We start from the raw sequence: 144,179 nt of genomic DNA, 5'->3' as shown, positions 1-144,179 counted from the left end.
TCTCCAAGAAGGTCCCAGCAGAATCACGTGTGGAGTCTAGGTTAGCAGGAACCAGGCAGATAATCGGGCAGAGGTATTCAGTTAGGACCACAGGAACAATGAATGCAGAATCTGGAACATCTCCACTACACTCTGGGGCTTGGATGTGGCTGCACCATGCTTCCTTCATCAGTGGCTTTCGTTTCGGTCTGCAATGGTATCTTCAAGTGGGCAAGTGTAGATTAGGTGACTGTTTCCCAGCTGCTAGGCAGGCAATAAAAGGGTGGCACCTGTCATTTCCACTTTCTGTAGAGGAACAAGAGCTCTTCCTGGTTCAAAGGGGAAGTCTTCTGTCATAGAAAAAGCCTTGAGTATGGGCTAGACCCGAGGACTCACTTCTAACAAACTGAACACAGCAAAAAGGATGGGGCATCACTTCCGAGATGAGGTCACTGAAGACCGGCTCCTTCCTGCTGCACTCTCTCTCTGGCTTTTCTGGCTTGCTGGGTGTGTGAAGTGAGTTGCCATGCTGATGAAGCATGTGGCAAGGAACCGAAGGCAGTCTCAGGCCAATACCCAGGGCGGAGCTGAGGCCCTCAGCCCAGGATTCTGAGGAAAAACTGAATCCTATCAGCAACCACATGAGTGAGCTTGGAAGTAAATCCATTCCCATTCGAACCTTGAGGTGACTACAGTCCCGACTATCTCCTTTAATTGCAGCCTGGGAGACCCTGAGCCAGAGGTTCCCTGCTGAGCTGTATCTAGATTCCTAACTCACAAAAACAGTGTGATAATAGATATTGTTTTATTCCACTAAGTTTTAGAGAATTTTCTATGCAGCAATAGAAAACTATTTTTTTTAAAAAGCCAACATACTGCAATGATTCTTAGGTCAAGATTTAAGCTAAACTAAAGGTATTGATTATTTAGCAAAAAAAAAAAAAAAAAAGCAATGAAAAAAATCACATATTAAAACCTAGAGGTGAGCTTTCACTTTTGATCTCAATGGAATACTTTATAACTGACCAATGCCTCAGCGTGAACAACCAGAAAAGCTGCATACACTGGAAAATTCAGAAACTTCTGAGGCAGCTTGGACTTGAGGGGCTAAGTTCCTAGAGAGAAATGATCTTACTGAGCTGGATTTCTGCAAGGCTGGGAATTGAGGGGATGATATCCCAGAGCAAAGGAAGAAAATGGAAGCTGGTAGATGAAATATTCCCCTTCTTTTCCCTCCCTTCTCTCCTTGCCATGTACACCCCCTCTGTAAAAAGACCACCCTTAAAACTGCAGTTCATACAGCTCCTCAAAGTGGGTCCCATCAACTGAGCAGACCTGATGGTGGAAGCTATCCCCATAGCCGACGCCCACACGTGGTGAGTGAGGCTCTGCCTTCTCCAGTCTCCCTCTCCTCTGCCTCCCTCTCTCCCCCGTGCCTCATTCCTGCTCCCTGGGATGTTAATTCCCAATAAAGAAATAGCTCATAAGCCCTCTGCCTGAGGCTTTTCTCAGTATTAAAACTAAACTCAAAATAAATGAACAGAAACGAAAACATTTTTAAGACACCAGCAATAGCTAATTAGGAAACATAATGAAAAAAGTGCCCCATAAGTTTTATCATGTTGTGTTTTCATTATCAGTTCAAAATATTTTCTAATTTCCATTGTGACTTCTCCTTCTGAAGGATGCATTAATATAGGTGAGGTGCTTAAAAGGCAGATGGTGAGCACGATGTAAGTGCTAGCTTTTATTATTGAAAAGCACAAAAATAAATATGCACACACATGCACACACACATACTTCTGTATCTCCACACACACACGCATATGGTATCACAAGTAAAGGACAACTTTTAAAATATTAAGGTTTAACAATACATGACATAAAATAACAGCTGGCATTTATGGAGTATCCTATACATGTCCTCTGTATGACAATTCTAGGGACTATGTACTACTATCTACATTTTACAAATTAAGAAACTGAGGCACATTAATTTGTCCAGATCATACATTTAGAAAGTGATGGAGCCTCATTTTGGACCTAGGCAATCTCATTATACTAAGAGCTTTTAAATTCTAGTAGTTTAAATAATGAAAGGCATGGTCATCACTTTCTTTTTTCAAGTCCTATTTAAATAAAATAAGAACTATCTAAGTAAATCTACAAGACATTGGAAGTCAGTGGGGTGCCAGTGGTGTAATAAAACAGCAGATTCTGGAACATAGAAAGCAGTTGGATTGATAGCAGCAAATGCTAACAGAGTTGAGAACCTACAACCTCACCACATTGTAACCTCAGCTCCAAAAAAAATGATTTCTTCCTGAGAAATTCTGGAACCAGTGGCACTGGGAGAAAGCATGGACTATGGGGCCTGCCAGGTACTGAAGAGGAAATGGCTGAGGAAGAACTGTTTTGTCTTCAACCTCACTCTTAGAGAAAGCTGGCTCTAGAGTTAATTTCCAGGCTGTTGGTGAAAAGTGCCAGTTCTGACCCAGGAGGCCCTGGGATGGGTCCTGGGCTGGAGATGCAAGCCTCCTGAAGATCCCATGATGCAAGGCTCACAAACTCCCGATGCCAGGCTCTGCCCTCTTCCCTCTCCCACACCCATCCAATACAGCTACCAAAGCCTGGCCCTGTGTGATCTGTGTGCAGGTAGCTCTTCTTTCCTGGGCTGCAAAGCAGTGTTGCCAAAGCTATCCGTCCAAATCTTCATCTCAGAGGGTGAACAGACAGCTAAGAACACCAAATATTTGAGTCAGAGTATGTATTATTCTGTTCTCACACTGCTATAAAGAATTACCTGAGACTGGGTAATTTATGAAGAAAAGAGGTTTAATTGACTCACAGTTCCACATGACTGGGGAGGTCTCTGGAAACTTACAATCATGGCAGAAGGCAAAGGGGAAGCAAGGCACGTCCTTACTGGTGGCAGGAGAGAGATATAGTGAAGGAAGCCACAGACTTTTAACCCATCAGATCTCATCACTCACTCATCAGAACTCACTCACTATCACAAGAACAGCATGGGGGAAACTGACCCCAAGATCCAATCATCTCCCACCAGGACCCTCCCTTGACATGTGGGGATTACATTTAGATTACATTTCAAGATGAGATTTGGGTGGGGACACAAAGCCAAACTATATCAGAGTAACAACATGGAAAGAAAAAATTAACTAAACAAACAAAAGCCATCCCAACCCAAATTCCTACAGGAAATAGAATTAGCTTAATAATAATAATAATACAATTTATATTAAATTATATATTACACATAATATATTTATATCACATTGTTATTTTCATCTGGTTACTATTAATAAAATGTACATATAAACATATATTCCACATACAATTATATAACACATAATTAATATTACTTTAAATTAATAACATATAATATGTATGTTAAATAAAATTTAAAATATAAATATAATAGTACCAATAAAATGAGCTGAATAATAAGAATTAGTCTGTTCGGTGAGATTCAATCTATAGCTAAATGAATAGAAATCCAACAGACTTATGGGGAGATTTTAATAGCTAACTTAAATATCAGCATGACAAAACAGTATTTTTTAATGATTCAAAAATTTCCAAGGATGAAATGTTTAAGAAAATACCAGGCTGCCTAAAAAATCTTTCATATTTTGAAATACAGGAATTATGCTGGTTACATTCTTCATGTATATTTACATTTTAAAGAACAAACAAGCAACAAAATGTAGGGTATTTTCTTAAACATTTCATCCTTGGAAATTTTTGAATAATTAAAAAATACTGTATGAGTGAAAGAAAAAAACATAAAATTACATTCTAGTTAGAATTCAATGAAAATACTCATTGAGGTGCATCCAAAGTAGTACTCCAGAGATGATTTACACTTTAAAAAAATAGAACGAAATATACGTAAATTAAAATAAGAGCAATTAAATCAAAACTTCAATCTTTGAAAAGTGGCAAGTAAGATAACACAAATAAAACACACTAGGCTTGAGAAGAATATTTTTATAAATATTTTACATGATTTTTTAAATTTCCGACTTTTAAGTTCAGGGGTACATGTGCAGTAAGTGCAGGTTTGTTACATAGGTAAACACGTGCCATGGTGGTTTGCTGCACAGCTCATCCCATCACCCAGGTATTAAGCTCAACATCCGTTAGCTATTTCTTATCCTCTCCCTCCTCCAACCCTTCACCCTCAGACAGGACCCAATGTGTGCTGTTTCCCCCACGGTATCCATGTGTTCTTGTCATTTAGCTTCCACTTATAAGTGAGAACGTGCAGTATTTGGCTTTCTGTTCCTGTGTTAGTTTGCTAAGTTATCCATGGATGGCCTCTAGCTCCATCTATGTCCCTGCAAAGGACACGATCTCATTCCCTTTTAAGGCTATATATAGTATTCCATGTTGTATATATACCACATTTTCTTTATCCAGTCTACAATTGATGAGCATTTAGGTTGATTGCGTGTCTTTGCTATTGTAAATAGTGCTGCACTGAACATATGCATGCACACGTCTTTATACTAGAACGATTTATATTCCTTTGGATATATGCCCAGTAAGGGGATTGCTGGGTTGAATGGTATTTCTGCCTCTAGATCTTTGAGGAATTGCCATAATGTCATCCACAATGGTTGAACAAATTTACACTTCCACCAACAAAGTAGAAGTGTTCCTTTTTCTCCACAACCTTGCAAGCATCTGTTGCTTTTTGACTTTTTAATAACGGTCATTCTGCCTGGTGTGAGATGGTGTCTCATTGTGGTTTTGATTTGCATTTCTCTAATGTTCAGTGTTGTAGAGCTTTTTTTCATGTTTATTGGCCATATGTATGTCTTCTTTTGAGAAGTGTTTGTTCATGTCCTTTGCCCACTTTTTATCTGGGTTATTTGTTTTTTTTTTCTTGTAAATTTGTTTAAGTTCCTTATAGATGTTGGATACTAGACCTTTGTCAGATGCATAGATTTCAAAAATTTTCTCCCATTCTGTAGGTTGTCTGTTTACTCTGTTGATAGTTTCTTTTGCTGTGCAGAAGCTCTTTAGTTTTATTAAATCCCATTTGTCAATTTTTGCTTTTGTCGCAATTACTTTTTGCATCTTCATCATAAAATCTTTGTCCTTGCCTATGTCCTGAATGATATTGCCTAGGTTTTCTTCTAGGGTTTTTACAGTTTTGGGTTTCATATTTAAGACTTTAATCCATCTTGAATTGATTTTTGTATATGGTGTAAGGAGGGGTCCAGTTTCAATTTTCTGAATAAGGCTAACCTGTTCTCCCAGCTCTTTATTACATAGGGAATATTTTCCCCATTGCTTGTTTTGTCAAGTTTGTCTAAGATCAGATGGTTGTAGGTGTGTGGTCCTATTTTTGAGTTCTGTATTCTGTTCCATTGGTCTATGTGTCTGTTCTTCTACAAGTACCTTGCTGTTTTGGTTATTGTAGCTCTGTTGTATAATTTGAAGTCAGGTAGTGTGATGCCTCCAGCTTTGTTCTTTTTGCTTAGGATTGCCTTGGCTATTCAGTCGCTTTTTTGGTTCATATGAATTTTAAATTAGTATTTTCTAATTTTGTGAAGAATGTCAATGGTAGTTTAATGGGAATAGCCTTGAATCTATAAATTGCTTTGGGCAGGCTGGCCATTTTCACAATATTGATTCTTCCTATTCATGAGCATGGGATGTTTTTTTATTTGTTTGTGTCATCTCTGACTTCTTTGAGCAGTGATTTGTAGTTCTCCCTGAAGAGCTCCTTCACTTCCCTTGTTGGCTGTATTCCTAGGTACTTTATGCCTTTTTGTGGCAATTATGAATGGGAGTTTATTTGTGATTTAGCTCTCCACTGGCCTGTTGTTCATGTATAGGAATGCTAGCAATTTTTGCACATTGATTTTGTATCCTGAGACTTTGCCAAAGTCGCTTATCAGCTTAAGAAGCTTTTGGGCTAAGATGATGGAGTTTTCTAGATATAAGATCATATCATCTGCAAACGGAGATAGTTTGACTTCCTCTCTTCATATTGGAATACATTTTATTTTTTTCTCTTGCCTGATTGCCCTGGCCAGAACTTCCAATACTAGGTTGAACAGGAGTGGTGAGAAAGGGCAACCTTGTCTTGTGCTGGTTTTCAAGGGGAATGCTTCCAGCTTTTGCCTATTCAGTATGACATTGGCTGTGGGTTTGTCATATATGGCTCTTATTATTTTGAGGTATGTTCCTTTAAACCTCACTTATTGAGAGTTTTTAACATGAAGGGATGTTGAATATTATTGAAGGCCTTTCTGCATCTATTGAGATAATCATGTGGTTTTTGTCTTTAGCTCTTTTTATATGATGAACCACATTTATTGATTTGCATATGTTGAACCAAACTTAAATTTCAAGGATGAAGCCCACTTGATCGTGGTGGATAAGATTTTTGTTGTGCTGGTGGATTCAGTTTGCCAGTATTTTGTTAAGGACTTTTGCACAGATGTTCACCAAAAATATTGGTCTGAAGTTTTCTTTCTTTTTTTTTTTTTTGTATCTCTGTCAGGTTTTGGTATCATGATGATGCTAGCCTCATAGAATGAGTTAGGGAGAAGTCCCTCCTCTTCAATTTTTTGGAATAGTTTCAGTAGGAATGGTACCAGCTCCTCTTTGTACCTTTGGTAGAATTCAGCTGTGAATGCATCTGGTCCTGGGCTTTTTTTGGTTGGTAGGCTATTTATTATTGCCTCAATTTAAGAACTCATTATTGGTCTATTCAGGGATTCAGTTTCTTCCTGGTTCAGCCTTGGGAGGGTGTATGTGTCCAGGAATTTATCATTTATTTTAGATCTTCTAGTTTTTATGCATAGAGGTGTTTATAATATTCTCTGATGGTTGTTTGTATTTCTGTGGGGTCAATGGTAATATCCCCCTTATCATTTCCGATTGTGTTTATTTAAATCTTCTCTCTTTTCCTCTTTATTAGTCTAGCTAGTGTTCTATTTTATTAATTTTTTCAAAAATCCAACTCCTGAATTTGTTGATTTTTTGAAGGGTTTTTCGTGTCTCTGTCTCCTTCAGTTCAGCTCTGATATAAGTTATTTCTTGACTTCTGCTAGATTTGGGTTTTGTTTGCTCTTGGTTCTCTAGTTCTTATATTTGTGATTTTGGGTTGCTAACTTTAGATCTTTCTAGCTTTTTGATATAGGCATTTAGTGCCGTAAATTTTCCTTTTATCACTGCTTCAGCTGTGTCCCAGAGACTCTGGTACATTGTATGTTTCTTCTCATTGGTTTCAAAGAACTTATTGATTTCTGCCTTAATTTCATTATTTACCCAAAAGTCTATCAGGAGCAGGTTGTTCAATTTTCATGTAGTTGTATGGTTTTGGGTGAATTTCTTAATCTCGAGTTCTAATTTGAGTGTGCTCTGGTCCAAGAGACTGTTTTCTATTATTTCAGTTCTTATGCATTTGCTGAGGAGTGTTTTACTTCTGACTATGTGATCAGTTTTCGAGTAAGTGCCATGTGGCAATGAGAGTAATGTATATTCTGTTGCTTTTGGGTGAAGAGTTCTGTAGATATCTATCAGATCCACTTGATCCAGAGCTGAGTTCAAGTCCTAAATGCTTTTGTTAATTTTCTATCTCAGTGATCTGTCTAATGTTTTCAATGGAGTGTTAAAGTTTCCCACTATTACTGTGTGGGAGTCTAGGTCTCTTTGAAGGTCACTAAGAACTTGCTGTATGAATCTGGGTGCTCCTCTGTTAGGTGTATATATATTTAGGATATGTTGAATTGAAACCTTTACCATTACATAATGCTTTTGTTTGTCTTTTTTCATCTTTGTTAAACTCTGTTTTCTCAGAAACTAGATTTATGACCCTTGCTTTTTTCTGTTTTTCATTTGCTTGGTAAATTTTCCTCCATCCCTTTATTTGAGCTCATGTGTGTCTTTGCATGTGAGATGGGTCTCTTGAAGACAACATGCTGAAGGGTCTTGGTTCTTTATTCAGCTTGCCACTCTGTGTCTTTTAATTGGGGCATTTAGCCTATTTACATTTAAAGTTAGCATTGTTATGTGTGGATTTGATCCTGTCATCATGACGCAAGCTGGTTATTTTGCAGAGTTATGTGGTTGCTTCATAGTATCACTGGTCTGTGTACCTCAGTGTGATTTTGCAGTGGCTAGTATCAGTTTTTCCTTTCCATATTCACTTCCATTTCCTGAAGTGCTTCCTTCAGGAGTTCTTGTAAGGCAGGTCTAATGGTAACAAGTTCCCTCAGCACTTGCTTGTCTGAAAAGGATCTTATTTCTCCTTTTCTTTTGAGGCTTTGTATGACTGGATGTGAAATTCTGGGTTAGATTTTCTTTTATTTAAGAATGTTTAATATTGGCCCCAAATCTCTTCTGGCTTGCAGAGTTTCCACTGAGATGTCTGCTGTTAGTCTGATGGCCTTTCCTTTGTTGGTGACCTGGCCTTTCTCTCTGCCTGTCCTTAACATTTTTTCTTTCATTTCAACCTTGAAGAATCTAATTATTATGTGTCTTGGGGGTAATCTTCTCATGGAGCATCTTCCTGGGGTTCTCTGCATTTCCTGAATTTGAATGTTGGCCTGTCTAGCTAGGTTGGAAAAAGTCTCCTGGAGGATATCCTGAAATAGGTTTTCCAAATTGGTTCAATTCTTCCCGTTTCTTTCAGGTACCCCAATCAGTTGTAGGTTTGGTCTCTTTACAAAATCCCATGTTTCTAGGAGGTTTTATTATTCCTTTTCATTCTTTTTTCTCTATTCTTGTCTGCCTGTCTTATTTCAGAAAGACAGTCTTCAAGCTCTGTGATTCTTTCCTCTGCTTCACCTATTCTATTAGTACTTGTGATTGCATTGGGAAATTCTTGCAGTGTGTTTTTCAGGTCTATTAGGGCAGCTATGTTCCTCTCTATACTGGCTATTTTGGCTGTCAGATTGATATGATTGGGCTGTGTCCCCACCAAAACCTCATCTTGAATTCCCACATGTTGTGGGAGGGACCACATGGGAGGCAATTGAACTATGGGGCTGGATCTTTCCTGTGCTGTTCTCGTGATAGTGAATAAGCTTCAAGAGATCTGATGGTTTTCAAATGGGAGTTTCCCTGCAAAAACTCTCTCTTTTCCTGCCACCATCCATGTAAAATGTGACTTGCTCCTCCTTGCCTTCCACCATGATTGTGAGGCCTCCCCAGCCATGTGGAACTGTAAGTCCATTAAACCTATCTTCTTCCCAGTCTCTGATATGTCTTTATCAGCAGCATGAAAACAGACTAATATAGTAAATTGGTGCCAGTAGAATGGGGTGTTGCTGAAAAGATACCTGCAAATGTGGAAGTGACTTTGGAACTGGGTAACAGGCAGAGGTTGGAACAGTTTGGAGGGCTCTAAAGAAGACAGGAAAATGTAAAAAGTTTGGAACACCCACAGACTTGTTGAATGGTTTTGATCAAAATGCTGATAATGATATGGACAATGAAATTCAGGCTAAGGTGGTCTGAGATGGAGATGAGGAACTTGCTGGGAACTGAAACAAAGGTGACTCTTGTTATGTTTTAGCAAACAGACTGGCTGCATTTTGCCCCTGCCATAGAGATTTGTGGAACTTTGAACTTGAAAGAGATGGTTTTGGGTATCTTGCAGAAGAAATTTCTAAGCAGCAAAGCATTCAAGAGGTGACTTGGGTGCTGTTAAAGGCATTCCATTTTATAAGAGAAGCAGAGCATAAAAATTCAGAAAATTTGCAGCCTGACAATGTGATAGAAAAGAAAATCCAATTTTCTGAGGAGAAATTCAAGCCAGCTGCAGAAATTTGCATAAGTAACAGGCAGCCGAATGTTAATCCCCAGACTATGGGGAAAACGTCTCCAGGGCATGTTAGTTACCTTCATGGAAGCCACTTCCATCACAGGTCTGGAAGCCTAGGAGGAAAAAATGGTTTCATAGGCCAGCCCAGGGTCCTTGTGCTGTGTGTAGCCTAGGGACTTGGTGCCCTGAGTCCCAGCTGCCCCAGGCATGGCTAAAAGGAGCCAAGGTACAGCTCAGGCTGTTGCTTCAGAGGGTGGAAGCCCCAAGCCTTGGCAGCTTCCACATGGTGTTGAGCCTGTGGGTGCACAGAAGTTAAGAATTGAGGTTTGGAGAGCTCCACCTAGATTTCAGAAGATGTATGGAAATGCCTGGATACCCAGAAAGAAGTTTGCTGTAGGGCTGGGGCCCTCAAAGAGAACCTCTGCTAGGACAGTGTGGAAGGGACATGTGGGGCTGGAGCCCCCACACAGAGTCCTACTGGGGCACAGCCTAGTGAAGCTGTAAGAAGACAGCCACCATCCTCCAGACTCCAGAATGGTAGATCCACTGACATCTTGCACCATGCGCCTGGAAAAGCCACAGACACCCAATGCCAGGCCACGAAAGCAGCCAGGAGGGGGACTATACCCTGCAAATCCACAGGGATAGAGCCACCCAAGGCCATGGGATCCCACCTCTTGTATCAGCGTAACCTGGATGTGAGACATGGAGTCAAAGGAGATCATTTTGGAGCTTTAAGATTTGACTCTCTTCTGGATTTTGGACTTGCATGGGGCCTGTAGCCCCTTTGTTTTGGCCAATTTCTCCGATTTGGAATGGCTGTATTTGCCCAATGCCTGTAACCCCATTGTGTCTAGGAAGTAACTAGCTTGCTTTTGATTTTACAGGCTCATAGGTGGAAGGAACTTGCCTTGTCTTGGATGAGACTTTGAACTGTGGACTTTTGAGTTAATGCTGAAATGAGTTAAGACTTGGGGGACTGTTGGGAAGACATGATTGGTTTTGAAATGTAAGGGCATGAGATTTGGGTGCCATGCTGGGAAACCACCTTTGCCCCAGTCTGCTTGGGCTCTCCAAACCCCATGAGCTGGAACAACCGATTTGTCCAAACAACAAAGATAGTAGCCTGACCCTCCCCCACCACTGCCCACACTCCATCCCAGGGAACAATCAGAGCTCTGTCCAAAGTATGTGGGCAGTTGGGGGTAGCTAGATGCCCCTGCTGGGAGGTCTCGCCCAGTGAGGAAGAATGGATAGGGATCCCACTTAAAGAAAGCAGTCTGGCCAAGTTCTGGCAAAGTCACTGTGCTGTGCTGGCAGGACCCTTGCTCATCTGGACCGTTTGGACTCTCTAAAGCCTGCAGGCTGGAATGGCTAAGTTGTCCAAACAACAAAGATGGTGGCTCACCCCTCTACCCAGGGGCTTTGTCCCATCTCAGGAAGGCTCCATCCTGTTGCCAGTGGCTGGCTTGGATTCTAAGCCAATAGGTCTTATCTTATGAGGTGCCATGGAAGTGGGGCCCACGACTGATGCTGCTTGGCCCCCTGGATTTAGCCACTTTCCTAAGGGTATGAATGTACCTCCTACCTTGCCTGAGTTGCAGTCACCTTTGTTGGGGCTCCCTGGGTTGAAGTATGTAAAGCTCCTGAGCCTCTGTGTATGCCTGAGCAGCTGCTCTGCTGAGACTCCACACAGCTCTATGTGCTGGACCCAAGGCCCTGGTGGCATGGGCTCACAGGGGGATCTCCTGATCTGACCATTGCAAAGATCTGTGGGAGAGGCATGGTTTCCCAGGGTCGGACGTTCACTCACCACTTCCCTTGGCTGGGGATGGGGGTTCCCTTGGCTCCATGTTGCTTTTTGGGGGGCGTTGCCCCACCCTGCTTTTCTTCATTCTTTATCGGTGGAGTTGTTTTCCTGATCAGTCCGAATGAGAGTACTTGGATATTTCAGTTGAAGATGCTGTATTCACTCACCTCTTTTATCCCTCTAATGAGTGACACACACCTCAACTGCTTCTAATCAGCCCTCTTGGCCCCCTAGTATAAATATTTTAAAAACAAGATGTGCAACTTTTTAAAAAATAAATTTTATTGTGCATATTTGAGCTTTACAACATGATGTCATGTGATACATATAGATAGTAAAAGGGTTACTTTAGTAAAGTGAATGACCATATCTATCATCTCACATAGTTACTTTGGGTGTGTGTGACAACATCACGAGCGTGGTGGTGCTTGCCTGTAGAGTCCCAGCTACTTGGGAGGCTGAGGCAGGAGGATCGATTGAGCCTGGGAGGTAAAGGCTTCGGTGAACCTTGATCATGCCACTGCAATCTAGCCTGAGCAACAGAGTGAGACCCTGTCTCAAAAAAAGAAAAGCAAACAGAAAGCCAACTTTCTAGTAAAATAGAAATAATCCGTATTAAATCAAGATGAGATAAAAACTGAAATAACTGAAATTATTTCACAAAGAGAGAGAGCAAAAAAATACTTGCTATATAAATAGCATTAAAGATTAGTATCCAACCTAGACAAAGTGCCCTGAAAAAATGTAAATAGGCTATTCACAGAAAAGGGAAAAAATAAGTAACAAACAGATGGAAATGATGGGGTGCAGGAAGTGCTGCTCCAAATATGGTACCTTGGAAATTAAGAAAACAGAAGAGGCAGGAATGTAACTGCTATGGTCTGAATGTATCCTCCCAAATTCACATGCTGATATTTAATGGCCACTGTGATAGTATTAAGAGGTGGGGCCTTTAGGAGGTGATTAAGTCTTAGATGGAATTAGGGTTCTTATAAAAGGGCTTGAAGAAATGAGGTCACTCTCTTCTTCTCTTCCGTCATGTATTCCCCTTCCATTACTTCTGCCACGTGAGGGCACCTAGACAGGGCCATCTATGAGTTATAGGCCTTCACCAGACACTGAACTTGCTGGAGTCTTAACCTGGGACTTACCAGCCTCCGGAACTGTAAGAAAATACATTTCTGTTCTTTGTAAATTACCTAGATATTTTGTTATAACAGCACAAATAAACTAAGACAGTCACTCTCTGACTGTCTCTCACTTTTCTCCCCTGAAAGCTGGCCATAAAAGAATCCTCTGACCTTCTTCCACTGAAAATAAGTCATAAGACCCTGATTCTTGAGGGGGTTTTCTGCCCTATACTGGAGGGAAGTGGAGAGGCCAAATAGAATCTGAACAAATAGGCCTTGCTAAGTTTCCCATTTATTTCCATTTGACCTCCAATCATACTTCTGCACAACTCTCCAGAAAAATACACTTCCTCTGGGTCTTTGGGCCTTTATTTCTGAAAGCTCTCGTGTCACATAAAACTTTTATCAAATAAATTTGCTATGCTTTCCTCTTGTTTATCTGTCTTTTGTTACACAGGTTTCAGCCATGAGCCTTAAAATGGTTAGGAGAATATACAATTTTATCTCCGCTACAGAAAGTAGAAAACCTTACTGGTCATCAGGGTTATGCAAATTAAAACAAGAAGACCCTATTTATTTGTCTTCCCTGCCCACATTAGATTTTCAAAAATTCGAAAGATTGATTATATCCTGTTCTGTTGAAAGTGGAGGAAAAAAAAATTCTAGGTGAAAGATAAATTAATAAAAATGTTTGCAATGCAATTGGCCAGCATCTATCAAAATTTAAACCATACCACCCATCTTTTGCTTTAGATTTCCACTTCTAGAAACCTTTTGTATGAAAATAGCCACACTCAGATATATAAGTAGAAACATCCTATAAGAAACAATGGGCAGAACCTAAATTATTTTGGATGCACCTAAATTAAGATATATTCATAATATGGACAACTTTGCAGCTTTAAAAAAGATGATATTCAGCTTGATGCAGTGGCTCATGTCTGTAATCCCAGCACTTTGGGAGGCCAAGGCAGGGGGATCACTTGAGGCTGGAAGTTTGAGGCTGCATCGAATTATGATAACATCACTGCACTCCAGCCTGCAGAATGAGACCCTTTCTCAAAAAACAAAAACCAAAACCAAAAAAGAGGATGATACCCAAGGTATTTCGAAGACATCTTGATTCTACATTCCCTCTCACAAAATGCCCTGTGAAGCCATAGAAACTGCCCCTGCCACAGAGCAGGAGTTGCTACAGCCCAGGCCAAGACAACGTGGGAAACAGAATCTGACATCGATGAATCAGTAGCAGAGCGGAAGGCGCAGGACTCCACACAGTGAGCCCCGCCAGCATCAGCAACGAAAGCAGATGAAGAATCAGCTGAGAAACTGAAGCAAGATGGAGTGGTAGACCATGTCCAAATTAGGTCATTGAGCCATTGTAGAGGTTACTACAATCACCATTAGGATTTTGTCATCTGAAGGCCAGATGTCTACAAGAGCCCAGCTTCAGATACCTCTATATTTTGGGGGAAACCAAGAGCAAAGATACATCTCAGCAAGTACAGCTAGCAGATGCTGAGAAATTCGAAGGTCAGGGTGAAGCCAACTGTAGCACATTAAAAAGCACAGACTCCAATAGTGCAAGAGGAGATGAAGTGGTGGAGTGTAATGAAACAAATGTGGAAGTTAAGGGCATAGAATTCATTATGTCACAAACAAAGGGGTGAAGAGAAAAGACAGTCTGAGTCCTGAGGAACAACAGTAATGACACTATAAACGCTATAATGGAATTAAAAAGGGAACCATCTGAAAAGGAGGACTCTTTTTTATTTATTTATTCATTTTGGTGTTTCAAAAGAGTAATTGCAGCTTGTTTTTAAATTTGACTGTTTCTATTTGTTAATACAGTTATAACTTCTCTGCAGTTTACTACTGCTTGGCCTTGGGAGAGGGTGGAAGATGAGGAACCTGATCAGACACGGAAGTGATCAGATATCTAAAGCAGGTTCTCACTGAACTGACTTAGCAGGGTTTTTTTTGTTGTTGTTGTTAAAAATGGATTTTACAAGGAAGTGCACAGATGGGCATAGGAGAAGGTTCAGAAGCCTGATTAAAGTTTGGTCAAGCAAAGAATCTTTGTCAAGAGTTACTATCCATGATCTCTTTGACTATTGGGAATTTCTTCTGCATGTATTTTTGGTTTTAAACTTCCTTGATTAGGATCACATTTTCCTATATAATTCAAATTTGTTCTTTTCACCGTCACCTCTCCTAAAAATGCAGGCATCATTCCCATTGCTATCATGAAAAGTTTTGTTTTTTTAACACATGGATTTCAGCATAAATTATATATGCCTGTCCCTATATCCTAGGAGTTACTAAATCTAAATGACTAGGGGTTCATAATGTTTAAAGTCTAATTTTTAGCTTTCATAAAGCTAGTTTCAAAACCAAAATATCCTTTAAAATCAGTGGGAAGTCTGTTCATAGAGCATTAAAGAAAATGAAAAATAAGCTCAAAGAAAGTGACTGTCACCAGTTTGTGATGGCTTATCTCTTGCATATGCATTACTTTTAGCCTATTTCATATTAGTTAGCTTTTAATATTATGTTCTTGTATTATGCATAGCCTGTCCAATTAGTTTTGGGCACTGTCCTTACTTCTTAATTGATTCTACTTCTATCAAGTTAAAAAATATTCAAATTCTCATTGTTACATTTTTTTCACTTCTTCTGAAACTTTTCTTTTTCAGAATAATCTTCTTTGTGTAGTTTATCCCTTTAGTGGTATTTTAAAAAATTTTAACTATTTCTCCTGTACTCTTGGTAAGAGTTTTGCTGTTATTCAGGCTGGAGTCTCTCTACCTTGGGCTTTCTGTGCATTTCAGGATGTTTAACAGCATCCCTGGCCTCTACCCATCTTGATGTCAGAAGAACCATCCCACTAATTGTGACAACCAAAAATGTCTCCAGACATGGTGAAATGTCCGCTGGGAGTGATGGGGTAAAAGTGAGCAAAGCCACTACCATATAGGAAGCACAGAGTTTGGATGAGCTTTAGGTTATATTATCGTTTTCCATCACTACTTATAAAAATTATTGCCTGAAACATGAAGATGAACAGGCCTTTTACAGTAGGGTATTGTTTTCAGACAGTACACAGGTAAAAGCCTAGGAAATATTAGTTTCTAAAGTCAGTGGCTTGCCTCTCCTGTTATTTCTCTCTGCCAGTGCCATCCAAAGACAATGTTGAAAGGGTATAGCTATGATCCTTCATGCTATCAATCTCAAAAGGTCGGGTATGGAACCCCTTCTCCCCACTGCCACCTCTTTCCATCCTAGCTTTCCCTGTTATTCAGGCGTAGAAAGGGGAAAATGCGGATGAAAGCCAAGCTGACCTCTGAAGCCTTCTTGACTCTCCTTCCCCTTTGGTTCTGGTCCTTCTCCTACCGCTTGGGTCTTAATTATATCTCCTTTTGCTAGGTTGGCTCAGAAATGGAATATTTTCCTTTATGAGGCATGTTAATCTCCCTGAGTCTCAGATTCCTCCTTCGTAACCTAGGGACACTAATATACACCTTGCAGGGCTGTTTAAAACAGGGGCCAGCAAACCTTTTCTGTAAAAAGCCAGATAGTAAATATTTTATGCTTTGGAGGCCACAAACCATCTCCGCATATTCTTTTTTTGTTGTTTCGTCCACTCCTGCAAGTCTTTTAAAATTTAACGTATTCTGGTTTAGAGGTTTTAGTACACTATTGTCATCGCCCCTTGGGTACTGGCATCCAATTACAGGGTGCTGTGTCTCAGTGCTCAAACCCTGGCTTCCCTTCTGGGTGAGCATGTGCAGGTGGTAATACAGACTGATGGGGTTCAGGATACCCTACCCCAAACTATGGCACCTTCACATTTCAGAAAACAGCAGAAGCAGGAAGGTCTCTGTCCTTCTCCCAACCTTCTCCCCAGAAGCAGCCCAGAAAATAATTCTTAAGTTTCCTCTAAAGAAGGTCATAAGACTCTCACGTGAGAGGTGCTCTCCCCTATACCCAGATGAGAGGAGCAGCCTTATCTCTCTTTTATATATATATAAAGTATTATATATATAAAGTATCATATATATATAAAGTATTATATATATATAATACTTTAAGTTCTAGGGTACATGTGCACAACGTGCAGGTTTGTTACATATGTATACATGTGCCATGTTGGTGTGCTGCACCCATTAACTCGTCATTTACATTAGGTATATCTCCTAATGCTATCCCTCCCCCCTCCCCCCACCCCACGACAGGCCCTGGTGTGTGATGTTCCCCTTCCTGTGTCCAAGTGTTCTCATTGTTCAATTCCCACCTATGAGTGAGAACATGCGGTGTTTGGTTTTTTGTCCTTGTGATAGTTTGCTCAGAATGATGGTTTCCAGCTTCATCCATGTCCCTACAAAGGACACGAACTCATCCTTTTTTATGGCTGCATAGTATTCCATGGTGTATATGTGCCACATTTTCTTAATCCAGTCTATCATTGATGGACATTTGGGTTGGTTCCAAGTCTTTGTTTATTGCAGCACTATTCACAGGAGTAGCCTTATCTCTGAAGACACAGGAAGGCAGAGGAGAATCTAAACAAACAGGCCTTGCTAAATTCCCTGAGTCTATTAACATTAGATCTATGCACTTTGTCCAGTCATACTTCTCCACAACTGTCCACCTCTTCATCCAACCTAAGCATAAAACACAGTTTCCCATGTTTCTTTAGGCCTTTATTCTAAAGGTTCCCATGCCATGTAAAACTTATATTAAATACATTTGTGTGTTTTTCTCTTGTTAATCTGTCTTTTATTATAGGGGTCTTGGCCATAAACTTAGTCATGGGTGAGAAAGAAACCCTGTTTTCCCCTACAAGACCCCATATCAACTTGTCTATCTTCTAGAAAATTATTATTATTTTTTTTTTGTAAATGTAGCTGGCACGTAAGGCAAAAAAAATGCCTGCAGAGTTCTAGGTATGGATTGTGATGAACACATTCATGTTTCACTTCCCCTGAACACTAGGGCAGGGCTGGTGAGTTGTTTCCACCCTGGATGAAGACGTGGACAGGCCTCACAGTTTCTCTGCTTGTTTTCAGGTAATTGCCCTACAGTCATTTTTATTTGCACAGTCTTAGTTCAGGAAAATTCAAATGAGTATATAGAATTTAAATGAATATATAGTATATAGAATTCAAATGAGTATATACAAAATTCAAACCCATTTAACCCAAGCTGTTCTCTACCCTCTTGAGTAGGTACACTTCCAGAAGGAAGTTTGCATGTGGAAGGGGAGGTGGGGTCTGCTGCATTCAGCTCTCTCCCTGCTCCCCTCTTCACCTATGCCCCAGCTCTCTCATGACCCAGATGGTGCCCTGGACCAAAGTGGGAGAGAAGACAGAAGAGGTGAGGATAGACAGCAGCTCTCACTTGCTGAGTGGGTTTGTCCTAGGCCTGATGTGTGCTTAGAGCTGGAGGTACCCCAGTGTGACTCATCTAAGCTGACTCCTTCCTACTTTTTTGAGTTCTCTGGAGGTCCTCTGCTTGGCTGATTGCGCCCTTGAATTTTAGGTTGGACAGTTCCTAATGATTCTCTTCTTAGCCTGTGGCCACTGGGCAGTCCATGTCCACATTTTTTTTTTTTTTTTTTTGAGACAGAGTCTCGCTCTGTCACCCAGGCTGGAGTGGTATGATCTCAGCTCACTGCAAACTCCAACTCCTGGGTTCAAGCGATTCTCCTGCCTCAGCCTCCTGAGTAGCTGTGACTACAGGCGCGAGCCACGACGCCAGCTAATTTTTTTTTTTTTTTTTTTTTTTTTTTTAGTAGAGACAGGGTTTCACCATGTTGGCCAGGCTGGTCTTGAATGCCTGTCCTCAAGTGATCCACCCGCCTCAGCCTCCCAAAGTGCTGGGATTACAGGCGTGAGCTACCACACCCTGCCCATGTCTACATTCTTAGTGTTGGAGTTTACTTGCTCCAACAAAGGACCCAGCTGGGCGGCAGCCAAGAGGACACCCTGCTGACTCACTCTCCTGCGTGGCTCATGTTTGAGTGATGATCAATAGTCAGGATCCTTTGATGTGCAAACCAAAAGGGGAGGCAGATACAAGACGGCAGCAGGCTCTTGCCTCTAGCACCAATGCCTGTGGTCCTCAGGATTTCCTGGGCAGGAGTAGACCCAGTTCACCATCTACCTCACATCTGTCAAGTGTCAGTCAGTCACCAACTAGCCCTTTGTGTGTCCAAATTGCCAAGAGGCTCCCTGAATGGAGGCGGTCCCCACAAAGCTCCACTGGTAAGGTTTGGGGCGAGAAAAAGCAGCTTTCCTCCAAAGCGTGGAGTAGAGCAGACGCACATCCATGATTCCCTCCACACACATTTATTCAGCATCTGCTGTGTCTAGACGCTCCCAGTTGCAGGTGCTGGGAATACAAACCCCTGCCTAACGATGGCTTCTAGTGCCAACATCTCTGTATAAAGAAAGCTTTCCTCCAATGCTGCCTTTCTAATGATGGGGGAGTGAGTTCCAGGGTTGCAGCATCAAGTCTAGTTGTGCTTTTTGGTAAATTCTGCATATGGGAGTGGTCATTGGCTTCACACACACTCCAGAATCAAGGCGATCATATTGGGACTCAGGTGGAAAATGAGGGAGGATGACCCCACTGTAACACTTTCAACCTAAAAAATGGCTCTAGTGCTGGAAACATAGTTCTCATGGAAGGCAAATACAAGGGAGCTTCAGGAGGTGCCTAAGAATCTAGACTCTAGGTGCTCCTCATTCGCCAGTCACTCATGCAGGGAGGGCCTGGATATAGCATTACAGAAATACACCCCAGGATTTAAAAAGAAACTTTTTTATTGTGGTAAAATATACATAACATGAAAATGACCATTGTAACTATTTTAAGTGTACAACTTAGTGGCATTACATACATTCACAACGTTGTGCAACCACTAAGATTTTTTTGTAAACCGGCGAAGCTACATTGACGTTCTCAACCCCTTTTAGCAGCAGTGAGTCGCATAGGTTTCTTTTTTTGGTCTTCTATGAATAATATAACACTGGAGGTATATGACAGAGTGGATAGGGCATGGGCTTGAGAGCCAGCCTGCCAGAGTGTGCAGGCAGCCTCTGTCATTTACTGGCTGCCTGCCTGGGCACAGCACATTGTCTGGGCCTCACTGTCCTCCTTGGTATAGGGAACATAATAGTGCCTGCTTCACAGCACTGTGGTGAGGATTAAATTCACATGTGTGAAACGCTTGGAACAGTGCCTGACCTAGTAAATGATCAATCAATTTTAGTTTTCATTGGTGAGTGCAAAAGAAGTGTTCGTGTAGTGGGAAGCTCATTCATTTTTAATATAAATCTTCTTTAAAAGTGTTACAATCACTTCATTTTCCTTTGTCCATTATATAAACCCTTTTGAATACCCGTTATGTGTCAAGGCATTTGAACTAAGCACTGGGGACAAACTATAAATGTTACATGAATATAAATGACTTGCCCTCAAGTGACTTACGGTCGGCTGGAGGAGGGTGGTGAGGGTGCATGCTCACAGGGGCACTGCAAGGCTTAACAGGTGCACCCACCAAAGCTTGGAGGTGGAAGGAGGGGAGTATGGTATGAGAAAACTTTTTTATCTGGTTATTTTACATGGTAAAAATCTGCAATTAACCATACTGAAAGGGAATCTTCTGAATAACCCTCTCATCATCCTTTACTGTTTAATCAACAAGGTCTAAACTTTTCTCGGAGACTCAAATGCATGATGAATGTCAGGATACAAAGCAAAATAAAGCCTCCAGTGTCTACTCAGCTGTGTATAGAGCTGCTTCTTCTTAAATGAATGCTTCCTGCTGAGGTTTTAAAATTATTGTGTCTGCTTTCTTTGGGGCAAGGGCAGGAATATTAGCTGTTATTTCATAATGCTGCTACTCTGCTTACATTTCCAGATTTGTTATTTGCAATTTGCTGTGGACAGGAAAATCAGGTGAGCATATTTATTAGTATTATATTTAAAGTCAGACATAGCACATCTAGCGGTCTCACTGGAGACGAAAGTGGAAGCATTAGTAACTGGATTTTTATGTGATTGTGTGGGGTGGGCTGTGGTGGTTTTTTAGAGGCCGATTTGCTTATTTCTTGGTACTTCGATGGCTCTAGGTTGCATTTGATGGAATAGTGACTTCTTGGTAATTTTATGGACAAAATTCTTCCCACAGTGATCCTTTTCCAGCAAAAGGTGTTTGTCTTCTATTATTTCAATGTGTGGTAGGTTTGTCCTACTTATCACTTATACTTTTATGTCACCTCTTTCTTCTTTTTTTTTTCTTTGAGACAGGGTCTCGCTCTGTCACTCAGGCTGGAGTGCAGTGGTACAATCACAGCTCACTGAACACCCAACCTCTTGGGCTCAAGTCATCCTCCCACCTCAGCACCCCTAAGTAGCTGGGACCACAGGGGTGTGTCACCACCTGTGGATAATTTTGTAGTATTTGTAGGATGGGGTCACTTTAACAACTACAGCAGTTTCTCTGTCTCTTTGATTTTGTTAGTTGCTGATATGAAGCACACCTGACATACTCCTATTTAGCCTTCAAATCCCAGCTCAAATGACCCACTCTGAGGAACTTTCTTATAATAAATCATCTTTCTTCTGCAGAACTCTTATATCTCTGTACTTGTATAACACTTTTAATCCTCCAACTAGAACTCAAGCTATGTGACATGTTTATGTCTATGTCTCTGTCTTCTTAGTTGTGCCATGAGTTTTCTGAGGTCAGGTACAATCATGTATCACTCCAAGTGTATTATTAAACATTTGTCACTTTCTAATTGTTAATTGTACAAATGAATGGTAGTTTTGTTTTTGGATTGTCTTTCTTGATGACACCCATCATCAGTGGGATTTCCCCCATCCACCCACCCACTCACACACACATATACGCCAGCACATTTGGCTCATGTCCAAAATATCAAATATTGTTTTTCTTTAATTGTATTAACTTGTGTCCACTTATTCAAAACTTCCTGCATTTAAGAAGTCTTGTCTGTGGCTACAGTTTATAACTCTTGCTTTTGCATTTCAGTAAATATTCACTATCTTTTGGGGCGCAGTTTCATGTTGTTAGCTTAGCTAGGGGTGGGGTGGCACGTTTAGGAGTTCATCTGGACAAGAAGGTGATGACAAATATGGTCAATTGTGGAGGTTAGAGGTCAAATTCCAAGATGTGGGGATACTTGTGTCTCTTTTTATCTGTCAAGCAGTCATTCCCCTGGAAATAGAATTTCTCTTCCTTCAAGGAATTACTATTTATTCACATCAGCTATGTCATTTTTTTGAAGGGATTTTCAGTGACTGCTCAGCAGCTCATGGTCCAGGCTGGAGCAATCATGATCCTTTTCTGGGATGTTTTAAAGTCTGGAAAAAGGGTGGGTTGGGAGTGGTGTGTGAGGCTGGTGGTTTGCTGTAAACTTGGAGCTGCCTCCTCTTCTTATCTGAAGGAAGATTCTTCTAAGGTCAGGAGCCCAAGAAAGAGGCAGGGACCCTATAGCAGCCAGGATTCAGGCCAGCACCCCAACACTTTCCATAGAAAGATTTGTTTCAGTCTAACAAGTTCTCTGTCTAGAAAAGGAATCCTCTGCTCTCCACCCAAACTTCCTGGAAACATAGTGACCTTTAAGTTGTTATTTGTGTAGAACTCATTGATAACTTTAAAAAGGTAAGTAATCGTTCTTTTGAATTTTCTCATTTAATCCACATTTACTGAGTTCTCACTGATGTCAGCCATCATGTTAACTAAATGCTTTAGAGAAAAGGGTCATTGAAACAGACAGACTCAAACCAAGTGACTTACTATCTAGCACAAGGGGATAAACCCAGATCTGTGCATGCCTAACACCACAACGCAAGGCATAACATAATAAATATCATAAAAATCATGTTTAATTTGTGAGTTTGGTAGATGGATGATTTTCAACTGAGGAAGATCAGGGTTGGCTGTAGTTGAGATTCTTCTAAAGTGTGGGTGGCTCCATCAGGTCAGGTTGATTCACCTGCATTCCAGATGTCAGGCAGGTGTAGGATATCCTGTGCACACAGCCATTCAACATGTTTTAATGCCTTCGCATTGCTTATGTTGAAAGCACTTGTTTCCAAGATTCAAGGCAGAGACGACTAAGGGGAGAAAACAATGCTTGGTCATTACTTTTAAAAAAATGCAATATGATCCTCTACAAATCAAACATGCTCTTAATATACTATTTTATTGTTTTGAAGGTCTTAAAACATTTGTGGGAGGCTGAAATAAGTATTTTTGGTAGGACTTAGCGAGTATTGAATGGTATTTGTATCTAGAATTTATGTATCAGTGAGCTTTCAGAGAAGATACTAGGTTCTTAGAGAAAAGCCAGGTTAATGTAAGTTGGTGAGGACCAAGGCACCCAGTAAGGGAAGAGAGAGGACTGGCCGGCTGACTTAGATTTGGAAGCCCATATGAGTGGAAGAACCAGCAGGTACAGAAAACAATGAGAGAAGCAGGAGGCAAAGCTAGAAAGATTGGCAGACTTAAGTTCTACCAAACTTAAGGGTACAATTGACAAATGCTGGAATTTCTGACATGTCTTTGGTGAACATGAAATCAAGGTGATCCAAGACGACCTCACTTATACAAGGCAGCAAATGAGTAATTAACACCATTAGGCAAGCAAAATACACACAATATATCCATATATAATGTCGAGTAGTAAGGTGAGATGAAAAAGAGTAAAACTGGGAAAATGAGAGTGGAAAATTCGACATCAGATGGAAAATTTATGGAAGGTCTTTTTTTATTTTTTATTTTTTTATTTTTTGAAACGAAGTCTTGCTCTTGTCACCCAGGCTGGAGTGCAATAGTGCAATCTCTGCTCACTGCAACCTCCGTCTCGGGTTCAAGTGATTCTCCCGCCTCAGCCTCCCTAGTAGCTGGGATTACAGGTGCCCACCACCGCACCCGGCTGGTTTTTTGTATTTTTAGTAGAGATGGGGTTTCACAATGTTGGCCCATGTTGGCCAGGATGGTCTCGAACTCCTGACCTCAGGTGATCCACCCGCCTCAGCCTCCCAATGTGCTGGGATTACAGGCGTGAGCCACCGCACCTGGCCAGAAGGTGTTGTTTTATGAAATGCAGAAATCTGCGTGAAGTGAGGGAGTGAGACATAATAATTGAAGATGGGTAGAGGGGGTGTACTTGGGATATAGCAAGGATGCCAGTGTAGCAGAAACGAGTAGCAGGTAGGGTAGGGTAGGCTGGGGGGGAGGGTATGGAGAGGTCTTTAGAGAGGCAGCCAGAGGCTACACTGGGGACTTGCAGGGGCTGCTAAAATTTTTGGTATTACACTAAGTGTGATGAGAAGCCATTGGTGGGTACTGAGTAGAGGGATGACATGACTAGACTTAACGCCTGAATCGGATCATCCTGGCTGGTGTAGGGTGTAAGCTCAAGAATGAGAAGCAGGGAGACAGGAAGTTGTTTTGACAGTTTTGTGCATTATAATGGTAGTTTGAATTGGGATGGTGGGGACGGAGGTGAAAAGGTGTAGTGAAATTTGGTGAATATTTTGAAAGTACATTTGAAAGAAATTTTTGTATACTGAATGTATGATGTGAAGTCAAGGATGACACCTAGGATTTTGGCTTAAACAACTAAATGAATGAACAACTGGTTTACTGGCATCATGAAGATTTGATCATCCTTTCAATATTTGCTCAAATTTGATAAACCTGCATTTCCCCTCATTCATTTTCAGTTGGCAGATGCACCTTGCTACTGATGGCTGTCAGTGGCCACCGGCGCACTGCTCTATCTGATGTCTGTGTCTCCATCTCTCTTCCACTTGGGTGCCAGCAGCTGAGAGGAATTCATCCTTTCTGCATTCCATTATTTTATAATTTTATGACAGAGGATGTAGCCAAAGTTAGAAAGAAGGTGTTTTTCCTGGACCCACTGAAAACGCAGTGGGTTAACTGAAGATCACGAGCAAGTTTCCCATCTTCAGGGACTGGTCAGCTTTGGAGGTCATTGAAACTGGGAAGGAATCTTACGTGGCTATCCAATTTAGCAAGCAAACTTAATTTTTTTATTTTTCAGAAACAATTAACTGAGAGGACACATCTAGCCTTGTGGCCCTTTTCTCCTTTATCCATGCTTTGTTGTCTGAATTATTCTACACCGTTTGTACAAAACCCATAGCTTTTATGCTGTCCTTCGAGTACCGATGCACTTTATCACACCTGGTAGAAATTTACTAGTCATAAATGGAATTATTTAGGGGATTCTGTACAAATCTAGACAGCCTTTAACTCGAGAACTTATGAAGAAGGTTTATGATGATCATAAGGCTTATGATTATCTTCACTGCGGCAATACACAAACTTGTGTTGTCATCCTGACAGGTGAAGACCAAAAATGAAAGCATACCTACAACCACATTTCTTCAACGTGATAAGTTCCTGGAGATTATTGTTTTAAAAATGTGCTTGCTGTCTGCCACTCTGCTACCAAAAATAGCCAGTCTGAAGGGGCTAAGTGTTAGAGGACATTCCAGGAAACTAGTTCATCAGAGACCACTTGTGACAAAACATTCTTGAATTATTTTTCACTACCTTCTCTCTCTGGCAAATGAAACTAATTTCTGTCAAAAGAGGTAGGTCTTCTTTAAGAATCAAATATGCTTCTTCTTACTGCCAAAACGTGAAATGGAAAAATGAACTTAAGCTAGTAGTTTATCTCAGCCATTACAGAGTATCTAACTATTAATGGGAGTCAATGGCGCCAAACACATAATGTACTGCAATACTATTTTAGGAGGCAGAAGAAAGGATTGGAAGAAAAAATTATTGGCATTTGAACCAGAAAATCTGGTGTCAGGGAACACAGATGTTCTTTGTTAATAGTTCTATAACCTTGAACAAGTTATTTTGCCTTTCTGATCCTGGGTCTTCGGCTATGAAACGCTGCCAAAAATGACTGCTCTGTGTCTTTGTGTCAAAGACTGAAAGCGTCACATCAGTGAAAATTCGGATAGACACACTGCCGCATATAAATCCGGTGCTTTATGATCTCACACTGCACGGATTTGGAAACTACTGCATGTGCACGATTCTCAGTCTAGTTCCCTGCAGGTGAGGGGTTTTTTTTTTTTTTCCGGAAAGAAAACTGTAGCTCTGCCCTGAAGATGAGTCCCACAGAGGTTTTGCAGGGTGGAGTTATCGAGAAATTGACTTCGGGGTGAGTAAAACTAAGATCCGGGGAAGGCTGCAGCCACTTTTCCAGGGTAAGGGGCGGTGTCATTTGCTTCCTCATGCGGCGAGGACGAGAGAGATTATAAGCCACAGAACGTGGCGCCAGGACTCACTAGTATAAACCATTTCAGGAGACGAAGCTCCGACCTCCCAGGGACCAAGATCTTTACCAACAACCCGGGATGCTCACTGCAGGAGGGAGCGGGTGAGGAGGACACAGGGATTCGAGGGCGGGACAAACAGGGAGAGGACACAGGTTCCAGAGACTTCTGTTTTAAGGCTCTGGGGATCCCTGAGAGTGCCCTTGAGGGCTCCAAGCGCGGGGAGCGAGAGCCGGGAAGTGGCGGTTACAGTCCCGGGTCCCGCGCCCTTTCCCGCTCCACTGCTCAGCCAGTTCGGGCGCGCCCAGGGCACCCGCCTCGCGCACCCCTAAGCCCACGCGGGTCTCGGCTCAGACTGTCGCACTCCACCCGGGCGGCGCCACATCCCACCGGCCCATCCAGTAACAGTTTCTGCACCCGCGGCCTCTCCCCTCCCCGCTCCTTCCCCGCTCACGAGAGCCGCAGTGCTGCGCCGTTTGGAGAGGGGTCATCCGCCCCGGAACCGACGTGAGCGCGGGGCCGGCCCGTGGAGGCGGCTGAGGGATCCCCCACTTCCAGCCCACCCGCTCGGAGCCGAACACCGAGCTCCGTCCCGCTGATCCGCGCCCCCAACCCACCCCGCGCCCGCGCCCGCGCCCGCGCCCCGTCACCCCCGCCGCGCCGCTCCTCCCTCCCGCCCCCTCGCTTCCCCGGCCCCCCTTCCGCGGCGCGGCTCTCACGCGCAGCCGAATTCGGCGCCGCCTCCTTCAGAGCCGAGCCGGCGGCTCCACCGAACAGCCGCGCCTGCCGCCGCCGCCGCCGCCGAACCTTCCGCATTCCCTCCCCGTCCCGCCCCCCAGCCCCAGGCGCCCGGGACCCCTCCCTCCTTTCCCCCTCTCCCTCCCGCCCCCTCCGCGCTCTCTTTACCTGCAGCCAGAGCCCGGCCCGCCAGCCGGGCCGGCAGGAGGGCGGCGGCGGCACAACCATGAGCTTTGAGGGCGGCCACGGCGGCAGTCGGTGTCGCGGGGCGGAGAGCGGGGACGCCGAGCCTCCCCCGCAACCTCCCCCGCCGCCGCCGCCGCCGCCGCCGCCAGGAGAGCCGGCCCCGGTCCCCGCGGCCCCGCGCTACCTGCCGCCGCTGTCCGCCGCGTCCCCCGAGACCCCCGAGCGCGCCGCGGGGCCAAGCGAGCCGCTAGAGGAGGTGGCCCCGCGGTGCAGGGGCGCGGACGAGCTGCCGCCCCCGCCGCTGCCCCTGCAGCCCGCCGGCCAGGAAGTGGCGGCGGCCGGCGACTCCGGGGAAGGTCCGAGGCGCCTCCCGGAGGCGGCGGCAGCGAAAGGCGGCCCCGGGGAGTCTGAGGCCGGCGCGGGCGGCGAGGGCGAGCGGCGGGGCGCCGGAGACCAGCCCGAGACGCGCTCGGTGTGCAGCAGCCGCAGCAGCAGCAGTGGCGGCGGCGACCAGCGCGCTGGGCACCAGCACCAGCACCACCAGCCCATCTGCAAGATCTGCTTCCAGGGCGCGGAGCAGGTAAGGCCCTGCGGGACCCCGAGGCAGCCGGTGGCAGCTCCAGCTCGCGCCGGTCAAGCTTTCAGCACCACGGACAGCGCACGTATACCTCCCAGTTTGCCTCCAGTGAGGCTCGTCAGATTCTGCCCTGTGAGCGCTGGCTCCAATATGCCTTCCCCTTTCCCTTCCTGTGAAGGCAAATAAAAATGTCCCAGTGGCGAATACTGGGTTTAATTTCATCTACACTTTCTTTTTCCCTCCTGGCTTAGCAGCTACATGTTCCTCAGGTGCTTTAGTGATAATGCCAAAAGTAGCTTTTGTGAATTATTCGATGGATTTTGGTTTATGCTTAGAAGCAAACCTGTCAGATGTAAGGTGAAGTCCGTTTTCTACAGCTGTATCTTGAGACGGATGTCATATCAACCAGAAAGGGCAGAGTCTTTCCTTACTGCAAATTTGGGTGACTTAATCTCACGGATGTGAAAAGCATGTGATAGTTTTTACAAGAGAAATAGGAATGGACTTTGAAAGAAGGGCTATTACGCCAACAATTTATATTTTGTCAGCAACACAATTCTAAAATTATAAACACCATTGTAGGTGCATGCAAACTTATATGAGAGTAATCATGCAGAGGAAAGGATAGCATATGTCCCTTACGAATGCGTGGTCTGAGAAAAGATTAGGTGTAATGTTTTTAAAAGTAAGGAAATTGCATAAGAATATACAGGCTTTCAGGAATATAGTGGCCTAAGTCAATATTTATGATGCTACATTTAGAAAAAAAAAGCATAATGCCGCTTTATGGGATGCCATGCGTTTCTTCTTTAGCAATGATTAAGAATAACTGCAGAGGAAATGCATCTGACCATCCACTTAAAAGTTATTAAAGAGATTTAATAGTACAGCTTTCCCCCATGGGTATTGGGAGCTATATCTTGCAGACATTTTGTATGTTGGTAGAACATTTATGTCATAACTCTAAACAATATCTTTGAAATAGTTTTAAGACTTTAGTTTCATTCCAATCAGAGGTATAAAATTTTAATTTCATTTCCTAGGATAGAGTCTGATGCTGTATCCTGAGTAAATGGCTTTGAAAGAAAAGAAAGGAAGCATTAGGTTTTTAAAATAGAGACACAGACACAAATATTCACACTGAGCTGTTTTCTTTTTAGGGTGAGTTGTTGAACCCCTGCCGATGTGATGGGTCAGTTCGGTATACACATCAGCTGTGCCTGCTAAAGTGGATCAGTGAGAGAGGTTCCTGGACCTGTGAACTCTGCTGTTATAGATACCATGTTATAGCCATTAAAATGAAACAACCTTGCCAGGTAAGCAGTTGCAACATTTATTTTTCCTGAAATAATTTTGTTAACATGAATGCACTTAAGCTTAGTTATTACTAAGGATATTTACTTATGCTACTTGAAAACATTTTGTGAAAATTACACTGAAACCAAGATTTAGAATTTGTAAACATGTGTTTTGAGAAAGCCATGACATTTTATCTGAGAAACTCAAAAGACATTTTAATCGAATGGTTTCCTTTATTAATTTTTTACTTATTGATAAAATGATACCAGTCTTTTTTGTAAAAAGGCAAGTTGGTAAAATGACTTATACCACACTTAAATCAATTTTATTCATTAGAAATGTTACACAATTGATTTTATTAATATTTTGTTAACTTAAGCATTTAAGCTCTAATGGGCTCCATTTATGGAGCACAGATACAAGTAAAACAAAACTTCACTGGTATGAAAACTTTGGTTGAACCTATTAGTTCTAATCTGAACGTTATTTCCACTTAACCAGGCTTGCTTTTTCATATGCTGTTCTTTCGCAGTTAAATTTTGACTGATTTTCTTCTTTGCTGTGTTCAACTACATAGTGGATGCAGAAGTATTCCCAACAGTTACTCTCAATAATACTACTGAAATAGTATTCTTACATATTCTTAAACTTTTTGTGTATAATCACATAATAACATAATACACATAAATCTACAAATGCCCTGGAAAATAGGCCTAAAATTTATTATGAAACAGATTCAGGTTCTTTGAACAGACAGGTAGAATATAAAATATTAAGAATGACATCTTAAGGAAAAGCAGAATAATGTGTAATTAATGTTATCTGGTAGGCTGAAGTTAAGTAGACATAAAAGAATAGGGTTCAAAACAGAGACAAAGGAGTAATAGAAGGAAAAAGAATAGGGAATTGCAAAGTTGGGAGGGGAAAAAGTAATAAACTCTCGTGTTCCCTGTTGCTATCTAAATCACCCAATTTGGTTTTTATTCAGCAATGTAATATAGGTGGAACTACCAGTGTTTTCAAAAGGAACCTGGAAGCTGAATTACTAGTGCACTAATAATTTAAATTTCATAGTTTAAAATTTTTGCATCCTTTATATAGTTTGCAATTAATTTGCATCTCTGATAGTCTCAATTTAATGCATGATTAGCAAGCACAAAATGAAAATATGTATTTCTCAAGCTGACCTAGGGCTTATGAATAATTTGGAAAGAGAAAGCATAAATAATATGGATGAGTGATATTATCATGCTGAAGACAGGCAGAAACCTGACACCTTTTCCCAGAACCTCTGATTGAACTACTTGGGTATCAATTGATGAATCCATCATAGTTGTCTTGAAAAACAGATGAAACCATTTTCAAAGACTAGTATATAGGTAGTATAATTGGATCTACAACAGTTTTATCAATAGAAGTGTGTGGGAAAATAAGAAATGAGAGAGTTTTGGGCTCTAGAGAAAAGTTCCATGAGAAGAGCTATGGTCAGACACTCATTGGCTGACACAGAAGACTATTTCAAGAGCTTGAACTTATGGCAACTATATGTTAATTCATTTGGAATGATGAATTTTGAAGTAAATAGAGATAAGTACCTGATGGACATTTTAAAATAGAGAGGAGATAAAGAACTGGGGCAAAAAAAAAATACTATTTACTAATTTTAATCCTATAGCAAAAAGAATTGGTTACTACTGTCTCTTGCTTCATTTAAAAAAGATTCAATAGTTATTTTTAAAAAGTAGCTCCCAAACTGTGCATATGATTTTCCTTTTCCCCAAAAAGAACTAAAACCCCAAAACTAATCTGGTACTACTAGCATATTTATGATTAATTTTATTATGACATCTGTAAATACTACTATTATCTGTAACCTGATCTGATTGTTGTAGTGACCTACAAAATCATATGTAGAAACAAAGTTGATATGAATGTGATGATGATAGCTCAGAACATGCTGGAGATGAAATAACTTTCCAGGACTACATCAGATACATATGTATCTGTGTGAGGCCAATCCCTTGTGAATAGGTGATTTCCTGGATGTAGAACAGAACAGAGAACAAATATTAATATTCACAAATACTTTGCCATGCACTGTTCTAAATGCTTTACGTATATGGATACTGATATTTAATCTTCATGACAAATCTATGAGGTGAGGAATATTTCTATTTTACTCAAAGGGAAACTGAGGCACAGTAAAGTTAAGTAACTTCTACTAGGTACCTATCTAGTAAAAGGCAAAGCCAAGATTCAGACTTAGTCAGTCTGGCCCAGGGTCCACTGTCTTAGCCGCCCTGTTGGAGAGTGTGCTTCTCAGTCCCATCCTAGCCACCTTCATGTTTCTGGATCTGTCAGGACTTGTCCTGGAAAAGGCTGTAGCAAGCAGGAAATAGTTTCAGCCTGGGTCTCTAAGATGGTTTGGGAAGGTTTTGACTGTCTACTGTTGCATAATAAACCACCTCAATACTTAGTGCTTTAAACAACAACTGTCATTTGTGATCTGTTAAGAGTCTGTGGGTTGATGGAGGTCAGCTGAGATGTCTTTCTCTGCATGCACCATCACCTGGAGCTATCATCATCCAGAGGCTTAACCAGATTGGAACATCCAAGAAAGCTTGCTCATTTGACCTGGTTTTCGTGCTGGCTGTTGGCTGGAAGCTCAGTTGGGGCTGCCACCTGGTGTGTCAGTTCTCCCTCCATGTGGCTGCTGCTTTTCACTGTGATAGCTGGGTTCCAAGACCATGAAAGTGAAAATTACAAATCTCTTTAAGGCATAGCCTTGGAAGTGATGTGGTTCACCATCTACTGCATTCTTTTGTGTAAAGCTAGACAGAGGCCTAACTCAGATTCAAGAGAAGGGGAAATAGACTCCACTTCTGGAGTCTGGCACTTCTTTTAAAGAGAGTGGCCATCTTTATCCACCATAGGAGTTAGCTTCTAAAATGGCCATGCCTTCCTGACCTGGTCTCTGCATTTGGTCCTCATGAAGTCCAGGTAGATCAGCACATATCACCATAACTTCCTTTCCAGGGCTCTGAACTAAAGGAGGTTAAAACAATGTATGCAAGAACTCACCAGTGGTGCTTGATGTGTATCCTCAAGCACTTTCACAAGCAAGTATTGCCATGTTGTATTTCCTTGTGCTCAGAGGAAGGTGAGGACAGAGAAGGGCAAAGAGCAGTTATCAGGCAGTAGGTATGTGTGAGGAAAACACGCTGCAGTGAGCCTAACACCTTAGTTTCCCTTGTTTTTCTCATTGAGATTTGAATTCTTTGAGAATTGGAGTCTAACCTCCCAATTTCATTGGATTTCAATGATGCCTGGCAGCATGACCCAATAGAAAGCTAGCAGATGTATCCTGTACAACGTAGTTAAACCTTAATTGCCATATCATTAGCAGTAGGAGTTAATTAAGACATTTGAGGTAACTAAAATGCATTTACCTTCCTATCTACTGGCAGAATCTATTTTATTTAGTAACGTATCCAAGATGATGCATTAAGGGCAATTTGAGAGTAAAGGCTAGTTCCGTTTTGAATCTGGCCTAAAATTAGTGAAATACGTGGACATGTAAGATCAATTTTATTTTGAAATGTTGGGAGCATTATACATTAATTAAGCCATATTCCAGTTTATGAATGGCTTCAGTATTTTTTCCAGAGGCATGGTGGATCTTTGAAGATATAACGTTTATGGGATAAAGTACTGTATGTGAAATTTTAAACTTTCTATAAAAGACAGACTGTACTGCCTAAACAAAGAAAAAGCTATGTAAATGGAAGGTAATATCTGTTAGTTTAGATAAGCTACTTAAACTCTTTGCATCTCCATTGACTCATCTTCAAAAAGGAGATGACAGTGCTACCTGTCTTATACCTTATTTTGAGAATTAGACATATAAATATGTGTAAAATGCTTAGAGTGACACCTGTCCCATATCAGGTGCCATTTAAATGCTGGCTCTGGATATTATGATCTGTTCAGTCAGCTAAGGGATGGGACCTTCACTTGCTCACTGCCACAGGTCCTTCTTGTTTATTTCTCATTGTGTCACCAAAGTGAAGTTCATGGCTTCGCTTTCCATATCCTTCTTTACCCTTGGATTTTTATTCCCTGCTTTTTCTGGGATCCCACCTCAGTTTCTGACCAAATCAGTGGACATCCGTGATGAATGAATCAGCATTTTTAAAAGCAGGTGTAATGAGATATGATGATCTCAGTGCAGTGAGCATATTTACTCTCCAGATGTCTCTCACCGTGGGTCTTATTTATGTCCTTATTGGAGTCTACTCATAATTGGAGCAAGGAGATGCTCTTAAATGTGGCCAAGCACAGGGCAGCACTATTCAAGGTCAGGCAGCCATACTTTGTTTATGCTTTAGAACAGCCCCTGTCAGGTGGGGTGCATGTAACCTGTGAGTAGGTAGGAGGTCAGAGAAGTCTGAGATTTCTGGGGGACAGTCACAGAAGGGGTAATGGCTGATCATCAGTCAAAGGGAGTCAAAGGGAATCATGGTGTTCACCAACTTTCCTTCTTCCTCCTTCATTGCTTGGAACACCGAAGGCCTGCCTTGCCTACTTGGGAAGGGTTAGAAACTTGCGTGTGGTCCATAGACCTTTTCAGGGATTAGTCTTTGGCCATTGTTATTGGCCTATACTGTTTTTTATTAGCTTTTCCCTTACTCATTTTCCTTTAAACTCTTCTAATGTGCTGTCAGCAGCAGATCTTCTTATAGCAGTAAGAATGACTGGGAAGTCTCTTAGCAAGGAGAAGGACTTGAGATTATTTTTGATTTTCATCCATGTTCTTAAAACCCTGGGATTCATCATAATGGATTTGAATCAGAGGGGAATTAGATAGCAGGTGGGTTTATTTGGCTGTCCTTCTTAGGTACAGCTTCCAGACCTTCTTGTAAGACATACATAGAACTTTAATTAACTTTCTGAGGAACGCGTGGTCATTACTTTTCTAAATGGGGCTCCATCATGAAAGGGGCATTTCCACCTTCAGAACTGATTGTTAGTAGGATGTAGCTGATGCACTAGGAGGAGCTGACAAATTATCATTGAAAACTGACTTTGGTTTTGAAAATGTATCAAGAAAACATCAGAGCATGAACTGTATCAGCATTGCGTGCTGTCATTTGAAATCATTCAAGACATTTGCATTTCATGGCTTAAAAATGTCTGCATATGTGCAGCCTGTGACATGGTGAGCCACCCCTTTGACTTTTTCTCTAACTGCTGCTCTTAGTTCCATTCTCTGCAGATTTAATAGCAGATGACAAGCTGAGGGGAGATGTTTTTTATTACCATGGCTGAATAACTAAAAAACAATGCTGAGATGTAATATTTAAACGTCTATCCTGGCATATTTTGGAGGTAACTAAAAATGTCAAAATGAGCAGCACATCACGAGGCAATTTTCTCACCTTAGGAGTTAATTTTGTTTCATTTGCTTACTAATTTTCAAAACATAAGAATGTGTATTTTACTCACTAGAAGAAATGAATGATTTTCTGCTGAATAAAATATGTAAATTTTACTTTGTATACTACTATAGCCATCTTATTTACTGTACAGACTACATATACAGTGATTTCACAATTTCTCCTAAGCCAGATGGTTCTGAAACACTGGTAAAAGGAGCCAAAGGTCATTTAGGGCATTGTGCCCTGGTATTTGCTTTTAAACTATGTAGAATGAGGCTTGGGGACAATGTGTACCCTATAGGTGATACCCTTCAGGACTTTCTTCTCTACATATCTTCTACTTTTCTACATTTTCCAGCCCTTTTAAGTGCATTTCCCTTTGGACACCTTCCTCTTCTGTGCTTTGTTTGCCCCTCCACCCAGCTTCCTGTAGAAGAAAGAACATCCTAGGCTGAAATGGGTCGACTTACGGGTTAAAGCAAGTCAGGATGACAAGAAGATTTGGCAGTTGTTGGGTAGAGGAGCCTTGTCATGGCTCCAACCTGTCTTCACTTGATAACATTTGTATTACTATTTAAATTAGTGGTTAGAAGGCTTTTCCTCTGAAGGGTCAGACAGGAAATATTTTAGGCTAGGAGGGCCATTATAAGCTACTGTCCTAGTATGAAAGCTGCCACAGACACTGTATAAATAAATGAGCATAGCTGTGTTCCAGTAAAACTTTACTTATAGCGACTGAAATTTGAATTTCATATCATCTTAATGTGTCAAGAAATAGTATTCTTTTTTTAAAAAATGTTTCCCCTGCCATGTAAAAATGTAAAAACTCATGGGCCACACAAAAACAGGTAGCGAGCTGGGTTCACTCAGCTGCATTTGGTAGTAATTTAAACACATGGAGTATTGATTTGGACTTAGGTTTTTATAACCTCTTAGAAAATTCAATGGGTGGGATGTTTCTAAATTTCTATGTTTCTTTGTAATTTTGAATGAACTTATTATAAACTTATATTATTTAGAAAACGGTGGCATTTTAGCTCCATAAAGAAATGCTATTAACTTTTCCATATTAAATATTGAAACCATTGCTTCTTTGAAACAGTTTCTTGGTCGTATCAGATTCAAATCCTAAATTCTGAGGAGTCACTTTGGTTAAGTCAGGAGTGGAAAGCAGGGGCATCTCAGAATAAGTGTCCTTGGAACAGGCCACTGTCCTCCTCTCCGTGAGTCCTGGAATACATTTTAAAGAATGCTCTTACCCCGCCCCAGGCTGTCTGCAGTGCAGTAAATATCCTTGGAATATTCCCTTCTGAATGTCTTGAAATGAGATTACTTTAATTTGCTTAGAGTTTCTGGGCTTGTATTCTGAGGGACAAGCATAGCAATGAGTGGGACAGGTTTTAGAGCACATTATATAACACAGCTCAATATTGCTGACATTCATTTTCTTGGTCACTTTGTGGGCATTCAGTGAATATTTGTGGTATGAATGAATAGATGCATACCTGAGTGTTTTTGTAAGGTGGCAAGAACCATGGAGGTTATATTATTTCTGAGTGAGAATATGATTTAGGGAAAACAAATTGCATTCATTACTCACACATTAGCCATCTAATAGTTGTTAATTTTCAACTTGTATCTCAAGTTGATCTTCTAATAATGCTATTCTCAAGTTGCCTTGGCAAGTATGTTCAGTTCTTCAGACCATAGGAAAAAAGCCTTGAGAGTAACACAGGGATCTATTTTTTAAAACCTAGAATTTTTTTTTTTTATAAAAGCTTCCAGTGAGACATATCTGCTCTTTTCAAAAAATAAAATGTCATGAAAAAAGTCTGTGAATGTGGAATTACCCATGTGTGACACCCTCACTTTCTTGAGATTGTCACTGGTTGAAGGGTTTCTTCTAGCATTTGTTCAGGGAATTTGAATAATTTGCTGGAAATTTTACTGTATGATCATGGATATAGATGAGCTGCTAAGAGCGTCTACTGGATATAAATTTTTGGTGTGAAATCTGCCACCTGGCTGAAAACAAGGTGACTTTTTTGATGAGCAGTTTGCACAGTTGTAACATAACTTCAAAAATGATTTTCCACCGGTGAATACGATACTCAAACCCAGGGAGATGTAGCCAGAGAACAGGCTATTTCCTCCTCACTAATTTCCTGCTTTGCCTTGGCGTGTAGCTGTGCTGTGATGTGACTGATGTTTTGCTAAAGGGATTGGTATAAAGGAAACTCGTCTTCTTTCTATTTTGGGACCTTCTGAGAGTAGAATGGGATGACTCTGAGGGCAAAATGAGAGTACTTCCGACCCTTCAGAATAGCAGGGAATGGACTGATGAGTAGATAATCACCTACAATTACAAGTAAATGGATGGCAGACACAGAGGAGTTGGCCAAGAAAAACTGCACTGTGGTTTGTGCTTTCTGTATCCTTGGATATCTGACAACATCTTCCCTGTGAGCATAACTCATAATTCAAAAGCTGTTCCACATGATTTAGCCAAATGAAATTGATGTAAGAAGAGGTGGACTGGAACCTGTTATATGATAAGACATGACAAGGACCCGGAAACATTTCTATATCGGCAAAGTCAATAAGGGAACTTATTTAGGACACATTTCTTATTCCATCCTTCCCTTAGGAGTGGAATGCTTTGCAAACTACTATCTAAAAAGATGCTTTCTCTTTAGTTTTTACCTCTTTGAGTTGGTTCATTTTGACTGATGGCACCTGTACAATGGATGTCCCTTCCTTATAATGATAGAGTTCCATTGTTGCCTTAGTGTGTCTTTTAGTTTTTCTTCCTTTTCGGTATACTGATTTGGTGCAGGTGGCCAAGTGCTTAATTTGGGCATGGGGTGTCGGGGGTGGGGAGGATGCCGCCCATAAGTATCCAGCTCTTATTCCAGGAACCCGCCTGGCACTCCTTTGTTTGATATGATCTTGTGATTGTGCAATATTTCATCTCCTTACTCCATTTGTGTCATGATTCTAAGCTATAGAATCATTCAAATGAATAAAGAATTGTTTCAGAACACTTACACAGGCTTGTCTTGGTTTGTTCAACCTGTTAGAAAAGATTTTAAGAAGGAAGCATCTTTCACACAACGTGAGGGGATTTTTCTTATATTCTTATTAACCAATCTTCCAAAGCCCGCAGGAAATAATTTTGCCCTATTCTCTTTCCCCCAACTCTCTACCTAGTATTAACTTGTTTCCTATGTTATATTTGTAGATTTTTAAAAAATCATAAATATGTATACAAGTGCCCTATTTTTTTAAATAAAGGAAATAAAAATCTTAGAGTAGTGAAGAACACAGGATTTGCCAGGCCTGTATTGAGCATTCAGTAAATACTGTCTTATCCTTCTTCCATCTCTTTCTTCCTTTTCCTAACATCATCTGACTCTCATTTTTTGTGTGGGAATGAGTAGGTGGGAGGTTTCCAGTGAGACCTCCAGCCCCATGGAAAGAAGGAGAAGGGCACAGTGAATAGGGTGGAAGTCTTTGCCTGCATGGCATTCTCTGGACCAACCATGCCACGCTTTCTTCCCCTGGAAGCAGAAAGAAATTTTGAATGCAAAACCACCTTTCTGTCTCCTCCTAAACAGTCTTTGCTTTCACAGTGGGCTCTCTCAGTCAACACTACCATCGCTTCTATTAAATTCATTTTCAAATCTAGACAAGGTTTTCAGCAATTTGAGAAGTAATTGAAAGACATTAAAACATGCTAAGCCAACAAGATTACAACTAACTGTGCCAAAATTTTTTGGGTAGCTGTGGGTGACATGGTTCCTAGGCTATGGAGTGAAAGACACTTTGATATTGGAAAAATTTTGAGTGATTTGGTGAACCATATAAGGATGGGTGATGAATCTCCCTGCCTCCTGTCTGCTTACTGCCCTCAACCTGAATACTACTAAGACTGAAAGTCATATTTGTTACAGAAAAGAAAACTTGAAAGATAAATATGCTTCTTTATTTTGGACGTGATTAAGCTCTACTACAGTAAGCTTCAGGTAAAAACACCAACCATCCCTTGAATTGCCTGTGGGGAGAATTCCAGTATGAAGTGATGATGGATGCATGATTATTCATATAATGTGACACAGTGACAGATCGGTGTGTGTTTATTTTTGGTCTGGAAGATGATTTTACTCATGTTCTAGAGGTAACCTCAAAGTATTCTTTGTTGTTTTCTCCTATGTTACTCATAGTAGAAATTGGTACTTTTAAATTGATAATTGGTACTTTTTCATTCTTCTTTCATTTATTCAACACGTTAACCACTACTACATAGCAGACACTGTTCTAGGCTGTAGAGTTACAGAGTTGGTTAAAACAAGCAGGGCCTCTGCTTCTAGACCTTAAATTATTGATAGTAAGGAACAGAAGAAAAGCAAGTGAGCAAACAAATACAAAAAGTAGCTAATTATAGATTGTGTTAATGATGCTAATGGAAATAAACTGGGTGTGAGAGTTAATTTTATGTGTCATGGGGAGCCCAGGTATTTGGTCAGACAATATTCTGGGTATGTCTGTGAGAGTGTTTCTGGGCAGATGAACACTGGAATTGGTAGACTGATAAAGCACACTCGAAAGCAGATGGCCTCCCTCATGTGGGAGAGCTGCAGCCAGACAGTTCAAAGCCTGACTAGAACAAAAAGGCTGACCTTCCCTTGACTGAGAGAGAACTCAGCTTACCTGTTTTCAAGCTGGAACGTCATTATTTTCTTTGGACTTCAGCTGAAACACTGGATCTTTCTGGGTCTGGAATGTATCAGCCTTTGGACTAGTAGGCTTTCAGATCTGTGCTTTCAGCTGTCTTGATTCTCATGCCTTTGGACTTGAACTGGAACCGCAATCTTGGCTCTTTTGAGTGTCCAGCTTGCTGATTGCAGATCTTGGGACTTGTCAGCTTCCATAGTTGTGTGAGCCAATTCCTTATAATTACTCTCTTTACACACACACACACACACACACACACACGTGTGTATACAGGCAGTTCCCAACTTACAATGGTTTGACTTATAATTTTTCAATTTCATGATGGTGTGAAAGTGATATGCATTCAGCATGCTCCTCAGCTTACAATGGGGTAATGTTGGGACATAAGTAAATGAACATCGTTATATGTTCCTCACACTCATATGTATACATATACACATATGTACACACACACACACACACACACACATCCTATTGGTTTTGTTTCTCTGGTGAAACCTGACAAATATACTGGATGATTAAAAAGAGTATGCTAAAATGGATCATGTGATACTTGATTAGAGTGGGGTACATTCTTATAAACTCATGCTTTGCTTAAGCATAAGTTTATATAAACTATACATTTGTAACTATTTCTATATTGACAATACATTTGTAATCATTTCTATATTTCATAGATATGTAACCATTTCTATATAAATGATTACATATAGAAATATATGTAATCATAGAAATTTACATATCTTTGAAATGTATATACATGTTACATATAGAAATTTCTGTATGTATTTCTAAGTGTTTCTATATATATCCATTTCTATGTTGATAGAAATGGTTTATATAGTTTATATAAACTCAGGCTTAAGCAAAGCATGAGTTTGTATCGATGTACTCCACTCTAATCAAATATCACATGATCAATTTTATCTCTATTGATAGACATGGTTAAATATAGAAATATTTACACATATGTGCTTATGCTTTGATTAATTTACATATATATGTTTTCTAGCTCTTGTCTGTTGAGGGGGTTCAGTATTAGTGGCACCTGAGTGAGAATAAGCTCACCTGGCACCAGATCTCAGTTTCTAACATCATTCTCCAATTAAAAAAATAGTCACATGCAATATGAGACTGGAGCTTCTTGTAGTGCCAGATTGTAAAGAAGTGCTCAAAAAACAAAAGAATTGGGGATAAATCATCAAAGGGACACAAGAGCCAACCTGGAAGAACCCCCAGTGACTAAGGCTGGAAATATTTGAGCAACAATTTAGTTTGGATTGTATCTTGAACTATAATATAAAAATCTGTAGGTGAACACCAATATAAATAAATCATCAAACAAATAAGTAAATGGGAGAGAAAAGACAAGTCTCCCTTACAGAATTCCAATTGCACTGGTGGTTCAATGGTAGAATTCTCGCCTCCCAAATAATTTATGTATATAATCTTCCCTCCAGGAGGTAGAGCTCAATTCCCCCTATCCTTTGTACTTAGTGACTTGCTTCCAAAGAGTAGATTGGTAATAGAGTGGAAAGGATGAGAAAATACCTTTACAATTGAGAAGGCTAGCAAATTCTATGTAGCCAGGCGATCAAGTTTAATATTATCAGTGATAACTGATAGCATTATCACTGATAAGTCATGTTGATAGCATCTGCCCCTGGTATGATGTGATGAGATTATTTCACCTGTGGTCTTCCTCTCTAAAACCCATAACTATAGTCTAACCATGAGAAAAACATCAGATAAAACCAAATTGGGGGCAATTTACAAAATAACTTGAGGAGTACTTCTCAAAGCTGAAGAATAAACAGGGTAAGTCTTAGAAACTGTCACAAACCAGAGACTAAGGAGATATGATGACTAAATGTAATGTGGTCTTCTGGATATAGGATCTTGGAAAGAAAAAGGTCATGAGACAGAACTAAGTATGGAGCTTAGTCAATAGTAATGTACCAGCATTGGTTTATTAGTTGTGACAAATAAGACTATAGCAATGTAAGATATTAACAGTAGGGGAACTGGGTTCAGAGTGTATGGCAATTGTTTGTACAACCTTTGTAACTTTTATATAAATAAAAAACTACTCTAAAATGAAGTTTCTTCAAACAAACAAACAAAAATAATGTAGGGAAGGCTAAGAACAGATAGAAGGGATAGGGAAAGTCTGAGGAGGTGACGTCTGAGATTAGACCTAAAGGTTGATGACGATCCTACATTTGAAAAATTATTTGAAGAGCATTCTGGAAGGGGAAGAGTGACACCAAAGACTCTAAGCAGGGAAGGACTGGGTGTTTGAGGGAATAAAAGGACCATGTGGCTGGACGGCTTTGAGTGACGAGGCGTAGGAGATGTCATGAGGAATTGGAGTTTCATTCAAGAGCAGTGGGAAGTTATTGGAGAGTCTCAGGCAGAGAAATAACATAATAGTAATAATAATAGATGCCTTCAGTTGCTTTGTGGAGACTGGACTGGAGAGAGGCAGGGATAGAAGCATGGATGCTGTTAAAATGTTCCTTTAAGGACAAAAGGGACAAAATGGTGACTGTGCTAGGATGATGGCAGGGATGAAGAAAAATTGATACATTTGAAAGATGCCTTTAAAGTAGAAGCAATAGGTTTTTAATTTCATTTTATGATTTATTTTTGGCAAAAACATGTGGACTTTAACTTCAAGTTATTTATAGCCTTTATCTCATTTATTATCAATAGTTATTATATATTTTGCTGTAGAAATATTGTGATTGGCTACAGGGTGCTGACCTAAATCCTGATGGTGGTGTGGATGTTTTATAATCACTGAAAGTGCACCATATTATATTTTTAAAATCCAGACAACTTGGGATCCTGAAGCACATATGGGCCAAAGTGTTTTGGGTAAGAGACTTTGGCCTAACACACGGCCTGTCCTAGAGAGTGGAGTGCTCTATACGTGTCTGTATGGTGTAGTTGATTTATAGTGTTAGGTGTGGTGGTTGATAGTGTTGTTCAAGACTTCTATTTCCTTGTTAATCTTCTGTCTATTGAAAGTGGGGTATTGAAGTTTACAACTATTACTGTTGAGTTGTCTATTTCTCCATTCAATTATGTCCATTTTTTCTTCACATATTTTGGGACTTGGTTGTTAGGTCCAAATATGTTTATTAAGTGTTATATCTTCCTGAGGGATTGACCATTATATTATTGCAGAATGTCCTTTTTCTCTATATCATAGTTTGTTTGTGCTGTTATAACAAACTACACCAGACTGGATAATTTAATAAATAACAGACATTGATTTTCACAGTTCTGGAGGCTGGCAGGCCATGATCAAGCCACTAGCAGGTTTGGTGTCTGGTGAGGGCCCAGCCTTCACTTCCAAGTGGGACTTTGTTGCTGCATCCTCTGGAGGGGACAGACACTGTGTCCTCACTTAATGGAAGGGACCCAAAGTCAAAAGGGGGATAAATGCCATGTTATCACATGGCAAAGGGCAGAAGAAAGCAAACGTACTCCCTCTAGCCCTTTTATAAAGGCCCTAATCCCATCTGTGAGAGCTTTGCCCTCATCACTTAATTACCTCTTAAAGCTCCACTTCTTAATATTATCACATTGATGATTAAGTTTTAACCTACAAATTTTAGAGGGGACATCATCATTCAAATCATAGCACTCCAATAACAAGCTTTGTCTTCGTGTCTATTCTTTCTGATGTTAATATAGCTACTCAAGTTATCTTTTATTTACTATTTGCATGATTTATCTTTTCATCCTTTTACTTTCAACCTATTTGGTTTTTGCATATAAAGTGTGCCTCTTACAAAAAGCATATAGTTGGATTATAGGGTAATGGATTTTGGACCTGTATGACGTTATTCCTGGAATACAGCCTTATGAAAATCAGCAAATATTGTAGGAATTGCTTTCTGATTGTGATGTTATCAATTTAGCACAGTCTAAGATTCCCTAATCATGGTGAATAGGTGCTGTCTGAGATTGTGTTTTTTTAATCCCTAGATGTAATTGCTGTGAATATTCTGTTAACCTATGAATTTATGCAATTGTCCTCTTCCATAACTTGTGAGGGAACTATTTTGTTTTTCCCTATTTTCTCCTGCCACCACCTGAGACCTGTTATGAGCAATGGAGGAGTTGTGGAAACCTGTTCTTTTCTAGTAAACAGGAGATTCTTATTGCCATTCATAGTCAGTTGCTTCTTCTGCACCTCCAGAGTGTCTTGATTATGAAGTTACGTTGACACAATTAGCTTTTGTAACTTAAGCGCCCTAATGTTAAACATTTGTTACACATCTTTTAGAAGAGTTGAGATAGTATGAGGATCAGTGTAATATAATAAAAAAAGCATGGACTTTGGCAATATGCAGACCAAATCCAGATTTGAGCTCAGCCACTTACTCAGCTGTATAAGCAACAACACTACTCTATGTTTAATTTCTTAATGTTATTGGAAGGATGATATCAAGTAACATTTTCAAAACGCTTGGCATTTGATGGTCTCTTATTGATTCTTGACTCCTAGTCTTATTAGAACAAGACTTGCAATACATAAAATTGTGTTATATTTTGGATTTGCTATGTATTCATTTATTTATTCATCCATTTAATATTTCAACAAATACTTATTAATTACCTACTACATACCAGTATTCTAGGCACTGGGGATGAATAAAATAAACAAAAAAGACAAAATCTCAGCCATTAGGCTGATACCTTGCAAACAGACTGATGATATATAAGTAGAAATTCCAAGTAAAAGAACTAATCATAAGAAAAAAACATTGGGCAATGAAGAGGGATATGAATTGTTGAGAGATATTGTTAAAATTTTAGATAGAATGGTCAGTGAAGGCTACCAATCCATGATCTTTGAATTGATTGACAGATTTTAAAAAATATGTTGCCTTCTAGAAATAGGATGTGCCAGTGAATATTTACCATGGTTTGTTTTCCTACTGAAGTATATTTCACTCTGGGTTTTAGTTTTCCATGAGTTACCTGGAGAGGTCAATATTTACAGCTTATAGTTTGATAGCTTATATCAATATGTGAAAAGCCTTGATAAAGGCTCAGTTTTCTCAATCTATTTTATATCTAGCATGTTCTAGTGAGACGTTGGTTTTAGGGGCATGGAAAAAATGAGTACAATCAGATAGACATTAAGAGAAAAAGAATAGTGAAAGTGGATTCTGGATTCTGAGAAACAGGTGGTCAATTTGCTCCTCCTGAGTTATTTAAAATATTTATTTACGTTGCCATTTTAAGCATTTAACTTGTAGAATTATCAAAGCGTTAGGATCTCAAAAACCTCTGTGTATGATAAATTGGGTCTACCTGGGACTATAATTATTTTTAATATCGATTTTTATAAATACAGTGATAATACAACAAGTGAAAAATAATTTTAGACCTGTGTTCTCCTGGGACAAGTACAGTTTTTCTATTAAAAGCCCACAGTTTCTGAGATGGATTATTTTGAAGAGAAGCTTCATCATCTCATTGAATGCCGTCTAGGAACCTGGCTATTTGGAGAATGAATATTTGAGGCTGTAATTTTCAAGATAATATAATTGGGAGATATTGAAGTAGCTTGTACATGACTTGGCCACTGGAAAAGACACACAATGGCTTAAAGAGGGGAAATAACTTTTTATGTTGCTCCTGGAGCTACACAAATTGATATTTGGGCTTCCAGACTCCATTTGAAATAAATGGCTTCCATTTATCAGTGTGGTAAGATGCTGGGAAGCTCGTATCTTTTGAATCTTTGCCATTGACAGTGGATATGAATATAAAGGAGTTTTGAAGGGTGAAGATTCCTTCCTCTGCAAAACTCTTAACAATATGGAGACATTTTGTTTGAGTTTATGGTACTTAGTCAACCAAAATGGAATAATCCATTTCCCAAATAAGATGGGAAATGTCATCCATAACTTAAAACCTTTAGCTCTCAGAGTCCATAAGCATAAGTGGGTTATTAAAAATCTTTTATTCAGGAGAAAAGCAATGGTCATTTCATGAGGAATAAGATGTGCTATTTATGAACACATGCAGGAAGGAAGACGGATCATTTTTAGGATAAGTACTCTCAATGGAGCCCTTGTCTGGGTTTCGTGAATTTGGCTGATTGCTTTCATAGTGGACTAGTTTAGATTAAAAGTTTAAAACCTTTCAAAATAAGCCAGCGTGTTCTGAGGGTTTACAGGAGCAAGTATCCTAAGTGTTGGTATCCATTTCCTCAGTTAGGTGTCAGCAGAGCTTCACTGTGAAACTCTGCCCTCTAGTGTTTCACATGAACTACAGTTGTGTTCTTGGAATTTGACCCAGAGTGCACAGAGCTCCATTAGGTTAGACATTTCTATGCTTTGTTTTTCACCTTTTTGGAAAATAAATTTGGCCCAGTTTCCATTTACTTAAAAAGCTTTGCCATTTGTTATTGCTCACCTAGTTTGTTTAAAACCGAGGTGTCTATTTCTCTATTTGATGAGATTTTGATTTAATCAATCATTTTCCATTTTCTTTATTCCACTTTGTAATCTGGGCATTTAAATCTTTACTCTGTTCAGATACTTTGGAACAACTACTTCTTAACTATCTTAAGAATATAAAGCATGTGACCTCAGGCATAATATTAAATCCATTTAAAGTTATCATAGTGAGTACATTCAAATGTTGATTGTCCATTGTATAGCTGGGTGCAACAAGTTTAAGTAAAAGATAATTATAACATCTAGTGGTCTCTGGAAAAATATTTGTAATATGTTGATGATCAAATATTTTAGATATTTTTCTCAACTAAGAAAAAATTCTTTAGAGAATATCACTTATTTGGATTAATGTATCTACAAGCAACCACTGACCAGTTATAGGGGAAGTTTTGTTGTTTGAAAGAGAAACAGTGGTTGTATTTTGGCTTCTTTTGTTTGGCTTTAGATTTTCAAATATGGCATTTTATTTTGCTTAGGGCAACACTTTTAAAGAGAATTAGATGAGAAACCATTTTTATGATGTAAAACTTATGAACTATATTTGAAAATGAGATTTTTAATTACTAAGGATTATTTTAGTAATGACAAGCCATCTTGCTGGAGGGAGAAATTTTTTTCCAGGCAGCTTAAGTTCTTAGTTAACAACCAGAGGAACATTAATTAAGCAGTAACTATTGAGGCACCAACCATCTCCTGAGGATCAGTCATTGATGGGAGGATGTATGGAGAATGAGCCTCTCTGGCAGGTTGTGAATCCCTGAAAATGGCTCTGTGCCCTGGAAATAACTGAAAATAAAAAAGAAATAAAAGAAGAAAAAGGAAGAGATAGAAATAATTTTCTTTTTCTAAATGGGAAATATAATTTTATTTCAGAGTATAAAGCAATTCAAGAACATTAATAATGGGTATTAGACAAACATTTGTCTGGAAGCACATGCATATCCTTTCAGATCAATGAGGCCAAAATTGCTCTTGGTTTGATGCACAGAGAATATGACCTATTAGTTACTGAAAATGAATGGTGTGCAAGTAGCTCTAAAGAACTTGGTTTGTTGTACTGTCTCTGCCTTATTATCTAACTCCTATACCAAGAACTATTTGAAAATGTGGCAAAAGGTAGAAGGAATGCTATACTCTATCAGGGAAAATCAATTTAACTGTAGGTTTCAAGGGTCTTTCAGGTGGAGATGGGGCTTCTGGAACTGACTTTAGGAGCAGGAAGCTTCCGTTGTATGATGGTGTGTCCATAAAACTTATTAAACTTATTTTATTCATTTATATAATTTTTCAAGATAGATCATCAAATTTTTATGTTACTGAGTATGAGAAGTTTGTCAATATGGTTTTTTTTAATAGGTACTTTAAATTGATGAATAGAAGTTGTATTTATTTGTTATGTACAACATTATATTTTGGAATATGCATACGTTGTGGAGCGGCTAAATTGAGCTAGTTGGCATATCCATTATCTTGCATACTTATCATTTGTTGGGGGTGAGAACACTTAAAATCTACTCTCAGCAATTTTCAAGAATGCAATACATTGTTGAGAACACCTGGACACAGGGAGGGGACAACACACACTGGGGCCTGTCGAGGGGTGCGGGGAGGAAGAGCATCAGGAAAAACAACGAATGCATGCTGGGCTTAGATACCTAGGTGATGGGTTGATAAGTGCAGCAAACCACCATGGCACACTTTTATCTATGTAACAAACCTGCACATCCTGCACATGTACCCCAAAACTTAAAATATAATTTAAAAAAAGAATGCAATACATTGTTATTAACTATAGTCAACATGTTGTGCAATAGATCTCCTGAGCTTATTTTTTCTATCTAATCTTTATATTATATTCTGTGACAAACATCTTGTTACCTTCGGCGCTTGGTAACCAGCATTCTACCCTCTGCTTCATGTGTTTGACTTATAGATTCCATATACAGGTGAGATCATGTGGTATTTGTCTTTTTTGTGCCTGGCTTATTTCATGTAACATAGTGTCCCTCAGGTTCATACATGTTGTTGCAAATGAAAGTATTCCATTATGTATAGATGCCACATTTTCTTTATTCATTCATCTGTTGATGAACATAGGTTGATTCTATATTTGGCTGTTGTGAATAATGCTGCAATGACTATGGGAGTGCAGATATCTATGGATCATATAGTAGTCCTATTTTTAATTTTTGGGGTAACCATCATACTGTTTCCCATAATGTCTGTACTAATTTACACTCCCACTAACAGTGTGTGAGCACTCCCTTTTTTCCATATCCTTGCCAACACTTATCTTTCGTCTCTTTGATAATAGCCATTCTAACAGGTGTGAGGTGATATGTCATTCTGGTTTTAATTTGCATTTTCATAATGATTAGTAATGCTGGGCATTTTTTGTATGCCTGTTTCATGTCTTCCTTTGAGAAATGTCTTTTTAAGCCCTGTGCCCACTTTTTAATTGGATGATTTGTTTTCTTAGTATTCAGTTGTTTGAATGCCTTATATGTTTTGGCTATTAACTCCTTATCAGATAGATGGTTTGGAAATATTTTCTCTCATTCCATAGGTTGTCTCTTCACTCTGTTGATTGTTTACTTTGCTGTGCAGAGGCTTTTTAGTTTGATATAATTCCTGTCTATTTTTACTTTGTTGCTTGTGTTTTGGTATCATCTCCAAAAAAATCATTGCCCAAATCAATCTCATGGAGCTTTTCCTCTGTGTTTTCTTCTAGCAGGTTTACAGATTGAGTTCTTATGTTTAATTTGTAAACCATTTTGAGTTGATTTTTGTATGCAGTGTGAGCTAAGAGTCTGACATCATTTTTTGCATGCAGATATTCCCTTTCCCCAAAACCATTTATTGAAGAGACCATCCTTTCCCCATTGTGTGTTCTTGCATCTTTGTCAAAAACCAATTGATCATGAACGTATTATTTCTGGGCTCTCTGTTGTGTCCCATTGATCTATATGTCTGTTTTTATGCTAGCACCGTGCTGTTTTGATTACTGTAGCTTTGTATTATATTTTGACATAAGGTAGTGTGATGCCTCTAGCTTTGTTCTTTTTTCTCAGGATTGCTTTAGCTATTCAGGGTTTTTCATGGCTCCATACAAATTTTAGGATTTTTTTTTTCTATTTAAGTGAAGAATGACGTTGGACTTTTGATAGGGTTTGTATTGAATTTGTAGATTACTTTGTCCAGTATGGACATTTTAACAATATTAATTTTTCCAATCCACAAACACAGGATATCTTTTCATTTACTTGTGCCTTCTTCAATGTCTTTTATCAATGTTTTGTAGTTTTCAGTGCACATTACCTCCCTGGTCAAATTTATTTCTAAGTTTTTTGTGGCTATTGTAAATAGGATTGTTTTATTGATTTCTTTTCAAATAGTTCACTGCATTTTGCATGGTCAATAACATGTTTTTAGCAGTTAAACATTTAGCAAAATGTAGAGCATATTAATTTTTATGACAAGAAAATAATTACAGTAGGCACTACCTAGCAAGGTTTCCATCAGTGATGGACCACATAGATTATTATGGTTCCATAAGATCATAATACTGTATTTTTACTGTAGCTTTTCTATTTTAGATACACACATACCATTTTGTTTCCATTGCCTACAGTATTCAGTACAGTAATATATTGTATAGGCTTGTAGTTTAGGAACAATAGGCTATACCATATAACCTAGGTGTGTAGTAGGCTATACCATTTAAGTTTGTGTAAGTACAGTCTGATGTTCATACAAGGATGAAATCACTTAATGACACATTTTTCAGGAGATATCCTCATCATTAAGCAATTAATGACCATATTATTATTAAATATTGCAGCAAAGTATTGGTACAAAACTGGGACAATATCCAATGAAACAGCATAAAGTGTCATTAAGAGTGAGGAAAGACATGCTCACATTAACATATCTGAATTGCATGCTTGTATTAAAATATATTCATTGAATCATTTCCTAGTAGTTCCTCACTGACAAAAGATTAGGATAGTTATAAAGAACTACATGAATATTGGCACTATTAAAGGCAGTTTTAGTTTATATTTTGAAGACAAAGTCCTAACTTGAAATCGTGCTAACTATGTATGGGTGACAGTTCTATGATATGAAAAGTAGCACAGAATTTCTTATCAGTTGTGAGTCAGAATTTGGCCAGTACTTTAGAATAAGAGAACTCATTTCTCATATCACATCAGAGTCTAATAGTGAAATTTCTCTCAGATGTCTGATCAAAACCAAACAGTGTCAACGAAGAGATATCACAGTGATTAAATTATACAGTTATTAAGTTTACAGTAAATACATTCAGAACTCAGTACAAAGAATTTATTTCTTTACAGACTTATAGATATTCATGGATTAAAACTGACTTGATAGCATAGCAGTGGAAAATGCAGTGGAAAATGATGTAGATTAGACAACCATTTACTTTACGATAATCTCAACATGTTATTTCCAGGACTGAAACATTTATTAGGTATGTTTGAGAGCCATCTGGAGTAGGAAGTTACGAGTATTCTTGGGCGTTTCTCCCTCAAAGTGCAGTTTCACAGGCTGACTACGGCTGAACTTTTGGTGAGCTCAGAAAAGAAGCACATTTATTATCGTTTGTGTTACAATGCAATGACTACTTCTAGAAATACTTGCTGACAATAATAGCTGCCATTTATTGAGCTCTTACACATCAGGCTCCTTGCAAAGTGCTTAGTAGGAATGCCTGACTTAATTCTCAAAAATCAGGCAAGAACAATCAGTTTAGGAAGATAGTATTTTACTTTTCAGTGCTTCGGTTGTACCAAGATTTACAAGATCAGTCAGACCTCTGAAATTCAGAAAAGTTTAAATCAGTTTAGGAAAATGGAAAGAATTCTGTCCAATCAGTTAGGGAGCCTGAATCCTTTTTCATGCACCACTGTGTAACACTGTGGGAGTTGGGGGTAAATATAATAATTTACTCAACTGTTTTAACTACATAAATACTTAGGAAAAAACAATATTGTTAATATGTATTTTAAATTTTAAATAATTCAGGTAATACAGATACCAATAGGGTAAAAATGGAAAATCCCTTCTTTTACTTACCTCTCAGTCCCCACCCTAATCCATTTTGCCTCCTGGTGGTAATCGCCATGAAAAACAAAACAGTCTATGGTCTTCTAAGAGGTTTGAAAAATACATTTACATGTATATACATATGTTTCTGTGTTTATAGTATTTCTTTTCCACCAAATGAGAAACTTCTACCTGCATTGTTCTATAGTGTCTTTCACTTAATAGTCTAGTAGTAAGTACGTATGGCTTTCTACTTTTTTTAACCAATGCATTATATTCTTTAGAATGAATTTAACAGTTTATCTAACAGTTTTCCCAGTTAGGAACATTAGTTTCTCATTTTCCTCTGTAATAAAAATGATGTGCCAAACCCTAAACACACATCAGGTGTATCACTGTAGGGTTGGGTCAGATGTGGTGGGAATGTTGGGTTTTGAATATGAGCCATTAAACTTTTGATAGATACTTCCAAATTGTCCACCATCAACAGTGCGCTGGTATGAGCCTCCATCAGCATTGCAGGATAGTGCCCATTCCGCATCCTCAGGAACACAGACATTATGAATTGTTATTAATAAATTATGAATGTGGTATAAAAATGATATGTTGTTATTTTAAACTTGCATTTCCCTGATTACTAGTGAGGTTGAGCATTGTTTTCTCTTTGCTGACCATTTGCAGATCTGTGTATGTGTGAATTATATGTTTATATTATTTGCCTGGTTTTGATTGAAATCAGACATTAATTTTTAAATGTATATTCACATCATTACAAAGTTTCCTCCCCCCTCCCCACTTTTTGGGAGGTGGCAGCTTGGTCTGTCAGTTGCTGTTACGTAACTTACAATGTAATTGGGAGATAGACATGAACAGATCATCACACAGTTACTTTTTGAACATCTGAGGATTACCTTTGTATTACTAATTTCTAGCTTAATTGCCTTGTGATTAGAAAACAGAAAATATACTTGGCATGAATTCAGTCTTTCAGTATTACTGAGGCTTGAATATTGGCCAAATAACTGGATAATTTATGTAAATGTGGCCTGTGTGCTTGGAAAGAATGTGTTCTCTTCAGTGGTTGGGTGCAGTTTTTTGAGTTTAATTGGATTGTCCAGTATGGCTCACATTATTCCTTACAGAATTCTGTGAGTTCCCAAGGTGAACCTAACAGATTTGCTAGACATGTAGCTACAGAAAATCCCTGGCATCACTTTCCCAAAAATACCAGATGGGATTTGGTTTAGATGCTAGTGATGGAAATCCAAAATATCTGAAGCTCAGAAAAGGTCAAAATTTCTTTCTTTCATAACAGTATCATGTAAGGTGCACCACAGCTGTGAAGTGCTCTGTGTTATCAAGTCCAGGCTCTCCTATCTCATTGTCGTGATACATGTGGCCTCCATTCCTAAGTTTATCTGTCTGCCCAAGATGGCTGCTTTAGCTCCAGACATCACATCCACATTCCCCATGGAGTGAGGAAAAAGAGGGGAAGGCACATCTCTTTAGAGATGTCTAGAAAAGTCTACAGGTTATTTCTCAGAAGTTGCACACAGCACTTTAGATTACATAGCATGGACCACAACCTAGTCATATGATCACATCAAACTGTAAGGCAAGCTAGAAAATGTCATATTTATTCTAGTTAGCCTGTGAACTGTTTACTTTTAGGATTTTGTTTGTTTTTACTAAGAAAATGATAAATAGATGTTAAGCCACAATTAGCATTCTCTGCTGTAACCAATTCTATCAATATGTACATCCATCAATAAATAGTTTATTGAATACAAATGTCTTGCCGTGTAAAGAATACTGTGCTTAACTGCATGTGATCTTCGTTAAAACAATTAGAATTCCACCCTTTCTGCATTCTAAAACACAACACTGAGCATGCTGTTTCTTTCTTAAGAGCTTCTTTGGCAGCTCCCAGTTGCCTGCAGTGACAGTCATGCTTCCTAGTGTGGTAGTCAGGGTCTTCATTGGGTTAGACACATCTGAAGTTACTAGATATAAGCCCACTTCCTGTGCTTCCTGTAAACCTGTGATCCTACCAAACCAGTTGTCCTTGTTTTCACAGCACAAACCGGACTCCCAGTTTAATTCCTGTGCTAGAAGCACTTTTTTCTCATCTAGGAAAGCCTTTTCTCTATTTTCTACATGGATAAATCTCCTCTTGCTTTTCATGTCTAATCCAAGCCACTTGTCCTCCAAGACATTTCTGATCACGTCACATTACCTGTCTGTAATCTTTTCCCTCTTGGAACGTCCATGGCCCTTATCTTTTCTGTGCTTCTGCCATTATGGACAACTTTTTATCTCTCTGCCACATTGTGAAGCAGAGGGCAGGATCAGTGCCTGACATCTGTTTCCATCCTCTGCGGTGCCTTGCTGTATGCGGAACATTGGACAATGCATCAATAAGGGAAGTTGAAGTGAATGATTTATTGCTCTTAAAATGTGTGTCTTTGGTGCCATAATATTTACTTTATACCATTTAAGTTATATTACATTAACATAATTTATACTCTATGTGGTCCAGATGACATTATTGGTGCTTAATCACAGTAATAAGTAGAGAGATACATTTAGTTCAAAGACAGCATAACTAGCTGCAGGTGGTGAGAGAACACATGATGCCACTTACTGGCGTATCTTAATATTTTAATAGATTTATTCTTAGCCAAATAGAGGAAGCAGAATTTAGGAACAATGCCAATTCCTGCAGTTGGATTCATCAGAGGGCACTTTATTTCATAAACTTTGGGGAGGGAGTGATGAAATGTCTTGGGCTCTATTTGCGTCTCTAAATCAGGGTAAGAAATGGATGTCTGATTTTGCTGTGAAAACCATTTGTAGATAATCTTATCCTGTGCTCTTAACACCTATCCTTCTTGTCTTAGTCAGGCTTTCTTTGCATCAGACTGGATCCTGACAAAATTTGGCTTAGTTTCTTTAAGATGAATTAATTAACAGGGTTTGATATGGTTTGTAACATGGATATTGATAACAGTTATTACTTTTGTATTATGGATATACTTAGAACATGTGTTGTAACTATATTTTTGAGACTTGCTTGTCCCAGAAACTTGGAACAAATCTCAGCTTTAGAAATGGGAACAGTTCTTTAATAGACAGATGGATGAGCAGGTAGAAACTGTCTGGTTTATATCATATCCATCAGGAGTATACCAGTTATGTATTCGTCTTGAGAGATACAAAAAAATGCATTTGGGAGAAGTCATTTGTTCATAACTGAGAGTAAAATAGAAATAAAATATAAAGCTCAACTGAAAAACCTTTTCATTCTTAATGAGTGAGATATTGGAAATATAGCTATTAATATTAGGATCAAAACATGAGTTTCTGCTATCCTCACTGTGATTTGAAATTGTTCTGAAAGTGCTAGCTAACCATATTAGGAAAGAGACCAAAAAAAATGGGTATAAGTTCTTTTTCCACACACTTGCATTGACAAAGAATATTACCTTTTGTCTTCATCCCCAAATGATAACAACAACAACAACAACAACAACAACAACAAAACTAAACTAAAAAACTCATTATTTTATTTGCATTCCTTTGCTTAATGGGAGCTTGGATTTCTTTTCAAAGATTTTTTGACAATGTTAAGAGTGAGATATGAAATGTTTACTTGCAGCAATAACTGGAAATAGGGAAGGAAGAATTCTGATTGACATCAGCTTTCAATAGTTCCAGACACACACCCATGCCCACACGCACACACATGTACTCACGCATGCACACACACACACAGACATGCTCCTGATGCCAAGATACACAACCATAAGCTGTCAGGTTTTTGTCCTGCTAGGAGACAAAAAAAAAAAAAAAAAGGATCAGCCTGAAACCGTGGGATGTGGCAAGGGAATGGTTTCTGGGAAAAGGATTTGGGGCCTGTGAGCTGATACTGTGTTTTTGGAGATAGTCTAGGAATGTTTGTGTGAGTATAAAATGTGCAACTTTTTGACTTCACAATGACACCTCAGGGGGCTTATGCTAAGGATGTAATTATGCAAGTTTGAAATAATGTATGCATGAGGATATTGATTTTAGTCTTGTTTTTGATAGAGAAATATTGGAAAAGACCTAAATGCTCATCCACAAAGGCTGGTGAATAACTATGTAAATTATGGCAGCCGAATACAATGGGTTACTATGAGGCCAATCAAACTTATTGACTTGGAAAGATTTTTCACATCCTATTGTTCAGGGACAAAAATCAGTTTACGGAACACATATATGCTCTAACCTCTCTTAGTAGTTGGATAGATAGATAGCTGTTTATCTCTATATGTCTAAGCATTTCTGTGAATATAGAGCAATAGCTAGAAAAAGACATTTACTAGAATATTGACATTTGCAATTAAAATTTAACTGGGAAGATCAAACGAGGGTCTCATGCAGTGGAAAGCACTTGAGTTGATTCATTTATCACAGTTAGGATCTGAATGGGTGTAGAGGCAGGAACAGCATTTTAGGTATGGGGAACAGCATTTTTTCCCACAATGTTCTCTTGAAGCTGGTCCTCAGAGTTAATATGTTATGGACTCAAGAAGCTTATAGAATACAAGCTCATAAATTATAATCCAGTGTGGAAAATGCACCATGAAAGATGTGCCCAGGGTACTGTGGGAGTCCTGAAAATAGGAACTTACTTAAGCCTTGGGTATAGGGATTAGAGGTGGAGGGCATGGGGCTGTATGGACAGAGGTGAGCATGAGAGGAAATTCAGAGGATGAGCTAGCTATAGGAGAGTAAATAATACCGGAAAAAAACCATGAATGTACTGCAGACCTGACCATTACACTGATACAAAAGGCCACCTCCAACTCAGTAACAGGTAATGAGTTAAACCTGCTTGTAGATCCCAATACTTATGCCATTTACAGAGACAATGCAGGGTTCTCAGGCTTGCCCATGGAAGCCATTTAGCCTGCCTGTTCTGTAGAACCACATACTATGTTTCTAAGGTGGATTGATTTTTGGATTTAGGCAGGCAGGAGCACATTTATCCTCAACTCTGCTCTTTCCAGCTTTGTGACTGGCTTCCAGGGCCTGGAAAGGCAAGACTCTCACACTACATACTAGTTTTGAGCAGCACAGACTGCAGCAGGAATTGGCTCTCATAACTCCCTGCTGTCCCTTCTAAATTCTAAGAATTATATAATCTATTTGTAGTGAGGTACTTTTTCATTAAGGAATGACCCACAGAGGATAAAGTACATAAATCTAAAGTGTATAACTTGGTAAATCTTTTACATGTGTACACCTGTGTCACCACCACCCAGATCAAGATAGAGGAAGTTACAGTTCCCAGCAGGCTTCCTTGTATTCCCTCCGAGTAGACAGCCCCACAAAGGTAACTCCTATCAAAATGGATTAGTTTTATCTGTTCATGGACTTTGTATAAATGGAATCTCATGGTGTTTATTGTCTTGTCTTGGGCTTCCTTGGCTTAACATTACGTTTGGGAGATTCATCTGCGTGGTTGAGTGCAGCAGTAGTTTGCTCTTTTTTATTGCTCTGTAGTAGTCCATTGTATGGATGTACCACAGGTGCAGGTCCACTGGTCAGCTATGCAGCTGTCTTTCTCCTGGGACCAGTGGACTTCTCAGGGCATGTTGTTCATAAGGAGATGGTTGAAGCACAAGAGAACATAACAAAGCAAGCAAGTACACATCTGCTAACATTTCACTGGTCAAAGCAAATTCCATGACTCGGTCCAAAGTCAAGGGGCAGGGAAATGCATTTCTTCAATGGAGGTGGGAGAAACTGCAGGATTTCATGGCCAAAGGCATGAACACAGGGTGAAGTGAAGAATTTGGGCCATCAAGCAGTCAATGACAATGGGTCTTAGGGTATATGTATGTATGGCTTTAGTAGATATTACCAAAGAGTTTCCCAAATGCTTCTACCAGTTCATATTCCCACCAGCAATGTAAGTGAGTTTAGTAGCTCTGCATTCTTGCCAACACTAGGTATTGAATTTTTATGATTTTTCATTCTAACCATACCAGCCAGGAAACATCCATAATGTAAAAGGAGTCCCTTCTCATCTCAACTTTCTATTACCCTTCCTCTTCGTTTAATTCAGGCCGTAGGTCTTTAAAACAAGATGCAGTGGTGATTTTCTGAGAAGACCTCACATTTCAAAGGAAGGCCTTGGAAGTTGAAGTTAGGGCTTCCGTGGGGAGTAGTGCTGCTCTGGGTAAGGAGGACACTGGGCAAGGAAATGAGAAGGGATTTAGCAGTGATTTTTAAATAAAGGGCTGTATAGTTTGAGCATAAAGAGAGACTAAGTACTGATTCTCAAAGTGTTCTTAGAACTCTCTACAGATTGACCAGCCCAAACCTGTTTTCTTGTGGCTGTGTCCACCTCTAAATCCAGTCACCTCAAAGAAGCCATCTAGTGTAATATCAAATGAAAGATAGTTTTTCAAAATGTTCCTTTCTTTTGAGAAAATTTATCTGAGAACTATTGAGATACTTTCAGTATTTCCATCCTGAGAAACTTAAATGCAGTTAGCTGAGCATGCCTGTCTGTCCCTCTCTCTCTTTCTCTTTCTGTTACTCTCTATCTCAGTCTCTTTAAGATTTTTAGCACAAAATAGCTAAGCTAGGGTTTCTGGTTATGCCTCTTGCTAGCTAGTCTCCTACAAAGCATTATAATGGAGGACAAGAGTTGTTCTTGCTTAAGAAGTGTGGCTGCTACAGCCTGTATGTCTGCTTTTGCACTAGCTGGCATGCCTGAAAACTGCTAACAGGTGGCTAACAGTTGGCTGGAGAAAGATCCATAGGTCAGGTGGGGACAGGCAATGAAAGGGTCAGATGCTTATTCCCTCTTCCTCTGTCTTCATCACCAAACCTGCCATTCTGCACTTGCTTTTGGACAAGGATCAATACTGATTAGGTTCGGAAGTTGGTACCAGGGAAAGATTGCCATATGTTAGTGGGTCTCTGTAGGCCAGTGAGGAAAGAAGGAAAGAGATGAGGAAAATCCCATGTAGCCACTGAATTTGGTTAATTTCTAAGGGGTCTCTAAAAGTAGGATTATGAAATATGTTCCATTTATGATGTCTATATGGTTTTACCCATTATAGGTACTTTTTTTCATAAATTTAATCCTACCAGCTAGTTTTCTTTTAACATAAAGTAAATTCATGCCGTCTGTTTCCTAGCAGTTTGTATACTTAATTCCTCCTCTGATCATTTATTAATTGGATATGCTCTTGAAAGTTATAGATTGCACTCTCCTTAAATTTTTCTTTAATTTTCCGAAGTGCATAATATAAAAATGAAGCAGAAGATGAAGAAAAACGTGCATTATGGAAATTCCCCCATGATGTGTTGGTGTCATGTAGCCTACTTGGTGACATAGATATTCTCTGGAATATACAATTGTATGAACCATGAGCCAGCAGTCTCCCCTTCATTCATCTCATTGGAAGTACACTCGTTGAATGCATAGAACAGGTAAGGCAGTGGCTAGCCAGTATGGAGGAATACAATGATGAATTATGTTTTCTGTCTTGAAGAATTTCTAGTAGTACTTAGGCAATGGACCCAAATAACTGCAAACCAGTGTGCAGTGTATTAGGATTGCTATGTATGCTATACAGCATTTAGTTGCATAAACAGGTCCGGTAGATCCCACTGTCCGGGAATGACTCGTGTGGAATAACTGAGGACAGAGTCATGGTCATTCAACATATCTGAGAAATCCCAATTTGATATTTCTATCGCACATTCAAGATCATCTAGACCAAGCCTCTTTACTCAAAGAGGAGATGAGGTAGCCAAGCTCCCAGAGATAGTGCCCAGGCCGTGTCTAGAACTAGGACCTACTATATCTTACAAGTGATTTCATAGTTGAGGGCATCATTTAGTAAGCCCACAGATCAGGTTTCAAGTCTCTTTGCATTTACTTGCTTGGTAACCTTGGGCCAGTATTTTAACCTCTCAGTGTCCCAGTTTTTTTCAGCTATTAAATGGAGATAATAGTAGTAGTAACTACGTCACAGGGTTTTGGGGAGAGTAAATGAAATGATGCACATAATGCATTTAGCAGAGTGACACATGGAAAAAGCACTGAGTAAATGTCAGCTGGCTTTAGCAGTGATTTTTAAATAAAGGGCTGTATAGTTTGAGCATAGAGACTAAGCACGGATTCTCAAGATGTTCTTGGAACTCTCTACAGATGCACTAGTCAAAACCTGTTCTATTGTGGCTGTGCCTGCCTCTAAATGCAGTCACCTCAAAGATGGCATCTACTATAATATCAAATAAAAGATAGTCTTTTGAAATATTCCTTTGTTTTGATAAATTTATCTGAGAAAACACTTCCCGAATTTTCATCCTGGTAAACTGAAATGCAGTTAGTTGAGCATGTTTGTCTATCTCTCTCTGAGTCTCTATCTCAGTCTCTTTAAGATTTTTAGCATAGGATAGCTAATCTAAGACCTCTGGTTATGCCTTTTGCTATTTCATCTCCCACAAAGTACCACAATAGAAGAAAAGAGTTGTTCTTTCTTAAGACATGTGGCTGCTACATCCTGTATGTCTGCTTCTGCACTAGCTGGCCTGCCTTCAAAGTGTGTTATTGTTGAAAGCTAAATTGAGATTGTTGATTGTCCTCCCAGTTTAACTACTGTGCCACAGACTTAAAAATTTGGAAACAACCTACTCCAAACAGATTATCTGGCTTCTCACAGCCTTTCAAATCAAAACTTTGAATCATTTTCAGGTCTTCAGTCCTTGGAGCTGCAAGTGCCTTAGAGAGCATATACTCCAAACTCCCAAGGTCGTAGAATTGGAGGAGAAAATGAGCCGTAGAGTCCTGGTCCTTGAGTCCCAGGGTCTTTCTACTGTTCTCCAAGTGGTGATGAATCAGAGAGAACTCTACACTTTTGAGTTGAAATCATCCTCAACGTGAATACTCTTTTCAAAACCATCCGTGGAAAGAGAAGAAATAAAATGCTTTCAGCAAAGGAGAAAGGCTTTGCTTAACTGCACCTTGTTTTGCTAATTTTTGGTTTTAGTGGGAGCTAACTGATGAGTAACAGGTGTCGACTTCCATGTGTTTGAATGATTTGGTGTAATATAAAGAAGGCCACTGTGAGAGGTCACAGGGACACTGCCTGCTCCTTTATTTTAATAGAATAGAAACAAAAAGGTTCCTGACATTTGGACAGGGAGATTCACAAGATTATCATCCACTCGTGATTGAAGAGATTGACATTATGTCTCAATTATTTAGATTATTTACAAAATCAAGAAATTTTCTTCTGTTCTTGAAAATTATTATGAGCTTTGGTTTAAGGTGTTCCCTAAATCAATGACACTGAATGGTACACTCCATTTATGGAATTTGTGAGTGTTGGGGGTAGTGTTTACATTGACCATAAGGGATTTGAAATGCTTTCACATAAAACCCTCTCAGAGGTTCAGTTCATAAAAAAGGTGACATTGTATGTAATTCTTTACTTTGGACAAAAGTAGATAAATCTTACCTAGAAACATAAGAAAGTTTACTACCAGGACACCCATTTGAGGGCCGTGTGTCATATCTATGTTGAAATATGGAGATGGTGATTCTGTGAAAAGTAGCACATCTTTTTGTATTTTTTTTCATAAAATCTTGTACTGGAATGAGAAAAAAGGGACATTGTTTATATTTTTCCAGAATCCGCTTCTATCATTATTGAGACTGGTCTTTTCAACACATGTGTCCTATTATATAGCATACATATATTTTGTCCCTAATTCTAAAAGGACTTTTTTTCCATAAAGAACTGTTATTAGTCTGCTTGGATTGCTATAATAAAATACCATAAACTGGAGGCTTCAACAACAGAAATGTATTTCTCACAGTTCTAGAGGCTGGGAAGTCCAAGATCAAGGCACCATCAGGTTAGAGCCCAGTTTCTCTGATTCTAAAATGGTGACTTGGTTGCTGGGTCCTCCAGAGGGAAGAAAGGTCCCCACATGGTGGAAGAGCAAATGAGAGAGCAACTCCCCTCCTGAATGCCCATTCTGTAGCAGTATTAACCAGTTCATGAGCACTCTGCCTTTCACCTGGCCCCACCTACCAACCCTACTGTGTTGGGAATTCAGTTTCTAACACATGAATTTTGGGGGACACGTTCAAACCATAGCATCTTGGCCAAGGTAGTGTTTGGCAGATTTCTCCACTGTAAAATTATTCCTTCCCTCCCACCTCTTTCCATAATCTGCTTTTTGAAATTACACAGTAAGTGCAGCCCACACCCAAAGGGTGGAGGATCTGTGACTTTAAAAATGAATGTATTCAGCTCTGTTCTACTAACCTGTAATGTCTAAGTGAATCCCAATTCTATCCATTATCCTAATCCTAATGAGAAGATTTTGTCTAATGATTTTCCCACAAACTCCACCTACAACCTCTTTTTCTCATTTCTATCATCTGTCACTTTTCATTTTGCTGGTGTTCTGTGGCATGCACATGGCATTTAAAACTCAGATTAAGACTGAAAAATCGAGTTAGCTATCCGCATGTTCCCACTTAATTTAAATGTTTGCTTAACAGCCTAAAAATTCAGATAATGAACTGAAAATTGTTTTTTAATCACAGTGTTTGCACTGTGAAGTGATATACTTACTTTGGCACTATGACTTCCTCACTCGGCTAATACATTTTGGTATAATTTCACTGGGTGGGGAGCCATGTGACTCATATCTGTGCATTTCTCTGTGTGTTTTATACACAGATTTCATTCCTTGATTAAGAATCAGAATGTACGCCTTAATGAAAAGTTAAAACCCCCAAATCCATCAAACTAGCTGATGAAGAGGGAGGATGGTGGGATAGGAGACAGCATAAGTGAGCACATGTTGAATGGTTAGTCCTGGAGATTAAAAAAAAAGGGAGAATAGAAGTTCTGCAGAGTGATGCTGTTAGAAAGAGAGGAGGGCAGGGAGGACCTGCTGATGGCTGAACATTGTGATGAATAACACCACAGGAGAGTGTGCATGGTCTGGGTATCAAGGAGCAATTTGTTAAAATCCATTTTCAAGGGTACTAACAGTTATCTTAATTAATATTTAGAGGCTATTCAAGGACATATTCTTGACTTTTATGTTTTCTAATGCTTCACAGCATTCATTCTGAGTTTCTCTGAGAAATAATCATAAAGATTTGCTTACTGTGTTTCTGTGTATAAAGTGCTTTCATATGTGTTAGCTCAATAACTCCTTATTTCAAAAATCTGTGCTGTTAGTTGTATTATTAGTCCTATTTGAAAGATGGGTCCATTAAGGCTTAGGGAGGGTAAGCAGTTTATTCTGGATTACTTGGTCAGAGATAAACAACTAAGAAATTCAGCTGGCTTCAATGAAATTCAGTTAATTTTAACACAGATGGAGTGAGCATCGTCACTGCTAGGGACTGCTGGACCTGTGGGATCTACTGACTACAGGCCTTAGACTCTTAAGCATAATCCACTTAAATCAAACTACTTCTGAAGTCCTGCCAGTATTTGGAAAAGGTTTTGCTACAGGGCTGTCCAAGCAGAGTCTCTCTCTGGGGGTGTCACCCAACCCAGGCCAGGATTCTGGCTGTACCTCTGCTCCATGCCACACTCCCCAGGACCCAGACAAAAATTTCTCAAATACCTGCCTTTTGCTCTTTGACCTTGCAAAATTTTTCAATTAGTCTCTCTGGTTTAGGCAGAAAGACAGAATCAGAGCTGAGGAAAAAATGCCTTTGTTCGTTGGAATGCAGGCCAGGGCCTAGCCCTTGCTTAGGACAGGTCTCCTCCAAGGGCACACTCCAGATGAACAGTGTATCAGCTTAGCTGTTACACTAATGGAACTCGAAAGAAATAGGTCGAAAGGAGTTCCTGTTGGATGGGGAGAATATCGACATCCAGTGGCCTGGTGAACCAGTTCCTGGGAAACAGTGAGGAGGAACAGGCCAGTCAGAGTGGGCCAGGGCAGCTGAATTGCCTTGGCCCAATGGGCCAGACCTAGCATTGTTAGAGGGAACAAGAATGACTGGCAAATAGGAAATGAGGCCAGGTCAAGACTTGTCTCCCTGTCAACTGTCCTTTCCCACATGACTCTGCCTCCCTGACTCCAGCATATCCGTGGGGGTCTCTGACTCTATACGAGGCTATTTTAGGAGTCAGAACTAGAGACAGAGCAAAGGGGTCACGTACAAGGGCTTCAAACAGAATGAAGAGCCAAGGGCCAGTAAGGAAACGAAGGAACAGAGAAAGGAGAGGGGAGGAGAAATGGACCTAGGGTATTCTGCCCCGTTTAAAGTCTGATACTATTTGCTTTTATCCATTAAAAAGTAAAATATGGCTAGGCACGGTGGCTCACGCCTGTAATCCCAACACTTCGGGAGGCTGAAGCGGGTGGATCACCTGAGGTCGGGAGTTTGAGACCAGCCTGACCAACATGGAGAAACCCCATCTCTACTAAAAATACAAAAAAAAAAAAAAAAAAAAAATTAGCCAGACGTGGTGGTGCGCATGCCTGTAATCTCAGCTACTTGGGTGATGTCTGTAATCTCAGCGACTTGGGAGGCTGAAGCAGGAGAATTGTTTGAACCTGGGAGGCAGAGGTTGCAGTGAGCCGAGATCACGCCATTGTACTCCAGCCTGGGCAACAAGAGCGAAACTCCGTATCAAAAAAAAAAAAAAAAAAAAAAGCTAAAATATAAAAAGTGTACACAGGGCTTTTCCTTTAAGTGGAGCTAACAAAAAACAGGGAGGCTGGGGTAGTGGAAGCCAGAAATGTGGGCGTCCCCTAGTTCACCAGACTGCACAGCTCACCATACTCCCTCGAAACCTGCATCCAAAACTTGCAGGTAGTTTGATTCCTTACGGCAAAACCAGCCTGCATGGTAGTGCCCTAGAATATATTTTGCTGTGTATTTACCCTATGAGCTGTCTACTTGGCTTAAGACACTATTGGGCTCAGAAGAAGGATTTTTTCAAATCCTCCCCAATGCTCCTAGAATGCCATTACTTCCAGCGTGACTATTTTTACACTAAAAGTGAACATGAGTGGAGGAGGTGAGGACATAGGTCCTAGGTGGAAGAGAAAACCGTATCATGATTATGAGTTCTTGGATGCTTGTGCCTCTTAAAATCTTAACTTGGAAATGGCTTGCCTCTAAAACATGATACAATGCAATCTTCCCCCGATTTTAACCACTTGTTGATAACTATTTTGGTTTTGGAAATAGTGAAGCCAACCCTTCAAGTGTTTTGTCATTTTGGCCTGAGTTGATAACTCTGTGTGACTAAGATAGAATCTGCTAGTTTTCCTCTTAAAAATGATCACAAGTCTGTCTTCTGAATTTTTGGCAATGACTCACGTGGAAACCATGGGTTGGCTCTGTTCTGCCCTTTAAAATATTTGTTTGAAAAGTGATTTTCCAGAAAAATGGGAAGGAGATCCCCCACGAATCCAGCAATGTCTTGATGGTTAAAGGCCTTGAGGGGGTCCTCATGCTGTGAGGCAATGAATGTGAGGTACTTGGATACTGGAAAGTGCTTTGCACAAAATAGATGTTTTGGAGACTCAGGGTCAGCGTGTAGTGTTCTCATGTGTTTTTGTTTGTTTGTTTGTTTGTTTTTGTTTCTGGCTCTTGAGTTTCAATTCACATTTTCAAGGTGAATGGAAAGTAGATTTTATTGGATTTTAAAAACATCAATTTACTTCAAAATATTACAGTGATCGTGCTGTGTAGACAAGGGTGTCCCAAGCTGTTTAGCTTCTAATGGCTGTGTTTCTCTCACATTTTTATTTGATGACTTTCCAAGGACATCATTCTTCCAAGGACATCATTCTTTTATTTTGCCAACAGAAGATGGCTGAGCTTTTTGCAGTTTATCAGTTTCCAGATGGCTTTCACATCCTTGTGGACACTGTGCGCTTCTTGGGAAAGGGCCACAGTTTTGTTTTTATTTTCCTCAGTGCCTGAAACTTTGGGAGTGTTGACTGCTGAAGAGGATTTGTGCTGCTAAATGCCTGTTGGCTTTCTATTTAAGACCAGAAAGTAAGACAGATGAGGACAGCTTCTCTTTACTGGTGTATGTACAGCGCCTAGAATAGTGTATGGCCCCACGGAGACACTCAGTAAATATTCGCACCCTGAGTAAGTGTGCCTGCACCTTATGCGTCAGATGTCAGTCATTAGATAAACCTTCTCCAGTGCCTCCTGTTGAGAGGGTGGGAGGAAGCACGGAGATGCTGTTAGAGGTTTGCTCCTCTGTTGATCTGATAACTAGACAATTCTCCAACTCACAAAATAAATCCGGAGTCCCACAGCTTTGGCCCAGCCCCCACATCCTCTACAGTTCCACTGCTATTGCTTGACCTCAGCATTACTTTAGGAAAAAAGAAAGAACAATTTTTGAATAGGCACACATTTGCTTAGGATGCCAGGAACATAATAAGCACTATATAAATGTTAGTATTATGATATTAGTGATGTCTCCAAGTTTTTCTATTTTATTAAGAATTCTGAAAAATCAAGAATGTATAAACTTTATGTTTTAATAAATTTTGTCAAATTCCTTCCCAGCATTAATGGAGAAAATATTTCTCTCCTTGTACTTACTAATATGAATAATTATATGGACATATTTTAAAATGTTGAACAGTGTTGCACAATTTTGTTTGCATAGATTTAGTTTAAGATTTTTTATGTTGAGAACGTAAGGGAAGTTTGTGGTTTCCTTGTGTGCACGTGCTGTCTTTGTAGGGGGTTGGTGTAGTGGTTATGTCGATTTCATAGAAAGGTTCAAAACCATTCCTTCCTTTTCCATATGTATTGTAAATAGCATTGGAATGAGCTGTTTCTTTAAGAATTCATAGAATTCACTTGTGTGAAGTTGATTTTGTCTGGTGCATTTCCGGAGGGGTATTCTTTGACAATTTATTGCAGTTTCATTTGTGGCAATTAGCTATATATACAATTACCCATCTTTCAGGTTTTTGCATTTATTATAATATTTTTAAGCCCAGGAGCTTTTATCATTTATATAGTCTGTGAATAATCTGTGGTTATTTCTATATTCTGACTTTTACATTTTTTCTTTATTTTGGTTATTTAAGGGTTTATCTCATTTATTGGCCTTACATTTCTTGAATTGAATGTTTATTTTCTAAAAAAATTATGCATTTTTTTCTTATTTACTAGTATAGATAGTTTAGGCTGTGAATTTTCCTCTCAGCCCATTATGGCTGTATACAGAGATTCCAGTAGAGCACATTCTATTTTCACTATTTTCTGCAAATACTATATTCTTGGTTTTGATTTCGTTTTTGACACAAAGTTTATTTTGGGGAACTAAAATTTTATAGATGGCAGGGTGTTTTGGTTTTCTGATTTGTTATAGATTTTTGTTACATTGTCAATAGGAAGTATTGTCTATTTAATTTCTACTTTTGTAATTTATTGAGGCTTTGTTTTTCTATTGATAGTGAAAACATTCCATAAAAATTTGTAGAGAAGTTGCATGCTCTATTTTAAGACATGTAATTCCATTTATATATCAATTAGAATGGCTTGGTAATTTTATTCTTATTTCTTACTCACTTGATCATTCTTTGTCAGGAAAGAGATTAATTTCAACATTACTATATTTTTTATATTTTTGTAGTTTGGATAGGTTTTGCTATGTAAATATCGATACCATATTTATAGTTGTTAGATGTTCATTGTGAATTATACTCTCTACAGTTTTAAAGTAGCTTTTTTTATTGGATGGTATTTGCTTTGAATTTAATGTGTCTGATAATAAGATTAAGATTCTTGATTTTTTTGTTGGTACTGGTCTGGTATGCTTTTGCCCAAGCTCTTATTTTCAACTTTTCTGAGTCACATTATTTTAGATGTTCCTTACATATAGCATATATATTAGTCCATTTTAATAGTGCTACAAAGACATACCTGAGACTGGGTAATTTATAAAGAAAAAGAGGTTTAATGGACTTACAGTTTCACATGACTGAGGAGGCCTCACAATCATGGCTGAAGGCAAATGAGGAGCAAAGTCACATCTTACATGGTGGCCAGCAAGAAAGAGCTTCAGCAGGGGAACTCCCATTTATAAAACCATCAGATCTCATGAGACTTATTCACTATCATGAGAACAGCATGGGAAAAACCCACCCCCATGATTCAATTACCTTCCACCAGGTCCCTCCCACAACATGGGGACATTATGGAAGCTACAATTCAAGAAAATATTTGGGTGAGGACATAGCCAAGCCATATCATTCTGCCTCTGGCCCTTCCCAAATCTCATGTCCTCATATTTCAAAACCATTCATTCCTTCCCAACAGCCCCCACAAAGTCTTAACTCATTTCAGCATTAACTCAAAAGTCTACAGTTCGAAGTCTCATCTGTGACAAGGCAAGTCCATTCTGCCTATGAGCCTGTAAAATCAAAAGCAAGTTAGTTACTTCCTAGATACAATGGGGGTACAGGCATTGGGCAAATACACCTGTTCCAATTGGGAGAAACTGGCCAAAACAAAGAGGTTGCAGGCCCCATGGAAGCCCAAAATCCAGCAGGGCAGTCAAATCTTAAAGCTCCAAAATGATCTCATTTGACTTCATGTCTCATTTCCAGGTTATGCTGATGCAAGAGGTTGGCTCCCATGGCCTTGGGCAGCTCTACCCCTGTGGCTTTGCAGGGTACAGCCCCTATCCTGGCTGTTTTCATGAGTTGGCATTGTCTGCAGCTTTTCTAGGCATGTGATGCAAATTGTCAATGGATCTACCATCCAGGGTTCTGGAGGATGGTGACCCTCTTCTCATGGCTCCACCAGGTGGTGCCACAGTGGGAAGTCTGTGTGGGGGCTCTGACCCCATATTTCCCTTCTACATTGCCCTAGCAGAGGTTCTCCATGAGGGCTCTACCCCTGCAACAAACTTTTGCTTGGACATCCAGGCATTTCCATACATACTCTGAAATCTAGGGAGAAGTTTGCAAATCTCTATTCTTTACTTCTGTGCACTTGCGGGCCCAACACCACATGTAAGCTGCCAAGGCTTGGGGCTTGCACCATTTGAAGCAATGGACTGAGCTGTTTGTTGGCCCCTTTTAGCCACGGCTGGGATGCAGGGCACCAAGTCTCAAAACTGCACACAGTAGGGGGCCCTGAGCTCCTCCGCTGATGTAACCATTTTTCCATCCTAGGCCTCCTGGCTTGTGATGGGAGGGGCTGCCATGGAGACCTTTGACATGCCCTGGAGACATTTTCCCCATTGTCTTGGCGATTAACATTTGGCTCCTTGTTACTCATGCAAATTTCTGCAGCTGGCTTGAATTGCTCCTCAGAAATGGGGTTTTCTTTTCTATTGCATCATCAGGCTGCAAATTTCCTGAACTTTTATGCTCTGCTTCCCTCTTAAACATAAGTTCCAATTCCAAACATATCTTCGTGAAAGAAGAAAACTGAATGCTTTTAAGAGCACCCAAGTCAGATCATGAATGCTTTGCTGCTTAGAAATCTCTTCTGCCAGATACCCTAAATCATCTCTCTCAAGTTCAAAGTTCCACAGATCTCTAGGGCAGGGGCAAAATGCCACCAGTCTCTTTGCTAAAGCATAGCAAGAATCACCGTTGCTCCAGTTCCCAATAAGTTCCTCATCTCCCTCTGAGACCACCTCAGACTGGACTTTTTGGTCAAAACAATTCAATAAGTCTCTAGAAAGTGCCAAACTTTCTCACATCATCCTGTCTTCTTCTGAGCCCTCCAAACCATTACAACCTCTGCCTGTTACCCAGTTCCAAAGTCACTTCCACATTTTTGGGTATCTTAATAGCAATATCCCACTTTACCGGTACCAATATCTGTATTAGTCAATTTTAATACTGCTATGAAGAAAACTTGACTGAGTAATTTACAAAGAAAAAGAGGTTTAATGGACTCACAGTTCCACATGGCAGGGGAGGCTGCATAATCATGGCAGAAGGCACAGCAGGAGCAAAGGCATATCATACTTGGCAGCAGGCAAGAGAGCATGTGCAGGTGAACTGCCCTTTATAAAACCATCAGATGTCATGAGACTTATTCACTACCATGGGAACAGCATGGGAAAAGCCTGCCATTATGATTCAATTACCTCCCACTGGGTCCCTGCCATGACACATGGGGATGATGGGAGCTACAATTCAAGATGAAATTTGGTTGGGGACACAGCCAAACCGTATCAGTATACCGATTTTTCGCCCTTGGGGAGCCAATCTATGGGCCTTTTTCTTCTGAGTTTTGAACATAATGGGGGCTTAGTTACATAATAGATGTGTTAGTTTTAATACTGTAACCATATTTTATGTTATTTGTTTTATTACTTAATTTTTATCACATGGTCTAGATTTGATTTTATATTTTTTATTGTTATTTAGAAAGGTCATGTAATGTTGTAACTCTTTTAGATTAGATAACTTTTGTAATTAGAGCTTCACAGATCTATTTAGTTCATTATGTTTCTTTAGATGCTGCTTATATCCCTTTAGACCCATGAAGAAATAAGCATTTTTGAGCATATTTCCACCTTCCATCCTTTCTTTCTGATTTTATTCGATTGTAGTATATATATTTTTAGCTATCCTGCTATTTACTTTTATATTTTTAATAAACTTAAATTGCTTTTCCTTTACCAGATTTAAATTTTATGTTTTACATTGGCTATAAAAGATGAGTCAATTAATGCACTTCATTCTCCACTTCTCTTCCTGTGTACCCCCAAGTTTTGTTAGTTACCTCATTTCTACATTTGTCATAGCATAGCCCCTTTCTGTTCTATAACCATAGTTCTCACAGTTGCATTACTTTTCATTTTTTGTTTGAATGCATTCTGTAATCACTGCTCGTCATTTTGCTATTGTTTCTCATTTGTCTCCTGACTTTCTTTGCCTGTGGACCTGGGATGCCTTCTGTCTTGTCCTGATACTGAATGTTGCTGCAGAGAAGCCCACAGTTGCTTATGTGTTTCCCTTCAAGATAGATTTATCTTTCTATCCTGTCTGGATGCCAGAAAGATCTTTCTTTATCCCTGAAGTCCACTTACTTCATGTTTGTTGTTACATATCAGTTTTTTTTTTCTGGTACCGAATGTACCCTTGAATATTTTATTACTCAAACATTTTCTTGAATTATACTTTGTTTATTTATTTAGTCCTATTTGTTCTGTTTTCTTTTTCTGGGACACCATTTATGCATATATAGAATCTCCTTCTCTAACTACTATCATTTTCTTCCTGAATTTTTAAGAGCATGTTTAATTTATTATCTTCCTTAATTTGTAGATGAGAAACTGAGGCATAGTAATAGACAGGAATGGCTAGGAATCAAGCCTTGGTCTGCCTTCCCTCTTTTCAGAATGCCTTTATTCCTGTTGAAGATCTTCCCACATGATTTTACTCTTTCTTGCCCACTGTGCTTCCTTCTCCTTTTTTTATTTCTTTCTCTTTCCCTCCCTTCCTTCTTTTTTTTTTAAATCTCTTTCACTTCCTCCCTTCCCTCTTTCCTTTCTTTCCTGTGGTCTTTGACGTATTTTTCCACATCTTTGCATTAAGGAGAGTGTTCCAAACAAAAGTGTGGCTGTTCCAAATAAGTGTTCCAAATAAAGCTATGTATGTATTACGTAGTGTGATTTACTCATACTTTTTGGTATTTTCTCAGTAGGCCTGGAGACCATCTGGCATTGCCATCTATGCAATGATTGCTTTTTATCTATATCAACACTTGAAAATTTTTGCAACAGTGTTTTCTTCTTGAGCTACATGATCTCATTTCTTAAAAGATACTATTATTTGTAATGTTTTTCTTTGAGCCTTTCTTTTTAAATTGTAGACCCCAAAACTGTAGGCAATATTCAGAAGAGACTGTAGATGGCCAATAGGGTGGAGGGAATTAATCTCATGTTTAATTATTCAATTTTGGTTTTTTGATTTTTTTAATTCTTTAATTCTTCAATTTTGGTTTCAATAATGTACTTAATTTTATGCACCAGCTTTCCAATTCATGTCCAATTTTGGCCCACTAACTCCTAGATCTGTGTCAGACACATCTGCAACTCATTCTCTACATTGTCTTGTGTAATTGGTTTATCCTCTGTAAATGACCCAGCAGGGGCCCCTTTTGAATCTCATCCTGTTTATTTCTGTTCACCTCAGCACTTAACAATGTCAGTCTGGATTCATACAGCCTCCTGGTTTAGTAACTGGCCCAAAGCTGTTAAGTTTATATGTTCTGCCATTATGCAGTCATTGATGAAAAATATTCTAAAATGAGCTGGCCAGGAACTGACCTCTAAGTTCACTCAAAACTATGTTGTGTGCGTGTTTGTGTGTGTGTGTGTGTGTGTGTGTGTGAGAGAGAGAGAGAGAGAGAGAGAGAAATCACTCATAATCCTGCAGGTATAGAGACTAGTTGGCATGATTTTGTGTTTCCTTCTAGATTTAAATATACGTGCACACATATAATTTTATTGAATTGTACTCATGTTTTATATACCTAAATTTTTTTATCAAGTTTTCTCTTTGTATTATGCTTTCTCATGTTGGTAAATATTCTTTACATATGGATTTTGTAATGGCTGCATAACTTTTAAATATAAGGATATGCCAGAACTTATTTAGTCACTTTCTTATTGTTGAAATTCTTATATTATCAAATTCTGTCCTCATTTATAACTATTTCATTAAGATAGCGTTTGAGAAGTATGGCTAATAGGTGAAAGAACATGAGAATTTTTTTGGTGATAATTTCTTCTGTTGTTTTATTTCAAAATACTGCATGTATAGCTATATAATGCAAGCATTAACATTTTGTGCCTCTATAACAGAATACTACAGACTGGGTAATTTATAAAGAGTGGAAAGTTATTGGCTCATGGTTCTGGAGGCTGGGAATTTCAAGACTGAGGAGCTGATCTGGCAGGGCCTTTCTTGCTGTGTCATCACATGGCAGCACGCAAAGAGAAGGCAATAAGAGATCAGACTTGCAGCCTTTGGAAGCCCTTTGTAATTGGCAATAATCCACTCATGAGGGTGGAACCCTCATGACCTAAACCTTCCCCATTAGGTCCCACATCCCACACGATTGTATTACATTTCCAGCACATGCTTTTTGAGGAACACAGTAAACCACAGCGATATATAATGGGAGATGGCTTATGAGAGCGCCTCTGCCATTTTACATTCCCACCAGTATTATGGGTGACTGCCTTTCCATGCCAGTCTCAACATTGAGCCTCATGAGTTTTTAAATTTGTTTTGATTTAATATAGGAACAATGACATTCCATTGCTTTAACGATTGTTTCTTTTTATCAATAGAGTTGACTAGTTTATGATGTTTATGAGTCATTTGTATTTCTTCTGAAAATTTACTGAACAGGTCCTTTGGCCAATTTTCTGTGCACGTATTAGAGTTTTGATTATTTCCCTTAAGGACATTTTAAACCAACCTCGTACAACCCGTGGCCCATGGACTACAAGCAGCCCAGCACAGCTTTGAATACAGCCCAAAACAAATATATAAACTTTCTTAAAAACCTTATGAGATTTTTTTTTTATGCTCATCAGCTGTCATTAGTGTTAGTGTATTTAATGTGTGGTCCAAGACAATTCTTCTTCCATTGTCACTCAGGGAAGCCAAAAGTTTGGACACTCTGTTTTAAATATTTCAACTTTTTTCATATTTTTGCAAATGTGTGTGTGTGTGTGCATGTGTATGTGTGTTTATGCATGAGCATGTGCATGTAACATTTTTTGTTTCTATTTATGTAAGTTAGTTAGCTAGTGCTGTGTAAGAAAAGATCCAAAACTCAGTGGCTTACAACAATAATTCTTTGTTATTATTTGTCAGTTTTTATGTATCTATGTAGTCTTTTGGTCTTGTTGGATTCTCTCATGCCTCTGTGGTCAGATGTGGGGTGAAGAGATATTTCTGCTGATCTTAGCTGAGATCTCTTGCATTTTGGGCATTGGCAGGCTGGCTGATCTCTGATGGCCTAGACTAGGGCAACTGGGCTCTCTCTCCTTAAGCAAGTAAGCTTAGCTTGTTCAAATGATGGGGTTCCAAGAAGGGTTTAGAACTTGTGCACAGCTACTCCTGACACATTCTGTTGGGAAAAACAAATCAGAGATGAAGACCAAATTCCAAGGATGGGGAAATAGACTCTACTTCTTAGTGGGAGGAACTGCAAATTTTATATGTTGCAAAGGGCATACATCAAGGAAGAGTGAATAATTGGGGCCACTTTTTTTTCAATCTTCCACAGTAGGCAACTTAAAAAAATCATTTTAGGATATCTCTTCATCCTTTTGATTATTTTTTCTAAGATATGTCAAATAAACTTTTTTAAAATTAATTTTACTCTGATTAAGTACACGAAGATTTCCTTCATTACGTCTTTATTTTTGCATCCATTCCTATTGTTCATGTTTATGTCGGTTGCTTACTGCAGTGTGATTTTTGATTTGCCTATCATGTTTTATTATTTTCTTGCAATTATTTATCTTTATTTCTATTGCAGCCAATTGTGTTTTCCTCTGTTCCTACTAACTTTTCATTTGAAGAGTTTTCTCTCCATGTTATTTTCTGTTCCTGTTTCTTATAAAGCATAGCTTCCTTCATATTCGCTTAGATTTCCAAGAAGTTTTCCAAAATGTCCTTGCATTTTCTTTAATAAAACATTAGCTCTCTTATTCTTGGTGTCCAGGCCAACACTTCACCCTATTTTGTTCCCCCAGCACTTTGTATGTAAATCATCCATATCCAAATACAACCCTTTGTTTGCTTGTCAGTCAAATGTTTTTGCATTATCCTAGTAGTTTGCTTTTTAAAAAACATTCCTTCAACAACCGGAGTTCCATGTACAAACTGTCCATCATTGACTGTGCCATGTCAGGCACTGTAGAAGGGTCATGAGGTCCATGTTAAGGAGGAAGAAGCTAAAGACAAAAGTGAAGTGAAAACTTCTAAACCAAAAAGAGTGGAACCCTGGCACAGGTACTAAGTTGGACTGTTGGGACCCACCTGGCTGGCCTGAAGGTTGATGAGATCAGACGAAAAGGAACATAGCCAGCTGGCCACTCATCACACCGTGTCACTTCTCCTTCTCAGCTGTATACTTATTTCCTCTTATTGTTGCTCTTAGGCCATTTAAACACCTGGAGAATATCTAATTTGGTACTTGGCTCTGAACATGGCAGTAAACCTGTTTATAGGCTTGTACACATCCTGCATCCCCCTGCACCATCTGGGCAGTCTCCACAGTCACAGTTGGTAGATGCTCTGAGCCCTTGCCACGGGGCTCTGGATCAGGGATGAAATGAATCCCTCGTAGCCAGCCTCTGAACGATACTCATGGATTGCAGTCAATGGCTTCTTCACTGCTTTCCTTTTCGTTCTTTCTACGTTGGTGAACTTTACCACAGAGCACCTGCTACTTAATTATTGTGTCTCCCTTTAAATGATGCCACATCACCACTACTTAATATCTGACACCAGACACCAGCAAAAGTTAGAACTGAGTAGGTATTTAGAAAAATAGAAGGACATATGGTCCAGTTCCTAAGCACGAAGTAGTGATCTTTCCATTTAAGCTGTCCATCATGAAATGGCAATGTTCCCAGAATGTTTGAGCTGAAGTGGATCTGGGAGACCACCAAGTTCAACTTCATCATTGTGTCGGAGGAAACCGAATCCCAGAGGGGTTGAGCGACTCATTTATGATTCCAGAGTTGGTCACTGAAAGACAGGTCTCATACCCAGGTCTCCTAAATCCTCTGCCTTTTTCTTCACCACTCCCACCCCCGACCAGTTCTTCTCATTGCTTTGCTGATAACATGACATTTTGTTTTAGATTGCATTTTTTCTTTCCTTTCTAGTACCAAGGTCCACATGTTTTTCACCCTTCTTTTAGTATAATTACACATTTGTATATTTATTCTAGTTCAAAATGGATTGAATATATTTCCATAATTGATTTCTTGTTGTCTAGAAAATTACAGATAACAAACTAGTTTATTAGGTAATTGTTTTCTACTCCCATTTCTCCATAGAAGGTAATTCAAAGGGGATTATGTGACTGCTTACTGAACCAAACTGCATTGCTGCACGTTATTTCTTCATGATGGTTATTTGCTTTCTTCCTTAAACAGTAATTAGGAGTCATTGCCATCAGAATCAGAATCTTGAACTTGTTTAAGGAATTACTTTGAACTGTTATAGCACTTTCCTTAATATTACATGTTGATTTGTGTTAATTTACCTTTCCCTTCTATCTATTATTCAGGCTATCCTCTGCTGATTTAAATATTCAAGGTACTGCTGGCTTTCACATGTATATTTAAAGGCACGTGTAAATATTCAACATTATCTTATCAACTTAAAATGAAGAAGATATCAGATCATATTTGCCTGGTAAATTAACAGGAGCCCTCAGGCGTATGCATTAAAATAATTTGTGTCAGATAGAAAAAGAGTTAGAAGGCGAACTAATTTCAGTGAGAATGGAAAATGTGATGTCTAGTAAAAATGACATAAACATATTTGGGGTTAGACCATCAGTTCATGGTTTGATCCCTGGCAGTAGTGCTAAGATTAACCTGTGATGGCATTTGTCTTCTACCCCTAAAATGACAATACAAATTAGAAGGGTACCTTGAGCATTCCTGACTCCATTCAATGACACTTCTGGGTTGTTTACACTGATAAAATTGCTATTTTTGTTTGTCCTTTTATGTCTGCTCCTTTCATGTATGCTATCACCAAGAGAATTTTTACCAGAACCAAGAAGTTTTCTTTTCCAAGAACAGTTTATCCTATTTAGTAGCACCCTGCAGTCATTATATTCTGTAACTGCCCAGCCAGAATCTTTACAGAAGTGTACAAAACAACAAAACTATATTCATAATGCCCACATATCACCAGCACATTTTAAATCACAATTTCCTAATTATTTAGCATAGCAAACGTGTTCAAGTTCAGGATCTGAATCTTATTGAAGTGCTCATAACCTTTATTGGCTAGTAAGACAGAGTAAAGGTTAACAAAGAAGATGAACACATCTTTTGTGTGTGTGTGTGTGTGTGTGTGTGTGTGTATGTACCTGGAATTTATGGTCTTTTAATCAGCACAAGAGTTACTATGAATTATTAGCTGAGAAGTGGACCAAATTTCCAAAATGAATCGGGATATAATTATTAAATTTGTTAAAATGAGATTTTACCTGTATTTACCCAATGAAGTTAGACAGAAGATTAGTGGGCAATAAATAATTATCTCTCATTTGTCTGTAATTGTTAAAATAATTTGCCTGTATTGATTTTCTTGAAAATGTTATCTTGAAATGTTAAAAATGGAAGAGATGGTAACTTTATCAATTTCGGATTTCATAGCATAAATTTGACTCCTTCCTCATTTTAAAATTTTTTATTTATGTTTTTTGACCCTGATCTCATTGATAGGCTTTCCTCGCTCTGGTAACACATCTCTAGTGCCACTTAAGATAAAAGTAAGTTGGTCCAAGTGTCATAAAATGGTTTCAAACAAAAGAATTTTGTAACTTATTGGAATAAATGTCAATTGGAAATCACTATGTCTTATTGAAATACCTGAAAACAAACTCAAGAAGGGTATTGCAAATATCTTATTCCATTCTACAGTTAATTTTTACAAAGCCTTTTTAGAGTTGCTAAAATTCAATGTAGAAATAAAATATTGCTGAGCCAACAAGTTGTTTGAAATATAATTTACTTAAGGCATAATGGGAATATAAAATAAGTCTAAAATAAATATTATGTGAACATCTTTAAGTTAAATTAAATTTGGCTAGCTAATTCAATATAAAACGATTGACTTAACAATAAAGAATTTGTTCCCATTGTAATGATGATTTTAAAAATGGTTTATTTTAATATGCTGCTTGATAGAAAGAAACGAAAGACACGCTTTATTCTGGAAAAAGCTTTCCTAAGCAATGCCAATATAACCAAACAAACACTGCTAATCATGAGAAGATGACAGAAAACATTTCCAGCCATTCTACAATCTTACATACCTGTAAATATCTTTGGACAGTCCCAACTTACACTGTTAAATTTGTAAGACACCCGACTCCAGAGATGAAAGCAATATGGTGCCAAGATATACAGCAGAGTGCCAGCTTATGTCAGTTTCATGCCAATGGCATGAACTACGGTGAACGATGTGTAAGTTCTGATTGCCACGTAGAAGGACTGAACGATGCTGTTAAAATTAGAGCCACTCAAGCAGTAAGCTTGTCTTCTGACCAACCCTCACTAATCAAGGGTTAGTGGGACTTCTTTGCATAAAAATATAAATGTTGAAAAGGGTGTGGCCATATGTGCAAAATAAAACACAGTTTTGAACATGGAAATAAGTACAACAGGGCAGAATAAGTAAATGTCTAAGGCTTAAATATCCATCTACAATTGATGGTTTGTGAATTACTGGCATGAACAGATGGCCAAGCTTGCTCACATTTTTCTTCTAAATTTTTGAATATTGAATACATTTTATTATGGACTTTGAATGACACATTTGAAATGGTGTTTTCACACACACATGCATACACACACACAAACAGTCAAGTTTGGCATATAAACAGTGAACTAAAATCCACTCCAAAGTGGTTATTTCTTTTGTTAAGACACCTTCTATGTTCAATGATTTTTCCCATAGCAGCTTCTTCTAAAAAGGATTATTTCTCAGGTCACACCAGCTTAGAATCACGTAAGTGGTAATGAAGAACGTTAAATTCTATTTCCCTGGTTCTTGCCCCTCCTTCTTTTAGTGGGACCCTGATCAACTTTAAATCCTTTCCCATCTATTTCTGGGTATCCCTAGGGGTTATCTCAGTGGCTTTGGGTGTGCTTTGGGTGTGCTTTGATAGCTCCTCAGCAATTTGCAAAGCTGTGCAGAAGTACCCAGCCACATTTTTGTGCCTGTATTTGAACTGCTTGCAGACAAACGTGATCCCTGCTGGGTCCTTTTACCTCCAGAGATATGAGTGTTATTCAGTTGCTCACAAGTGCCAGTGTGTGTCTGGGAGCCTTCAAATAGCCAAGCTGCACTGAGCCTTGAGTCAGAGTAGGGAGGACATCTGCCTTTTCTTGTTTGGTGGTGCTTCACCTGATAAATAGTGCTACCTTGTGTTGTGAAATTTCAATAAAAATACAGGTAGCCTGCATCAGCCCTGATAGGAAGCAGATGGAGCCCTCAGCAGGTTTTGTGGGTGGTATGAGTAGGGTTAGAAGCAGCAGCAAGAGATGGCAGGCACCCAGGGACTGCACTAGCACCTGGGAGGCACAGAGTTCCTGGAGGCTGTAGCTGTGAAAGAGGGGATGAGTGGCATGTAGGAGAATGTAGCCACTGCCAAGTTCATGGCCAGAAAGGGAAAAAGCAAGTGGAGCAGCTACCCTGACTTCACTCCACTTCCTCCGTGTGATAGTCTAAAATCTTCTCCATTGACCCCGTTCAACCAGAAGCCAGAGGGGCGGGCAGCTCCTGTGATTGAGAACAAAGTGGAGAAAGACAGACGTGAGGTCTGGAGGCCAAATCAAGAGTATTTGGCACATCTCTTCTCCCCACTTCTCTCCTACAACACACTAGGCGTGTGCCTTAGGAGCTGGTTTGGAGTAGAAATCTGAAAAGCAGATGCCTCACTACAGTCAGGACGGTCCCTCCCTGCTAGGGAACAACGGCAGATTGTAATTGTGGTCCTTGATTCCTTATCCAGAAGTTATTTGAAGCTACAAATAAACTTCTACTGTGTTGACCCAGGCAGTTCACCAGATCTGTTCAGATATGCCTTGTTAGGTGTTGATTTGGGGGCAAATCTCAAAGTCTCATTGGCTTAATCCAATAAAAAGTTCCGTTCGCTCACATTCAAGCTCCATATGAGTCAAGGTCTTCCTCCATCTTGTAGATATCCCCCCTGGAACTTGGGGCCTCCAAGGTCACCACAAGGGAGAGGATCACATAAGATGTTTTTTTATGGCCTGCCCTTGTGTGACCGACATCTGGTCACTTACATCTGACTGACCACTTAGTCACGTTGCACCAACCTGACTGCAGGAAAAGGCAGGATGTTTGATGAGCATTGGCAGTCCCTGTTCTGTGCCTGAAACTCAGCAATGACTATAATGTCTAGTAAGCCTGGCCTCCTTAACACATGCTAATTGAGTATTCAACCTCTGTGACTGCACATATCCATTAAGTCCTGTTGTCCACCTAACCCTGTGAAACTTGAATATTTTATATTACTCTAGATATGCTACTTTAATTATCACCGTAACTCATTATTTGGACGAGCCACCGGGGAGATGCCTTTTTGCCGACTGAGCTAAGGTGATGTAAGCAGGTAGATTTATGCTGTTATTAAAAATTTATGACCCCTTAAGAATATTCCCCCAATTTTTAATGCCTGAATCAAGTTGTTAATTTGACTTCTTCTAAAATGTTAACACCAGTAAAGGTAGATGCTAACAAAAGCAGAGCTTTTGAAAATACCATTCCTTAAGGTTGGAACACACAGTGAATTTTATTATGGTGAGTAGTTCATAGGGTGAACTGATTTCATGTCAGTATTCATAAGAATCTTAACCCTGTGTGTCCCATTGCATGACAAACTTTGAAATATTTGAAATGCTGTACACAGGACCAAAGACTGGAGAAAGAATATAGTATCTTTTAGCTTTTTTGCCCTAGCGAATTTAGAACCACCGTAATACTCATAATTTTTCCCTATCATTATAAGCAGTCAGTTCTTCTTTATAAAATGTCTATGCAGGGCATAAAGAAGTAGCTGTTATAACAATGAGAAGTATTAAATAGGGGCTTTGCAGTTAAGAACTTAAGCTTAATTCCAGATGCAAAGTATTATAACTTGGAATGAAGTACAAAATAATTCATGTGTTAAAAATTAAAAACTAGTTTATCTGCCAACATTTTCTAGTAAATTATTTTGTTTTTAATTAGTGGCATTTATATGATACATTCTTGGCATGTTGCCTCATGGAATTGGGGAGCACCATGCTAATCAGAAAATGATTTATCTTAATTCTCAATTCTCTTTCCTTTCTTTCTATGTCAGATGATCCCTGCCCCTTTCACTCACTACCCCAGCTTAAAACCATTTGTAGTTTATGTTGCAATGATGGATTCTTTATCCCTTCATTAACAATGACTGCTTGACTGTACTAGGTTACAATACTTAATTGTGGGCAGTAACTGTTGGCCAGAGTGATGTTATTTAAGAAACCAGCACTAACAACTCTAACAGTTAAGGGATTCATCTGAATCCCTTACAGTGAACACTTATTCGAATTAGTCTCTTAAAGCTTGCAAGCAAGAAGTTATGTTCACAAATCAGAATGAGGAAATTCTCATTACATTGACTTAGTATCTACAGATTTCAGGCAAAACACTTCTTTGCTGTGCCTTCCTTATGGATAAAAGTAAAAGTGCAGCTTACTTTGCACACCTACTGGTGTGTGTCAAGTTAACCCATAAGGGATTTGTATTACATTTCCTCTGCCTTTCTTATGTAGCTTTTCTTTCCTTCATAGAACAAATGTAGTTGGATTTCCTCATAATTGGGCCACTTATTCTTGGCTTCTTGACATGGGCCCCTTTGATATTGTAATAAAGCAGTGGTCAATATGAACACACACACACACACACACACACACATATATATATATATATATATATACACACACACACACAGAAAGAGAGAGAGAGCGCCAGGGTGCACCAGCTGAGAGGTGACCATGAAGGAGCTAGTCCTAAGGTCTTGGCTGCCTTTAAAAGCTCAAAGTCCATTCCTGGGGACTAGGCTTGAGACTGGATTCCTCATGGCAGCCCCAAACATTACTGGGAAGCTAATTCTATGCTTTAAAACCCACATTGCAGGGGGCCATTTTGGAGACTCTTTATAGCACAGAGAGCTCCAGGATAATGATGATAATAGGATGTGTTGAACATGAACTGTGAGATATCCCCGTTCTGGATAGTGACATATATTATCCTCAATTCATACCACAGCAGCTTTACCAATCTTTAATGTACAGATTGGCTTTGGGGCCCAGTATTCAGTTCAAACATCAGATGGCCATCAATAAGCTATCAGCAGTGTCACCCTTATGTGTTACATTTCAGCCTAGCGTGACATATCACAGTTATCGGGGAGCTATTGAGTTGGAATTGCAAATTACAATGTATGGCTTAAACACCACTTTGCTGTCACACAACTGCCAAGAGTCCGAAAAATATTCTTGCGAAGAAACCTCAGATTGAAGGCAAATATAATAATGCCAACCTAATCAAACAATAAGAACTTGGCCAAGCCAACATTCCTGACACTAGTGCAGCCATGTTTCTAGAGAAAATAATGACAGTCTAATCAGATCGACAGAATGTCAGCCAAAAACTTAGAAACGACTAAGAGGTTATTAGAAGTATGGATTTACATATTCTATTGTTAATTAGTAATCTTGCCCCTAAGTGTGTTGTGTTCAAGATGTAAACTAATGATACAAACTCAGATTTTATCTTGAGATTTTAATTGTCCTGAATTGGTGACTGCATGTCTAAGAATTCTCTCTGTAGGTATCACTGACATGAATGGAAGTAAAGTTCCTTGAGATAGCATCTTTTACCCTTCTCTGTGGGAAATAGAACATGCCTCCAGTTTTGACTCCATTTCTAGAAAACATACTATTGTATTCTCTGCAAGTCTATTAAGCAATCCCTTTCCCAGACCCATGTAGAAACTTCATTGGTGGCTGTCTGCAACCTGACTAATGGTTCTGTCTTCTCCTGGGGTAATGAAGAAAGGCCAATTTTGCCTGGATTCCTGTGTCTTACTTTTGAGTTCAGGATGAACTAAACTCCCTGAAATCCTGTCCCCACTACATTCTAACAAGTGATATCCTTGAACCGTTGTCTGGAGCTGTGTGTGAACTTTTCTTCCTTTTCCGTAACAGAAATCAATTCCAAAAGTTTATCCAACAATCCAGGTCATCCAGTCCTGCCTCATCCTTCTTTCTAATAGTCCCTCCTGTGAGTCACTTTACATAGATACTTCTTGGTGTTCAGAACTCTCAGGTTTTAGGTAGCAGTTCCTCATTTTCTTCTTCCATTTTTTTTCCTTACAACTTCTCGTAAATTCTCTCCATTGTTCCCAGGCCATGTTGCTTCCCATCCTGGTCATTCCATGCTCAGGAGCTCTTAAAATGAACTTCCCAGGCCTGCAACGTCACTCTCGTTGTCTCCTGAGTTCAAGCTAGCCTGTTTTAAAGATTTCAGCTTGATAACTTTGTAAACATATAAAACCTGATATGTTGCAATTGTTGTTTTTTTTTTTGGAGGAAGGTAGTGTGCTGGACTTTCCCCACACAGTCCTGATTTAAACGTTCTATCCCATTGATCCATACATATCTGTGCATTTTTCGTGCCACATATTGACTTGTAAAAGGTGGGTCTCATCTTGGCTAACACGGTGAAACCCCGTCTCTACTAAAAATACAAAAAATTAGCTGGGCGAGGGGCGGGCGCCTGTAGTCCTAGCTACTCGGGAGGCTGAGGCAGGAGAATGGTGTGAACCCCGGGGGGCGAAGCCTGCAGTGAGCTGAGATCACACCACTGCACTCCAGCCTGGGTGACAGCAAGACTCCGTCTCAGGAAAAAAAAAAAAAAAAAAAAAGGTGGGTCGCTATACCTATTAATTAAAGAAGGCTGTGACATATTTAATACAGCAAGGCAGCACATGTTAAAAATAGTCTCTTGCAAATACGTCTTTCATTCTGCAAATTCTGCTGAACACTGACATTGTGTTGATGATCGGAGATGCTGCAGCAGGTGTCTATGAGGCAGTATATGAATATGTGGCTTCTGGCCTTATAGCTTGTCATAGAAATGAGCCCACACAGTTTAAATAACAATACAATTCACTGCAACACCACCATGCAACCAAATCAAGCTATAAAATAAAACTCTTAAGAGTTCAGTGACAAGGCCACACAGGACTATCTCAAAACCAAGTGTGGTGTATTAGTTTGTGTGGGCTACTGTAACAAAGTAAACTGAGCAGCTTAAACAAGAGAAATTTATTGTTTCACACTTGTAGAGGCTAGAAATCAGAGATCAAGGTGTCAGCAAGATTGTTTCCTTCTGAGGGCTGTGAAGGTCTGTTCAGGGTGTCTCTCCTTGGCTTGCAGATGGCTGTCCTCCTGGGTTTTCACGAGGTCTTCTCTCTGTACCCATATCCTAATCTCCTTTTCTTATAAGGAGGCCAGTCATTTGAGATTAGGACCCACCCGAATGACCTCATTTCACCTTAATCAATTTTGCAAACACCCTATCTCCAAATGCAGCCACATTGTAAAGTACTGGGGCTTAGGATTTCAACATATAAGTATCTGAGAGGTCACAGTTCAGCCCATAACATACTGAAAGCGGGAAATAAATCGAACAGACAAGAAGCAAAGGGTTCGGAAGAGGGAATGGGCTTGCGCTGGAGGAGCTGACTTCGAAGAGTAAGTAGTTTTTCAGTGGGAGGGATAAGGGCCAGCTCATGAGGAAATCCCACTGCATTTACAGCCTCACAGCATCAACACTGAAAGAAAGACTTGTCTGGGCAATACATGCGAAACTAACATAATATAATCCAGCCTTTCTGGCTTAGCAAAGTGTGGCTCCTGGGAAGGTATCTTTTAAGGGACATGGGCAAAGTGTAGGGTCTGATGGTTTTTAAACATCTCTGTGGCCCTCTCCTTTGATGATGTGCTTTCCACTCTGAAATGAGGCCAGCAAACCTTCATCTCATCCAACTCCTCACTTTACTACCATGGGGGTTTAATCTGTAACAAGGAAGGAGTGGGTGGCGAGGCTGAGGGCCACTGCAGCACGTGTGGTGTTGGGACAGGAGGCTAGAGACAAGGAAGGGAAAACCACAGGATTGCACAAGGAATACAGATGGTGTGGAGCAAAACTGTTATGGGCATTATTTTGAGATAGAAGGGCAAGGTGGTCATTGGACATGCAGACAAGAAAGCCATATTGTGAACTGTTAACATTTGTTGGATTCTTCTTGTCCTAAAAATATAAATATTACTTATTTCTGCTTGGCTTTAAGCTAGTAAACACAAAGACCACACATGTGATGAGCACTGGTATTCCAGATTGCTGACCAAAGGAGGATCCTGGAACTTGGACAGTAGGTAGCATGGCAAGCCTGGCTCTCATATTGAAGACTGTGGAGAAGCGTCTCAGTTCTCTCCTTGGAGGAACTCCTTTTTCTGTCCAGACTCAGACCCGGTGCATGCTTTCCCAGGGAAAGCATGATGCTTAGGGACCAAGGCCCAGAAGTTTCCTTCTGTCAAAGTTCTGAATAAGGCATTGGGTGATTGGTGTGGGTGATTGATGTGAAGTCATGTACAGTGGGTGAGAAAGCGTAGGGGTGTCAGAGACAAATTGCCTATGTATAAATCCAACCCTACTGCTTTTTAGCCATGTGCCTTTGGACAGAGTACCTAAATTCTCTGTCTTCTAGTTTCTAGGAGAATTAAAAAGAGTACCAGTGAGTACTCAAAACAGCATCATAATAGCACCAATGAGCTGCAGTCTATATTGTGCATAGACTAGTACCTGGCAGAGTGCGGTTGCTCAAAAGTGTTAGCATTGTTATTATGGACAGCTGTGATACTATTGCTACAATAATATTGATAGTAGGATTGATGGAGTGGTGAAGACAAAGTCTGCCTGCTTCAGGAGAGGTAAGCTTATTTTACTGAGCATAAACACATTAGCTTTGCTTTTTGGATCTATGAATGGAAACTGTTCACTGGGCCATTGCAGCACAGTTAGCTGCCGTTGAGAACAGCAACACTGCTAATGTGACACTTATTTGTACCTTGGCCCGTCTGTAATTAGAAGAACTTGAATTTATTCAGGTATCCACTCAAATGTCACCTCTTCAGTGATGCCTTCTGTCACTAACGAATCTAGAGTAGGCTTCTTCTTCCTACTACCCATTCACCTTATTTTAAATCTCTCTGTAGTAGTTATTGCTATTTTATATTTTCTGATTTGTTTCATTCATTTATTTACTTGTTCATGTAACCAATATATACTGTGTTCCTATCATGTGCCAACTACTGTGTTAGTTGCTGGAGACACAGGGATGAATAAAACGAGAGAAAGTCCTGGCTCTCATGAGACTTACAGTCTAATGGGCAAGGCATATTACAAATGAATAAATAAATAGTAAATATAGTATGTCACATGGTGACAAACCTCAGGCAAAAAAAGCAAAGGAATGCTTGGCTGGAGTGGTGTTTGTACTTCTATATAATGACTGTATTAAGGGAGAGCCTCACTGATGGATCATAGTTGGGCAGAAATCTGAAGGGAGTGATACATGTTGGCTGTCTGTGTGAGGGATGCTATTAAGTATCAGGAATAGCAAGCACAAAGTGCAAAATATACTTGTTGTATTTATTTAACAGTAAGGAAGTCAGTGTGGGGGGAACAAAATGGATAAAGAGGGATATATCAGTTAGTTTTTCCACATAACAAACCATCCCAAAGTTAAGATTTAGAACAACCACCATTTATTTAGCTCACTAGCCTGTTAGCAAGTTGACTGGGCTCAGCTGGGCAGTTCTTCTTTTGGTCTTGACTGGGCTCATGCATATCTCTAGAAGCTGCCAGGACACTGAGTGCTGACTGGTCTTTGAGATCTCAAGTGGGGTGGCTTATCTCTGGTCCACACTGGCCTCTCATCCTCTGAGAGGTTATTTCATGCTTGTTGACATGGCAGGTGACCTCTGTCACATTATATTGGTCAAAGCCAGTCTCACAGCCAACCCTAGATTCAAGGGGTGGGGAAATAGATTCCAGCTCTTGATGGGAGGAGCTGCCTCTCATGTGGCCAGTTTTGCAGTCTACCCCAGGGAAAGTGACAGGTTATGAAGTCAGAGAGTGGTGGAGCCTTGTAAGGTGTGAAGGTAAGTTTACATTTTGTTCAGAATGTCCATTGTAAATATAAGTTGGAAAGCCATCTGAGCGTGTGAAGCAGAGCTTTAGCAAGACGTGACTTAACAATTGAAGAGCGACTGTCTGGCTGCCCTGTGGAGAAGAGACCCTAGACGGTCCAAGTGAAAGTTGAATGACTAGGTAGAGGGGGCTATGGTAGCAATCTAAGTGAGACTTGTACAGGGGAGGTAGCCATAAAGGGGGTGAGAAGTTAACACTTTCCAGGCATGCACTGACTGCCCTTTTCTGTTGATTCACTCTTTCAGTCATCTTGAGTGGAAGCTCATTCTGGGCAAGGATTGTTTTATTATGCAGTGTTCTCAGCACTTAGAGCCATGGCTAGCACATGGTAGATATCCAGTACATATTTGTTAAAGAAGGAGCAAATGCTTCTCTGAAGCTTTACATTTCCAAGATTAACCTCCAGAAACCAGATACAGCCCCATTCTCAGAAACTGTTTAGGAGACCCCTCTGGCTCCGGGCTGTTCTTGGCCTGCTGCACAGATACAGGCCTCTGCTCATGTCCTTGGACCATCTGCTGGGATGGGAGTGTCCTTGAGTTAAGCACTTAGCGGCATATGTACAGACATAAAGCCTACGGGAATTCATTTGTTAAGGGTTATTTAGTAATGCATTTTAAGCACATTCATTTGACTTCATTGCATTCTGCATTGTTTATTTGAATCTGTGGATTGGGTTTTTACTACTATAAATAGAAATAATAAAACACAGAGCCTTGGGGGGTTTTTTGCCTTAGAGGAATAATTTGAGGGCTCTTAAATGGTATTGTCAGCAAATCAGTAAACATGATTGTTTTGTTAGCTGATAGGACCTCAGCATCCCAAAACATATAGTGTTCATGAATAGGCATTTTTTTTTTAACATTTTAAAACCTATAAGGCTTCCAATTATCATGGCTCTGGAGATTTCGAAAAATTAAAATAATGTTTTTTCTTCCTGAAAGATCCCTTGTGGAGCATGTCAGGGCTGTGGTCCCTGGGTGATGTCTCTCCCAGAGAGGCATCTGGAGGTACCAGATGAGGTACCAGAGAGGAAATGCCAGCCTCTTCAGGGTACATCCTTCTATTCCTGCTCCAGAGCTCAGCCCTGTTGGAAGCTCAGAGCTTTTGTTCCTCAGTTGTTTCTTCTCTTCCTTGACTTTTTTTTTTTTAATTGAGATGGAGTCTCACTCTGTTGCCCAGGCTGGAGTGCAGTGGTACAATCTTGGCTCACTGTAACCTCTGCCTCCTGGGTTCAAGTGCTCTCTTGCCTCAGCCTCCCGAGCAGGTGCAGTTACAGGCGTGAGCCACCACACCTGGCTAATTTTTGTATTTTTAGTGGAGATGGGTTTTCACCATGTTGGCCAGGCTGGTCTCAAACTCCTGACCTCAAGTGATCCACTCACCTCGGCCTCCCAAAGTGCTGGGATTATAGGCATTAGCCACTGCGCCCTGTCACTCTTCCTTGACTCTTAAGTATCTCTCGCTATTGGATTATTTCCAAGACTCATTACATAGAGTTATGTAGCCTCTTACCCCCTCACTCTAAGAAATAGAGCAGAAAAAGCAAGAACCTAACAGACAAAACTTCCCTTGACCCAGCCACTGCTATAGTCTCCTTTCCCAGCCACTCTCCTTAAAAGTGTTATACACACTTCACTCCTTCCGCCTCTTCACTGCCCTGTCCTTCCTCAGTCTACTCCAAGCTAATGTATTACTCCAGTGCTTTCTCAGAACTGCTTTTGCCAAAGCCAATCATGACCTGGGAGAGAGATCCTAAGATGCCTCTGAACATGGTATGTGACGTCCTTCTTTGTCCACTTGCTTTCCTGATTCCTCTCTCTTAGGTTCCCTTTATCTCGCTGATGGCTTAGTGTAGTTTGGATTTCTTAAATCCTGATCCCTCCTCTATCAAATGTGGCAATTATTTCATGCTCATGAATCCCACTCCCTAGTTGACATTGTCTCTTGCTTATTTAATGAGAATTTCAAACTGAATATGTCTATAACAGAATTCTTGGTCTTTTTCTCAAAACCTTCTTGTTCTCCGATCTCCTTGTCTCAGTGCATAGCACCCCTGTTCACTTGCCTTTGCAAGCCACCATCTGGTTCAAGTCATTCCCCCCCCCCCTCCCCGCCTCTTATTGGAACCAGTTGAATGACCTTCTAAATGGATTCTTGACTTCCCCGTTGCTCACATCCAGTCTGCATTCAGCAGTGAAGGAGACATCACTTCTCACCTTAAAACCCATTCGTGATTGGTTCCCCGATTAGCTTGGAAGAAAACTTCAAATCCCTTTGGAAGGACTCACAGGCTCTGCCTGACTCGGCCATGCTTACTGCTTTGAGCTCCTTTCATATAGCTCATCCTTTCCCCCTGCGCATCACATCTATGGTTCTGCGTGTTCCTCAGGATTGCCACAGGTGCTTGGCACTCTTCTGTCTGCCAGGCACACCTGTCCCCTGTTCTTCTTTAGGTGAATTCTTACCCATCTTTTAGCTGTCATGATAAAATGCCTTTTGATCAAAGAAGCCTCTCTCAACTATGGTTGAGGAACTATGGTTCCTCTTTTTTCCCTCTTTTAGAGCAGCCTGTGCTTTCTCATAAAACTTGTCACGATGTAAAGTAGCATGCGTACTCCCTTTTTGCCATTTGTGGTTTAACATCTGCATCTTCCAAGTACCACATGAGCAGGAACTTGCCTGTCTTTTCAGCAGTGTCTGAGCAGCATCAAGAAAAAATTGAACACTAAGTTACTATAGGATGAGTGAGTAAATTTTATGTCATAGGTTATTTTGGAAGACAGTTGAATTGTTTTTGCCTTTTTTTGAGATTGGGTCTTGCTATGTTGCCCAGGCTTGTCTCAATCTCCTGGGCTCAAGCCATCCTCCCACCTTGGCCTCCTGGGTAGCTGGGATTACAGGTGTGTGCCACCACAACCAGCTGACAGGTGAGTTTAAGTAAAGCAGTCACCAACTTCTGTTGGGCCTGTTGCCTTCCTATGAGGCCTTCCTGTAGGCTCAAGACCAAATGTTGCTTTGCAAATCATTACCTACATGTATGCTGTTTTTCTCTAGAGGTGTAAATGAAAGTTAGTTCAGGAGTGCAAAGAAGGAAGCTGGTCCTTACACATGTCTACCCAAATGAATCAATTTAAGAAAAGTTTGCACCATTTTATCAGATGGCTGTAAAAGGTTAGTGAAAACATGCCAAATGGATAGATAAGAATGAATAATTCACAGCATCCCAAATGAACCCTATTATAGCACAGCCAATTCAGTCATATTTTATTTATCTCTGTATCGAAGAAAATCAATTTGAAAAATTTCCAGAGCAATCCTGGTGCTTAGCTAGACCCCCTCCTCTGTGTGTGGAGTTAGATTGTTCTTCTCAGATAGAGCTACTGCAAAACTCATCTATTCTCTTGCTCTTCTTACTAATTGGTAAAATTCCTGCTGCAGTTACTACTGCAGTATTGGTGTGTTTGTCCTTCTCAGTGTCTTTCCAACTTGTCACTTAAGTAATAGCTCTAAAATTAAAATCTCCAGCATGATTTATATTACTGTTAAATTCCCTCCCATTATCTCTGTCCTTTTGAAATGTCCCATCTGGGCAGCGTTCACGCTTCTCTTTGAGTTTTTATTCCCTGTACTTGAAATAAGTCTTAGCACCTCCCATTCTCTGACCATACATGGGATGGAGGGACTGTTTCAGAGAAAGCAACTTCTATTATAAAGATGCTGTTCATGCATTTTCCCCAAATCCCATTTCTTAAACATTCATTTGTAGGTTTAGATATTTTTATGCAGCTGTTCATCATTGTATGATATATCTTTGCATTCTTTCCAAATATTCCAAAATGTAGTGCCATCATGCTTGGTAGGCAAATAGCAGCTTTTACTTTTTTTTTTTTTTAATCCCAGTAGCCTAAGATTAATTTTTCTAAAGTCACTATGGCATGTTTTTACTCTGTCAAAGTAGACAGAGTGAAACCAATGGCACAGCATTTCTTTTTTTAGAAGTTCATATAGTAGCAGAAACGATTTTCTAAATCACTTGTAATAACAATTCTCTGCAATTGGGGGGTGGGGGTAACACTGAACTAAGCTATTTGAAATATTCAGAGTTGTTTGATGAAATTGTAGGCATGGAAAACTGTGCAATCTCAACTCCTTGTTAGGTAGAGCATGGTATTGGAGGTAGTGTAGTGGATGCTGTCTATTTCCTGGGGAGAGAGAATTCCTCAGGCCCTGGCACTGAAGTGTGGTCAGTTTGATTTCACAGAAATTGATTCAATTTTGTGGCTGTACAGAGTTAGACAGACAGACAGAAAGCCTTGTGTGATTGAAATGCTTCATTTGAGGATACTATTAATAAGTTCAAGAATACTATTCATTGACTTGGTGATTTGGTAAACAAAAAGAGCATGATTTTCTTTGTTACCTGCAGTGTATCTTCTGGTGGTCATAAATAAGTACATTCATGTTCCAAAGGCTAGAATCATGCCACTAAATGTTTGCCATCTCACTGCGAATGATTCTCTGCCTCACAAAACGCATACCAACCCAAAAGTCACTTTCATTGAAACTTTCCTAGAGAAAGATATGAATTTAAAAAAGTAAACAAGCACCCGGGCATGGTGGCTCACTCCTGTAATCCTAGCACTTTGGGAGGCCAAGGCAGGTGGATCACCTGAGGTCAGGAGTTTGAGACCAGCCTGGCCAACATGGTGAAACCCCATTTCTACTAAAAATACCAAATTAGCCAGGCATGGTGGCGTGTACCTGTAATCCCAGCTACTTAGGAGGCTGAGGCAGGAGAATCTCTTGAACCTGGGAAGTGGAGGTTGCAGTGAGCCAAGATTGTGCCACTGCACTCCAGCCTGGGCAACAAGAGCAAAACTCCATCTCAAAATTAAAAAAAAGCAAACAAGCTCCAAGTTTCAATTAAACTGGTGCAAAATTTGTGTACATCTTTTTATTCCTTCCCTCTTACTCAGTGTATTAAAAGTACTAGATGCTTGCTACCACGCAAGCTTTCTGAATATGCTATGCTAAAATAAAAATTGTCATTGCACACTGTTGCCTCTATCCTTTCTTCCACCTTCCAGGACTCTTTATTCAAATTTATTGATGAGTTAATTCTTTTCTCATAAACTGATGAGGCTGTGATATCAGGCTCACTTGACAGTCGTCCTCAACTGAGAAGGAAGCCAGCACCCAAAATATGAGATTCACAGACGCACAGAAGTGGTGCTAAGTGCATATCTAGGGCAAGGGTTATGAAGGAAATTGACAAATTAAGGACTGAGAAGGCACTTATTACAAAATAATGGTTTAAATTAGACTCACAAATTTTATCTTACGTAAATTGGCTCAATACTTCATTTTAAGTTATTCTTCTTGCAAAATGCCCTTTACAAAATCCCTCAGCTTCCGTTACAAGTGATACTGCAGTCAAGATTCATGATTTAATTCCTGAACCTCACTGAAGGCAAGACATTTTTTTTTACCTCAAAAAGATGAAATAATCATAGCAGCCTGACACACGATGTGCAGTTAAATGCTGTAAGTAGAGACCATCAAGTAGAAGAACTTAGGTAAATGGTTTTTGATTCCACATCACAAGTTCTTAATTCTTAAACAACCATCCAAATAATCAAAGTAAATTTAATCAGTGGAAAAATACAAGAAACTACACTATATTTCATTCTATATTAATAATTATGGTAGCCATTTCTTCTTGATTATAAAAGTAAAACTGCTGACCAGGCATGATGGCTGATGCTTGTAATTTCAGCACTTTGGGAGGCCAGGGTGGAAGGATCGTTTGAACTCAGGCGTTCGAGACCAGCCTGGGCAACATAGTGAGACCTCATCTCTTAAAAAAAAAAAAAAAGTAAAGCTTGTAAGAATATCAACCCTTGTTACACACAGGCAGTGGATCCTCTGATCCTACTGGTTGGGCTATAGAGTGATTCTAGACAAAAAGGGAAGATTACCACTGTACCGAGGGTAATGCTGCTTTCTGGGAGATAGACAAGCTGGAAGTAAGAAAAAAATAAAACAAAAACATTTAGGACATGTTGGCAATTTACCTGCAAACATAATCTCTGCAAAAATGAAACTCAAAAATTTCAGATTTTAGACTTTTGTATTTTTTCTTTAGTTTTGTAATCTCAGTTTTCATCTTAAAGCCAAGGTTTCTGTTACTTTAAATTGTTACATTATAAACTAGCTCTCTGAAAAGTAAGACCATTGCCTTGTTTTGAAAATAAAATACTCTCAATATAAAATATTAGAGTTAAGAAGGAGGATTGTATTAACAGTTTCCCAAAGATATCCTGGTGTTGACGGTAGCCAAGATATGTAATCAACCTAAGTGTCTGTAAACAGATGAATAAAGAAAATGTAGAATATTATTCAGCCATAAAAAATCTTGTCATTTGCAGCAACATGGAAGGAACTGAAGGTTATTATTTTAACTGAAATAAGCCAGGCACAGAAAGACAGATACCACATTTTCACACTCATATGTGGGAGCTAGAAAAAGTTGATCTCATAGAGGTAGAGAGTGGAATGGTAGATACCAGAGGCTTAGAAAGGTGGGGAGGGAGTTGAAAAGAGGTGAGTTTCCTCCCAAAGAGATAGGTTTGGGTACAAACATACAGTTAGATAGAAGAAATAAGATCTAGTGTTCAATAGCACAGTAGGGAGACTGTACTTAACAACAATATATTGTATATTTCAAAATAGAAGACTTGGAAAGTTCCCAAAACAAAGAAGTGATAAATATTGGAGGTGATGGATATCCTAAATACCATGATTTCTTCATTGCACATTGTATGCATGTATCAAAATACATGCCCCATATGTATCTATAAATATTATCTTTCAATAAAAATACTGTTACATTTTTTTAAAAGGCACTATAGTGTTGAGATTCTAAGAAGTGTCATTCTTCAATTATGCTCCTTTAATAGCCTTATTCAAATATTAGCTTGGTGCAAAAGTCATTGTGGTTTTTGCCATGTACGCGCGTTTCATTTAGGGAAGGTAACCTTTGATCTAATAAGACTTTGTAAAATCCTAGTTTTTAAAGTCAAACCATAATAACATTGAGTCTCTTCAGTATGTTCAGGAGTATTCTGCCAAATTTTGGTCATACTTTTCGTGTGATCACTAGTCAATATTAATTATGGTTGTTATTGAACACTATTGAAATAGTGAACAAATCTGAGATATAGATTGCATCCTTTAGAAAGGAAATATCCTCTACTCTCCAATTCTGAAAAAAAATTATAAGTTACAATGAATATTGTCAATCCAATGTATACAGAGCTTTCTATAGATCATGGCATCTACTAATGATTTTGAGGAAAAATAGTAGATCTGCTGGAGCCAAGTTCATTTTGAATATATCATGCATTTTTTGGTCTTCAGCACAATGGCAATGTATTAGCAATTTCCTATCATGAGTACCATAAAATTCATGCTTTCTGGTTATGTATTAGTCTGTTTTCACACTCCTGATAAAGACATACCTGAGACTGGGTAATTTATAAAGAAAAAGAGGTTTAATGGACTCACAATTCCATGTGGCTGGGGAGGCAAGAGACAGAATGAACACCAAGCAAAAGGGGTTTCCCCTTATAAAACCATCAGATCCCATGAGACTTAGTCACTATCAGAAGAAGTATGGGGGAAACCACCTCCATGATTCAGTTATCTCCCACCAAGTCCTTCCCACAGCACATGAGGATTATGGGAGCTATAATTCAAGATGAGATTTAGGTGGGGACACAGCTAAATCAGATCATTCCACCGCTGGCCACTCCCAAATCTCATGCCCTCACATTTCAAAACCAATCATAACTTCCCAACAGTCCCCCAAAGTCTTAACTGATTTCAGCTTTAAATCAAAAGTCCACAGTTCAAAGTCTCATCTGAGACAAGGCAAGTCCATTTCACCTATGAGCCTTAAAATCAAAAGCTAGTTAGTTACTTCCTAGATACAATGTGGTTACAGGCATTGGGTAAATACAGCCATTCCAAATGGGAGAAAAAAGCCAAAACAAAGGGGATACAGGCCCCATGCAAGTCCAGAATCCAGTGGGGTAGTCAAATCTTGAAGCTCCAAAATGATCTCCTTTGACTCTATGTCTCACATCCAGGTCACGCTGATGCAAGAGGTGGGTTCCCATGGCCTTGGTCGGCTCTGCCCCTGTGGCTTTGCAGGGTATAGCCCCACTCTTGACTGCTGTCATGGGCTGGTGTTGAGTATCTGTGGCTTTTTCAGGTACACAGTGCAAGCTGTCAATGGATTTACCATTCTGGGGTCTGGAGGATATTGGCCCTCTTCTCACAGCTCCACTAGACAGTGCTCCAGTGGGGACTCACACCCCACATTTCCCTTCTGCACAGCCCTAGCAGAGGTTTTCCATGAGGGCACCACTCCTGCAGCAAATTTCAGCCTGAACATCCAGGCATTTCCATACATCTTCTGAAGTCTATGTGGAGGTTCCCAAACCTTGATTCTTGATTTCTGTGCACCTGCAGGCTCAATGCCATGTGGAAGCTTCCAAAGCTTGGGGCTTGCACCCTCTGAAGCCACAGCCCAAGCTGTACCTTGGCTTCTTTTAGCCATGGCTAGAGTGGCTGGGACACAGGGCACCAAGTCCCTAGACTGCACACATCATGGGGGCCTTAGGCCTGGCCCAGGAAACTATTTTTTCCTCCTAGGCTTCTAGGCCTATGATGGGAGGGGCTGCTCTCCAAAGGTCTCTGACATGCTCTTGAGACATTTTCCCTATTGTCTTGCTGATTAACATTTGGCTCCTCATTACTTATGCAACTTTCTGCAGCTGGCTTGAATTTCTCCTCAGAAAATGGGTTTTTCTTTTCTATTGCATAGTCAGGCTGCAAATTTTCTGAACCTTTATGCTCTGTTTCCCTTTTAAAACTGAATGCTTTTAACAGCACCCAAGTCACCTCTTGAATGCTTTGCTGCTTAGAAATTTCTTCCTCCAGATACCCTAAATCATCTCCCTCAAGTTCAAAGTTCCATAAATTTCTAGGGCAGCAGCAAAATGCTACCAATCTCTTTGCTAAAACATAGCAAGAGTCACATTTACCCCAGTTGCCAACAAGTACCTCATCTCCATCTGAGACCGCCTCAGCATGGATTTCATTGTCTATATCATTGTTGGCATTTTAGTCAAAGCCATTCAACAAGTCTCTAGGAAGTTCCAAACCTTCCCGCCTTTTCCTGTCTTCTTCTGAGCCCTCCAAACTGTTCCAACCTCTGCCTGTTACCCAGTTCCAAAGTCGCTTCCATATTTTCAGGTATCTTTACAGCAGCACCCCACTCTACCAGTACCAATTTACTGTATTAGTCTGTTTTCACGCTGCTGATAAAGACAAACCCAAGACTGGGTAATTTATAAAGAAAAAGAGGTTTAATGGACTCACGGTTCCAATCATGGCAGAAGGTGAAAGGCAGGTCTTACGCTGGCAGCAGGCAAGAGACAGAATAAGAACCAAGTGAAAGGAATTTCCCCTTATAAAACCATTAGATCGCATGAGACTTATTTACTACCACAAGAACAGTATGGGGGAAACCACCCCCATGATTCAGTTCTCTCTCACCTGGTCCCTCCCACAAAACGTGGGGATTATGGGAGCTACAATTCAAGATGAGATTTAGGTGGGGACACAGCCAAACCACGTCAGGTAGTGTCATTTTATAATTTGGTAGTTTTCGATATGATACAGATTATCTTGTTGGACTTGGAGGCTGGATATTAGAAATACTTCATAGGCTGGATATTAGAAATATAAATCCACACTATTGTCTGAATCCGCTATTGATAATGATAATGTAAAGACCTATAATTTTTATTATGTTGGCCATTAGGTGTATGACCTTGGGTAAATTATCTTACCTTTGTCCTCAGTTTCTCTAAAATAGGAGTTTCGACCAGATCATTTCTAAAAAAAGTATTTAAAAGAAACCTGTAATACCCTCTAATTCAAATAAATATCCAATTTTTATGTTTTTGTTGTGTTATATTGTGATCATGCCCTTCATATATGAAGATGCTGCTCTTTGCTCATGACTAGCAGCCTGTAAGTCAGCAATGCAAAAATGCAAAAGTAGGTGGACTGGTCAGTCTCCAGCATTATATCCAGTCTCCTTTTAATGATTTATTTGTGCAAAACAATTTTATGAATATAGACACTACATGATGTCTCACTGCCCTAACCCAAAACTCTTTGCATTATGATTTTTGTGATTTAAAGGGGACCTTTAAAATTGTATATATTATAAAATTTTCTAAATTTTAAAAAATCTGAATATAATTTGCCCAGTTTTTCTAGAGAACCAAGAGAAAAACATATTCCTTAAATGAGACTTCACTTGTATGTTACACTAATGGGCCTGGAGAAAAATGTGGCAGTTACAATAGTTGCCCACTTGATAAAACATCACCGGGATTGTTTTCTATCAGAGCACGGTGGAGGAATTTCTGGGAACTTGGCCCTCTTAACAATTAATAACTGGAAGCCATTCTTTGAGCACATATGTTCCAGAGATGGTGCTGCAGGTGTTATGAACATTACCTCCTGTGATGCTGAATTAGAAAAGCTAGTGCTGTTTCTTCTCTATACTCATGACACTTCACTTCTGGCACTAGGCATGTGGGGCATTTTCCACAAGCAATTCTTCAATTCTGTGTGCACAACTCAATTCTGACACAGTTGACCTGGAGTCAGCATCAGATTCTACAGGTTGAGGGCTGAGTCCAACAAGACTGCCCCCACTTCAGACACCAGTCCCAAGTCCAGGTTGTCACCTCAGCTTCTAATGACCGGCTATAAGTTGTGGGTTTCCATGCCTCCCCCCACCTGCCTTGGGTCCAGTTGTTTGCTGGAATGGTTCACAGAACTCAGAGAAACACTTTACTTACGTTTTCCCTTTTGCTATCCTTTTTCCATTTCCCATTTCTATAGCAAATGGAAGAGAGCTGTAAGGCAAGGGATGTGAGGAGCACACAGAGCTTGCATGCCCTCTCCAGGCACCATCCTCCGGGCAGCTCCATGTGTTCACCCACCCAGAAGTTCTATGAACTCTGTCCTTTTAGGACTTTATGGAGGTTTCATTACATAGGCATGATTGATTACATCAGTGGTCATTGGTGACAGACTCAACCTTCAGCTCCTCTTTTCTCCCTGGAGTTCAGGAAGCGGGGCTAAAAACATTAGCCCTCTAACCATGAGGCTGGTTCCCCAGGCAACCAACCCCCATCCTGAGTCCATCCAGGAGCCACCAGCCATCTTATTAGTGTACAGAAGACATTTAGCACTTTGAAGATTCCAAGGTTCTAGGAGCTGTGTTCCAGGACATAGGGCAAAGACCAAATGTGTGTGTGTGTGTGTGTGTGTGTTTGTGTGTGTGTGTGTATTTCTTATGTCACAGATGCTCCAAGCAATTCATAATCCCCGAAGTGGGTATTATTATCCCTGTTTTGCAGATAAGGAAACAGGATCTGAAAGTCAAGTGAATTTCCAAGGTTATATAGGAAATGGCAGTTAGGACCCTCATCGAGGTTTTTCTATCTCAAGGTTGTGACCTTGGCCGTCATCACCAGCAGGTAGAGAACGTAGGCAGAGTCATGCATGCATGCACTTTACAAATGTTGTCTCCATAAAGCACTCCAAGCAGAGCACTGCTTCTGTGGCTGCAGGAGAAAAACACCCTGGAGCACAACATCCTCAGGTAACTCAGCTACTTGGAGATAAACTGGTCTTGTTCTGTGTTGTCCACTCTCCCACCCTCCTGGCCTTGTAATCTAAGGCCAGAGTAGCTTCCAAAGATCCTGGTGTGTGGCTTTGCAGCTTTCTGTTTACTTTCTCTCTCTCCTGCCCCAGGCCAGCTGGGGCGTCTGGAAGCAAACATGTCTGGTCCTTTGGGCCTCATCTTTTCTCTATGTGAGCCTGGCAACAGTTCTGCCTCCCACAATCCCTTCCTGTCCCTGGCAGACATCAAGACATGACCTTCCAAGTTCTGTACCCACCACTGCAACCCATAACTGTCCTCCCTTTCCTCTTTCTTAGCTTAGAAATGTCCAGATATAAGCTTATTTCTTTTAATAAAGGGCACCTTTGAAACGGGAGAGTTCCCTGGCCCCCCTTCGCAAGACATGTGACAGGGGTGTGGCTCTCTGTTTGGCTGCCTTGAGCTCAAACCCCTTACGGGAGGGGGAGCATGCAGACAGGCAGATGTTGGAGCCTAGGTGAGTGCTTTGGGCTCCAGCCCTGCCCAGCTCTGGTGGGCAGGCACTTTGGGCCCCAGCCCCACTCCAGCTCTGATTATGTCTAGAGGTGGGTGCCTGTGACTCCCAAAGCCCAAGGAGGCATGTTACAGTGTGCTCTTTCAGCTTTGCCATCCACGGATGGCTTGAGTGTTTAACCAGCTCAGTGGACCCTCTGTCTTTTCACAAGGGCAGAAGGCCAGTGTGACAGCTTTCTGCATCCTGAGCTCTTGTCCAGTGTCATGGAAGATTCAGGTCACACATGGACTTGAAGGATGAATATGGGGGTTTTACTGAGTGGTAGAGGTGGCTCTCAACAGGATAGATGGGGAGCTGGAAGGGGGATGGAGTGGGAAGATGATCTTCCCCTGGAGTTTGGCCATCCAGCAGCCGAACTCCTCTCTGACCACCCCCAGCCAAATTCCTCTAGGCGCTCAGACACTCTTTCCCTTCTCTGTTTCTCTGCCACGCCATTCTGTCATTTGTCTGCTTGTCTCCTCATCTCCTCATCTGCTCCTGGAGCCTAGGGTTTGGTATTTATATGGGTACAGGATAGGGGGGCGTGATGGGCCAAAAGGCAACTTTTTGGGCACAAAAACAGGAATGCCTGTTGTCATTTAGGGCTGAGGGTATCCAGGCTTGAGGCTGGGGCCTTTGCTGGGGAACTGCCCTCTTCTACCCAGTATTTCCGTGTCTCCTGTCTGTATCACATTTTATATTGTTGTAGCTCTTTAATAATTTGTTAATTACTTGGGAGATATAAGCTGCCTTAATTTACTATTTGCAAAACATGCTTAACTCTAGTACTCCCAATCACAAAACTTTTGTCAAAGACGTTTTTTGAAGAATAAATTATTCTTAGTAGGGACATAACTGCCTAAAAAGCAATAAATGGTAATCTGATTTTCAAAAAAAAAATCAATAGTGCTTCCATCAAGCCCTCCTCTTTTCCAAACTACTTAGTTCATTTCTTCACTCTAAGCAACCCTTGGGAGAGGAAAAACTCTAGAAAATTTGCCTGCACATCTTATACAGATAAGCCCTGGTCCTAAGTAAAGTTGCTTATAAGGTGGTTCAGCCTGTTATGTGGATACTGTCATCTTCATTTTTCTGTAATGTTTGTTATTTTGGAATGTTTGTAGGGACAATTGAAAATGTTGTAAGAAGTACAGGTAGTACAGGTGTAGCTTCGTAACACACCTCACCTGCAGCCAGGGCCCAGCCACATCTGACTTTCATGCGGCAGGTGGTTTCTTCCATTTCCATGAGTAATGGGCCACCTCCCTTGAACTGACAAGAAAGATTAAGAATGAGTAGGAGTGAGAATATATGACCCCAGAGAGAACCAGAACACCCACAATCCAAACACAGCACCTGTTTTAGTCTTTGTGTGTGATAGACTGGAACAGGATTTCTCAACCTCAGCACTATTGACAGTTTGGGTCAGAAGGGTTTTTTGTTGCAAGGTCTGTCGTGTCCATCGTAGGATGTTTATCAGCATCCCTAGCTTCTAGCCCCTAGATGACAATGGCACCATCTCCAGTAATGACAACAAAAAATATCCTCAGATATTGTCAAACATCTCCTGGTGATAGGGTAGGGTAGGGTAGGGCAAAATCATCCTTGGTTGACAATGACTGAACTAGAATTAGAAGCTAAAGTGGCTTTTGGGATCCTTTCATGCTGTCACAACAAGTCACTCATGTAAAGAAAGAAAACAAAACCACACTTCATGCATGGGCCCAATGTGTCTTGTGTTCTGATGCTACCATGGCATTGGGCCAAGTCACAGAACTCAGACATCCTGCCTGTAGAGAACTCACAGTGTGGTCAGGGAAGCAGAGATGTCAAAGAACAATCATATTTTAACAGGATTTACAGGGAGAAAATTGGTCATATTGTTGGATGTAATGTAGATAGAGCTATCAGACTGCCAACCACACTTTCTACTTTTCAAATGAACTCTCTGAGGTTGGTAGACATAGGCTTATTTTGAATGGGGTGCCACAGAGGCACCCCTTGCTCATTCCCCCTTCTTGGAGCCTCATTCAGGTTGCTCCTGCCTGGAAGGTCTCATCTCAGACTTTTATATCTCTCAATATGCCCTGCCATTTACAGGGAGGTCTGCCTCCTACAGGAAGCCATTCTAAATTGCTTTAGCTTGCATTGACATCTGTCCACCCAGCTCCCATTATGAAACTCATGGTCTCTTCTACACAGTTTATGGCTCTACATGCAGTGTTGTTTGGTCCCCTCTGTTTCCCATGCCATGATTTTATCAAGTAGATTGTGAGCCATTTGAAGGTAAAAATCAGATGTTATACTGGATTATTTGCATAAAAGGGCTAAGCAAGTCACTGTTTGACTATTTGTCATTGACTTGCAAAACCAGACATGGGAAGGGAACTCAAAAGTGTGGGAAGGGAACTCAAAAGTATGGGGAAGGCAAGTGAAAGATAAAATGAAATTGAAAAAAACAAAACAAAACAGGAAGCCAGAGATTGAGAGGTGTTTGGCATTCTGATGGGCACATTCCTTTCTGCCTAATGATCTTTTACAGATGCTTCAAAACCCCAGAGCCCATGTTACCTTCTCTGAGCTTTCTGTGGCTTGAGGTGACTGGGGGATCCCCTGCAGCCATTGGCCAAGTGTCTCCTCTATTCCTGGACTGTCAGGTGTTCTGGCCAGGGCTGGGGTATCTCAGTACATTTCTGCTTGGCTTGGCAAATAGTGAGTTCTCAGTCAAAATATGAATGATTGCCCTAAAGTTTAAGCAAGGGGAAGATCTCCTTAGTGAGGAAAAGCTTGTTCTTTATTAATACTATAAAACCCTTATTGATGGGAAAACTAAAGGACTGCGAGGGATTCTAGGAACTCATAGAAAGGCATTTGTTTGTTTGTTATGTTAAAATAGTATTCAAAGTAAAGGATAAAATATGAGACGGTATCATAGCTATCCCTCCCTTTCCCCATTCCTTACTGAGGATTAATGAGCTGCCAAATCTCACATAAGAGATTTACAGTTCTTTATGTCAGTGGAAAGAATTTCTTTGCACTTCAAGCAATGTGATATGCAAGCCACAACAGGATGTCAGGAAAGGAGACATGATTTGGAGTTTAACTGGGAGATGGGCCGGGCAGCAGAGCCCAGACACACTGGTGATTATTCTTCCATCAGACTTCATCTAGAAGCCTCCAGAAGTGAAGGGCTAGGGGATTTGCCTTACTCAGAGAAGTTATCAGTTAGCGCTCTGTTACCTTTGAAGAAAAATTACAGCTATGTGAACACCCACTATGTGCCCAGGCACTGTGGGATGTGGGATGTGTGTGTGTGTGTGAGTGTGTGTGTGTGTGTGTTTCCTTTAGTCCTTACCATAACCTTATGTAATAATTACTATTATACAATTTTAAAGGTGAGGAAAATAGGTTCTTTTTGCTCAAAGCCATACAGCAAAGAGATGGAGTAACAGACCCTCGATTCAAATCTGACCTCAGAGTCCAAACTCATTAGCCAGCCTACAACCTTGCAGGAAGCAAAAAAAGAAAAACAAAACAAAACAAAACAAAAACAAACAAAAAAAACCTGAGCTTTTTTTTTTTTTTTGAGGTAAATGGCCTTCCTTGGGGTTCCCTCTCTGTTGGGTTGTGCCAGGAGCTAGATTTACTTTTAAAAATTAAGTGTATTTCAAGTATTCTACAATTGAAGATAACACACGCCAACCAGACAAATAATTGACAAAAATATTTTATTCATTTTGCTATTTTAAGGGCTTTTTTTCCAGGGCCTTAAAAATAGTTTTATTGAGATGTAATTTATATGCTATAAAATTCCCCCATTTTAAGTGTACAATTCAATAATTTTTAGTAAATTTATAGACTTGTTCAACTTTTATCACCATACAGTTATAGAATATTTTATCACCCCCAAAACATTTCTCATCCTTTTAAGGGCTTTTTGTTACAGAATTCCTAAGGTAGTTGTGGGGAAAAGGAGATGGAGGAGGAGGGGTAAGGGGAAAAGGTGGGAAGGAAAGAAAGGTTGAATAATAAAGCGAAGTGAGTACTCTAGGGAATTATAGAGCAGAAAGGGGCCTTAAAGATGGTTTAATCAAAATCTTCATTTCAAAGATGAGGAAGACAAAGGGTCGAGAAGTTGGGCAGCTCAGTTGAGTTGGTGATACACGAAGAGTCTGGTTTTCTGAATTTTAGCCTGTTTCTCCTGCAGTTACCATGACACAGATATTTAGTGGTTTCAAACAACTATTTTCCTTTTGCTCACAATTTTATTGTCCGAAAGGGTTCTGCTGGGTGATTTGTCTGTGGTCAATATGGCATCTGCCTAGGATTCTTGGGCAGGAGGATGCACTTCCATGAGAACTTCGCTTACATGCCTAGTTCCTTGGTGCCCCTTGGTCTTCCTCTCCACATGGCATCTCATCTGCCAGGGCCTCTCTCATGTGTCTTGAGATTCTCATGGCATGGTGGTTTCAGTAATTCTTATGTGGCATGACTTTTAAAAGAGGGGAAACAGAAACTGCCAGGTCAGTTAAAATCTGTGTTTGGAATTGACACAGAGCCACTTCTGCCATATGCTGTTGGTCAAAGCATCCCCTATATTCTAAGGGGTGGAGAAATGGGCACGGCTTCTTGATGGGGAATGGCAAGAGCCACATGGCAAAAGAGCACATGGACAGGATGTATTATTTTAACTGTCTTTGGAAAATACAGGAAGCAAGAACAGGACTAGGCAGGTGAACATCTCTGCAACATCCTTCCACATTTAAACCTGGTTCTTTCTTGTGATTTTGTAATCGTCATTGCCTTGTAGGATAAAATTGATACTCCATAGTTAATCCTAGAAACCCCCTTCAAGCTTGCTCACGTGGATTCTACTCTCTAGCAACAAGAAAACCCCAGTATTTCCCAAACACACTGACTCCTGTGCACATACTTCTCCTTGTCTGTCCTTCACCTCCCCAGGTCCTTGGCTGTCTCTCCACCTAGCCAGCTCTTCTGACCCATCCTGTCAAACTCAGCTCAAGTGCTGATGACTTGATGACCACGGCAGATGCAGTTTCTCCATTCATCAAGCACCATATTCACTTTTCTCTATGAGTGCATACCAAGCTGTATTGTGATTTTTAGACTTTTGTGGAGTTTTTTTTTTTTTTTTCTGCCTGGGCAGTGATCTCATGGTGACTTCTGTAGGTTCTGTCATGTACCAGACATCTGATAAGTTGCATGTTGTATGAATACATTTATACATATTACATGCTTAAAGGGGTCAGAATTCCACATGTATTTTTACATTGGTGGTGTTAAGACAAGATAGTTCCCTTGACCCCTTCGTGGGACTTGTGAAAGGGTGGCTCCCTTACTCAGCCAACAATGCTCAAACCACTTGCAAGAGGGGGAGCATGCAGGTGAGTGGGAACAGGAGCCAGGGCAAGTGCCTTTGGGTCCTGGCAGGATCAAACCCCGAACTGGCCCAAAGCAACCATTAAACAGCTCAGTGGAAAGTCAGTGTGACAGCCTCTTGACCTGCACCTGGGTCTTTGTCCAGTGCCCAAGAGGAATGAGGTCACACAGACTTGAAACATGGTGAATGTGGAGATTTTATTGAGCAGTGGAAGTGGCTCTCAGCGGGATGGGGAGCTGGAAATGGGTTGGAGTGGGAAAGCAGTCTTCCCCTGGAGTTTGGCTGTCTGTGGCTGAACTCCTCTCCGGCCATAGTCTCTGATATCCAGTTGCTGCTTCTCTAGACATTCAGACACTTCTCTCTTCTGTGTGTGTGTGTTGAGTCTGGGGTCTGGGGTTCTTATGGGCACAGGACAGAGGGCGTGGTAGACCGGAAGGCAACATTCAGGCAGGAAAACAGGGATGTGAAGTTCTCATTTAGGATCACAAGTCCAGGTTTGAGGGTGAAGTCCTCTCCAGGGACCCCACCCTCTTCTATCCAGTATTTCCCTGCCTCCTGTACGTATCAGTGTCATCTTACAGTGTGACTTTAACCAAGAACTGAGTCAAAGCCTAGTTCTATGTAGTAGCAGACACTGCACGTTCAACTCAGCTTAATGGGCTATGTTTTTTCTGTTACTGACTCAGCCACCTTATGATCTTATAGCCATTGTTTCATTCCTCAGAACCCCAATTAAGGAAGGAGACCAATGCATGGAGGCATCAACATACAATTATTCTAAGATATACCAAATGTCATTTTATAAAGAACATTGAGGTCCTTATGAGAAGAATTACCTGCTCGGTAGCAGTGCCAATTCACAGCTCTCTGCTTGTCCCAACATAGTATGCTGCCTCCCTGTAGCCAAGAGAAGCCACTTTGTAAAAGATTCTGCATAAATTTCATGCAAGGGCTAATCTGCCTCATGCTATGGTCCGTAATTACTAACAGTGTTGTTCTGACTACCAGGAGAAATTGCATTGGCCTACATGAACTGAAATATTTCATGTAGGTCATTGCTTTCAATGAAAATTCTGCTCCAAAATTCTGCTCCAAAAGCAAGGTTGAAAACAGCAATAGTCTGTTGAGAGTTTAAATAAGCTCCTTTAGCAAAGATAGCTTTCAACTCCTGGTGGAGAGAACAAGTAAATCTAGTTATGACCGCCTACTAATTAGTTAGATAGGGCTCCCCTGGGGAGTCTGTATTTAAACATAATTAATACTGAATATTGAGAGGAGTAATGAAATAAAAATGCGTCACATGCAGACACACTTTTAATTCATATGGAGCAAAATCTAGTTACTAAGCCTAATCATATTAGACCATTGACACTTGGGGAAGATTTCCCTGATTTGAAATAATAGCTAGCACCTGCTTTTGTTATGAGACAATTAAAACTGAGAAGGAGAAGGCAGCATAAATTGAAAACTGAAAAACTAAAATGCATTTTTTTTTTTTTTTTGAGATGGAGTCTCGCTCTGTCACCCAGGCTGGAGTGCAGTGGCAGGATCTCAGCTCACTGCAAGCTCCGCCTCCCGGGTTCACGCCGCTCTCCTGCCTCAGCCTCCTGGGTAGCTGGGACTACAGGAGCCTAAAATGCATTTTTATTTCAACTTTTAGGCTGTTAAATCTGGACTGATAAGCCGCTGTCAAATATGAAAATCTACAACAATCAAATAGGAGATAACATGGAGAGATGAGATGTGGATGGTTCTGGAAGAATTAGAGAATGCAAATAAAGGAATAAATATGCTTTTTTTTTTTTTTTTTCCCTGTGAGATCCAGAATCTTTGGTGTTTCTTCTGTGGACTCTGTACCCTGTAGTCAGCAAATTAATGCTTGCAAGTCAGTCCAAATAGTTGTTGCTCCTGTTAATACTCAGTTATTCAGGGATTTTTCTCAGTTAGACATAACCTTCTTTGTAAGACGCTTACCCTGTAGTTGCTAAATTACTCTGTACCCTATAGTTGCTAAATTAATGCTTGCTAGTCAGTCCAAATAGTTGTTGCTCTTGTTAACTTCTCAGTTAGACATAACCTTCCCACTAAGCATCTTTATTCCTTCTAAGAAAACTTTTTACACCTTCTGCTGCTCTGATATACCTTCCTCCTGTGAATGGAGACAGACGGATAGGAGATTCTGGAAACAGGATTCAACTCCTGTTTCCAAAGACTTGGCACCTGGGTAAAGGGCAGCCTTTGATGGAAGGGTTTTCTTGGGTAGACACTTCTTTGTAAGGCCCATCTCACTAATGTTGTTCATGTCCTGTTCCTTGGCCACCTACAGCTGCCTCTGCCACTTAGGGTCACTCTCCACTCCACATCACTGGGCTGTACTGGTCCTGATTCTCACTTGATAACGAAACCTTCACATTGTATTAATTTTCCTCCTCCTGGAATTGAATTTTGGAACTTCCCAGGCTCATCTGGTCTCTCTGGCCCTGGCCTGGTATTCCTTTTGCTGCCTCCATGGCCTTGGGCCAGTTTTACCTTTGTTCTGATTCATCTAGGACTTTATTCTTCTGGTCCTGGAGTTAAAGGGCAGCCTCGCCTACTCCCATGCCCACTTCACTTGAGTCCAGTACCCCGAGGAAGGTGGGGAAGAATCTCCTTAGTTAGAGCGAAGTCTTCCTAGAGGCTGTCTCCTCACAGGGCTTCTTTTCTGGGGAAAGAAAATTTCTCTCCTCCTTTGCAATTCTGGGACCCAGGCACATGGTCTTGGACACTTATCCCAGGAACCCCCAGTGTAACCCATCCCTCAGGGTGCTTAATTTCGTCGTCTTGAGCAGCAAATCATACTGAGCACATTGCCATATCCTGGGTCACGGCCCTTCAAACCCCCTGGGATTTCCAGGTTTCTGGAAGAAAATTTGTATTGACGTTCTAAATTCCACACAATAACATGAAATCCTGACAGCATTCCCAAGTACACATCGGGAGCTTCCCACCCACCTCTCTGCTTTTCTGTTGGTGCCATGATTGAGTTCAAGGTATTTTAATGAACAAAATGATGATCTATGGTCAAGATACCATCCCTCAAAGGATGTGCATTACCAATAGCTGAAGAAGTGGAGGAAAGATCTTTTCACACAAGAAAGTGAGTCTGGAGCATTTTCTCATGCCTAATTCTTTTGGAAATAGCAACCAACAATTTTCTTTTTTGATTTCTATGAATTAAAATTATACTGATTAACTTCAAATGAGTGGTCTCTTTTAAAAAACTTTTTAAAAAACCAAACAAAACAAGAAGCGTTTTTTTTTTTCTGTTACTATTTTGCTCCTATTTTAACTTTTGAAGTTAAAATGGAGGAGAATGACTGTTTGAACAATGGTGAGTCTTTTTAGCCACAACTGTAATTTATATGAGTCTTATTTATTTTTGGCATTTAAAAATGTTTTTAATGAAATTACATCAGTGAAAAATCAACAAAGTGATAGTTTGCATTATAATATGTAAGCAGTTGAGGAACCCTTTTTTCCCCTCTCTTTTATGGGTTATAATGATTCTATAAAAATTTGAAACACTAAATATATCTCCATACAGTATCAAATTTCTACCATGTGGCTGATGTGACAGGAGCTGATTCATAGTTGTCATAGCCCAAATTCATATTTCTTAGAAATTAGAAATAAGTGGGTCATATTTCTTGAAAATTTGATCATCTTTCTTGAAAAATTTCCATTAGTAAACCCATTTCTAATAGGTGTGCATTCCTTGTTTAATGTTCACATCTATACTTTTCTTTTCTTCTTTTTACAAAGAAAATGGCTTTTATTAAGCTAAAAAGTGTATACATCAAAAGTGTAGAAACAGGGAAGAAGAGGTTTGGAGGATCATTTATCAAGAACACTCCAACTTTTAAAAAAATAAATCTTATATAGTTCTTTTTGAATTTTATCTAACCACAATTTGTAGATTATCTTTTTAAAAAATTAGTCAAGTCATTTATGATTTTTGTTGTTTATGTAGTATTGTTTTTGTAATTTCACTTTTCAACCTTTTGCTGCTGATATTTAAATATAATTGATCATTGTTATCTTGTATTTTTTTTCTTTTTTTTTTTTTTTTGAGATGGAGTCTCACTCTGCCTCTCAGGCTGGGGTGTTGTGGCATGATCTCAACTCACTGCAACCTCTGCCTCCTGGGTTCAAGCGATTCTCCTGCCTCAGCCTCCTGAGTAGCTGGGATTGCAGGAGACTGCCACCACACCTGGCTAATTTTTGTATTTTTAGTAGAGACAGGGTTTCACCACGTTGGCCAGGTTGGTCTTGAACTCCTGAACTCAGGTATTCCACCTGCCTCTGCCTCCCCAAAGTGCTGGGATTACAGGTGTGAGCCACCACACCCTTCCTGTTATCTTGTATTTTGAGGCTTTGCTAAATTAATTTACTAATTCTAATAGGTTTTCTTGTAAATTCCCTAGGATTTCTACGCAGATAATCATGCTATCTAAAAAGAGAGAGAGTTTTAAAGTTTTTCCTTCATAATCTTTATACTTTTCTCTTTTTGTTATTTGGTTCATTGCATTGAGTAGGACACCCAGTGCAAGGTCGAATAGAAGTAAAACAGGTGAAAATCTTTGCCTAGTTCCTGATCAGAGAAAAGATAGCATTTCCCCTCCACACAATTAGGTATGATCCTATCTGTACGTGTTTTTTAGATGCCCTTTTCAGGTTAGGGCGTTTTCTTTCTCTTCATAGTTTTCATCAAGAATGAGAGTATACCAAATGATTTTACCACATCTATTGAGAGGATATTTTTGTTTCTAATATGGTCTGTTGCATTGATTGCTATTTGGATGTTATAGTGACCTTGCATTTCTAGGGTGAACCTCACTCACTCATGCTGCACTGTTGTTTTTATATATTGCTGGATTCAATTTGCTAATATCTAGTAGAGGATTTCTTCTCATCCATGCTCATAAAGAATATTGGCCTGAAATTTGTCTTTTCTTACAATGTTTTTGTCAGGTTTTGGTATCAGTGTTGTGTGGCCTTATAAAATGAGTTGGAAAATGTTCTGTCCTCCTCTCTTTTCTGAGACAGAATATGTCAGATTGATAAAATGTTGTCTTTAAATGCTTTATAACATCTGATGAAACTGGTCCTGGAGGTGTTTGTTATCTTGTTTGTGGAAGGCTTTTGATGACAACTTCTGTTTCTATGTAGAATTATTCATACGTTCCATTTCTTCTTGAGTCAGTTTTGGTAATTAAGTTTTCCAAGGAAGTTACCTATTTCCTTTATGCTCTGGGATTAATGGGCATACAGTTATTTATAGTATCTCCTTGTTGCTCTTTCCGTCTTTAGGATCAGTTATTATATTCCTCTTTCATTTAACTAATTGTTAACAGTTTTTCCAGAGAAATGGTGCTATGTTTTCTAATGATTTTCTCTAGGTTGTTTAATTTCCTCTTTCTTAGGCAAAGCAAATTCCTTTTGTCTAATCTTTAGCTCAGCTCTGATAAGTTTGTGAAAATGCTTTTCTAGCAGAAAAGACTCATACCAAATCATGAAAATCACTTTTAATATGCAGCCTATAAATACAGCTCTACAAAGAATGGGCGTATAATTAACTGAATTTTCTATCTACATGTCAACTTGATTACACATTGAGATGTTTTCTGCCAGCATTTCAAATCCCAACTTTAGTGTTGCAATTTGTACACCATCTAAAGATGACTGAATGTAAGTTTTAGCTAAATTCATTTTCTGAAGAGGACACCTCTTAAGAGCAGGTGTTCTCTCCTGTGACACTGTTGAGTAATCCCACCTGTCATAGCGCACAGTATAAATCATCATACTACAAATCTATTAACTTATGATTCATTCTGGCCTGCTTTGTAAAAACAAAAATGAAACAGTACCCGAGACTGAATGATTTAAGGCACCCTGAACAGGTCTTCTCTCCCTCGGAGTTCAGCCTAGTTCCCTCTGAGCATGTGCTATTTTCAGAGAGGAAATTTGTTCCTAAATTGAGAAGGTTTATTAACTCTTTCAGACAACAGAAAGGTCCACCTTTTTCTAAATAGCTTCTTAGAGACCTGATGGAGTGTATGTCTTTCTCAAGTGCTTAGCTTACTGGCTGGAAGGGATTTGTACAGGAAGAGACTTGGAGTATCCTGTCATTTCCTTAAAGAAAATTCATAGCTTTTTCTTCCCTCCTTTATTCTCTGAAGGCAGTAATAAACCTCCACTAATTAGTCACACTTCATTGATAAGAACACAGTATTTGCCTGGTTTCACAGCAATCTGTGGAAATTATTGGAGTGCTTTTCTAATTTCTCATGGAGAATACTCCACTAACACGGAAACTCCCACACAAAGATACCCAATTCTGGGCCATGTACATTTTCAGAATCTTTGTAGGACTGGTGGACCCTATTGATACATCTCTAGGCACTTACATGTAAAGAGAATATTACATAATTTCCAATGTGAGTTATTTAATTTCTCCCAAAATTTCATTAAAATTAAAGAGATATAACTCCTTGAGCTTGTCGTCTTCGTGTTAAAATTAAAAACTGCAGCTTTCAGATTCAAGAAATATTTGGAGATGCCATTTAGAAAGGTATGAGTCAGATTTTGGAACTTTGTTGGACTGCTTTTGCAGGTGTTGAATTTTTTCCATTGCCACAGCCACCTTTCAAATAGGTATGACTGAGCCCGTGTTGTTTTTCCTTTCAGATACAGGATGTGTCAGTTTAAGTAGGGAATTAAGGAGTGAGAGCAGAGAGAGTAGGCGGAGAGAAGGGCATTTTAGAAAGAACTGAGGCTTTGGAGACAGATTTGAGTTCTCACTTCTTGACTAACTGGTGGCTTGGCCAGAGTGGATCTTTATCCCATAGGCACTGACAGGATGGATGCAGAGAATGCAAATTTGGCAGTTGGATGAGTGGTGGAAACTAAAGTCAGAATTCCATGTATTTCCAGCATTTCCTGGGTGTACTCAGCTCTGTGGTGCACAGGAGGGGGCATGAGACTCAGCTTCTGCCACCGGGAAACCTGCAGTCCAGGGACAATGGGGACGGACACGGCTATCTGGGATTTGAGTGTGAAGGAAGGAAGCCAGCTTTCCCCAGAAGTATAAATAGTGGACAGTGGGGGCCCAGATGGAAGGATCCTGTTTAGGAGAGGAAGTGCAAGAGAGGGTGGCTCTTTAGAAGAAATGGCATTAGTGCCAGGTATGGACAGATGGATCAGTTGAATAAAGAGGAGGCAGACATTGCATGCTGAGGAAAGAGCGTGCTCAAAGACACAGAGGGACCAAAGTAAACAGTGCATTTGGGAGAATAAAAAGAAGTCATATGAAGCTGAATTGAGGGGTCTCCCTCCCTCCTTCCCTTAGTTCCTTCCTTCCTTCCTTCCTTCCTTCTTTCCTTCCCTCCTTCCCTGCTCCTTTCCTCTCTTCCTCTTAATCGCCCTCCGTCCCTTTTTGATCCTTCTGCCAGACGCTGAGGATATGTGCTGAACCAAACATTTAGCCCTCCTCGCTGAAGCTTAGAGGGGCAGCTCCCCTTGCAAACGTTTAGCCCTCCCCACTGAAGCTTAGAGGGGCAGCTCGCCTTGCAAGCATTTAGCCCTCCTTGCTGAAGCTTAGAGGGGCAGCTCGCCTTTCAAACATTTAGCCCTCCTCACTGAAGCTTAGAGGGGCAGCTCGCCTTGCAAACATTTAGCCCTCCTCGCTGAAGCTTAGAGGGGCAGCTCGCCTTTCAAACATTTAGCCCTCCTCACTGAAGCTTAGAGGGGCAGCTCGCCTTGCAAACATTTAGCCCTCCTTGCTGAAGCTTAGAGGGACGTCTCCCCTTGCATTAGGAATGAACCCCGGGGAATTACTCTGAGGAGCAGGGAATGACTCACAGCTTCAAGTTCAGCTAGAAATCTCTCTCAGTAGCCTAGAGAAGACAGACTGGGAAGCTTCATTAGGAGAACTGTCATGGCACTGCAGAGACGGGGTGTATGCCATTAATTGTTATCAAAGCTCTTGGTGGAATTATTACATAGTCTAGTATAAGTGGTAAAAGCATGAACCTGGAAGCCAGACTACCTGGGTTTGTACCTCAGCTCCAGTCCTCACTGGATGTGTAACCTTGGGCATGTTATTTAACTTCTCTCTACCTCAGTTTACTTACCTGTAAAATGGGGATAACAATAGTAATTCCCTCATAGAGGAGTTGTGGGAATTAAATGACTTAATACAAATAAATAACTTCTTAGAAAAGTGTCTGGCATGTATCAGTCCTGTACAAATAGAAGCTATAATTATTAAATTTAGTAAATTACTAAATTACTTCTTCTAGTGTACTAAATGAAGGTGAACTTTCAAAAGAGGTGCCAGTTGGTCCCACTTTTGCTGGAAACAGTAGATGAAATTGTTTGTTTTGTAGAAGTAAACAGCTTTTCAGGAATATGAAAGAATCACACATATTCAACTATTACGGAAAGAAAGAAAGCAGTAGCAACTATTTAAAATCAATCTGGCTATTGTTATATTACTTTTCTTTCCAAATGTGGGAAGAAAGTTAAATGCAACACACACACACACACATGCGCACACACACACGTACACACAGACACACACACTCCTATGTATCTCTTTAGAGGAGACAGTGAAATATTTCGCTGAAAAGTTTTGGAAATAATCTCACAAACTTAAATCCTGGCCTTTGGATTATTTCCAAAACATATGGATATAACACTGGGGTAGACAGAGAAGTCCCACGAGACTTATTTTCTACTTTTATCATCGAAGCAAATGGCCCATTAACACAGCTCCTTCAGGCTGAGCCCATTAGATAATGCACGCCCTCCAAGGACAAGGACACTGGGTGAGTGTTTTCTACTGGTCGAAGGCAGAATTATTTCTTCTAGCGGAAGAATGAGAACAACCCTCCTTTTTGCACATAATGGTAGATATAAGAAAGCACCATATATAGTGGGCAGAGAAATTACCAAGATGATAGCTGTCTTCAAAGGGAAATTCCTGTGTTTATAATTGAGTTTAGTAATTTTGGTTTCAGTAATGATGTGTCCCCATTAACTATTCAAAAATGATGTTAATTTTAAGGTTCATCAGTATATGAGGAATGCCTGTTTACTTGTAAACACATTTGCATATTTGCATTATTAGCAGAGTGATATAAAACCAAAAAAAATTTCAGGGAGCTCACTATAGATTTTGTACAATTTAACCTTCTTTAAAAAATAATCTTCAAAAATCCCAAATTATTTCTTATATTTACAACAAAAATAATTTCTATGATGACAGTGAATAGTTAAGCTTCCCAGTGCACTGTAATCAAGGGTTGTTCTTTTTTCCTTGCCTCCAGACATAATCTTAAACACTTCCATTCCAAACTGCCAAGCATTTGAATTGTACACAAATTTAAATTTGCTGTCACCAAAACAAGTGTGAAGCGTCCCTGTTTCTTGCTTCTGGTGAGCCTCTCCCTTCATTCATTCACCCTCCTCACCTAGGAGCAGCCACACCTCGTGTGTCAGAAGCATGCCATACAGAAAATGGAAGAGGCTGGCACCTCAGGGTCAGTGCATGGCCACTCGATTTCCTGGGTCCCAGGAAACACTACAGCCAATGCATCCAACCATCGCTTCCATCTTGCCAAATCCAAGCATTCAGTAGGGCCTAGCCACACTATGTCTGCAGACACCATGGTGAATTATCATGCAAGGAGGCTTGGATCAATTAATCAGTAGGCCTAATTGAAGCCAAATATAATTCATTATGCAGTTTTGAGCTATTCAAATTTACTCCCCTAAGATTACATCATAGACTTATTGGCAAACCGAAAATAGATATCAGTAAAGTCTCTTCTTGGTGAATCCTTGTTACTCCCCTTTGGTTACCTAGGACTCCTCCAGTTTTGGCATACACATTTTGTACATGCGGCCTGCCATATGAAAGTCAAACACACACACACACACGCCGCATGGACTTAAAGGATGCTTTGTTTTTCATCTATCTGATGTGAGTAATAAATTGCTAAAGGGTAAAGTAACGTGTATAGACATGGTAGCACCCATTTAGGTTGGTTGATAGCTATTTTCTTCGTTGCTCACCGTATTGCATTTAAAACAAATTTTAATGAGCATCAAAACTGAACAAGAACAAGAAATACTGACACTTCACATCTGTTTGGTGACACCAGATTTAAAATGGTTAAAGATATGAAGGCCTGGCAGTTTGGAATAAATGTACTTAAAATTATGTCAGGAAATGAGGAATAAAACAACTTCAGACACATCTTGGAATACAGCCTTGATTCATTTGTAATGACAAAATAATATCAACTAGTTTAATTATTTTTAATTTTCTTTATTTTACTTTAAGTTCTGGGATACAGATGCACAACGTGCAGGATTGTTACATAGGTATACATGTGCCATGGTGGTTTGCTGCACCCATCAACCCGTTATCCAGGTTTTAAGCCTCGCAGGCATTAGGTATTTGTCCTAATGCTCTCCCTCCCCTTTTTCCCCACCCCCCAACAGGCCCCGGTGTGATGTTCCCCTCCCTGTGTCCATGTGTTCTCATTGTTCAACCCCCACTTATGAAATAGTTTAATTATTATTCATTCAGAACTGTAAAAGCACAAACCAATTCTCACTAAATTAATCTTTACATTAAAATGAATGGAAATCTCTTTCTCACAGTATTTCATCAAACTTTGTTGTTTGGTTCTGTTTTTTAAAAGAAAAATAAGGTAAATGACTTTAGAGAATGAAATATTTCAAATGTATGTTGGTATTTAATCTAATTTAACAAATGTAGAATTTAATAGAATCGTGAATATGCAATGTCACATACATACTTAAAAATGTTACATGTAAATTATTTATTTATGGTATGTGTATGAGAGAGAGAGAGTGTGACAGACAGACAGACAATGAGGGAGAGAGGATCAGTGTCATAAACTTGCCATTTGGGGATGCATAAGTTCAGATTGAAGGTAAGTAAAGAGTTTGACGAAATTTCAGATTCATCCGATGGACACTGATTGCTTAAGCTCATTTTTTTAAAGATTTAAAAAACTGTTTAAGAATTCTTCTGAGAAGCCATATGTTGCCATAGCCGGAGCTCTTCCACATGGGATGAGTAAATTATGCAGGTTGTTTTGAGTTTCATGGTTTACTGGCAAACCTTAATAACAATTCTGGTTTCGTTTCTGCTTCAATTATGCAAAAGTGAGAACATGATTAATTAATCCTCTCCAGTCAATAGCAGTCTTGAAGGATTTTTGATCATTTGTACTGTAAATTCTTTTGAATATTGATACTTAGGGCACCAAATTATTTGCCCCACTGAAGAGTACATGCTGAAAATGGTTGTGAGTTTCAAAGATTACTTCCTGTAGGTACAAATTCTAAATCTTGACAAAAATACTTCATGGCTTACCCATTAGATAATAAAAAGTCAGTAATATCTGAGTATATAGAATGTACCAATAACAGATAATGCACAATTTTATACTTCCCTTATGATTATTCTAGTGTGTTATCTTAAATGACTTTTTCAATGATGTTCTTATATAACTTACTTGCTTTTTACATTTTTTCCTGCAAAAACAAGAGACAGTTCCCTCTTTTTGCAGTAGCCAAATGTATTAAGAGCAAACTAAATTACCAGATAGAGAAGTTCTCACTATGTATGGTCAGAGTGTATTTAATTTCATTCATGCATGAAAGATAATAATGTGATTTCCAGGTACTAAATATTCCTTAGCCATTCACACTCAGTACTATTATCTGGAATCAAACTAGATTAAACTTACAGAATGGTGAATTACTGAAAATAATGAAGTTAAGGCAAGTCATTAATCTTTATCTGCTTCTCTATTTTTTATAGCATGGACGAAATGAAAAAATTCATTTGGGGGCTCATCAGATTTCAAAGGGTCTAACATTATGAAAAGAAACACAGGACTGAAAATGTTTTTTTTTCTTTTTTAATTATACACAGCACCTTTCTTACATGCCTCTGTTTTTCTTTTAGTGGCAGAGCATTTCTATAACACTGGTTGAGAAAGTTCAGATGATTGCTGTAATCCTAGGATCCCTGTTCTTAATAGCCAGTGTGACTTGGCTCCTCTGGTCAGCCTTCAGCCCCTATGCAGTGTGGCAGAGGAAGGACATCCTTTTTCAGATCTGCTATGGAATGTATGGTTTTATGGATCTAGTGTGCATAGGTAAGACCATGACCTTCAATGTTAACACACTGTCAGTAATCCATTTCTTTCAGCGATTACGTTTTCACCACTCGGATCTAATAGAGAATGTTGTGGATTGACTTATCTCAGTTCTCCAGTTAATGAATTAGCTGTGGTTCACGATTGGGCTGCTTTTCTAAGAAAGCATAGCATCTATATTCCCGTGTAGTTTGAAAAAATATTAACAGGATAATGCCCATTTAAAGTGAGATATTGTGCAACTGAAAGAAAGGAGGAAGGGTTGAAGAAATTATTTGGAGTGAGTGATATAAAGAGAGTCATTTATTTCTAAGGAATAAGAGCAAACCAATTTCCCTTTACAAAGCTGGGGAAGTCTTGGCTGATGCAAATGGCGGTACTGTATTGTGCGTTTGGGGAGAGGACAGACATCTCGATGTCTTACGTCATGATGACTGTGCAGATTCTCTGAGGGCAGAAAAGGGCCCCTTGGAAGGTTATGGACTTGGGGACTGTTTTCCTTGCTGGCCTGTGTCTCTTTGTTTTACTTAATAAATTCAGTGACTTAGAAGAGAAAAAGTATCGAACACTTTAGCTAAAATAAACCCTACAAAAAGGTTACTTCTGTGTTTCATTTGATTCATCTGTTGTTCCCTAGTACTGTGAGAAAAAGGAAGCCAATCATGCAGCATTTATGTGGCATGTGTGAGGTGCACAGGCATCGCGATGGTGACTAGTTGGCGAGGGGTAGAGCGGTGTGGGTGGCTGTAGGGAGGTACCATGGCATTGGGAGCATTTTCCTGCTCTGATGTGGCAGAAATGCACAGGCTCCACCAAGATCTACTGAATTAGGAACTTCAGGGGTGGGGCCCAGCCATCTGGGTTTTACAGCCCCTCCGAGGTTCTGATGCATGCTGAAGCTTGAGGACTACCAGCTTCAGCGGATGGATGCTAAGCTTGGGATCAAGAGACTTGGTTTCTAATCCAGGCCTCTGCTAGGGCAGGTCACCTTCATCCCTCCATACTTCTGTTTTCTCACCTATAAAAATGCAAAGGATAATTCCAACCATGCAAGTCTAAATAAAGGAAATAATGATTATAAAACAATTATGTTATTAATTAGAAGTTGTAGATTAAGTATATTTGAGTAAGTTGGAAACATTGAATAACTTTGAGATCACTTCAACTTAATGCCTCTACTTACTAGAGCTTTAATTTGACTAGCAATTTTAATATATTCAGTCATTTTTTTCCAAAAGAATTCTATAAATGTTTAAAATATGATCAGCATGATTTTTTTTTTTTTACTTTTTTCTTTCCTCCTTTCTCACTAGTGCAAGTCTAATAGGAAAGAAAATGATCAAATTTCAGGCCAGAAAGAAAAAAATAAAAGAGCAAAATGTTTTGAATAATATATAAACTGAAGAGATGTTGCCTGAATAATTGAGCTAATCATGTATATGAACAGTTTGCATGAAATGTGATAATGCATATGAAAGCGTTTGGAAGTTCTAAATCTTTATTCAAATATAATCTCTAGGGCATTGCTCTAATAAAGAAGAATCACAAAATTGATGCACAAATTGAATCCCTTAACACATTCAAAGACTGTTTATTCTGTCTTTCAGCATGAATGATATAAAATGAGGTGTTCCATTGATATTAAAAAGGGAGATGCAAAATAAAAGAGCCAGTTAGCTCCCAATCCAACCTGGAAAGGAAAAAAGTCCAGTTGACTTTCTTGCCCTCAATGTAAACACTCAAAAAGACCATGCATTTCCTGGTCAGGAAATGATTTTTTTTTTTAAATTTCACAACTTGCATTTAGTGCTGAGTTATTATATCTTAAATTTTGATGACTAATGTTAATATTTTGATCAAGATTATTACAATTCTGGTTTCAAGAGCACAGACATATGAACAAATAATCTTTTAGTAATACATGACAATTTCAAGTTTCTCTTTTGAAATTTGAGCATTTGCCCATTTTATAAAGTCAAATTTCTTAGAAACAAAAACAGTTGCCATTTTTCTGGAGATACTTGGGAGAATGAGTATTTTATCTGAGTCTTAAATATTGACGGCACTTTTCATTGTGTTTTGGCTCATCAAATCCTAATTTTATCATTCCATGATCTATTTGTATATTGTGAAAAAACTTAAAGAATTCTGATTGAACATTGTTTATTTTACTTGGCAGTTTCACTAATTAGTCTGTCCTGGCTTGGAGAATATCTTAATTTTTTTCCCCAAGAATTGAGAAACTATTATAGTAAAGAAAGCAAAATACTCCTAGTCTACCAATAGCCAATTGGATTGCAGCCAGGAAGATCTCCTGCTAATATTTCAAATTAATTCAAATGTCTGCAAATTAAATGCAGACAGTAACAAAGATTATATTGATTGTACCTTAAATACTCCTGACTGGAAGATTTAGAGGCAGAGTTAGTGTGAAAAGCAGGTTTACAACTTTGTGTCCCATTTCCTCAGCTCAGTTTCATAAATATTTCCTAGGAACTTTCTATGTGTTGAACAGTGCTAGGTTCTGTGAATAAAAATAAGAGTCACCCACTTTCCTTCCCCAAGGAGCTCATGAGGAGGACAGGCAGGTAAGTAAGTGATTAGAATACAGTGGGATGTGCACAGTTGTGGACGTATGCACAGGAAGGGGTAGTTGAACACCAGGAGGGATGAACTCTGCGGTGCTGTGTGTAGGGAGGGGAAGGTTTCAGGCTGATTTCTTGGGGAAGCGATAGCCAAGCAGATGAACAGATACTTGGCAAATAGAGAGCTGGCCTCCTACTTGCCGTGGGAAGATGTGAGATTGGCTCCCCGTTCAAAAGATTTTAATATAATTGGAGACATCACTCTTTCCTGTCTGTCCAAGCTTTCCAAACTTGATTCTACCTAAGTAGAAGAAACAGGTTGGCAGCTTCATAAATATTATTTGAAAAAATAATTCTGAAAATCCGTAGAAGACTATTCCAGAATCCAAAAATGTTATAATCCAGGCAGTCTATGTAATGGTTAGGAGAGTTGGATTGCTAAATAGAAGTTAAGATTTGGAGAACATTTGTTTACTTGGGGAAATTTATTTACTTATTCCTAGGTACAGTGAATTTGTTTGTTGCTTTCATTCATAATTAATACATTTTCTTCTTTCCCAATACTAATTTTTTTTTCTTGCTATTAACATTTTGAGTTTGCTCAAGGGTCTAGCCACTATTATAGTTGAAACATCTAGATCAGGGCTGTTCAAAGTAACTTTCTGCAAGGATGAAAATATTCTGTATCTGTGGCATCCAATTCTATTGACAGTAGCTAAATTTGGCTATTGAGTACTTGAAATATGGCTAGTGAGACTGAGAAGTTCTGATGTTTAAGTCTTTAATCCATCTTGAATTAATTTTTGTATAAGGTGTAAGGAAGGGATCCAGTTTCAGCTTTCTACATATGGCTAGCCAGTTTTCCCAGCACCATTTATTAAATAGGGAATCCTTTCCCCATTGCTTGTTTTTCTCAGGTTTGTCAAAGATCAGATAGTTGTAGATATGCGGCGTTATTTCTGAGGGCTCTGTTCTGTTCCATTGATCTATATCTCTGTTTTGGTACCAGTACCCTGCTGTTTTGGTTACTGTAGCCTTGTAGTATAGTTTGAAGTCAGGTAGCATGATGCCTCCAGCTTTGTTCTTTTGGCTTAGGATTGACTTGGTGATGCGGGCTCTTTTTTGGTTCCATATGAACTTTAAAGTAGTTTTTTCCAATTCTGTGAAGAAAGTCATTAATTTTCAATTTAATTTAAATAGCCACAAATAGCTAGTGACTATTATATTAGACACAGATTCTACATAGTGGAATGGTAAGTGTGTAAGAGCTTGAATAACAGGTTTCCCTTTGTCTGTATAAATGGATTGCATTTCCTAAGTGATAAAGGAATTCTTTTCCAAGAGAGGTGAATAAAGTGAAATGAGTTTGAGAATTAAGAGAAGGGTGTTAAAGTATGTGTGATTGCCAAGAGTTAGACAGTGATGAAGGAGAGACATGTTTGACAAATGACTCTTTGTTACTGGACTTTTTAAGAATATTTCTGTGGATCAAATGTGAATTTAATTTTCAATCTGTACTTATTACAAAATTCACATCTGTTTTAAGGAAATTAGAATGTAAAGAGATTATATCTGGGGAGTGCTTCTACATGTTTAAATAGATGGATGATTGTAAACCAGTAAAACTGATAGAAAGGATTTAAGTCACTTTAGGATTTAAGCTAGTGGCAGTAATTTAGGGAGAAGTAACAGCTGAGGAAGCTCATGTTGGCTCCCCACTAAAAAAGATTTGCACAGTGGACAAAGGAAGATGAGCAAACTCAGAAATGAAGTGCACCTGCCCGGCAGAAGGCCTTGGGCAGAGGATTTGCTTCTTCACTCCACCCTGGACACTTTGGGAAAAAATAGAAAACCATCGTTTCCATTGACCCTTTGATTCAAGGGAAGCTAGTGCCACAAGAAGAATATGTTTATTAATAACTAAAAGTTTGAGGGACCAGAAGAGGGCCATGTGATGACAGGAGTTATTTGATTAACTTGCATCTAAAAAGTGAAGGCAGTCACCGAGTCATTTTGGCATCTGATAGAACCAGATGAGGTGAGTTCAAGTTCTGGTTAATAGAAGCAGCAAACCAAAACTCTGTTATCGTCAGTGGTATTTGCAAAATAGAGATAGTAGTGCTTGTACCAGCTCTAATCAACACCGCAAGTTAATGGCAAATCCAAGTCTGGAAATGTTTTGATCTTCCCTCAAGTACTATGGGAAGATACTGATTATGTTTATAACACTTAAAAACATGGATTGCTTTGGTCTGTTAAAATTTTTCCTAATTGTCCACATAATATATGAACACATGTGAAATTTGTATTTATAATTGTGAAATCTATAAAGTTAAAAAAAGACCACTTAACTCACACCCCCAATTCTGCTTTGCTACTCCCTTTGCAGAAATGTCCCCTTTCTACATTTTGATGTTTATCGTCCAGATTTTTTCATTAGGTTTACATGGGTTTAGGTACATGGATACTTCCACATTTTATTTATTAGTGAGATCATACTGTACATGGTGTTGAGAAAATATTCTTTTTCTCTCAATGATATAATCTAGAGATCTTTCCGTTATAACAGATGTACAACAATGTATTTAAACTTTTTTCTACTGATGAATTTGTATGTTGTTACCAATTTTTGCCTTTAGGGATCATGCTGTAAAGGACATCATTTTACATAAATATTGCTTTTAGCATAATTCTGAGAAGTGGAAAGTCTGGGTTGAGTAATAAGCTTTTTTTTTTTTTTTTTTTTTTTTTTTTGAGATGGAGTCTTGCTCTTTCGCCCAGGCCAGAGTGCAGTTGCACGATCTCGGCTCACTGCAAGCTCCGCCTCCCAGGTTCACACCATTCTCCTGCCTCAGCCTCCTGAGTAGCTGGGACTACAGGTGCCCACCGCCACGCCTGGCTAATTTTTTGTATTTTTAGTAGAGATGGGGTTTCACCATGTTAGCCAGGATGGTCTCGATCTCCTGACCTCGTGATCCACCCACCTCGGCCTCCGGAAGTGCTGGCATTACAGGCATGAGCCACCGCGCCCGGTTGAGTAATAAGCTTATGTAAATTTTGATAAGTCCTTTTACATTGCCACTGAAAAAGGCTTTATCAGTTTATCCGCCCCACCCCCCCCACTGATACATATAAGGTCCTTTTTCCTCATACCATGCCAACTATGGATATCATCACTTGTGTGACATTTTAATCAGTGTATTTAACTACATTTAACCATTCGAGTAGTTTTCTTAAAACTAATTCCATAGCTATTTAAGTTTGTGGGACAATTTTATCTAAAAAATAAAAATAAAAATGGCTCACATAGGTCATGCCAATGTGCAGCACATCCTGCCTGATGTTTTTTGGGATCGCAGGGATGCGACATGCAGGGACATAGACGAGCTCTAATCTGTAAACACTAAGAACTGATCAAGATCAGAGACCTTTGCCTCTCAAAAACCCTGCATTCTTCAGCACACTTTAGGAGTTTTTGGGTCACTTTTTAAAAAAAAAAATCTATTATACTTTTAACGCTAAGGGGATTTTATTTCTCAGTTTGTCTCTTTTTAGTGTAGAAAGTGCTCCCTGAAATTGCTTCAAGAAAAATAGCTCTCTCTGTGGCTAAAGTATTGATCCTGTTATTGCCTGTTCTTCATATTATTTTATTTCTCAAAGCCCAAGCATGGACAATGGTGGAGATATAGGCACACACACACACACACACACACACACTCACTCTGATCCCTGATTGATCCCTGATATATACCCACGAGGAACCAAAAATATCTCTCTTGAGGCTCTTTTGAAACAATGAATTAAAGTATAATGTAATTGTTTATGTTGTCTTTCTTTTGAAAGCTACAGAGATTAGGGAATTTTAAAAAATAACCTGAGATATACCAGAATGAGGATCAGATCAAAATATCTTCTTATTGTACCAGTTATATTTAATACTAAAAAAAAAAAAATTGCTCCTTCTACAGAAAGTTCACGCTCTCCAACAAACCTTTATTTTCCTGTACTTTGAAATGAAATAATTTTTCTTTAAATCCATGTAAATTCTTTTTTTTTTTTTTTTTTTTGACACAGAGTCTTGGTCTGTCACCCAGGCTGGATTGCAGTAGCATGGTCTTGGCCCACTGCAACCTCCATCTCCCAGGTTCAAGCGATTCTCCTTCCTCAGCCTCCTGAGTAGCTGGGATTACAGGCATGCACCACCACACCTGGCTAATTTTTGTATGTTTAGTAGAGACGGGGTTTCACCATGTTGGCCAGGCTGGCCTTCAACTCCTGACCTCAAGTGACCCGCCTGCCTCGGCCTCCCAAAGTGCTGGGATTACAGGCATGAGCCATCGCACCTGGCCTATGTAAATTCTTACAGTTATTATTATGGCCTTTTAAAAAATCTGTTTGTCCTATTTGATTATATATCTAGCTAGAGCTACTTTGGCACACACAAGAAAACTACTTTGAATTACCAGTTGGTAATACATTCACATTTCATTATAGAATTTCAGAATAATAAATACCATGTATTATTATGGTCTTAGAAGGATTATATTGGACATATATTTACATTTTTTAAAGTGAGGGTAATATTTTTCTCCTGCTTAACTTTGCTACTTTTTTTTTTTTCCAGATAGAGTAGCTAAAAGTTTCACGTAATCTAACATTTTATTGACACGAAACTTAAAATATACATTTACTAACTCTGTGTTGTATGAATAAATGTGAAGAATTTTGAAAATGAAATTCAGGATAATCAAACTCTGTGATCACAAATAAGTTTCCCACATGGAAGATGAATACTTGTCTATTTAAAACCAGTGTTGCTTCCCCCTAAAATGGTGCCTTTAGGTCATCATCGTCCTCGTAGTTTGCTTTCTATGAATATAAACCAACTAGAATAAGGAAAGCATAATTAAGTAAATAAATCTACTGCTAAAGAAAAAAATTCTAATCCATTTCAAACAAAATACACGTGACTTTTAGACTATCTCCTTTAAAAAATTTTTCATGCCCTCCAGTATCTCTTAGCATGATTCAGGAGTTGACAATGATTTATTAAATTATTTTAGGTTAAAAACTTACTTACTGAAAGGAAAGAGAAAGAAATTAGAATTGGAAGTTGAAATATGCCATAATTTACAGCAGAAAAAAATGAGTTTGCCCAAGACCACAGGAGAGCCTTAAGTTCATTGCCACACAGGTTCATCAACCATAGACGAGTGTGCTTGAAAGTGTAATTGTTGGTAAGGCCTTTGGATCGTTGTCGATAGGTAGCAATTTCTTAAGCTGTAAAATATTTATGAATAAATATGAAATTTATCAGGTAGTTTCAAGTGAAGAATGTAAAACTACCAAGAGAACAATCAAAATGTCCACTGAAGACGTTAGGGCCTATGTGGTTCGAGGATGTCTGAGTAGACTAAGCTCTTTCCTGGTCTCCCTGTGGAGAGCCAAGACCACCAGAATCCAGTGTGGTCTGATTCGGGGCCACTTGCACAGTGAAGATACTTTCTCTATGGGAAGTGGAGACCACAGCTGCCAACCACCAACAGCCCCGTGCATCTCAGAGCTGTACAAGCAGAGCAGCTGCACACCATTCAAAAGTGTCATCAATTTTCATCAAAAGACTTTCATCACAAGACTTTTGGAGCCCAAATCCAACCATTCGATTACCACCCAATCACCGCCACCACTACCAAGCCTGGAATCTGAGCTCCTGGGGTCACTGAGGATAGCCAAGCTCTGGAAGTTGACAGGTCAGCATTCACTCATGGAGTGGGGGTGCAGAAGGCTGCTTACCTGCTGAGGCTGACACTTTGGGTTACATGGCAGGCGAGTTGTAGGAGGTGGTGTTGCTGTGTCTATCTCATTTTGAGTTTCATGGGAAGTATTAACGTGGATGTGTCTGCATAAATCATAGGGCACGTGAAGAATGAAGCTCACTTTAAACACTGTTTAGCTTAATAACCAGGATAGTTGATTAGCCTAGTATTTCCTTTTGGAGACTTCATATCACTGCAATTTTCCCTCCAGACAGAAGTATATCACCCACCTCTGCTGCAGGAAATGCTTCTATTTCCTGATTTATAATTTGATCTGGGAACTACATCTTCCCGAGCACCACAATTTGACTACTAAGGCGACCTTTGCACAACTGCTTCTGCAGGAAGGACAGGAACATTCTTCTCCTCTTGCCCAAAGCCCTGTGAGTTTTCCTTCAAATTTCATCCCAAGTGGAGGAGCCCTGGGCTGTGAGGTTGGCCGTGCCTGGTGTCTGTTACTCGCACAGACATGACTGTTGCAGGTTGGCATGTTCTGGTAGCTCATTAGGAATCATTTCTTAAATTGAGTGGAATTCCTTTACAAGCACAGATCATTATTTCCTGGCTTCAGACTATCTTAGCATGCTTCGCGCCCCAGGAAATGCCTCAGCTTCATTTAGAGAGAGTCTGATTCAACGTGATGAGCCTGAAACACAAGCAGCAGCTTATCCTCCAACAGGAGTCCCTGCCTCGGATCCTTCATGCTTTGAGCACATACTGGGAAAGCCCCTGGAAAGCGGAGGCAGAGCAGTCCTTTGTGATGTGAAATTGTCAGAGGAGAAACAACGCTTTATCCTTTATATGCTTTGAGAAGTAAGCCATTATTTTTTCTCTTCTCTGGAGGTACAAATTATGGGCTTTTCTATGCCTTAATCATACTGATGTTCACCGATGTCTCTAAAGATTATTATCATAGTTGGTTATGAGTGATACCATTGCCTTTAAAATCCTGGGAAATAACAGAGAAGGGAACTTGTTTTTGCTACTTGCCCCTTAGTGCTGCACATGGAATGGTCTCTCAAGGCTAGTTAACCCTTTAAGGCCCCCTCAAGGGGGGAAAACACCCCAACCTAACACTTTGCTCTTATTTGACTCTGTAAAATTCAACTTCTTATGGATAAATGTTAATATAATTAGCAGAACAGCAGACCAAATGTGTTATTGTTGAGTTTCTTCTCCTCCATAGGAGATAGTGTGACACTGTCAGTTGTCTCTTTCATTGGGGGCAGTCTAGCCAAAACAGCATTAGTAATCTGTCGAGCCAACATTCATTGCGTATTTACCATGGTGCTGAGCCTGGAGTGCAGGATAGAGGTATAAACAGAACAAGCCTTGGCAAATTGCAGCCCGAGGGCCAAATGCAGTCCACCGCCTGTGTTTGTACAGCCCAGGATCTAAGAATGGCTTTTACATTTTTAAATGGTTGAATACATTTTTTAAAATATTATTTTATGACATGTGGAAATTGTAGCGAATTTAAACTTTGGTGCCTTTGGATAAAGTTGTACCAGGATGCAGCCATATCCATGTATTTATGTGCTGTTGATGAGAAGTTGTGACAGTGAATGAAAGGTTAGCACAGCCTGAAAGATTTACTATCTGGCCCTTTACAGAAAAGGTTTGTGGAGCCCTGGAATATAACAATTCTCTACTTTCCACCTGAGGAAGAGGAGACAGCCAGGGAACTAAGCAATTATAGCCTGAAAGTGCCAGGAGAGAAATGTATGTGGGAGCTAATGGGGGAGGTTAATTACACTTAGGACCAGCAAAGTCTATGGGGGAGAAGAATTTTAAGGAAGAGCAGGAATTAGGATGGGGCCCTGAGACAGGCAAATGCCTAGACCTAGTAACGTATGAAGTCCTGTCATTTTGAAAGACATCGTATGAAATCTGGTATGGCAAGAACAAAAGATGTTTGTTGAGGCATAGCAGTAAGGAAAAGGAGCCTGTGGGTGGAGCTCGGGAGGGAGACTGGACTGAATGCTCAGGAAGCCCCAGAAGGATCCCTGAATGTGGCTGATAAAGCTTAATATTAAAGAGAGGTGTTTGATAGTGTGGAAGCATAAAGGACAGTGGGGATGAAAAAGTGAGAAATATAATAACCCAGGTAAGTGATTAGGCCTGCATTAAGACTGCTGGGAAGCTGCTAGAATTAAAAGGGATTAATCACAAGATATGGTGATCAGCTGGATGGAGGTAGGATGGAAGGGGTTGGGGGGCTAAGAGCAAGAGGCCCTCAAGTGTCATTCACAGAGGCTGATTGGGAGATGGGCCATCAGTTGCTAAAACACTGGCTATCAGAAGAGGGCTAAGGGAGAGAAAGGTCATAGGCTCATTCTGAATGTTTTCTTTTTGCAGAGTTTCTGGGGAATCCAAGTGGATGTGGCCAGTGTGCACCCAGATTTAAGGGTCTGGAACTCAGGCTAGAGATTGGAACTGGAGATTTGTATCTGGTAGTTGAAACCAGTGTCTGCAGGGAAATGCCTTGGTGAGAGGAGCAGCAGTTTGGGGAACACGGTGGAGAAACAGGAAGGGGAGGGAGTGGCTGGAAAAGGAGTGGGGTCAGGCAGGCGAGGAGGAGGGAACTTCTAGGAGGAGGAGCAAGTGGCCAACAGTACCAGATGTCCTGTCAAGGGTTAGGTGAAGTCAAGCCAATAATCACTCACTGGACTTGGCAATGTGGGGGTTACATGGATGGATGCGAGACCGCAGTGAATTGAGAATGGCTGGGATAAGCAGAAGGGGGTTCAGAGGTGAGTTCACAAATCTTAGCTGACAAAAGACACAGTTAAATGAGGGTAGAATCCAGAGGGAGGTGTGGAATCGACAAAGGTTTTTGTTTGTTTTCTTTAATAGGATTGTTAGGCATGGGTGGGTGCTGAAAAGAGAGACCCAGAAGAAATCAGAAGAGTGAAAATCCAGAGATGGGAAGGGGCAGCTTCATGTCCCTGGGACTGAATTGATGAGAGCCCCGCACCTAGGAAGGGCTTTGCCTTGCACAGGAGGGACCCTGTGTCCTGAGGGGAGGCAGGCACAGCTGGAGGCAGCTGTATATTCTGCTCTGAGAGAATGAGACATTGAGAGGCCTCCTTTCAAAAGACACCTTGTTTCTCAGTAAGTAGGTATGTGGCCATCTGCTTAGACAACAGAGGCACAGTATGGGAAAAGACTCGGAGGAGAGCAATGAATGTGATTGTCAGCTGCTGAGGGCCCTGGGGAGAGGAGGCTGAGCCCCCTGCAGAATCACTGGGCATGACTGAGCACCTCCTTGAGGCTGGAGCAAGGCCACCAGATCCACAAGGCCATGTGGCTATGGGCTGTTGCCCAATAGGGATGAAGAGTAAGTGCAGAGAGGTGAAGTGGTGAGACTGGGTTATGATTGGGTCTTGTTCTCCAGAGTTTCTGGAAGGCAGAGAAGCAAGATCAACCTTGCCTTTCCCCTCAAGTGAGGAGAGAATGGCTCCAGGATGGGCTGAGCTTTCTAGGCTGCTAGGGAAGGAGCCAAAGCCAGAAAGAAGCTGGTGCATTGGGAAAAGATCATGCAGTCTAGGGCCTCAAAGTCTTTAGAAGGTGGAAGGGAGTGCATTGAGATTAAGAAGGTGGGTGAGTGGGAGGCATTGGAGGTTGTTGTCAGCAATGGGTTGGGAGAGCTTCAAGAGCTTGGAATTAGAATGGTTTCTGGAAGAGCAAGGCCCAGGCTGGGGTGAAGGATGAATAGTAGAGGGCAATGGGTTGTGTAAGTTAGGTCAAGCCATCCACATGGACCCTGAATCACGTGAGTCTAGGGGGATGGAGGAGGTCCAGGAGCCAGGGGTCAAACCATCCATCACCGTGGAGGGTAGCTGAAAGGCCAGGAGGGCACATCTCCCATGGCTTTATTCCATAGATGAGTGTGCACGTGTGTGTGTTTTGTGTGGCTTTACCCTGTCACTCCATGGCTTTCCAGAAGAGAGGCTGTGGGAATTCCAAACACATGAGGCTCAGGAGCAACTGCATAGCCTCAGAGAGATCTGAGTGTATCCCCAGGAAGTCTAAAGTGAGCTTATGTAAGAGGCCAAATCAACATGGGAGTGGGAGGCTTTCCTTGGAAGAGAAAACAGAAAGTAGACTGTGCAGCAGTGAGGTCACACCATTACAAGAAGAGCCACCTGTCCCCATCCCTCACTGGGGAAGGCCCAGAGGAGGCTACTCCCTTAATCTGAAAATCTGAAGATTGTTCTTCGGAACGAACGCTGCCCCTCTGGGGAACTGTTGGATTTGTACTATTTTGCACCAAAGAACTTTCTTTCAAAGAAATGTGAACACCACCATTCTTCTAAATGATGCTTCTATGCAAGAACACTGAGGGTGTGGAACCGTGGGCACCAGCAGGGCAGGGGAGACAAACTCTGGGCCATCGGGAACCACACGGCTGAGCATAGACATGAAGCCCATAAATGTTTTCAGCCGCTTCCAAGTAAAGAATTTGACATAGGATTTTAAAAAATGCATCTCCACTGATATCTAAGATTGCATTTACTGTGATCTGGGCAACATTCTGAGCACTTTACCTTGATTTTCCCACTTAATTTTCACAACCACTTTAGGAGGCATAGATGCTGTTATTCTCATCTGAGAGGTGAGAAAACAAAGGCACGGATGAAGCAATTTCCCCAAGATCAAATAGATGGTGAGCAGGACCCAAAATAAGAACCCAGACCCTGTCACTCCACAGCCTGTATAATGAGTAAGATGACCCACGTACTTCCATTTATTATTTGGTAAACACCCCTCTTTATATGCTGAGCTTGAATAACTTGAAGAACTTACAAAATGTTTTCTATATAAACAATAAAGTGAAGCTATTTAAATTTCTGTCTCAAACACCTAATACATGGTATAGGGAGTAAATACCTTTTTAAATAATAGATGAACTGATTTTAGATCAGAAATGGAGAAAACATTTTCCTTGAAAGCCCAAAGTATTCATTCATTTATTCTAAATTAATAGAGTGCAAAAGAGTCTAAAACAAAAGGAAACATGAGTAAGGGGAATGGAAAACACGGAATACACCATACCAAAAACCATTTCTCTCTTCCCACGGTTCTGAGTGAAATAATTTCTTAATAAGAATTATCTATGTAAAAAATCACATCCCAATCTTGAATTTTCTTACTAGGACATAGAATAGAATATTAAGAAAACTACTGTCTGAGCATTTTTATATTCAGGTTAAAATTTTCATTAATAATTTTAATTATAAGCATCTTACTGATGTCGTGCAATGAAATAGAAGAGTTATAAATTTTAATTATACTTAGATGGTAGTTTCTGTTTGGAATTTTTGCCTTCTTCCTGTAGGATTTAAGAGAAGTGAAAAATGAAGCCACCAAAAATGAAATAGCTTATTACTAGTCACAAAGATAAACAGGTTTTCATTAGACATTTCAATTTAGATCTTTAAAAATATTATTTTTGCTCCCCCAAAACAGAGCAACAAATACGTGTATGGTTTACTGTGAAAATTATTAAAATCATTTTTTTTGTGAGTTTGCAGTAGACAGTTTATCCGTTGGAGAAAAATAGACAATTAGTTGTATTTATTTTCACTTGCCACTAGGAAAAGCCCACCAAGTCTCTTAGAAAAAGATCTTAGAAAAACTTTCTAAGAACTGGCTTTAGTCCGTATACTAGAGTGTGGGAAACAAATGGAAATCTACCGAAGCAATTCCCCATGCTAAAACCTTAAATTAACACAGAAGATAGACACTGATAGGCTTTTTAAACCAAATACAGTTTTCATTGAATCAGAGGTTGCAGAGTTATTTATACTCATAAATTGCGAAGGTTGCCATAATCCTCCTATGCCCTATCCAAATGCTGCAATGTACCCTTTAGGATAAAGGCCAGAGAAAAATTTACCCATCAGCCTTTGCTGTTACAGAAAAGAGATTTTAATTTAATTCTGTCATCTCCTTCATAGTCAGTGTAATATCCCTTCTGGCCACTGGCCATTTCACAGGCTGAGGAGACACCGGTGATAACTGGCTTTGGCTCCCGAGGTCTGAGTTGTTGCAGAGCAAGCACACAGGCATCCTGTGTTTGACTCTGATTCTGGGCTCAGACACTTCCTAGGTACAGGCCCCTGAGCAAGCCACACTACATCACTTCTTTGGGTCTCAGAGTCCTTATTCCCCAAAGTGAGAGGGTTGGATTAAATTATATCCCCTACTTCTTAATTTTGAAATTCGGTGACTGTGCTTGTCCACCAGGCTCTTGATGTTCTTACCCCTGTGATACATGATGATCCCCCTTTGCTGCAAGGTGTTTCATCTGTCCAAGGATTGAGAGACAGAATTGAAACTTCATTCAACTAAAATTTAATTGATTCCAGTCCATTCCACCAATTATAGGAGAACTCTGGGATATCTTTATGATATTTATTATCTACAAAAGTATTGGACATGTTCTTTTATTTTATTGAAAAAAATATATCCATGGTTTTTTTTTTCTAGAGCACTGTAGGGAAGAAACTTAGATAATATAACAATTTTTCTCTCCTGTGAAATCTGTTAATCCATTTTAAAAAATTGATAAAAAAGATATACCATATTTTTTATAATATATAACCTTCACAGCTTTTGATAAATATTCTTTGAATGTGCCAGTAGTGGGTTTGTGCTCCAGGGTTATTAATTAAAAGATCAGGAGATACTCCCATCTACAAGGAATTTTAAAAATCAGTTAAACGAATGATTGATTCATTGGCTTCTTAGAAAAGCAAGAGGTCAGAGGAATGGACAGTTTCCTTTTTACTCTCTCCATTTTGCCTGAAAAGGCAGGGAGGAATCCATATCTGTCTCCTAGGTTTTAGGCCTGGGCACAGCCCAGTATCTCAGTTTGTGATTGATACAGCAAACATTTGATGACCTGGCCAGCAAGACAGTGGGGGAGGCAGCTACAGTTTGCTGGGGCTGAACACAGATCCTTTTAAAGAATTTTAGTTCTTTTGCCCTGGCCATGTCCTCTGCCCTGCCCATATGTTCCCCTCACCACCATTATCCCCAAAGACCAAAACCCACTCGTGAACTATGGCCCTCAATCCCTAAACTCTTTTCCAATCTCATCCTGAACTGCCTGTCTCAGTTTCTTTGGCATCTGCAAATATTACTTTAACCTTTCAAAGAACAATACTCAAGATCCTTTTCTATTTTCATGGAGCGGTCACAACTAGATCAAGTCATTCCTTGTGACCCCTTAGATCCCAGTGATAGCTACTGTCCTCTCTCTGTCTCTCTCTCCCTCTCTTTCAGCAAAGACTGAGTTTTGACCTGGGTACTGAGATAGGAACAGGTTCCCAAAGGCAAATAAGACATGGTTCTGTTGTCAGGGAGCACACAGCTGATTAGGGATTACAGGCATAGAAGCAAATTGTTATAGTAGAGGTAGTAAGGAAATCAGTGCAGATATTTCTTGTGTAGAGTGGTGGGCAGTAGAAGGAGGGAAAGATTGATTTTATTTGAGTACATCAGAGAAGAAATTATGAGAGAATCTGGATCTTGAAGCATAATTAATACTTCATTGTGCAAATGTAAGAGTGGGCATTCCAGGAAATTATCCATCTTATGCTTTCAGCTCAGGTTTGCCAAGAAGACAGAATTAGCAGAAGTTTGTGCAAGAGGAGAGACGAGTCGTGGTATCTCCTAGGCTTCTGGTTTAATTGACGTGGGGGATGGTCATTAACTAAAACAGGGATGGCAAGACAAGGACAAATTTAACCCGTGTCAGAACCTTTCAGAAAAGGGTGTGCTTCATTCACTGCCAATTAGTAGAAGATGAGACTCCATCTGACAATTGGCCTTTGCCATCTTGTTCTTCCAGGCAGTGTTGTCATCAGCATTGGAGATCCAGCACAGATGTGCTTTTTGTGTCCAGGCTGATAGCTGCAGACTTCATGAAGCAGACAGTGGGGGCATAGTGTCAGTGTCATAGAATGAACACTGATTTTCTTGTGTGTGCTTCTGGAGAAACTCTGACATCATTTAGGATCTTCATTGTTGCACTAATCATTTCTTCATGTGTGCTTTTATCTACTTGGGGGTGGGTTGGTTCATCAATATTTAGAAATTAATCAGCCCTTTCGTGTCAAGGGTTTTATTGTCATGGTAAGTTTCACAATAATTCATTGTCCTTATGTTTCTTGCACAGAGGATTTTATTTTATCAATGGTAATGATGCATCTGTGTTTGAGCCTTTGAGCTGTGATGATCAACATGCCATTCTCAACCTGGTTCTGTGAATTTTACATGGTTCTCGGTCATTCTGAGAGCAAAGCTCTATACCATTTATAGTCAACAGTAGAAAAACCAACATATCTTGGTTAATCTCGCTAATGGTCTATCAATGTTATTTATCTTTTCAAAGGACCAGCTTTTTGTTTCATTTATCTTTTGTATTTTTGTTTCAGTTTCATTTAGTTCTGCTCTGATCTTGGTTATTTATTTTCTTCTCCTGTGTTTGGGTTTGGTTTGTTCTTGTTTCTCTAGTTCGTTGTGGTGTGACCTTAGATTGTCTATTTATTCTCTTTCAGACTTTTTGATGTAGGCATTTAATGCTATGAACTTTCCTCTTAGCACCACTTTGGCTGTGTTCCAGAGGTTTTGATAGGTCGTGTCAATATTATCCTTCAATTCAAAGAATTTTTTAATTTTGATCTGTATTTCATTGTTGACTCAATGATCACTCAGGAACAGGTTATTTAATCTCTATGTATTTGCATGGTTTTGAGTATTCCTTTTGGAGTTGACTTCCAATTTTATTCCACTGTGGTCTAAGACACTACTTGATATGATTTCATTTTCTTTCTTAAATTTATTGAGACTTGTTCTGTGGCCTATCATATGGTCTATGTTGGAGAATGTTTCATGTGCTGATGAACGGAATGTATGTTCTGCAGTTGTTGGTTAGAATGTTCTGGAAATATCTAGTAAGTCCATCTGTTCTAGGGTACAGTTTATGGGTGCATTTTATGTGGGCTACTTTTTTACATTATTTGTTTTTATATGGACAACAGTGGAGATGCATATTCACAAAATGCTCATATATAATTAAGACATTGTAGTTCCCAGATATTTGGGTTTTAGGATATCAATTTATGACAACTATGTTTTGTGAGCTTAGTGACTTTTGTGATGACATATGTATATCTTCCAGTCTTTATATCTTTACATTTTATCTTTTGCATGTTTTGCAAATATATTTGGATATAGTTCTATATATATTATTATATATTATATATTACTTTACATTATATTTATATATAGTTCATATACAGTTATATGTCTATAGCTTCATATATAGTTCAGTCCAACAAAAAACATTCAGTACATACGGAAGTAACCGTGACTTATGGTTATTGCTTTGATGCATGTTAACAAGACCCAACAATAGATGAGTGACTTTTAAAGTCATTACCTCTACACTCACATTTAAGTTTCCACAACTCCTGGACATTTAAGTTTGGGGTAGGTTAAGAAGTAGCATCAGGAGGATTCATGCATTGTATTATATTCTAGCAAAGATCATCACAACAAAGGGTGTCTTGGGCCACAGTCTCGTTTCATTAATCCTCTTTGAAGCAACCATGCTCTGGCCTTCACCAAGTAGCAGCAGAAATTAAGGAGTCAAAAGTGGCACCAGGTTATTAGATGGGCTCTAAAATGCTCTTCTAGCACATGGGATTAAACAGAGCCCAAAGTCCTCATTTGCTTCCTGTGCACACTGACTTCTCAGAATGACATGGGATTATATCTATGTATTACAGATTTTGGGTGTGTAAATATATGAGATGTATTGGGACTGTAGGTAAACTGCATCACCCTCATTTAAAACATGAGTAAACTAAGTTCTGGAGTTTGTGATTTAAGCAAAGTTTATACAGTTAGCTTCTATCTTTACCATCCTTGTGTGTCACTGACATTATTATACCTCTAGGAGTGCAGGTGAAGCAGCCACTCCCTCCTCTCCCTTCCCACCCACGAGGAGAAAAGGGTTGGCAAGGCTTATTTGAAAGCAACACTGTAGATGATGAGAGCTTTGCCTGGGAAGCCACACTCACCCCCAGCCCTCCCAGGAAATGCAAGCCCCTGATGAAACCGCAAAGGAGTGCAGGGCAATACTCTGTGTGCTGTTCAATCAAAATAACCCTTGGGAAAGCTAAGTAACACAACTGGTGGCAGATATTTGGCCAGCAGCATATCTGGTGTCTGCTGAAGGCTCTCTTTCTGATTTGCAGACCACCATCTCCCTGTTATGCCCTCACATGGCCTTTCCTTGGTGTATGTACACACACACACACACACAGAGTGAGAGAGAGTGCTGATGTCTCTTCTTTTTGTTGTAAGGGCATTAATCCCATCATGCAGGCCCCATGCTCACAATCTCATCTAACCCTGGTTACCTCCCAAAGGCCTCACTTCCAAATACCATCACACTGGGAATTAGGGCTTCAACATACGAGTTCATTGGGGACACAAATGTTTAGTCCATAGTAACCTCTTTTATTTGATTATTCTGTGATTAGAAAAGACTTCTATACTTGAAGATTTAGGATGGATGGCACTGTAGTACTCAAGGTTTACATTTTAGACAAATTTGTGTTCCAATCTCAGCTCTGATTCTTCTGTCTTCATGATGTTGGACAGCTCTCTAGATCTGAATTTTCTCAAGTGTAACATTGTTTAAAACTAGTACCTGTTTGTATTTGTTAGTCCCAGCTACTCAGGAGGCTGAGGCAGGAGAATGGTGTGAACCTGGGAGGCGGAGCTTGCAGTGAGCCAAGATCACATCACTGCACTCCAGCCTGGGTGACAGAGGGAGACTCCATCTCAAAGGAACGAACAAACAAACAAAAACAAAAACTAGTACCTGTTTGTACAGTTGCAGTCAAGATTAAATGAAAATTGTGCATGTAAAGCTCTTTGCACAGTATTTGGCACAGAATAGGTTCTTGATACAAATTTATCTTATGAATTAGAAAAACAACCAAACTTATCCAAACAAAAACTGAGACTGGTAACACAATATGGAATTTTTTGACCAGTGGTTTGGTAATTAATATCAGTTAAAATTTGTTTGTATTTGATCATACATTTTGTAAGTCTCTGTTAATTATAACACCTCACATGTTAAAGTAAGCATAGACAAATGGTGTGCGTGTGTGTGTGCACAAGCATGTGAGCATGTGACCATATGTACCTTGATAGACTTCCCCATCACTTATTTGGGTAAATAGCTTAATACCAGAAAGAATTTCAAATAACACATCACTTCAAAATTTTGATTTTGTTTTGCTTAAATTAAAAACTGTTTATTCAATGAAACCAGAAATTATTTAAGCCTGCTTTTTCAAGATTAATCTCTAACAAAAATGTTTCTTTGCACTTCAGTAAGGCGACGCTCCAGTTAAACATCACTAGTACGAAAATGACAAAAACCAACCAACCACACACACACATGCACACGCTCAACTCTCAAAACATTAAAGTCTCATGAATCACATTTTTTTATATCCATGCGGTTAATAATGTAGTGTTAATAATGTAGTAGCCACTAACAATGTAGTGGGTATCCTAAAATTTATGTTTTATAGAAGTGATCATTGCTTTTCGCTTCATGTAAGCTTAGTGACTCAGATGAAAAAGTACGTCAGCCTCTTCGCATATGACCTGAAATGTCAAGGCGACAATTCATTTGATCATCAGTAAGAAAGCATACTAATAGAGTTTTTAAAAGCTGGATTTTCAACAGAATGAGCCAGAGTTGAATGAATCCTTACCCTGGCTTTGATGATCATAGTAGTCACAGCTGATAACCACTAGCACAAAAGGCGTTTGCCGTATCGCCACAGCATTTAAAGAAAAAGGGGGGAAAAAATGCACGTTCCAGAGAACAGCCTTGGGGATGGGAATGGAATTCATTGCATTTCAGTAAAATCTGAGCTTGCAGAGGCCAAGGAGTAATTCTGAATGCTCGTGGGGAATAAAACAAAATCTAAACATCGTTCATAACCTATGGCAATTAAAAAGCAGCCTAGGGAGCTGGAAATTCAGAAGGACTGTGTCTTCATGAAAACTTCAAGTAGTTCTCTCTCTTTAAATTTGGTTCAAAATGTACTATAAAGACCTGTGGGATTTGTTTCTGCATATTGGTTAGATTCGTGTATTTAGAAAAGAGCTACCAGGAATATATTCCCAGAAAGTGACTTTAAGCTCTAGTAAGTGATCTGATTTCTGGCCTTGCAAAGGAAATCAATAAAAAAAGAATAGGATCTTGCAAAGTCAGTGGTTTCCTCTGGCGAAGCTGTGCCCCTGCATCCTCCATCACTGCACTTGCCCAGAATGAACCTGTCTCGGGCTGTAATTGTTTTGTGATTAGTGCGAATGTGTGTTCCCCACCACATAGATTCACTATTGATCTTTAATTAATAATAATGTCTTGTATTTATAGAGTTACCATCCCAGAAGAAATGTGAGGGCTTTATAGTTGATGAATTCCAATTTATTTTTATACTGCCTGGCTGAATGTAAAGATTAGGTATTCCGATTTCATTTTAAGGAGGAAAAATTGAACCTGAAATGTTAAATTATTGACCATGGGGAATTCAGCAAGCTAATAATAGAACCACCAATTAAAATCTGGTAGTATTGACTTTTCATTCTGGCTGTTTCCTGAAAATATCTGATCGGTTAGGTCAACTTTGATTATTCCTTTGAAAAAAGAAGTTGATAAAAACAATTATTTGAAATTGTTATGGTGAACAGAAGTCTACATTTCTCATTATTTTGGTCATATATAGTAACTGGGCTTAAGATATGTTTGCTTGTTAGACCACATGCATTTTTTGTAGCCTATATTAATATATTTGGAATGCTTGTAAGTCACATGTATCTTTACCTCCTGGTAAGGGACCAATGCAAAACTTAAGTTTTGACATTAGGTACGTGTCATTTTTTCAAGGACTGGGTAGCTCTATCACCACCTGGCATTGTTTTATCTGATGGAAAAAGGTAATAGTCTCTCCAAGAAAAACATGCTCAAAACACTTACCTCATTGTACCTATGGGAAGGTTACTAGCAATCTCTCAATCACACATTCCTCCAGCCTTAAAAACATGGGACTCTGGGCCGGGCGTGGTGGCTCACACCTGTAATCCCAGCACTTTGGGAGGCCGAGGTGGGCGGATCATGAGGTCAGGTGATCGAGACCATCCTAACACGGTGAAACCCCATCTCTACTAAAAATACAAAATATTAGCCGGGCGTGGTGGCGGGCGCCTGTACTCCCAGCTACTTGGGAGGCTGAGGCAGGAGAATGGGGTGAACCCAGGAGGCGGAGCTTGCAGTGAGCCGAGATAGCGCCATTGCACTCCAGCCTGGGCTACAGAGCAAGACTCCGTCTCAAAAAAAAAAAAACAAGCAAAAAAAACAAAACATGGGACTCTGATTTTCCCCCCTTTCTTCCATTACAGTTTCTGTCAATTTTCCCTGGGAATTTATTACTTTATTTCTCTGTCCTATCCTTACTCTTATCACTCTGCTCTTCATGTAAATGCAGTGACCTCCTTACTGTCTCCCCAACTCCCCAAATCCACTTTAGATTAACTTTTCTAATTAATTATCCGTTATTTTTGAAATTTTGAATTATTCAGGCACCAAAAATACACAGAATAATATGTTGAGCATTAATATCTCCACCACCCAGTTTAAAAAATGCAACATTTGGGACACCCAAATGTTGAAACCCTCTTTGAAGCCACTTCCCAATTTTGTTTCTTTCCTTCCTTCTTCACTACCATGAATTTAATGGTTATTATTCTCATCAATGCTTTTATATGTCTACCATATATATATATATGTGTGTCTTCATTAAAATGTATAGTATTTATTCATTCTGGTTGTTTCTTTCTGGAACTTTCATTTTTTCATTGTGACTTTGGGATTGTCGTTATGGTTTCAGAGGTATCCACATTAACGCATATGACTATATTTCCTTTTATCTCATTATTCTTATCCATTGGTTCTACATACAATTTATCCATTCTTCTGAGAATAGACATTGAGATGCCTTGCAATTTTTTCCTTCAAATACAGGCAATTAGGTAGTAAACATTTTTTAACTTGCTTCCTTGTTCACATTTGTGAGAGTTTCTCTAGGGCATATACCCAAAGGTCTAACTGCTAAAAGGTGGGATCTGCTCATTTTTAAATTTATCATTAAAACATGGTTGTGCCAGCTGACATGCTCTGCTCACATGCCGTACTTCATCTACCAAAGGCTATTCATTGATCTCTCCACCAACTTCAGTGGACTTTCAGCCTCCTCAAAGAGAAGAGCTCTTCCTCACTTCTCTGAGAGACCTTCCCTGGGGACTACTTTTTTGTGAGGGATCACAAATTCAAAAGCCTTTGGACTACATGCTGAAATGTAGATGTGTGAAATGCAGGGTGTGTGACAGATCTGGAGTGGATAGTGGAGATGGCACATGTGCTAGTGCATCCTGTCTGACTTAACGGTTTCCAAGTTTGCTGTATTACTTTATTTTCCTGAGAGTCTGTCTCAGAAATGTGGAAAGAGCTGATTCACTTTATAGCAGCAAAGAGCAAGGACCCTGGAGCCAGCCTGCCTGTTTTTGAATCCCTGCTCTCCATCGCTACTAGTTGTATGTTTTTGAGCAAGTTTCTGCACATCTCCAAGGCTTGGTTTCCTTGTTTGTCAAACGGGGGAAATGCTAGTACTTAACTTTATATGACTACGATGAGTACTACATGGGATAATATTCATAAAGCTCTAAAGTAACTGTTCAATACATTTTTGTTGAATTGTTGAGGAGAGTACAAATGACAAAATTTACCATGGTTTTTACTGTGCGTCAGGCATTGTTTTAGGAACTGGGGAAACAGTAACCTTAGTATCTGTAAGGACACTAACATCTGTCTCTTTCTCAAACTAAACTGCCAGCTGGGTTTGAGCCCCTAACACATAGCTTGGCCACACAATAGGCACTCAAGAATATTTGTTAAAGGCATAAATGAACCTAATGATTCTCCTAAGGCAATATAAATTCCCAAAGCAAAATCTGAGCCATGATGGGCAAGGAAATTATATCCACAATAGCTTGATTCTCTACATATTAGTGTATTCTTATTCTTCAAAAATGGATTATTTCTGTGTCATATGGGTAGTAACTTGCCATTAGCCATAATATTTGAGTAAACAGAATACCATATCTTTGCTGATGATGAATAACATAACTATTTTTGGATCCCTTACTTGTATACAAAATAACACTCCCAACCTTGGATTATCACCAGTCTTTTTGGTTTTCTATTTCCTCAAATTTTAGGTCTCATTGTTCATGAAGGAGCGGCAGTTTACAGAGTGTTTAAGCGCTGGCGAGCTGTGAATTTGCACTGGGATGTGTTAAATTATGACAAAGCCACAGACATCGAAGAAAGCAGCCGGGGAGAGTCTTCTACAAGTAGGACTTTGTGGTTGCCGTTGACAGCTCTGCGGAACAGAAACTTGGTCCACCCAACTCAGTTAACCTCGCCAAGGTTTCAGTGTGGCTACGTGTTATTGCACCTATTCAATCGGATGAGGCCCCATGAAGACTTATCAGAAGATAACAGCTCGGGGGAGGTTGTGATGAGAGTGACTTCAGTGTGACAAAAGCATAAGATGATGCAGTGTGGACCACCCTGCACATTTTAGAATGTAATTGCAATGAATGGCAAAACCATAGCACTTCTAAAAACACATCTATGAACTTTTTAAAATTTATGCTTTTTATATGAACATTTGAATTGCAAATACATTTTTCTGAGAAAAAGAATCCTCTTGTTCTTCGTTGTCTGGTTTGTCACATCTTTTATAAGTTGGTACTTGAAATCATTATACGTATAATTTAACTATACTTGGTAAAAAGAATAATGAAAGTTATCCTTAAGGCCAAGACTATTTTTTCTTGCTTGTTTTAAATATATTTTTATGAAAGCTTTCGCTCTGTGTGTAATTTTTCAGACCTGTTACAAATGGTTAAAAGTTTAGGATGCTGTGGGCAGATTCCAAAGTGCCTGTCAGTTCTGCAACATAGAGAGCTCTGAGGTGAGGCTCTTGTGCCTCGTGCTGGTTGGTAAACTGAAGCATGACTTTTTGCTGTGTTGAAGCAACCAGTCACCAGGAATGCATGGTCTAGGACTTATGTCTTGTTATCTAATTTCTGAAACAGAGAGCTTATAGAAAGATAAAAATGAGTGAAATAAAAATAGTTTTACTCCAGTACATATTACATAAGCAGGGCATCTTGCATACTTATAACCCCAAAAGCTCACCAAAATGTCGTGTCCTAGTACCTGCAATAATGATAATGACTAACATTTGCATAGCCCTCTGATAGACCTATCACAATTAATTTAGTTAATTATTAGTGTCTTGAATTCTTTGAGCACCATCTTAATTAGATTTTCTTTTTGTAAAACCTTACATACCTTCTTAAATCATTTAAACGCTAATCCTATTACTTGGTTTAATGAAGTTCTATGAAATGTGTTTGCCAGCAGTGAGAAGTCTTTTTCTTTCACTAGATGAGTATTTTTTTAAATGAAAAGAGGAAACGAAAAATGAGGCTATTGACTCCCCAGGAACAGGTTGCTAACTAGTGGTACCTGGGGATTTTCTACCTTCTTATCGACCTAATGGAGGTAATTGGCACATTTTAATGAACAACCACAGAGCAGATGAGAAGACAGGAAGGATGTTTTCCCTAGAAACATGAATTGAACATTCTGGTTGTTTGAAGTAATTAATGACCAGATTTTAAATCATATAAAATAAAATGCTTTACGTTCTATTTTCTAAAAATAACTTTTGGGTGATTAATAATAGAATAGTTCATGTTTACATAATGGAATACCTCACAGAATGGAGTTGTGATTCCTCCATAGCAAATTCTCCCAAAACTTGAAATAATATTTTTCCAGTCAAAAGCTGTGTCACAAATGATAAGGATGTGACAATTTGCAGAAACGTGAAGAATGAATCATAAAAGAAGGAAAATTCAGCCACTATTTAAGGGCAGATTTAGATGGTGAGAATGTTAAACAGTGTTTTAAGCTTTGATTAATTGCTTGTTTTAATCTGATGTTCCATGAGCACAGTCCTGGGTGTGATTCCTGAACAGTTTCATCACTAAGGCAGATCATGAACAGCATAACGTTTAATAGAGGATAATTGTGGTTATTACTATTGACATTACAATTTAGAGCATTGTGTTAAAAATACTGGACTAAGACTTCAGACAAAAATTATCACTGCTCCACTGCCCTTCGAATTAGTGCACACCTTTGTATTAATATCAACCACTCGAAAACAAAAAGGGACAGAGGATGAGAACCCCACTTTCTCTAACTGTATGGGGCGCATGAGGTGGAGACGGCTGGAGACAAGACTGCATGATGGAAAGGAGGGTAGATGATGGAAATATCTATCAGAAAAAAAAAAAAAAAAAAACGCACCCTAGTCTCCCTGTTTCCCAAGACCTTGCTCTTTGAGTATACCTTTTGTCTACATCCTGTCTTCACAGCTCCCACCTTCACACACACACACACACACACACAAGCATACATACTGAATCAATGTTGGAATAAGAAATTGGCAGAATTTCCACTCAACAAAATGTACCATTCGTGAAAATGATTGCATAGAAACTCAAAAGAGGTGGAGCATGGTGGCTCGTGCTTGTAATCCCAGCACTTTAGGAGGCTGAGGCAGGTGTATAATTTGAGGTCAGGAGTTCGAGAGCAGCCTGGCCAACATGGGGAAACCCGTCTCTACTAAAAATACAAAAATTAGTTGGACATGGTGGTGCCCGCCTGTAATCCTAGCTACTCAGGAGGCTGAGGCACGAGAATCGCTTGAGCCTGGGAGGCAGAGTTTGCAGTGAGCTAAGATTGCACTACACTCCAGTCTAGGTGACAGAGTGAGACCCTATCTCAAAAAAAAAAAAAAAAAAAAAAAAAACCCAGAAGAAACACTCCAAGGTGGGGAGTGCATTTCAAGAATTGAAATAATAGAGCTTTAAAATAATTAAAATCCTTAATATCATGCTACGAGTTAATGCTGTAATTCAAACTCAGGCTGCCATACATGTAAAAAACATTTATGGTAAGGAAATGAGTTGGAAATATTTTAAATTATTATCTTCAAAACCTTTTTCAATATGATACGGATTTAGAAGCTGTATGCAGCCTGTCTCTTTTCAATTATTTGTAGTAGAAACATGGAGCACTTTCTGTGCTGGGCACTGTTAGCGGCAGGGCATGGATAAGCCAGGTTGTCAGGAAGACTCCATGTGTGGAGATAGGCTGCACTGCATCACATGTGTCAACATACAGGTGAGCTAAGAGAGGTGCCAGGCTAGAGGGGTTGTCAGTTGCCCTAGGGCAGCTGGGGAAGGTGTCTCTGACGAGCTGACAGGACATGGGTCTGGAAGCGTGAATGAATACTTGCCAATCAGATAAGGAGAGAACACTCTGGAACAGCTGTGGAGTGAAAGACAGGCATGTTCCAGCAATGGAGAGGCTTCCTGTAGGGGACCATGGGCCACAGGTGAAGACACGACCCCACCTTAGGTATCTAGGTCTGAATCTCATATAGAAGCTGGTGTTCAAGCAGTGGGTGGTAAGAGTTAGCAGGATCATTTGTGGGAGATGGATATTCTGTCTTCACCAGTTGCTGCAAATTCAATGAGGCAATATAAATACTAAGGCATCAAATGGGCTATGCGCCTTTCTTTCGCTTCCCAGGAGATGGCAACGTGCATCATTGTGAAGAGGAAAGCACTTCTAATCTTGTGGAGTAGAGGACAGTTTCTCCATTACTAAATGAGCCCCAAACACTTTCCAGAATAAATACATGTTATCATCTGATTTTTCCTCTCTCTCTCTACATATATATATATATTTTTTTCCTTTTTTTTGAGACAGGGTCTTTGTCACCTAGGCTAGAGTGGAGTGGTGTGATCTCAGCTCACTGCACCCTCCGCCTCCCAGGTTCAAGCGATTCTCATGCCTCAGCTTCCTGAGTAGCTGGGATTACAGGTGGCCGCCACCACATCTGGCTAATTTTTGTATTTTTTAGTAGAGACGAGGTTTCACCATGTTGGCCAGGCTGGTCTTGAACTCCTGACCTCAGGTCAGCCACCGCCCCGTCTCGGCCTCCCAAATTGTTGAGATTACAGACATGAGCCACCGCACCCATCCAATTTTTTTTTTTTTATTCTATACATCCCAATAACTAAAACCAAAATAAAGCAAGCTATCTCTGTTGTTTTTGTTTCAGCCTGGGACTGCTTCTCTTTTCTGCTTTTTCCCCATAAGTTAACAATGTTAGCCTGGCCTATTATTTGTGATGATGGACAAATGCTCCCTCCTCCCTTGCCTATGTATGGGAGGAGGATTTGCCATCTAGCAATTGATGTGTCACTTTTAAAAATTTATTTATTCATTCATTCATTCACTCTTTCATTCATTCATCATTCATTATTTTTCTGAGACAGAGCCTCATTCTGTTGCCCAGGCTGGAGCGCAGTGTAGTGATCTCAACTCACTGCAACCTCCGCCTCCTGGGTTCAAGGGATTCTCGTGCCTCAGCCTCCTGAGTAGCTGGAATTACAGGCATGTACTACCTTGCCCAGCTAGTTTGTGTGTGTGTGTGTGTGTGTGTGTTTTGTATTTTTGGTACAGATGGGGTTTCACCATTTTGGCCAGACTAGTCTTGAACTCCTGGCCTCAAGTGATGTGCCCACTGGGCCTCCCAAAGTGCTGGGATTGCAGGTGTGCCTGGCCTGATATGTCACTTTTAAACAGACGTGTTGCTTTGCCTATATGTCTCTGTATAGCTTAGTTTTTAACTTATATCTTTTATTAGCAGTAAGTTACAAATATCTGATATTTTAAACTTCTCTTTCCAAGTTCAACCTTTTACAAACTAAGATGTGGCAAAGTTTGTTTTAAAGTATGTATGAAATAAATATTA

At 39.7% G+C, this 144,179-nt stretch overlaps 1 protein-coding gene and 1 long non-coding RNA gene across 3 annotated transcripts; one reads left to right on the top strand and one right to left on the bottom strand.

Moving 5' to 3' along the window:
* Nucleotides 1-22,629: 22,629 nt before the first annotated feature.
* On the bottom strand, nucleotides 22,630-27,172 carry LOC129037400 (uncharacterized). Of its 2 annotated transcripts, none has more exons than XR_008502791.1 (2): nucleotides 26,999-27,172; nucleotides 22,630-22,882 (listed from the first exon to the last, which is right to left on the bottom strand). It is a non-coding gene; the product is annotated as an uncharacterized LOC129037400 (long non-coding RNA). The 2 variants fall into 2 exon arrangements; XR_008502792.1 differs by lacking the exon at nucleotides 26,999-27,172 and adding an exon at nucleotides 26,547-26,730.
* On the top strand, nucleotides 27,057-140,143 carry MARCHF11 (membrane associated ring-CH-type finger 11). The gene is made up of 4 exons (XM_054489485.1): nucleotides 27,057-27,596; nucleotides 28,754-28,909; nucleotides 115,511-115,703; nucleotides 139,489-140,143. The coding sequence occupies exons 1-4, from the start codon at nucleotides 27,057-27,059 to the stop codon at nucleotides 139,809-139,811; spliced, it is 1,212 nt and encodes a 403-aa protein (XP_054345460.1). The 3' UTR covers nucleotides 139,812-140,143.
* The last annotated feature ends 4,036 nt before the right edge of the window (nucleotides 140,144-144,179 follow it).

The sequence above is a fragment of the Pongo pygmaeus genome, chromosome 4 (genome assembly GCF_028885625.2).
Source record: "Pongo pygmaeus isolate AG05252 chromosome 4, NHGRI_mPonPyg2-v2.0_pri, whole genome shotgun sequence".
NCBI lineage: Eukaryota > Metazoa > Chordata > Mammalia > Primates > Hominidae > Pongo > Pongo pygmaeus.
The sequence above is the reverse complement of the archived record's forward strand: the minus strand, read 5'-3'. Positions and strand labels throughout refer to the sequence as shown.

What these genes read in the sequence shown, in the direction of transcription:
- MARCHF11 (XM_054489485.1), top strand. Translation starts at nt 27,057, where the DNA reads ATGAGCTTTGAGGGCGGCCACGGCGGCAGTCGGTGTCGCGGGGCGGAG. An exon ending in GCTTCCAGGGCGCGGAGCAG is followed by an intron (nt 27,597 to 28,753) that starts GTAAGGCCCTGC and finishes TTTTCTTTTTAG; the next exon opens with GGTGAGTTGTTGAACCCCTG. An exon ending in AAATGAAACAACCTTGCCAG is followed by an intron (nt 28,910 to 115,510) that starts GTAAGCAGTTGC and finishes TTTTTCTTTTAG; the next exon opens with TGGCAGAGCATTTCTATAAC.